General features: G+C 40.9%; 1 protein-coding gene across 1 annotated transcript; it reads right to left on the bottom strand.

The window, feature by feature from the left end:
• Positions 1–1,553: 1,553 nt before the first annotated feature.
• On the bottom strand, positions 1,554–117,490 carry LOC126334837 (dynein axonemal assembly factor 5). Its single transcript, XM_049997500.1, has 12 exons — positions 116,752–117,490; positions 114,538–114,721; positions 108,697–108,842; positions 99,772–100,004; positions 96,714–96,923; positions 88,984–89,134; positions 83,856–84,014; positions 48,837–49,019; positions 26,943–27,127; positions 24,365–24,470; positions 22,343–22,534; positions 1,554–2,868 (listed from the first exon to the last, which is right to left on the bottom strand). Exons 1-12 carry the CDS (start codon positions 117,362–117,364, stop codon positions 2,723–2,725), a joined length of 2,508 nt encoding a protein of 835 aa, XP_049853457.1. The 5' UTR covers positions 117,365–117,490; the 3' UTR covers positions 1,554–2,722.
• Between the last annotated feature and the right edge of the window lie 26,689 nt (positions 117,491–144,179).

The raw sequence follows: 144,179 nt of genomic DNA on the forward strand, positions 1-144,179 counted from the left end.
GTGGCTGATCCTACAGAGGGCAATATTTCTGGGACAGACTCTTTTCACCCTTTTGGATTTATAATTCATGAATCAGCAAAGGGCTAAGATGACCAAGAACTGCCTGACAGATTTGGGATTCAACCTCTCTACCATTGGAGTCAAACTAGAGGAAGACTATGTTGCAGATGTCACATAAAAGGAAATGCAGCCCAACACCACACTTAATGCCCTCCGAGGTTTACAAGCAACTTATAGGGCCATCACGATTAAAGGCTACAGCCCTGCAGTGGGGTGACCATGTTGCTGACCTGGATCAGCTACATGTCCAACCTCGCCGCACTCCTTCACAAATGTTGCTCCCATTGTTGGTACATGTTGTCAGTGAGGAATTTTTCATTTAAGGTCAGCACCCCAATGCGGACCCATGAGATCAACAAGATGATCTCCATCCACTATGTGTCCATAATGTATGCAATGATTTCCGTCTGCAGCATCTGTGCTGCTACCAAAATCAAGTTTACCTCTTCCATCCTGGTCAGCAGCTGCCTGTTTCTCCACCCTTAGTGGATTCTCTGGCGCCATAGTGAATCTTGCACCCCCCACGGAGCCTGCCTTCCACAGTAATGCTTATTGATGTTGACTCACTGCCTTTCTGGTGGTAGTATCTCTGGACCATCCACCATCTGCAACTTCTCACCCAGTGGCCATTACAGGATGGGAGTTAAAAGGTAAGGAAGAGATGTAATGGCACTGCCTGATGTACTATTGACATCAAATAGCTGGCGGAACATTACTGTCATCCACTCTGGCACTATTACCCAGAGGGTCGTCAGGAGTCACCTCTAATGGGACCACGTCAGAATCTGGCATATAAGCTGGTCCAGGGTTGTTATCAGTCAGCTGTGATGCGATCTGTGGTATGTGAGGCAAATGTGTTATCAATATGTCTCTGAAGCTAATACTGTGGACTCTGTTATAGGTGGTACTTTGATACGGTGTGGAATGGACTTTGCTTTGCTTTGGAACACAGACTTAAGTTAGCTTGCATTTTCTCTGAGGACCATTCTGCATTTATTTCTTCTTGTAAATAAATTGAGCCAAGTGACTTCTAGTTTCATGTGTAACTCACCTTTAGTAAAAGTTCCTCTTGCATGTAAATATGGAGCTAATTTGATGGCCTGCAAGTACATGTTGGACACTCAGTAGAGCTTTTGCTGTACACCTTCCTGATCTTCATCTTTTTGCAGTCTTTCCTGCATTTTCTGGTCTATGTGCTGCTTACAGACATCTTTACTCAAGTTTACAAACATATAATTGTCAGAAAAATCGATTTTTTCCGTTTTTTTTTTTTTTTTTTTTTTTTTTTTGGGGTGGGTTAACCCTTTAAATGCTCTAAATGTGTTAACGTGAGAGCCTTTGTACCTGTTCCTGTGTGCTCTGAACATGTTTACATGTGCCACCAGTCCTTCTACCTGGTACACTGAACATGTCTATGTGTAGACATGTTCAGTGTACCAGATAGAAGGACTGGTGATGCGTGTAAACATGTTCAGAGCACACAGGGACAGGTACAAAGGCATGTGTGTAAACATATCCAGAGCAGTTAAAGGGTTAAGATAAGATTAACATTTCTTTTTCCCAGTCTGTACAGTTGTAATATGGGTAAGGCAACAGGTTCAAGGTGCAGCTTGAAGGGGGATATTTTTGCAATAATGCAATGACAGGTTTGGAAGGAAGTCCTGATATTCTTTCATAAATGTTTTCTCATAATTTTTCTTCACTTATTTTAATCAATAATTTGACTTCCTGAATCAGGGCTCATCCCCTATTTGAAATAATATAGCCAATATCAGGCAGTCAATCCTGTAACTGCAAGAGTATTGAAATACATTTTCTGTATTTTTTGTTTTCCCATCTCATTTATAAAATGTAAAATCACTCTGCCTTTTCTTCTGGATTTGGTTAGAATTATGTTCACATGGCTGATTAGTCAAATACTTCGCTAAGCCCAGAATGTGTTAAGCACTGCGTGCCTATTAGCAGCAGAAAATTCATAACAATTTTTTGAAAATATTTTTGACACACTTTCAAAGTACACATCGGACCTCATTTTTGTGGCTTTCTGCAAGTATTGTGAGTAATGTCACGATGCCTTTATCTCACAGCATTATATTGATGTTTCACTTTCAGTCTTTGGGGAAGGCTTCGAACTTCCTTTCAAGGTCACTGCTTGTCCCCATAAAATGTTTGGCCTTGACTTTCAACTGCTGTCAACCAATCTCAGGAAGGAATATCTGCTGAAAGTTGAGAAACAATTTCTTCGTCAGTAAGGATTGTCTGGTGAAACACAACCTATTTTCATGAACTAAAACTATAAACAACTGCTTTTAAACATGGAGATATACGGGCTGTGTGTACTTTTGCATTTATGTGAAACTGTTTATCACAGCCACAACACTCCAGTTATGCAGTATTCTCACCTATTTTTGCCTGTGTTTGACTTATGCATTATTACTTCTGCTTCATTTTCTTTATTAACAATTTAAAAAATCCTCATTCTTGTAACAGACAAGGAAATATTTCTATGAATATTACAAGCAAACAGTCCTCACTTTGAAACATTATTTCTTACAAAGGAGTTACCTACATTTTACATAAAATAATTATTGACTCCACTGTGTATAACTTCAGCATTCTGCTTTAGAACTAATGTACACTGAGCATTGTTGTTCAATATTCATCAACTGGTACTTTCCAGTACAGGTATGTTAGTCAAATGATCCAGTAACTGTCTGCAAGCCTTCTCATTGCGGAAATTGTGCAGCATGGACTCTAATCTTCCCCGAAGTGTGCTCGGACTCAAATGTGACAAGTCCTTCAGTGCCTCTGAAATCACAGAAATAGGTGGTATGTCATTCATCATAAAAATTAAAATTATGGTCATGTGCCTTACAGATATATACCTGCATATTAGTGCCTGACACATTTGAGCAATCCTGTGTGTGTGTGTGTGTGTGTGTGTGTGTGTGTGTGTGTGTGTGTGTGTGTGTGTGTCTCTAAATGCTGATAAGTAAAACAAGAACAAGATTATGAAATCATATTAGAACAATAGCATTTAGGCTGAGGCAGCAATTTTAACAATGAATAATTATATTAAGATGAGGTTAGCATGAACACAGAGATCCTTACATCTATTAAAGCAAGGGATTAATTCTTTGAGAAATATATCCACTATCTTTCACTGTGTGGGAGTATGTCTGTAGAGACAGCGTTGGGAAAAAAAAGAAAGTATGAAAAAGCATACTTCTGTCTAAGATCTCATGAAGACCTTAAAAAAGAGTCAAGTATGAACTCATCTAGAATGAAATTTTCACTCTACAGTGGAGTGTTCGTTGATATGAAACTTCCTGGCAGATTAAAACTGTGTACTGGACTGAGACTCAAACTCGGGACTTTTGCCTTTCGCGGGTAAGTGCTCTACCAACTGAGCTACCCAAGCACGACTCACACCGCATCCTCATCCTCACAGCTTTACTTCTGCCAGAACCTCATCTCCAACCTTCCAAACTTTACAGAAGCTCTCCTGCGAACCTGCAGAACTAGCACTCCTGAAACAAAGGATACTGCTGAGACATGGTTTAGCCACAGCCTGGGGGATGTTTCTTGAATGAAGGAGAGCTTCTGTAAAGTTTGGAAGGTTGGAGACGAGGTACTGGCAGAAGTAAAGCTGTGAGGACGGGGCATGAATCGTGCTTGGGTAGCTCAGTTGGTAGAGCACTTGCCTGCGAAAGGCAAAGGTCCTGAGTTCGAGTCTCAGTCCAGCACACAGTTTTAATCTGCCAGGAAGTTTCATGAACTCATCTTTTTGTCTATCCCCCTGCAATCCTATTACATTCACACTGAAAAGGAATAGGATATAAGGCATCAATAATGTGTATCAGGTCAGTGCAAAACTTGAAAACGGTTTTCTTTCGAGAGGTAATAGGCTACTGTTATGGACATCTTTTCCCAAATAGAAGTAAAACCAATGTTAGCATAAAAAAGTCTGATCAAAAAAGCCTCTCTGAGAACATGAACAAATTCATTCTAATACGAAATATTATATTAAAATGGGAATAGCTGAACAGAAAGTAGTGCTAGAAGATAAACAACTACATTTCAGTTTTCCTAAAGGGAATGAGTTACACACAAAAACTTTGTCTTGCCATCAAAAATGGTACATACAACCCAGAAATGTATTAGCACCAATACTGACATATTTGTAACAAAGTTCCCAAATTTATTGCCTTTCAGAAAATTTCATACACTCAAATTATTCTCAGGACCAAAAGCTGGCTGAAGCCTGAAGTAGCAAATTCCATGGAATATGCATGGTGGTTATAATTAAACTTTCAAAACACTGTAGAAATAACACCACTGGTCAGAATGGCGTCAAGTTGCAATGAAATATTATCGGAGAAGGGGGAAAACGTATGTCATAAGAAAAAAATGTGTGAAAATTGATCAATAGATGGCGCTGTATGTGTCAGAATACGTAAATGAAAATACCTGTCATGCGCACGACACATTGGCACGTCTGTGAGACTTGCCGTGACTGTCTCAATGCAGGATCGTGCTCTGCTTGTAAAGCTGTATTAAAAGAATGATGACTGTGGGCATGTCACTCTGCAGAAGTTCTGGACACTTAAGGGTTTGAAAAAAGGTGTTGGTCCGATGACTGCCTTGGGTCTGGAGAAAATGATTTAGAAATTTGAAAAGACAGGTTCTTTTGGTGTGCAACCTGGTAGAGGGAGGAAATGAATTGATTTGATGCCAATGGAAGCATTGGCCTAGCAATGCAGGAGGAGACGAGTGGCAGTGTGCAAATGTGTAGTGCATAGAGAACTACCCAAACGTTGGACATACCTGTGAGCACAGTGCGTAAATACCTATGAAACATCCTTTTTTTTGCTATCCATTCAAAATTACCCATGTGCACAAGTTGCTTCATGTTTATCTGCCAGCAAGAGAGACCTTTGCTTTAGAATTTCTTGCTTGCATGGAGGTGGACAATGATTGGCTGTGGAAGATTTTGTGGACAGGCGAAATCCACTTCTATCTGACAGGATATGTCAAATACACGTAAAATCCACACACAAATCAACCAGTACCACTTCATCCTGTAAAGGTCACTGTGTGGTGCGGGTTTACAGCATCATTTATCACAGGGCCATATTTTTTCGAAGAGACAGGTGCTTCTGGTCCTGTTACCTGTAAAGTCGCTGGTAAGCGCTACGAGTATCTTTTCCGCAATCCATATCATTCCAGCTCTCCAACAGCGTGGATGGTATCATTTTTACGCAAGATGGCACACCTCTGCACATTGCAAATCCAGTTAAGCAGCTGCTGAAGCACAATTTCAGAAATGCTAGAATTAATCAGCTGCCATTTCCCTACACCCTGGCCGTCCCGGTCACCTGACCTTAATCCCTGTGACTTCTGGCTGTGGGGCTATCTGAAAGATATTGTGTTCAGTGTTCCAATTGCAAACTTAGCTGCACTGAAGGTACACATTGCGCAACACATTCTGAATGTGACCCCGGAAACACTTCAACCAGTTGTTAAACATACTGTTTCCTGATTTGAAATTGTTGCAGAAAACGGTGGGCAGCATGTTGAACATGTTTTGCGACAGAAATTAATAATCTGATTTGATTTTGATTGATGCTTTTTATGTGGTTTTTGGCCTCAGGACAATTAAAAGCCGATTTTTCCCATCCGATGTGATATGACCTTGCTGTGATGGATGGGCTTACGTAACTAACAGTATCACATCTCTACACCCATGCGCACTGAGTAGTACAATTTGTTTAATGTCAGACATACACCTTAGGCTTGTTGTATGATTAATTTGCCATTTTTAGTTGACCACTATTAAATTATGATGCTTAGAGCACCATCTATTGCTACATTAACTATTTATTTTTCTTCTGCCATACATTTTCCTCCTTCTCCGATAATATTTCGTTGCAAATTGACGTCATTCTGAGCAGTGGTGTTATTTCTACAGAGGTTTGAAAGTTTAACTTTAGTTATAATCACCCTGTATATCGGAAAGACAGATTAGATTGTATAGGCAGGAAGAGTGTTCAATTGACAAAAACACTGTCTCTACTGAGGTTGAATTTTAGTGTGTAAGTGAAGTTATCTGCACGCGTATAACAGACCTAGTTGAACTCAAGTTAATTGTTGGTTGTTTTTAGAGTCATTCAAAGAAAGTCTATGGTCAATGGTGTGGAAATACCCAGACCACACAATATTAGTTGGAGGTGGTTTTAATCTACAGAGTATTGACTGGAACATCTATGGATTCAATGCAGGTGGCACACACAGATAGTCTTGTGATGTACTTTTGAACACGTTTAGTGAAAACTGCCTCAAACAACTAGTTAGACAACCCACACACAATGGACGTATTTTAGATCTCAAAGTTTCACACAGGCCTAATCTTATTGATCAGTAGAGAGACAGGGACTAGTGATCACAACATCATCATAATGACAATGACTACTTAAGTTAATAAATCTGTTAAGAAGGCTAGCAAAGTATTTATGCTAGAAAAAGTAGATAAGCAGTTGTTGGCACCCCACTCAGACAATGAATAATAATCCTGTGATGGATGTAGAGGAATTATGGGCAATGTTTAAACTGATTGTAAATTGCACCTGTAGGTGTATGTCCCAACTAATGATGCGATTACACCTGTGTGCCTATTTGAATTGTGACTGTGCTTACCCCACATGCAGGTACATTATATGCCTCTTCCTCAATATGTGTATGTGAGTGATTCCATTCACACCCATTTTCACAACGTGTGGTTCTACTTCCCTGTGGGGCAAGCTAGAGCTGCACAATGACTGGCCACAAAGCACACAAATGTAAATGCACCTTAAATGGATTAAGGATGGAAAGGACCCTCTGTGGTTTAATAATCAAATTTGGAAAATGCTGAGGAAACAAAGATTGTCACACTCTTGGTTCAAAATAAGAGCATACAAATGTTAACAGGCAAAAGTTAGCAGAAATTTGTGTGTCCATAAGAAGAACAATGTGCTCAGATACAATTTCCGCTGTCATACCTTAGCGAATGATCTTGCCAAGAACCAGAGAAAATTCTGGTCGTACGTAAAAATCACTAAGCAGGTTGAATGATTTTGTGTGTGAAGTAGCCTGTCGTGGCAATAGAAGACAGCAAAAGGGAAGTTGAAATTTTAAATTTCCCATTTAAGACATCAATCATATAAGAGCATCCTGCAAACACACCATCATTTGACTGTCATACAGACTCCTGCAAGGAGGAAACAGAAATTGGCATCTGTTATGTAGAGAAACAACTGATGGAGTTGAAAACAAATAAGTCACCAGGCCCACAAGGAATCCTAATTTGATTTTGCAGGTAGTATCGTGCAGCATTGGCATTGAATTTATTATGAATTACTAGCCTAACGAAAACTCCCATGTGAATGAAAAAAGAAGGGTAAAAGAACAGACCCCCATAATTACAGACCATTATCCTTAACATTGGTTTGCTGTAGAATTCTTGAACATATTCTGAGTCTGAATATTATAAATTTACTTGAGACAGTAAAGCTTCTGTCCACAAATCAGCACAGATTTAAAAAGCATTGTTTGTGCAAATGTCAGCTTGCCCTTTTCTCACTTGATATCCTACAAACCATGGATGGATGGCAACAGGCATTTGACATGGTGCTCCAGTGCATATCGTTAACGAAGATCCAAGCATATGGTTTAGGCTCCCAGGTATGTGAGTAGGTCAAAGACTTTACATAGACATTGTTTCTAGCTGGTGTGATGAATGGCAGCTTGCTCTAAATGTGGAAAATTTTAAAATAATGTGGATGAGTAGGAAAAGCAGTTCTGTGACATTTGAATACAGCATTACTAGGGCAGCTCGCCGAAACCACTTTCATTAAATATTCTAGCATTAAAGTTGCACGGCAATATGAAATGGAATGAGCACATCAGGTTGGTCATAGGGAAGGCGAATGCTCAACTTCATTTTATTGGGAGAATTATGGGAAAGGATAGCTCATCCTTAAAGGTCATGGCATACAGAATGGTAGAATGACCATTTGTTCAGTACCGCTAGATTTGTTACTGGTAGATTTGATCAACTTAGAATGATTAAGGAGATGCCTCATAAGCTCAAATGGCAATCCCTGGAAGGAAGATGATACTCTTTCTGCAAAGCACTATTGCAAAAATTTACAGAACTGGAATTTGAGGCCAACTGCAGAACGATTCTACTGCTGACAACTTACATTTCAGCTAATGACCATGAAGATAAGATGCAAGAAATTAGGGCTTATATGGAGGCTTTTAGACAGTCATGTTTTTCTTGCTCTTTTGGCAACAGGAAAGGAAATGACTGGTAATGGTACAATGTACCCTCTGCCATACACCATACAATCATTTATGGAATATATGTAGATGTAGAGCTGCACCACAACAGTGTGTAGCTTTCTGTCACTGTCATTTGTGTAGCCATCAAAAGTTAAGTGTAGCAGGTCACAATTTTAATGGCACAAATAGCTGTACCGTGGAAACATTCCAATGCGCATGTTCTCCACACGTGTGCCAAACTGTTATTCCTGTAATCCAACATTAAATTACCGTTCACTTTTACACTAGTAGATGGGATTCATAAAACTCACAGACATAAACTCGTGTTCCTCTGTAACTACTTTTTCATTCTCTCTGTTACTATGAGGACTTGCTGAAAAGTAATGCCTCTGAATTTTTTATTCTGTTCTCAGTATGTCATGCGTATTATCTGGCTGACATTCCTGCTTTGCTGATGCAAGTTGCAACCCTCTGCTGCTAGAGGACTCTGAATTGTAGCGTATAACATGGTAGTGTGAAATGTAACTATGTTGGTGAGTGAGAAAAAGCATGCTGTAATTAAATATCTGAAAGCATGAATTCAAAGAGTTCATCAACCCGTGGAGAACCCTTTCCTTCAGCATGACAATGCCAGACCACACACAAGCACTGAAACATCTGCAATGATCTAATGCTGTGGATTTACTGTCATCGATCATTCTCTGTACAGTCTCGATTTGGCCCCGTCCGGTTTTCAGTCGTTTCCAATACTTAAAGAACACCGTTGAGGACTTCACTTTGATAGTGATGAAACAGAGGTGAGGTTGTGGCTAACGAATTCAAACATTCTACAGTGATGGTATGAAGAAACTGGTCTTCCAATTGCAGAAATGTGTTGGTCACCAGGGAGACTATGTTGAGAAACAAATATGGATTGTGATCAAAAAGTAAAGGGAACTTTTTTTAATTTATGCATCCCATTTTCAAATCTGCACATGTTCCTAATGTCTATTTGCAATTTCTGTGTTTTAAATATTTAGTTCATTGTTGACAGCTGAAAAGGTTCAAAGCACTTTTGAGTGCTCAGTGAATTTTCGAAAGAGATGGATCACGGGTTTTGCATTAAATTTTGCTAGAAAAATGGAATAAAGTGCAGCACTGCATTTGAAATATTGATTGGGGCTTTTGGTGAATTTACTATGAGTAAGGCAAGAAATTCATGAGTAGTATAAACATTTCAAAGAAAGTTGAGAAGACTGTGAACACGAATACGGCCGCTGTGGATACCCTAGCATACTAATTACTGATGACGGATACCCTAGCATACTAATTACTGATGACAATGTGGAAGAAGTAAAGAAATTGGTTCTGGAAACATTGCTGCATCACCATCAGGGAGGTTGCTGAGGATATTGACATATCCTCTGGCTCACACCAAGCAATTTTTTTTGGCTCTTTTGGGTATGAAATGTGTAGCAGCAAACTTTGATCTGGAATTGTTGAATTTTGACCACAACTATATCGCGTAGACATTGTACATGAATCGCTGAATGGAGTTGGCAACAATCTAGAGCTTCTAAAGAATGTTGTAACAGGTGACAAAACTTGGGTATACAGCTAGGACATTGAAACCAAGGCCCAACTGTCCCAATGGAAATTACCTAGAGCCAAGACTGAAAAACATTCAACAAGTTCGATCACATGTGAAGGTTCTTCTCACTATTTCCTTTGATTACAATAGCATAGCACATCATAAGCTCCTGTTGTATGGTTGTACAGTCAATAAGGAATACTACCTGGAAGTTATGTGTTGCTTGCGTGAAGCCGTCTGAAGAAACCAACTCGAATTGTCGCAAATCCACTCGTGGAAATTGTATCATGATAATGCTCCCGCTCTCATCTCAATGCTTGTCCTTGATTTTCTGGTGAAAAAACAAAACTGTTATGTTGCCTCATCCACTGTATTCACTGGACATAGCCCCCTACAACTTGTTTCTATTTCCAAGACTGAAGAGAATCATAAAAGGATGTCATTTTGTCACCATTGATGATATAAACAGAATCACTGAAGGAGGTAAACACCATAGTGAAAAGTGAGTTCCAGAAGTGCTTCCAAAATTGGATAATGCACTTGCACAAGTCATTATATCTGACGGGACTTACTTTGAAGGGGATAGTGTCGAAGTTGATGAATAAATGCAATTTCTTTACGAAAAACAAAGCTTTGCATTGCTTTTTGATCACACCTAAATGTAGGTATGAGGAACAAAGAAGTACAATGTTAGTACAGTTTGTTTCATTTAAAGGCTTTAAGAGTTTTCATATAAAAAAATTGGAGCATTCCTTTTCAGCACATCCTCGAAGATAATCTAATCTATTAGCTGTGCTGCATCTGACTTTCCTAGAGACACATTTTCCTGAACTTCTAGTAGACCACCTCCCACTCATAACTTTCAGTTCTTGGTCATGATCATCTTGTTGCTTTAACTCAGATTCCACCACCAACCTGATTTGTTTCAAATCAGTGGTATTTTGCAATCTACATATTGCATTCCGGTACCTCATGTTTCTTGCTTTTACTAATCTTTTGAAGAATCATAATTTCTTTACTGTCGGACTTTATTTTAATGTTAATGCTGATAATAAATTATTATCAACATTGCAGTCATCTTTCATACTAGGTATGCCAGGAGATGGGTGGGGCTCAGAAGTATAGTGCAGTGTACATTTGTTAAATGATCTCCAATATATAAGTGAGTAGTTGGAGGCATACAATTTCTTACCAATTAAAAATGTTCTTCCTACTAAGCTTACTGTTCTATTTCCACTTTTTTATTATTTTGTCTTACCTCCTTACTTTCATCTCTTGTCTACAGTTTGTTCACCATCCCTTCTCAACTTTCCAGCCATGTTCGTAACTATTACAGCTTTAATAAACACTACTATGACCTGACTCATTGATTGCTTCTTGAATTATTGGTTATTCCATTTTGTTTCACTAACTACACATACGTTTTTGCTGAATTTTTCAGCATTATTGGCATACTTTTGTTAACAAGACTGCATACCAACCAGTCACTTATTTTTAGGTTTATTAGTAATGATGCATTTTGGAGGCTTTGTTCTTCATCACAAGTGAAAATCTTGATCATTAGGTCTGCAACAGAGTTCTGTTTGTGTACTTATTCTGTTACAAATGACACAATGATTATTCAATATCATAATCTGTTTCAAAAATGAAGGGGTTGATGGAAGAAAATACTAACACACAATAGCACATTTGGTGTTACTGCATGTTATATGTTTAACTAAATTCAAAGACAACAACATAAATACAAGAACACAAAGCAATTTATATTGTAGACAGGATATTCCAGCAACATACAAGTTGAAAATTATTAAAACTGACAAACTGCCATGACAGATTCCTGACTGGAAATGGAGGAAAAATGTTCTATGAACATGCATCTGGAAATGGATGGTGTACATCCAACAATGACAAATCGACCCAGTACACTGTACAGAGCTGCACCACATCCACGTCAAAACAGATGTTTAAAGTGACCTTCATGGAATGCAATGCAAGTGTTCATAGTTTTGGTAAAGTTTGCTTCATTGGTAAAGAGGAATGATGACAGAAATCCCATAATTGTGATGGTCTGATGCAAAAACCATCATCAAAGTCCAACCCACAGAGGGAAATTCACTGCTGATAATCACTGCACTCATTGCAGGTGATAGGGATGGCAGTGGTTGTCATGCAAGATATATGTAATTGTACTTTGGCCAACACCATGTTGGTGGGACACTTGCCTGGAGCTTGTCCTAGGGTTCATCTCCGTATCCTGTAGAAATCCAGTCCTCCAAATCTGGTGTAAGCACAGTCCACCACCTCCTTGCACATTCTCCTGTTCAAAATGATGCATGATCACACAAACACCCAAAAAGGGCTTGAAATTTTGTGCAATGTGGTTGGTGTGTGTGATGGTACTTGTTTTAGTATAGCCGTGCTGCCCCTCTACCATTTACGTCTGCTTGGCTGTAAAACTTAACTTGTTCCTGACATGACTTCTGGACCATTCTGCTGCTTACAGTAGCTGCATCAATTACACAGTCTGCAAAACACAAGGAACACACGGCACGTGGTCAGAGAAACTTTCATTCATCAGCGTCATCTACCGTGGCAAAGATGAATTTCTGGACACACGTACACAGGACCTTTTTCTTCCATTTCCAGTCAGGAATCTATCCCCACAATTTGTTGGTTTTATTAATGTTCACCTTGTATACAGAACCACTTGTTACTATTGTATGGTATACTCGAAAACATACGAGATAACATCTTTACTAAACAGAGGATTAGCATTTTCTTCCACTGACCCTTCAACTGTTTCCCTTGTTATTTTGAGATTATAATTCTTACTTATCCTACAGCCACATAAGCTTGTAACATTGAATTTGCACAGTTACAATAGTCTGAGCACTACCCCTTGCTTTCAGCCATCTGTTCAGCTATGGATCTACATACCTAATCTGCAAGCACAACAGACATGTTTGAGACCCAAGAAAGATAAATACTAATAATACCAAAGAATTACAGTGACCTGCTCATACTGCATAACACACAATGAACTAGACAGCAAGACATGAGACTGAATCCGCACAGCAGATTAACAACCCTCTGATCACTGGGCAAACTGAATGTAGTTTTTAGGCATTTTCCCTTACTCGTTCAGGCAAATGCAGAGCTAGTCCCAAAATATCTGTTCAGAGAATCTGAAATACAAACAGCTAAAAATATGATAACACAGAGAACAGACACATGGTGCACACAAATTCTCTCCATTAGGTTGTTTTCATGACTGTGGTGCAAAGAAGGGCATCTGGCCAGACGTTAAGTAATAAAATAAAAATGCCAAATTCTGAAAAAGTGGTCACCATAGAGAAAGAAAGACTGATGAATTAATGTATCATAAAAGTCTCTGGTACATCTACTATCAATTTTAGGTTTATCATACCTAGTGCTTACTAGTGACAAACTGCAGAAGGTTTCTTAATAGTTCCACAGCATGTAACATACAACCATGGCATTTATACCCTCCACAGCTCTGTTGAGAATTCATTGTCTTTTCGTAGTGACAGATACCACAATACTTTTTTTTTTCTATTTCAGCTACAAAACACCCAATAGTCATAACTTTTGAGGGAGAATAATTAACTGGGCCTCCATCATCTACTGTGAAATACTGATAAATTATTTAATTTGTCAATAACTCTTGAAAATTATTATCTACTGAATGAAGATTCTAGTACCTATGCACTAAGGGTAATATGGAGATTCATTGTTAGACTTAATGTGCTTGCATAACTGAGTCTTTAGATTGGAAAGGTGGTTGTAAACTAGTGACCAGTGAAGTGTATATTAGGTATTAGTCATATTACAGAAACTGAAAAAAAGATAACAGAAATTTTTGGAGTGTAAATGTGAATACGTAAACAATCTGTGTAGCCACATCAGTGGTAATTAGGTCTGGGGTCTTAGAACAAAATGCTGAACACATTGTAAATTGATCTTTCTTCATATACAATGACTGCAATGTTAAGAACAAAATATTTCACATGTTTAGCTCACAGAAAAGATCACGAATGCTGAGAGATAAATTTACAGAATTTAAGGACATTACACTTTAATAAAAATGCTGTCAACAAAAAGGAGACAAAATCACGACTTCACAAAATCATCTAAGTCCCCCACTCTACAACAGGCATCCCAGTCAATAATGTATGAATACATGATATTGATATCAGAGACGTTAACAATTTTATGTCCCAACTACTTGCTAGGCAAGCACACACTTTTTGTAGATATATCTTCTTGTCTTGTGCATTCTGTGTCCTGATCTTAGAATTCTAACTATGAACACTACTGTTTTACAATTTCATTAATAACAATTTTGACATCAGTCATTAGAAGGGAGAAAAATGATTTGTGAATGGTGACAACACACCTCAGACTGATGATAAGACTGCATAATGTGGTTTTCATCATTAATTATTGAGATAAACATGTGCTGTGTTCAAGACCTCTTTGATATTGGGTAATCATACACTATTAGTGCAATAGGAGATACTCTTAAAAAGGTGTCACACTAGTATAGATTCCATTCTGATCCAATAACTTAGACTCAATGAAGTCAATCGTGCATCAGTAAAATCAACTGTGCATACACAATGTTGTGTAAATGTAGATTTCTACAGTTTGATTCAACTCCAGCAGCACACTGCTGCACTGAATTGTGCCTGTAGACTGTGGTGTCACCGCCAGACACCACACTTGCTAGGTGCTACCCTTTAAATCGGCCGTGGTCCGTTACTATACGTCGGACCGGCATGCCGCCACTATCACTGATCGCAGACCGAGCGCTGCCACATGGCAGGTCTAGTCTAGAGAGACTCCCTAGCACTTGCCGCGGTTGTACAGCCAACTTTGCTAGTGATGGTTCACTGCCTGCATATGCTCTCATTTGCAGAGATGACAGTTTAGCATAGCCTTCAGCTACATAATTTGCTACGACCTAGCAAGGTGCCATATTCAGTTACTATGTATCCTGAACAGAGAATATTGTGAATCATGTACCGTCAAGAGTGACGTTCATTATTAATGGATTAAAGTTAAGTATCAAACTAATTATGTCAGCTTTCTGAATTATCATTCCTTGTCATGTTCCAGACCTCACGTCAGTATAGTTCTTCCCTCTTCACGCCCACCTGCGTGAGCTAAAATGCGTACATTTCGGCCTACTCTCGTAACACGGTGTTGGCTCTTCTGCCAACACAAAATAGACGAAACCTGATTTCATACTTTTGGTCAGACTCTGAAAAAAATTTCATATCTAATTAAAAATACTTCTGGATATTTGTGTCTACTGTAAAAGCAGTGCCTTCAGTCTTCTAAGAACTTGTGGGTGCATTACTGGTAGAATATCTATCATGTGGAACTATAGTTATGTGGCAAACTGTGTTGAAGTTATACTTAAATTACACAAGATCATCAAATGAATGATGCACTGAAAATTGCAAACAGCAGTTTTACTGCTGGAGTACAAGGCTCCAATAAACACAACCAATAAGGCACAAGTTGTTCTTCAGCTAATAAGTTTCTAAATACGCTATAACATAGCTTTTACATTTCTAGTGTTGATGTTTTCCTCCTGTTTGAAACATTTTTTGTTGGTTCCTTTAAGTCCTCTATGTCGTGAATGATAATTTACACCAACTCTTACGTAATCATACTTCCAAATTTCCTGCAATTTACACTTAATGAAACAAATAAAGAAGGAAGAATATGAAACTGAGATCCAATGACACTGACAAGGTGTTAATGTTTAGGTAGTATTTGCAAATATCATGCAATAAACTTTCTTGAGCTCCGTGTGTAATGAAGCAAGTTGGGATCTCTTTACTTCCTCTCATGTTTTGCCATTTGTCTCCTTAAATTCATTTTTGCCTAATTAACATTAACATGCATGAGTATAATCTACATTTCCATAAAAGAGGAAGGTGTCCTAAGTCTTAATGAATATAGCACCACATCTAATTTTGTGCTTAGTCTTGTGTATGTAATTAATTTCCTAAATTATTTTGACCATTCCTAGATAGTATCTTTTGCTACAGATCATTATAGGGTTAAATCAGTAATTGTTTCATGGCAGATTCTATTACTGACTCATAAACAAATATAAATTCTGTACTAATCATAAATATTTGGAATAACTACTAGGATTCTTAAGTATTTATTTGGCTCTATTCAAAAGCATATTAGCAAATCCAGCTCTTAATTAATTCCAAAATAATTACCAGGTTTGTCAACATACTGTTTGTATAACTATATCTGTTAATTTCATTATTTAAACAAATAATTTGGCCTAACCTTTTTGGTAAAAGGAATTGTTAAAAAGAAGGAATTTTTCACTGGATTCAATTAATTGAATGAGTTATGTTTTAATTGTAATTTCTGTAACTTAAACATCGAACATGTATAGTTTCAGTGCCTATTATTGTACATAAAGGACCAATTTTTGGCCCTGAGACAGTCAGTCCATGGCCGGATTTTAGACATGCAACATGTATTGGTTAGATTAACAACAACGAATCTACTTAACAGTGGAATAAGTGTAACACGAACAGGACATTTGTTAGAACAATTAATGAAAATGTCTGTTTAATTTATTTGAAAAATAGTGTCACACATACCATGTTATTCTGCATGAGCTGTGAATTGTGTGGTTAGATTTTTATTGCTCACAGATGTTCAACAGCAAACTATTGTAGCAGTGTGCTGATGTTGTCTGCAACCTATTAATGATGCTTATCAACTTTTACCAATAGTGAACTGGCCATATAATTATGTAATATTGCGAGGGTTGTGAACAGTGGAAGTAAAGAACTGTGAAACGCAATTGTGCAACTGTCAGCTACATCATTTACAGTAGTTCGTATAACAATGCAGTATGTTGACACCGAGGACTAGCAACGAAGAAATAAAGCAGGTGAAAGTCACATGTGTTTTCTAGTTCTGAAACAGTAGTGGTTGTTAAAGTTAGAAAAATTCATGCCACTAATGGTTTGTGTGCCAACACTGCCAACCTAACAATAGCTATATTGTGGGGATTCTTGTTTGTAGTTTTGCTACTGAGTTGCTGGGTTGGGCTAAAACTTCAGAATTAATCTCCACAGAAGGAAAGTTGGCAAAGATAAAGAAGAGGTAGGGTAGCACCTCTTCTGGATAATACACAAAGTTCCTTCAAACAGTCACAGGTATGATGCCTCTTGTGAGAAAAGTATGAAATGAAAACTGTTGGCTTATTATTTTGTAACATATTATCAAGTGGTAATGACATTCAGTTTTTTCCAGGAATGTAGTGCTTTCTGAAGTGGTGCTTAGGTTGGAAATCAACAGCCTAAAAAATTTACATACTACAATAATTGTCTCTTACTTTTGGCACTTCTTTTGAAATGCATCCCGATTCCTGAGATGTCGATTAGGATGTGACCTCACAGACCAGTTGAAATTCAGATGTTCTTTCTGCTGTATATCATATCCAACAGAACTATATTTCACTATATGTATATGTACATGATGAACATTTTAGTATGTAACTCTGTCATTAAGTCCTCCATCTAAAGTTATGAGTGAATACCACCTGTTGCCAACTGCTATTCTGTATCTCGGTTTTAGCATATGCTGTAGCAAGTTTTATTATTTTTTGTTAGATATACTTCTTGTCTACAGATCAATGTCATACATATGTATGTAATAACATCTAGGTTTTGTAACTGGTTCCAGACTTCTGATACATTTTTGATGTAGACAAAAACTTTTGAATGTATTGATAAACTAGAAAATCTGACAAAAAATTTCATGAGACGTAGTAAAACAAACTATAATTCTCATTTTTTTAATCAAAAGTATAAACTATCAATGTGTTCATGAGATGTAAAATTTATATATAGATATGTCCTTAAAAAGTTATTTTCCACTATTTCCATTTTCCCATAATTTGCAATTTCTTTAAAGACCCCTGAATAGAGTAACAGAGAGGTTTCACTGTACTCGGTAACAGCCATGATCACGTAACTGGCCCTAGTTAATTATTATTTATTCCCAAAACTCAAGGAAGATACCTACAGATGCATTTGAAAAGATGTACTTCAGGGTAAGAAGAATGTATCAATGAGTAGTTTCAACACAGTCAAACAGTGCAGAGTCCAGGTTGGTATATCAACAATATTCTTAAAAGTATAATTTGCTGCTCATCATAAAGAGGACTTGTTGAGATGCAGACAGGCACAACAAAAGGATTGTCACACAAGGGCGGGCAGGGGAGTGGAGGAGAACATTCACAAAAGCAGGCACACCTCACAGACACAGCTGCTGCGGACAGAATGCATCTCTCGTGTTCAAGAACAGCAGCAATCTGGAGTAGGGTGGGGAAGGGGGAGGGGGAAGGATAGCAAAATACAGGTGCGGAGTTGGGGGGAGAAGAGCACTATGTGCTGGACTGTGCAGGGACTAGACGGCAGCAGGACAAGGCAGCCAGGCACAGTGCTGAGGCTGTGGGGGAGGGAGAGGAGGGGGGCATGGGGAACAGAAAAGGAGAGAAGCACTGAAGAGGAAAAGATCTTTCAGTGAACTGACAGCAGCGCACAATAAAGGTGATGGGACACAAAATGGGGAGGGGGGAGGGGTAGGGCAAAGGGGGTTGAAAATGTTGGGTGGAGGGTGTTGGAACAATAGATAACTGTATGTTGAGGCTGGGATGATTTGGGGAATGGAGAAGGTGTTATAAGGATAACTCACATCTGCGCTGTTAAGGAAAGCTGCTGGTGGAGGGGAGGATACAGATGGCCCGGATTGTGAAGCAGTCATTGAAATCAAGCCTGTTGTGTTCAGATGAATGTTGTGCAACAGGGTGATTCACTCTGCTCTTGACCACAGTTTTGCTGTGGCCATTCATCCTGGTGGACAGCTGGTTGGTAGTCATACCAATATAAAAGGCAGTGCAATGACTGCAGCAGAGCTGGTATATGACAAGGCTGCTTTCACAGGTGGCCTGGCATCTGGTGGGGTAGGATAAGATTGTAACAGGACTGGAATAGGGAGTGCTGGATGAGTTGATTGGGCAGGTCTTGGACCTGAATCTTATACAGGGAGTGGCATAGGGATGGATTAGGATGTCATTTAGGTTGGGTGGATGACAGAACTTTAGGATGGGTGGGATGTATCCTGGGTAGGAAGTGCCTCATATCAGGGCAGGATGATGAAGGGGACCCTATTTGTAGCTCGTTCTCGGCAGTGGTGAGAGGATTTGGAGTGTGTGGGAATATGGCACTAAAAATTGCTTGTGGACTAGGACTGGGGGACAGTGTTTGTCTGTGAAGGCCTTTTTGAGACTCTCAGCATACTGGGCAAGGGAGTTCTTTTCACTGCAGGTTGCATGAGAGATATTTTTTGGTGTGGAAGGGATGGCAGCTGTGGAAGTGCAGGTACTGTTGTTAGTGGGTTTAATGTACACAGGTATGGATGGAGCCATGGGAGAGGAGAAGGTCAATGTCCAGGAAGGTGGCACACTGGGTTGAGGAGGACCATGTGATGTGGATAGGAGAGAAGATGCTGAGCTTATGAAGGAACAAGGACAGGGTGCCATACAGGTGCCCATGGTTGTGCAAGTAATTCTGTATTATTAACTTCATTCTAACTGACAATTACTTCTTTAAAGTGAGGAGATGCAAACAAATCCACTGCACATCCATGGGCATATGCATGACACCCTCCTATGCTCACCTGTTCATGGTCCATCTACAGAAAACATTCCTGGCCTCCAGCCTCCAACCCCCCCCCCCCCCCCCCATATCACTGGTCTGCTTCTGGTTCATTGATGATATCTTCATGATCTAGGCTCAGGGCCAAGACACACTACCCTTCCATCATGACTGGGTTTCCAAACTAATTGTTCTAGGCAGTTTTCAAAAAAGGCATTCAGTAACATTTCGCAGGATGTCTTGTCACACTTACCACTTACAAAATTGTAATTATTACAATCAATTGTTGGATTATTCTCTCCTCCAATGATGGCAATATGACTGGGCAATTTACATACTAGCAAACTGACGTTTTCTCTACAGTTATCAGTTACATCTGGGTACAAATGTGGTGGTCGATAGAAGAATCCATCTATAAGTTTGTGCCTATCCTCGATACTGAGTCTTGCCCAGGCAGTTTTGCATGCAGCTTCAATTTCTATCTAGTGGGTTTAAGTTTCTTGTCTACTGCAAAAATACACCTGCCATCTTCATTTCCCATTAGCCAATGCATTCAATGAACACTTAATTTTTTTTATTTTTTTCCGTTCCCAGCATGTGGCACAATCAGCAGCTGGTTGCATCCTCCTCCCTCAATGGCTACTTGAACATATTTAAATGAGGCCCCAAGCATATGCAATGAGTTCACCTGAAGTTCTTTCCCACCCTGTTCTACCTTTTCCTAAGAGGTATCATTGTTTGCTATACATTTGTACTTCCAATATCTTGTGCTTGCTTCTCCTGGAATGAGCCTATTAGCTCAGTTTCAGCTTCAGTTGTGGACAGCACTTTGAACTTGTTAGTTAGGGGGATGGGTGGAACACCCTAACTTTTGTCTGGTCCCTGTTTCCGCTGTACAGGATGCCTTGCCCTACCACTGACATGCCATTCACAGTTAAATGAACAAGCAGTGACAGATCCTGGACTAGCTGCTGAGGAGACAGTCTCTACAGGAGGGGACAGTAATTGAGGTACCTTTGGTATCTCTAGTACAGGACCCTCAGAAGCTCTACCAACACACACACTTACAGCAGCTTCCAATCACCTGACAGCAGTCAGGAAGAGTATTCATTGTGAAGTTGTACTGTGGCTAGTGCAATGAAAATGTAGCTCATTCTTTATTACGTAGTATTTGCAGAGCTGCAGTTACACTGTTCACAATGTAGTTTACAACTGACCAGAATGTACATATTAACATGTCATCATCAAAACACCACTGCCTATCCCAATTTATCAATGAACATCTCTTGTAACAATTCTTTTGTCCATAACTGATAACTTATATCAGGGATGGGAAAATTTCATGTACACATTATCACAAAACAGTGACATAATGTTGAATTGATAATTTTTATAAAATGTTGTTAAATTTGTCATTTTTCCCATTCCTGTGGAAAAATGTCATTAATCTGAGTGCAGCAGTTACCTAATAGCAGTAACTGATCGTTACTGAATGTTCAAATCTGATTTGACTTCTTCTCAAGACTGACGTCTGTATTTATTCTTGCAATAACATTTCATCATTCCTTGTTTGTGGCTCAGGATGTGATTTAAATTAAAAATACGCTGATTCCAACCAACTCCACTCTGGCAACAGTTATAGTCACTGTGTAAAAGCACTACCTTTCTTACAGGTTAAAGAGAGTTTGAAAATTATTTAACCACTGCAGGAAAAGTAATATTTGGTGGTGAAACCAGTAAGATTTTGAGAAACATGAAAGAGCAAATCCTTCAGCCAGTGATGCAGACAAACTGAAACACACTCAAATGCTGGGCTAACAACTGTTAAGGCTACAAATCCATGCAAGTCTTTGTTCACTGTCCAAGGTACTTGTTTTAACCTTAAGATGATAATGGGGAACTCTGTTAATCCCAGCATGATTACCTGAATGTTGTGTGTTCCTGGGATGGCAGGCCTCAGCCATGTAGGTGAATGGTTTCTCAAAACTATGCAGGCAGAAACTGGCATTACATTTCCTTGGTTCTCACCTCCCACCTGACCATAATTTATGTTAATTTCTTTGGTTTCAATCTTTCCTTCAAGTAAATATTCCATTTTTATTTTCTGTCCTGTCTTCTATCCCTAACCCTCTGCCTCACATATCTACCATGTAGAAAGCACTTAGCTTTTCTGTTCTTATTAACTCTTGGCATGATGTTTTGTCAGTGTTCACTATCTTGTTTATTACCCTATCTTCCACTGTTAACCTCTCAGGTTTTCAAATCTCATCCAGTGCAATCTCCAATAATTCGTCTTTCATTCTAATCCTGCCAGGTAAGTCTCCCTTGACGAAGGGTTCTGAGCAACTTTTCCATAACTATCCCCGCTTCCTAAATCTCGGCAGTACTTTTCCTTCACCCCTTATGATTGATATACAGCCTTTCGTAACTGAAAAACAATGAAATAAGCCAAAAATGAAGAGCTAGCACTAAAATTGGCAAAAAATAACACATAAACTGATGAAAAATAACACCTAAACTGGCAAAAAATAATACTGACACTGGCCATAGAATAAAACTTTTTTTCCTATTTCTATTTACACCTACAAATGGTAGACATATGACTCCAGTACTCAATACCCCGACTTAAGTAAAGAAAGTAAGCTAAATGACTCACGGAACATGATGCCACGGAATGCTTCATCTGGATCATCTAGGTGAATGAGCATAGTGCTGTACAGTGTCTCAATGTGGGCAATGGAAGTCTCCACATTATAATCAGCTGGCAGGTCATTAAACAGCAGCACAAGTGTTTCCACAGCTGAAGTTCGTACCTCATCATTAACATCATCTAGCCGCTTTAACACCACTGAAATCAAGACCAAGGTGAACTTAAGTTAAATGAGTATTAGTTCCGATAAATGTATTGTAGTTTATATATTGTGAGTGCAGTCTGAAAGTTTTTAGAATGACTGGTTCTGGTCTCTTGTCAAGCATCAAAGAAAGACATAATTCCAACATTTGACCTAAGCCATAATTTCCATGTGTTAACAATACTGAAGGTTAAAAGAGAGGGATAGGCCTTCCCTTACATGTTTCACACATTATTCAATCTCTGTCAACATTGGCCCTGAAGTGGGAACGTTTCTCTGCAATTAATTTTTTAATGGATTCACAATGGGCTCGTCTGTCAATCTGTGCCTTGAATGATTGTATATAGTATTTGGGCTGTGTTCTTCATTCATGGGCAATCTTTCACTGATTAGACAAATACAAATGAGAATAAAAGTTGTAAATGGACCTAGTGCCCAGTAGCAGTTGCTCCCATGGATAAGACATCTTGCATTTGCAAAATGACTGCCAAGTAGCATCCTGCATCACAAGTGTGTCTAACATGTTCTTTGAACAGAATCAGTGGCCATCTCAAGATGATTTGTCTCCATGTCAATGTATTCCTGTTAAGATACCACAACCAACAGTCAACAACGGAAGTGTACTCGAGACATTTGAAATCATGGTATTTTTAGTAAAAACTATTTTTAATTTGTTCGTGTTATCCTGCACACATTCACAGAAATTGTATTCTGCCTGAGCAACAGCAAAAATGGATAAAGATGAGATTGTGCAGATGACCAAGGCGATGGCATTTCATGGTATAGGTCACAATCACATGACTATAGTCAATTACATTCCAAAATGCTCCATTTTGACAAAAAGACTATTTTGTCATAGTTGAACTTGTATGTTTCTGTGTGGAAGGTTCTTCACAAATATGAAGTAAGCTGACAAATGTACATAACATTGAGTTATAAATCACTGTCTCTTAAATGAAAGGAAATATATAATTTGAATAATGAGTATTTTCAAAATTAGAAATGTTTCTGAACCTTCTTGAGTCCTCATTGCTTTGACAGAGCAAAGACTTGAAATGAATTTGAATACTTTCATTGGTGGTAGCATTTCTGACCAGATTAGACCAGTTCTACATGCACTAATTACTAACTTTATCAAGCCATTAGACACATTATACTGGATGAAAAATCCAATGATTAGTTTTTAATAATAATATGAAAAGCAAGAAATGGAGAGAGAAGTAAAAAAGGAAGGAAAATAGACAAGCTTAATGTGAAATGTTATGTTATGCCACCAGAAAATTCAATTGAGAAAATATTTTAATTAGAAGGAAATAAAATGGCTGGCCAATACTTGTCATTACTTACCTATCTTAGGAAGCCAAAATTTACAGTACTGCCAACAGGAACACTTAAAAAAAGAAAAACTTTCCATGGTTTCAGAGCTTTTCTGTTCCTTTACGAGAGAGCAAAGAGTAATTAGTTGGGCAACGGTGGAAAGGCAGTAAAGGTCCTCAGTATCAAGTTAAATCTGCAATCTTGTTATGAGGCCTTGCAGCCTATGGGTCCCTCTCAATCTAAAGCCTCAAAAGTTTTTTGCCACTTTTTGAAGTGTTCCTTTTGGCAGTGCTTAAAAATTTCACTTTTATGAAATACTGTTTATTTTTTTATGATGACTCACGTTTGTGTAATATGAAAAACAACATGTTTCCATCAACTGTAATAGGACTTACTTTCTCTTAAAGTGAGTTAATATCATCATACTGAAAGCTATAAAAAAGCTGACATCTCCTTCTGAGGAGTTCTCTGCAGTAATGAATACACAAATGGAAATAGCTTATACTAACCTGGATATATCTGCCGTATGTGTTCTGCATTGAACAGCTTTGCAGATCTACTAATCACTATCAGTCGACAAAGAGAATACAATGCAAGAAGGCGACTTCGGTGAGCCTATCAAACAACAGAAAATTACATTTTCATCTTTCACTTTTGTACTGAATGTATGAAGTACTTTGACAGGCATTTTTAAACAAATAGAATGACAGAAATATACACAAAACAGTACATTACAATGCTGCAGATACAAATACAAAGGCGTTTAACTATATATCATTTAACTATCATATCATGTAAGATAGGTCTTTCATAAGATTTGCCTTCTATCACGTCAAATAATTCAGGTAGGCTGAATGTTCCTTAATATTCCAGTGATGTGAAAGCCACAGTTCATAGGGTAAGTATTGCAGATTTTTGGGCACATTAGATACAATTACAAAATTATGCACAGGAAGAGAAGAATACCTGTTGTAAAAAAGAGGAATGATCACAACAAAGTCCCTATTAACACAAATGAATAATGTGTTAAATTTTGCCTATAGGCATTAGTAGTTTCCTGCAGGATGGAAAAGGCAATGAGTAAAATGTAAATATGAAGGAAAGTCATACAAGTAGCTTTGGTAAAGAGAAGTTATTTGAAGCCTGCAGGCAATAAATACATGCAGGTGCAGGGAATCAGTTTGTTGTTCCTTCTGCCCTAGTGCATCTTTTAGACTGTTACTACTTCCCCCTCTTGTAGAAGTTACTGCTTTTTCTAAAGACTATGTTCAATATGTTTTATGGGTGCCAAATTACAAAGCTTAACTATGAATTATTAGCGTAGGCCACTTCATTTATGTAACTTATAATAAAGTTGCATAGTAATTGTAGAAAATCATACAAACTTAGAGGACTAGAGTACACACTGCTATTCAGTTTATATTTTAAAGACTCTGTAAACTTTATATGGATGTAGCACTGTCATTATCTTTCAAATCATATGCAACACAGGTACTCCACTATAAGTCTGTGTACAGACTCGAGTCTTTATAAATGGCAGCACACTGAGTCAGCACGAAATGTATGCAATTCTTAGACAGTGGGTTGTACCTAGCCATTTGTATACAGTATAATAGTGACATTTTTTCAAAATATCATTGCTATGATTAAATCAAATGAAATGTTGTGTACTGTTGAATTGTGTATGGTTGAGGAAAGTAAACATGGTAAACCAGCAAACTGAAAATATCAAGTGATGCTAAGTATGGATAACACAGATAAACTCTAGAAAAATTTGAGTTTTTTTTTCTTTTTTGCAAAGAGAACATTCAGAGATATTTCAACTGAAGAACACAAAACAAATGTCACAATTTTCAGCACGCAACTGTGATAAGATATCTGTTAATCGACACATAGGTGAATTCCATATCCAGAAAGTCAATCAAGGCTTATTCAGAGAAATACAGTATTTCAGTGTCAGAATGAATGTAAGGTCTTTGAATTATTTCTGGTGAATAAAGTAAAGAAACTGAAAAATAAATTAATAAACAACTGGTTACTCAAGAAATGACTTAGTTATGGCATTACTCCAATAACCACAAGGAGGAAGGAAGTTTAGAGCTAAATGTACAGTCAACTATGAAGTGAAACTGAGCACAAGCTTGCGTTGAGGAAGACAGGAAAGAATGTACACCATTTCCTTTAAAAGGAACCATCCTGGCATTTGTCTGAAGTGTTTAGCGAAACAACAGGAAACCTAACCCTGGATGGCCAAATAAGGATTTAAGCCCTATCCTCTCAAATACAAGGCAATTGCCTTATCACTGTGTCACCTTTTTCTATGTTCATACCAAGAGCTCCAATTCATTTTCCAACAGGTACACAAATAAATGTTGTATGACTCCAAGCCTGGTTGAAGCCTTTTATTTTGGTTATTTTGACAGTTTGCAAATCAGTTTTGCTGCTTATCCAAGTAGCTACACATATAGTTGAATGAGGCTGAATAGACCTCGTTCAGGACTTTTCCAATACCAGGAACTGAGCCCGAAACCTGTGCATTAGTAATTACCAATGCCAGCCACTACACTGTGAAGTGACCAACTTGGTTGGTGTAAAGATATACTAAAATTTATATGGTTTCACACTTGGCAAATATTTGTGCATGAGAAATATGATAAGAAACACCACAGATTGGATCACAGATTAAACATTAAATGGTATGTCTCTTCTTAAATGGTTGGAGAGGCCCACTACCTGGTCACTTGAACAAATGGACCTACCAGCATGATAAGCACTCTCTCTACCATGTAATGTAAATCAAAAACATATCTTTGGATTAACAGCGATTCATTACACTGGAACCTGTTTCTTGTAGGTAAGAAACAGCAACAATTAGAAATGTCCATTAACTGAACTTAATAGGGATTGCTAGGAAACATATCTATACAATGCACAAACACCACTAAAACCAACAAGAAGAAGTTGATTAATCAGGAAACAATAACATTTCTTCAAAACAATTGATAAAATACATGATATACAGAAAACAGCATTGGTATCTGCTAATTGATCTATTGCTATAGCATTCAGCTTGGTAACATATCATACCTGGTCTTCAATTAAAGCAAGCAGGGCTGGGAAAAGAGCAGAGCCAACTGGTGCCAGAACACGTGGATCAGAAAGTGCACCACAGACTCCAGGGTTCACTGCTGCCCATACACATGCCACACATGCAGTACGCACCGCCTCTGCTGACCGGCCTGCACGCCATGCCATGTTTGGAACTGCCACATCTGTGCATGTATCATAATAAATATACAATTATTAAGGACAATCTTAAACCACATAATATAACCTTACTTTCATCAATCATGCCTGGCTCTATAATGATTATTTAAGATATATTGTTGTCTCTCCTTCGTCACTCTTATCTTCCTCACCATAACTGGTGGTTCTTCTTAGTCACTAGCTCTCCAGTTTATAAATGACACTACTATAGGAGCATGAATAATCAACAACTGCATGATAAATGCACACATCTTGAATGGTAAAAATTATCTTTTTGATAAAGAGGACAAAATCAAATCTCTTGTATATATTTTGCAATAACAATTTTGTAGATAATTTGTAACCAACAATACATACATCACCAGTTTTCTCTAGCGTTGTTTGATCTTTCTTTATTTCACATTTAGGGTTGAATAATCTTCCCCTCCAAATTGTCACATATCATGTGCCAAAAGTGCAGCTTTCAGGATTTAAAACTAAAGTTTTGAGCCATATGAAGATTCTTAGCTTTTCACCTAATATTTCTTCCCTCTCTGTCTCCCACACTTGACTTTCTCATTTATTTGATAATGGGTACTACGTCTCTCAAGTTGCAGTAGACAGATAGAATGACTACTGAAGAGAAACATGGGAGAGGTTTAAAGGATAAGCTGTACAACTAAAGAGACAATGAGAGATTCAACCAACTGCAAGCAGTAACAGAACATACAAAATCTAGTCAGTTCATAATATGGTTTAAAAATGGACCACCAAATGTTTATACATCACAAAGTATTACAACACTGCTGACAGTAATAACTAAAGCTGCGCAGAAATAAGATACACTAGCAGACTGGATTTCAAAAAGTCCGGAATGAAGAGACGAAATATATGACACCGTGTTTGTGGAAATCTCAGCATCTCAAACTAATGGAAATTCCTCAGACAAATTAATTTGAGATATACCATCAGACAGTCTGTGATGTGACAGAAAAGCTTAAGCAGCAAGAGTACTAGTGTCGGAGATAGAAAAATTAGCTTCATTTATATTAAACATATTTTATGCTAACTACACAAAAAGAGATGTACCTTTGTCCAAGTAAACAATAAAGAAATGATCATAACAAAAACATTCAACACCTTTTTTAATTGAATAATTACATGCAGAGCATAAGAAATAAATGTAGTGTCATAAATTATGCTTTGTGGTGCAGTTATTGATTTTCTTTTTATTAAAATTTTGAATATAGTATCATCCACATACAATGTATGCACAGTAGAGTGCTTTGAATCTCTGATACTGAAGTGGATGTTTGAGCCACTGTGAAATATTGCAAGGTAATAACGGGACAGTTGTATATACAAGGTAGAAGGCAACAGCTGGATGAGGTAAAAGGACTACGTTTTTGTTTAACAGGAGAAAAAGCGGCAGTGTTACATAGGAATTTACTCTGATTTTTGCTTTATTTCTTTTGAATAGTGAGCATAGGTTAGACATGAATAGGTAATTGGCTGAATTAAGAGCAGCCTTTGTAGACTGACAGCAATTTCCCAGTTTCTACCAATGAACCTAAGCCTGCCACCTGCCTTACCTATGACTGAGTACAAGTGATCATCCCGGTTCATATCCCTACAAATAAATGCACCCGGATATTTGTATGAGTTGACTGATTCCAACTGTGACTCATTGATGCTGTAGTCATAGAGTACTTCAGCATTTTGAGAAATGGACAAGTGTACGTTTCTCAACATTTAAAGTGAGCTGCCAATCTCTGAACTACTTTGAAGTTTCATTCACATCTGACTAGATATTTGTGTAGCTTTTTTCCAGATAGCACTTCATTATAGATACACTGCAAAAAGTCTAAGGCTACTATTAATGCCATCTGCCAGACCATTAATATTCAATGTGTACAACTAATGTTCCAACACACATCCCTGAGGGGTGTACAAAGTTACTCTTACTTCTGTAAAAGGCTCTCTATCCAATACATCATGATGTGTCCTCCCAACCAAGAAATCCTCCATCCTATCACAAATTTTGTTTTATACCCCATATATCACTATTTTTGTTACTAAATGTTGGTGTGGTAGTAAGTTAAATGTTTTTGGAAGTCAAAAAATGTTGCATCCATCTGATTGCCTTGATTTATGACTTTCTGGGTATCATGCGAGAAAAGTGCAACTCGAGTTTCCCATAACCAATGTTTTCTGAACCCATGATGGTTGGCACAGAGGAGGTTATTCTGTTTGAGATATCACACTATGTTTGAGCTTAGAATATGTTCTAGGAATCTACAGCAGATGGACATAAATAAGATTGGACATTAGGTTTGTGAATCATTTCTGGTACCCTTTTTGTAGATGTATGAACTGTGCTTCCTACAATAACTGAGCACTAGAACATCTACACTTTCCTTAGTAACTGAACACTTAACCCTGATATCAGAAATTTGGCTTTTGCTTTGCTACTTTCCATTTCTCTTAGGCGCTGTGTCATGACACTAACTCTGGTGCCACAACCTCAACATATAAACAGAATTTCTTTGGATTTTGAGAAGTTTCTTTAGAGTCACTGAAGGATTCATGCACTGCTCTCTCAGCAGCCAAATGTGTTCCATTTTGCATGCATCTATACCTCTATGCTTTGTTTACAGCTATTATGCAGTTGTCACTGTTTCTTTACAGTGATTGCGTGCCTTAGAGTGTCCCTCCCATCATGAAATGTTCTACTAGGTATATGTCTATTCAGTACATGAGCATCTATCCAGCTAAAGTTGAACTGCAGTTCTCTACATGTTCTTGCCCAAATGTAAATGTCTTCAGTTCTTTCAGAAATGATGTAACTACCTCTTCGTTTAGCTTAATGAAAATACAAATCTTCCTACTTAATTTTATCTTGCTTACTTGTTTTAACTGTCCTACTTTTTGAGTGATCACTGTTGCTACAATTGCCTCATGGAAAATGGAAAAGCGTGTCTGGCTTCATTGGCCGGGAGGCCCCTTGCGGGGCAGGTCCGACCACCTTGGTGCGGGTCTTATTACATTCAACATCACATGCTGGATGGGGATGAAATGATGATGAAGAGAGCACAACACCCAGTCCCTGAGCGTAGAAAATCCCCAACCCAGCCAGGAATCAAACCCGGTTCCATAGGACGGCAATCTGTCACACTGACCACTCAGCTATTGGGGCAGACAATTGCCTCATGGTCATAGATGCCCGTTTCAATATGGTCATCCTCAAAGGGTCACTTTGTCACCATTGGTTTGATTGGATTTGACTGACAAAGGGATAGAAATACAACAGTGGTCTTAGTCCAACGTTGCCTGCACTAGAACTGCCTACTTGGTTTGGTTCCTTTTGTATTTTGGTAATCATTATCGATACAGCTTGTAACGGGATACTCTCTTCTAGCAGAACTTTTCCCCAACAGTAGTTGTCAATACCAGTATTATTTTTTGAATTCTGGACAGGTTAATATTATCTTAGTTGATTTTCAGAAAACTTTCATATAATTTTATACACAGTTTGCTATATTTCAAGCTAAAATTTATGAAAAGTAATTACTTTATAAATATTTAATTCTATGTGATAATCAATAATAACTAGTTCTGATTGTACAGTAAAAATTATTTTTTAAGAATCATTTGAAATTACGAATTATTTCCACATTTAAAATTACTATTATTAATTATGCAATTCTGTACTGTTTACTATGTTTATTTCTGGATTCATTTATGGAATAATAATCAAAATGGATAAAGTAACAAAAATAGTAGGAATTCATTTGTTAAGAAAAATTGTAAACCCTTTGGAATATTGTTATTTCCACAGAGTGTGAGAGTAGTAAGCTTGCCTCTGATGTGATCACATGTATTTTTGTATAATAGGTGCGAACAATGTAATTTTGGCTTTGTTAATGTGAAAAATCAAAGTACTGTATGATATATTAAATGTGAGAAAATCAGTGGAAAATATATTTCTGTAAACAATTCTGCAACAACAATATTCCAATTTATTTAGTCCATACCAACCATGAGGACAAGTAGTTAGATTTTCAACTTCAAGAACCAGACCCCTAGACAAGAATAAATGGAGCCATCTCAAGATCACAATCAAAGTAAACGTGAAAGTTTACTGCAATCTTCGCTCCTCTCAAATCTTCTTAAAAGACTTTGCTTATTAATTACTTGGACTGGACATTGTTTGATGTGGACAATAGATGGAAGAAGGAAGGGGGGGGGGGGGGGGGGTGGAGATTACAAACTGATACCAGTTTCAATGGGGACAGCCTCAAAGAGGGCAGGTATTTTTGCCACCATTAGATACAATTCTGAACTATCTCATCTTGACAGTTTTCAAAAAAGGCATTTAGTAATATTTCACAGAATGTCTTCTCACGTTGCCACTTACAAAACTGTAATTACTCTGATCACTTGTTGGATCATTAAAGTCTTCTTCAATTATGACATTTTGATTAGGAAACCTGTATACTAGTGAACTAAGGTTCTGGACAACTCTGGAAGTCAAACTGGTCATTGACAGGAAGATCCAGTTATAAATTTATACTTGAATCTTAATAGAGAGTCTTGCTCAAACAATGTGGCATGGCATTCCAGTTTTTGTTTCAGTGGATTCGAGTTTCTTGTATACTGAGACAAATATACCCCTTCCATTTCCCATTAGCCTATACTTTCGATATACCTTTGAATTTATTACCCAACAAAATCTCACTGATATCAATTTTGGTTTCTAGCTAGCTTTATGTATCCAATTTGAGCTCCACTGCCTTTCACAACTGCTTCAGATTTTGGCACTTCGTTATGAAAACTTCAACAGTTAATAATAGTACTTTAGTCATTTTATCTTTAATGACAGTCTCTTTGGGTCTTAACCCAGTAGTTCACAGCTGTCACTATCTGGAATTGATGAACAGCCATCTAAAACAACCTTGCACAATGTGTTTTGTACCCCTGACCCATTTTGATGGACCTTACAATTTGCAATCCTATGCATAAGGCTATGAAATCACAATTCAGTCTGTTACATAACTTTTGATGTCTGTGGCTCAAGCTTTCCAGGGGACCCACTCTGGGAACAACACTGCAGATCAGGCTTCTGAAACTGCACAAGCAAGGCTGGTCTTCTGAACCCTCTTTACCAGTCACAGTAAAGACCCAAGGTGACTGGCACCATGCACCACAATCTGCAGTTGACAACACTGTTTGCAATTTGGCCCACTGCCTCAATATATTTTTCAAGAGAGAACACTCTCTGTCATAAGCCATAAAATTTTTCATTTATTTTTGTTATCAAACAGCTGCAAAAAACGTATTAATTATGGAACAATAAATCACACAACTTGTATTACAAACCCAAAAACTCTTAAAAATATAATAAACATCAGAGTTGTGGATTTTACATATTGCAATGTCCAGTACTTTACTTATATAGTATTTCTATACCTCATGCCATAGGAGATATGTCTCATAAATTAATCTATTAGTCCACAAGTGGACCCACACATCAACATTGATATTATCAGCATTGAATATGAACAGAAAGATGGGAAAATGTGTGGAAGAACCCTGTAAAATACAGATTAGAGATGAACTCGACATCTGTTGACTGAGAACCACATTTTATCATCACATGACCTCAACTTATACTTTTGTTACGTCCGTATGCATACTGAAGTCTAATCTAGTCTATACCAAAGATACAGTCAAAGACATTACACATGTATATCAAAACTGTGCACCTAAGCATACAGAATGGCGATAATTCGATTTTTCATGCCAAAAATATATGACATGCAACATTAGCTCCATTGCCAGGGCAATAGAAACTTATGACAAGAGTGCTAAACATATCTCTATATAGTCAGAATAATAATATTTATGTAATAATCTTTTTAGCATCATTGGTGGTGGACAATTACACGAATAGCACATGCATTCAATGTGCAGCGGTGTTAAAATCTATGACTTCGTTTTAACCTAGCTAAGGAGGAAATGAGAAATATGGAACAAGTGTGTACTTTCATAGTTGCATGTTTAAATTATGTTATATGCAACATTAGATACAGATCATACCAATAATGATCTCCAGTTTCACATGTGGACTGATAGATTAATTTATGCGTCACATCTCCTACAACACGATGTAGAAAGATACTATGTATGTAGGTACAAGACAGTACCACATGTCGAATCCATAACTCTGCTATTTATTATGTTTTTAAGCTTTTGGGATTTGTTATGTGATTTACTCTTCCTTGGTTAGTAGGTTTTTGTAAGTGCTTGATAATGACTGCACAGTCAAAACTAGCCAGTAGCAGGAAACAAATGAAATATTTTACAGATCACAATGAACAATATTTTCCTTGAAAAAAATCTTCAGTTTGTTGCAACATGTTCTCTTAATGGCTTCTGAAACAGACTCTTCAATGAAGCTTCGAGGCATACACAAAGACTGACTAAGTTGATCCTTCCCTTCTTTGCTGACACTTCCCTTGTGGATACTATTATTCACTGAATATTTCAACTGCTGATGATTACACACCCCTACACTTATGCACTTGCCTTCTGACAACACAGCACACAGCAAACATGAAATCAGCACTTTTTAATATCATTTTATAAATTTTGGCTCTTTTCCTGCTTTCATGTAACAATACTGTTTATTTGTGGGTAGCAATTAACTAATATTTGTAACTGTCATTTATTTAATGATGAAATTCAATCCTGACTTTCCAAGTAGCTTGTGTTCACCTATAACCTTAATAAGACCATTTATATCCCATATAATGAACTGATGTCCTTGAGGTGACTCAGATGACATGACAACCACAAATGGAAAAGTAATGGTCTTTGATGGTGGCAATGGCAGATCAGCTTCCTAAATAAATGGATCATGTGGTAACACACCTATGTATAATACTATCTACAGCTGGGTGGGAGTGGGCAAATAGTTCTTTGGTGGGGGTTGGTGATGGAGTAGATGAAGAAGGCAGCCAATCAGTTGATGGAACACTATTGATTAACATGAGCAGGCCTAGATCAGTACATCTAAAACAGACAGATTGGAGGTGACAGGAGGTGAGCCTTGGACCCCAGCACACTGGCACAGGCATGCCAATGTAAGCATTTCCTGTGGACAGTAGCAGCAGCCTGGCTACCACAGCATGCTGGCAGATGATGGCTGATAGCTGCAGGGTGACAGTGCAGCAGCAAGGTAGCATCCCAGTGCCAGTTCCTCATTGTCTCACAGAGTTACAAAACTGACAGCATATAACCGAGAGCACTGACTACTTGCATTCGTTTTCTTGTTGGCTCTGTTACAACTCTTATGTTGTACTCTCCTCTTGCGAAACTAAATTTGCTATGATTTTGAGACTTTTATTATAGTGCCTGCACTGTACTGTGAAGTTTGTGTGATTATTAAACTGTTAAACTGCTGTACGTACTTTAAGTGTTCTTAGTTACCACACAAGTGGCAATGTGGACATTCAGATTTTCATGTGCGTCAAGAACAAGTACTATGATGACAACAATTGTTTTGTTAGTAACAGTACTTCAAAGTCTGCTACAGCAGTAATTGGAGGGTCAGCAATGCTTGGAACCAAAACAGCAAGTAAAAACGGTCATTTTAAAAAGGTGCTGACAGCAGTACTTCCCAAAAAGCAACAAAAGGCAGCTCATCCACCACAATTTCAAGCCTATGACAAATCAGCCAAAGATTGGGAGGCATATGAAAAGCAACACTTCACAGCACTCAAGGACAGCATTAAACCTCTCTTTTAATCATGGATGGTTGGCTCTCATCATGGAACCTACATTGCTATAATTTGGGGCAATGTGTCACTTCCATGCTAATCACCACCTTGCCCATGTGATATCTTTGAGGGTAGAGTTCTATTAATGTGGGAAGAACCTAAGCAAACATAACATGCTTTGGCAGCAGAATTACAAGGGCCTAGTAGGAGGTTCAGATTTGTCACTACAAATTACAAAGAGTAATGTGGAGATATCATTGTCAGGGATGCAATCACTTGTTTGGAACCAGGCAAACGGGTCTGCAAACAGGCTGATGAAGTAGTCTTAACACTTGCTCAGTTATTTAAAGTTTTGCGAGCACCTGGCCACCAGATAAAGAGTCCTCAGCTGATGTAGCAGCAGTAAACAGTAACCGCAATAAGTGCTCGTGCTCTGTCACATTCAGTGAGGCAGAAATAGCAGCAGTGCGGCATACCTGTAAACCTGCCTCAACAAAACCTCGTCAGAAGCAGGCTCCACTGAAATATGCCTTCTCCCATCCACTTTCATCTTGCCCCACCTGTTTTATAAAACATGATCATGGTGACTATCTGAATTGTTCATCTTACTGCCTGTTAAAAGTAGCGAGACACTGTGGCAGTATATCTCTATGTTGTTTCATGCCAACATGCAATGTGAACAAATGATAAATGTTATCAAGTCACAGTCTAGCACCCAGGTAGCATGCCATACAAGTTATTTAGAACCATAAGCTTTTATCTTATGTGATTTATGAATATTATGGAAAATATGGATGAAAATTTGAACTCCACTCTTTTCAAATGCGAGTTTTGTGCCTAGTCACTGAGTCACCTCACTAAGTAAACCAAAAAGGTAAAACCACATGGCTGGAAGTAATTTTCAGTAAACAATAAACAGTATTCAGGGAAATATTCTTTTTTCTGTTAGTTTCTATGCTTGAGATTAAATATTACTGTTAATGACGCAAATGCTATTCTGCAAAATCTGTAAGACTGAGAACGGTATAACTGTCTGCCCAGTTAGTCGTGCGGTCTAACGCACTGCTTTCCGAGTGGGAAGACGGTGTGTCGAGGTCCGGTGTGCTGGCCAGGCCAGTCTGTGGATGGTTTTTAAGGTGGTTTTCCATCTGACTCTGTGATTGCGGGCTGGTTCCCCTTATTCCACCTCAGTTACACTATGTCAGCAATTGTTGTGCAAACACTTTCTCCATGTATGCGTACACCATAATTAGTCTACCACGCAAACATTGGGGTTACACTCGTCTGGTGTGGGACGTTCCTGGAGGGTGGGAGGGGTGGTGGGGGCCGAACCACACAATAACCCTGGGTTCAGCGTGGGGCGGTGGTGGGGTGAGTGGACTGCTGTAGCCTGTTGAGGGGTTGTGTACCATAGCAGGCTATGGTGGGGACAAAGCCTCTCCATCATTTCTAGGTCCCCAGTTCCATACCATACCATGGTACAACTACTGAAGTCTATTTCAACACAAAGTTCTCTTCTGAGAGGTTTCCTTCTAAATTCAACAATATCAGTAGTGACAGACATCACTACTGTGACTGGTCAAGTAAGAAGTCCAAACAGTGTTAAATGTGTGGTGCCGACAAGTACGAACAAAATATCTCCGCCATTGCAAGATCTTTGACTCTTTAACCTAACGACCCGTGCCATCTTGCTTATTCTGTTCACTGTATGACTTTCTGTAATGTGGATGTTTGTACTTACCGACACAAAATATATTTAGTCTTACAGTATTAAGTGTGTTTTCCTTGCAGTATGTATGACTTTCTGTAATGTAGATGTTTGTACTTACCGACACAAAATATATTTAGTCTTACAATATTGTGTTTTCCTTGCAGTATGTATGACTTTCTGTAATATAGATGTTTGTACTTACCGACACAAAATATATTTAGTCTTACAGTATTAAGTCTGTTTTCCATGGGCTACAACCCAACATAATTCACAAACTGGTGACCCTGAATAAGAATTCGCACGCCGTTTCCTCTAGTGCAAGTATTTTCTCGTCTACTATGTTGGCTTTGTTCGCGCCTTCATTCAGTCCACTTGGCCATGTACCTACACCTACATCTACGTGATTACACAGCTATTCACAAAGAAGTGCCTAGCAGAAGGTTCAACGAACACTTAAATTTTTCTGTGTGAGCCCTGATTTCTCTTGTTTTATCATGATGATCATTCCTCCCTATATAGGTGGGTGCCAACAGAGTGTTTTCACAATCAGAGCAGAAAACTGGTGATTGAAAATTCACGAGAAGATCCCATAGCAACAAAAAATGACTTTGTTTTAATGTTTGCCACTCCACTTCACGTATCATGTCTGTGGCACTATCTCTCCTATTTCCAAATAATACAAAATGAGCTGCCATTCTTTGTACTTTTTCGATGTCATCTGTCAGTACCAGCTGATACAGATTCCACACTGCACAGCAGTACTCCAGAATAGGGTGGACAAGTGTGGTGTAAGCAGTCTATTTCATAGACCTGTTGTAGCTTCTAAGTGTTCTGCAATGAATCACAGTCTTTGGTTTGCTCAACCCACAACATTATCTATGTGATTTTTCCAATTTTGGTTATTTGTAAGTGTAATCTCTAAGTATTTAGTTGAATTTACAGCATTAGGATTTGTGTGACTTATTGAATAATCAAAAAGTAGTGGATTTCTTTTAGTATTTATGTGAATAACTTCACTCTTTTCTTTATTCAGGGTATCTTGCTGCGCAGCATGTGGATATCAAAACTCCTGCGCATACAATGGGACATTTTGTCACTTCACTACCACCTGGACTCTACAACACATTTCCTGCAGTTTCATTGCCTCAACATGTTTGCCACTAAACAGAGCAACAAGTGACTGTAGACACAAGCTTTCCCTCTCCAGCATTTCAAAAACGGTTCCTGCATTTCATCATGCTAACGTGGATTCTGCATTTCATACACAAACTATGTATCAGTCATCAGCCACCTGAGCAATCATTACAACAGTGCCGTGTGCAACCTCACCTTTGTTAGGACAGACCACGTGTACCGATCGTCGTCCTGCTATGCCCGAGTGCTTTGCTGCTTCATCAGTTTACAAAGTGGACAATGCCCATTATATATCATGAACATTTCCAGGTATGTTTTTGTCCCCAGGACTGTTTGGCCCCTCAGTGCACTTTACGGGCCCCCACCTGATGTAAACAATTTGCCACACAGCGATATTAACTGTGGTTTCTGCACCTTCGAACATGTCCCGCCTTGTCATGTCAACAGCCCGGTGGCAACATTTAACTGTGCTCCCCCCCCCTTCCCTCCCCCCCTTCCCCCCCCCCCCCCCATCACTCCCCACTCCCATGCCACCACAAGTAAACTTTCAGGGGGTATCGGCTGCAACTGTTCGCCGCGCTCACTTTTCACATGGCGCCAGCCATGTCTCCCATGTTGGACTTCCGCGTCGTGGGCGTTGCATCGGACAGTTCTACACCATCATTTCCTAGTGCTTTTGTGCCATTCTCATCCGCACCGACAGACTACTCGCTTGCATCCTATGCATGACTGCCTGTGTCAACTGTGCTGGTCCAGCATCCATGGCATAAGAGTCACACGAGGGACTCGGATACAGAAGTAGGTGCACCCTTGTTGACACCACCTGCCCCCTCTATCCAAGGACAACCTAGCAACGTGGTTTGCACTAGTGAACAACTTGTTCAAACTGTACTGCATGACTGATGACAATTCAAAATTCCTGTGCCTCATGACTCATCTGCATGGGCACACAAACCTGATCTGCAATCTACTTCTGACGTCACCGCCAACTTCAAAGTACGATTTCGCAAAACAGACTATCACTGAGTGCCTCTTGCGTTCCCCACAAGAAATTACTCAGCAAAAACTGTACGAGGAACATCTCGGCAACCGCAGACCATCCCAGTTTTGGCACCAGCAATGCCTCCTGGTCAGAGTGCAGATGATGAAACCCTGTTTCAAAACTGCCTACAGATCTCCAGGTTCACCTCCTCCCCCACACCCTGGAATCCATCGGTTCGTGTGTGCAGATCAGATGGCTGACCAGGACTATTTGCTCAAACACCAGCGTCATCAGCAGGAGCTCATGCAACAGATTGGAACTCCTGCACCGGCAGTTCTCCCAGCCTCTGGCAGGGGAAGGCCACACCTCGCTCCTCAGACTTCTGCGCCACCTGGCACACAGCGCGCGCCCTCTCCACCCACCAAACCACTGCATATCTGACCTGCACCATACGCCCCTGTGTATGAACCTGAACACATCAGTGGATGATCGGTCGGCTCCTCACCCAACATACCCTCACTGTTGGTATCACACCATACTTGGTGATGATGCAAAAAAAGTGCCGCCCTCTGTGCAAACATATGAAACACCAGTCCTCCGATAAGTGCCAACCACACTACATTCCATACAAACCTCTGCCCTGTCGAACGGCCGCTTTTACGTCAAAAACTATTCTTTGAGTTGCAACTTGCTCGTGGAGTAGTGTCAGTGTCGCCCTAACCGCCTTCTGCTTCACGTCTGCTGTGCAGCGAGCTACTTGTCACTTCTTCTTCCATGTGATTTTGCTTTTAGGAAGCTTTACTTGTTGAGTGCTATTAATAGTGTTCCATAGATCTCGTGTTTGTTTTGAATACAGTCAGAGAGAGTCCCTTTAGTCAGCCATAGTGCCAGTAGTGTTAGTGTTTGTTTTCAATACAGTCCAGAGACAGGTAGTGCTATTTTCATTGTTTTCTACAAGCAGTGGTTATCAATCACAGTTTAGTCAATAATCAGCCGCCTTTAGTGAATTAGCAGTCTAGTTAAAAGTTGATTAATTCTCTTCAGTAAATTGATTCCTTAGGATGGATAGGATGTGTGACTGCTGTGTATGGACGCAGGAGGAGCTGGCCACTCTTCGCGAACAGCTGAGTGCGTTGATGGCCGCGGTCAGCCGTCTTCAGGCTGCTGCCTCGGAGCGTAGTGGCAGTGGGGAGTCTGGTGCGTCGCAAGGTACACCCCAGGTGTTACATGCTTCACCCACTGTCCCTGCTGTCGAGACATCTTTGCAGGTACCGGGCGCGGTTGGGCTACCCTCTCCCCAAGGGGAGTGGCAGGTTCAGCGGCGTTCGCGGCGCACGAGATGGAGGGTAAATGTTGAGGCTGGCCGTGTGGCATCGCCCGCTCCGCCTGTGAGTGGACATGTGGCTGCTCCTTCAGCAAGGTCCGAGCAGGCACACGGGGGGAGGGGTTTATTAGTTATTGGGAGCTCCAACGTTAGGCGCGTGATGGAGCCCCTTAGGGAAATAGCGGAAAGGTCAAGGAAGAAGGCCAGTGTTCGCTCTGTCTGCTTGCCGGGGGGTCTACCAGCAGTGATAGAGAGCAATGGGTGCACCCGACTGCAAATTGTTGCTCATGTCGGCACCAATGACTCCTGCCGTCTGGGTTCAGAGGTCATTCTCAGTTCGTACAGGCAGTTGGCGGAATTGGTGAAGGCGGAAAGCCTCGCTCGCGGGGTGGAATCAGAGCTAACTATTTGTAGCATCGTTCTCAGAACCGATCGTGGTCCTCTGGTTTGGCACTGAGTGGAAGGCTTAAACCAGAGGCTCAGACGATTCTGCAGAGATCTGGGGTGCAAATTTCACGACCTCCGCTATCGGGTGGAGAAATGTAGGGTCCCCCTGAATAGGTCAGGTGTGCACTACACACCGGAAGCGGCTACAAGGGTAGCAGAGTACGTGTGGAGTGCACATGGGGGTTTTTTAGGTTAGAGAATTCCCTCCCTAGGCCCGACAAGACGCCTCCTGAGACGCGGCAAGGTAGGAGTAGGCAAAATGCAACAGGAAATACCAATATTAATGTGGTAATAGTAAACTGCACGAGCATCTATAGAAAGGTCCCAGAACTGCTCCCATTAATAAACGGTCACAACACCCATATAGTACTAGGGACAGAAGGTTGGCTGAAACCAGACGTAAACAGTAATGAAATGCTAAACTCAGATTGGAATGTATACCGTAGAGACAGGCTGGACAGTGAAGGGGGAGGTGTGTTTATAGCGATAAGAAGTGCAATAGTATCGAAGGAAATTGACGGAGATCTGAATTGTGAAATGATTCGGGTGAAGGTCACGGTTAAAGCAGGCTCAGACATGGTAATTGGATGTCTCTATAGGCCCCCGGGCTCAGCAGCTGTTGTGGCTGAGCACCTGAAGAATAATTTGGAAAATATTCAGAGTAGATTTCCCCACCATGTTATAGTTCTGGGTGGAGACTTTAATTTGCCGGATATAGACTGGGAGACTCAAACGTTCATAACGGGTGGCAGGGACAAAGAATCCAGTGAAATTTTTTTAAGTGCTTTATCTGATAACTGCCTTGAGCAGTTAAACAGAGAACTGACTTGTGGCGATAACATATTAGACCTTATGGTGACAAACAGACCCGAACTATTTGAATCAGTTAATGCAGAACAGGGAATCAACGATCATAAAGCGGTTACTGCATCGATGATTTCAGCTGTAAATAGAAATATTAAAAAAGGTAGGAAGATTTTTCTGTTTAGCAAAAGTGACAAAAAGCAGATTACAGAGTACCTGACGGCTCAACACAAAAGTTTTGTCTGAAGTACAGATAGTGTTGAGGATCAGTGGACAAAGTTCGAAACCATCGTACAATATGCGTTAGATGAGTATGTGCCAAGCAAGATCGTAAGAGATGGAAAAGAGCCACCATGGCACAACAACGGAGTTAGAAAACTGCTGCAGAAGCAAAGGGAACTTCACAGCAAACATAAACATAGCCAAAGCCTTGCAGACAAACAAAAATTACGTGAAGCGAAATGTAGTGTGAGGAGGGCTATGCGAGAGGTGTTCAATGAATTCGAAAGGCAAGTTCTATGTACTGACTTGGCAGAAAATCCTAAGAAATTTTGGTCCTATGTCAAAGCGGTAGGTGGATCAAAACAAAATGTCCAGACACTCTGTGACCAAAATGGTACTGAAACAGAGGATGACAGACTAAAGGCTGAAATACTAAATGTCTTCTTCCAAAGCTGTTTCACAGAGGAAGACTGCACTGTTGTTCCTTCTCTAGATTGTCGCACAGATGACAAAATGGTAGATAACGAAATAGACCAACGAGGGATAGAGAAACAATTAAAATTGCTCAAAAGAGGAAAGGCCGCTGGACCTGATGGGATACTAGTTCGATTTTACACAGAGTACGTGAAGGAACTTGCCCCCCTTCTTGCAGCAGTGTACCGTAGGTCTCTAGAAGAGCGAAGCGTTCCAAAGGATTGGAAAAGGGCACAGGTCATCCCCGTTTTCAAGAAGGGATGTCGAACAGATGTGCAGAACTATAGACCTATGTCTCTAACGTTGATCAGTTGTAGAATTTTGGAACACGTATTATGTTCGAGTATAATGACTTTTCTGGAGACTAGAAATCCAGTCTGTAGGAATCAGCATGGGTTTCGAAAAAGACGGTCGTGTGAAACCCAGCTTGCACTATTCGTCCACGAGACTCAGAAGGCCGTAGGCACGGGTTCACAGGTAGATGCCATGTTTCTTGACTTCTGCAAGGCGTTTGACACAGTTCCCCACAGTCGTTTAATGAACAAAGTAAGAGCATACGGACTATCAGAGCAATTGTGAGATTGGATTGAAGAGTTCCTAGATAATAGAACGCAGCATGTCATTCTCAATGGAGAGAAGTCTTCCGAAGTAAGAGTGATTTCAGGTGTGCCGCAGGGGAGTGTCATAGGACTGTTGCTATTCACAATATACATAAATGACCTGGTAGATGACATCGAAAGTTCACTGAGGCTTTTTGCAGATGATGCTGTGGTGTATCGTGAAGTTGCAACAATGGAAAATTATACTGAAATGCAGGAGGGTCTGCAGCGAATTGACGCATGGTGCAGGGAATGGCAATTGAATCTCAATGTAGACAAGTGCAATGTGCTGCGAATACATAGAAAGATAGGCCACTTATCATTTAGCTACAAAATAGCAGATCAGCAACTGGAAGCAATTAATTCCATAAATTATCTGGGAGTACGCATTAGGAGTGATGTAAAATGGAAAGATCATATAAAGTTGATCATCAGTACAGCAGATGCCAGACTGAGATTCATTGGAAGAATGCTAAGGAAATGCAATCCGTAAACAAAGGAAGTAGGTTACAGTACGTTTGTTCGCCCACTGCTTGAATACTGCTCAGCAGTGTGGGATCAGTACCAGATAGGGTTGATAGAAGAGATAGAGAAGATCCAACGGAGAGCAGCGCGCTTCATTACAGGATCTTTTAGTAATCGCGAAAGCGTTACGGAGATGATAGATAAACTCCAGTGGAAGACTCAGCAGGAGAGACTCTCAGTACCTCGGTACAGGCTTTTGTTAAAGTTTCGAGAACATACCTTCACCGAAGAGTCAAGCAGTATATTGCTCCCTCCTACGTATATCTCGCGAAGAGACCATGAGGATAAAATCCGAGAGATTAGAGCCCACACAGAAGCATACCGACAATCCTTTCCACGAACAATACGAGACTGGAATAGAAGAGAGAAGCGATAGAAGTACTCAGGGTACCCTCCGCCACACACCGTCAGGTGGCTTGCGGAGTATGGATGTAGATGTAGATGCTTGTGCTGACATCTAATCATACCTGAGAGCTCCAACAAGCCAGCAATGCCACAACCGCTGAGCACACCTATCTCACACTCTACAGACAATAGACATTCTCTATGCACACCACTTGTGGTGCCCACCACATGCTATGCACTCTCAAATTGCCATCTGCGCTGGCATAAACATAACAAACATGTGGCTTTCACACTGCCATTCCCTCTCAAGCAGACAACTATGCTGCTTCCAAGCCATATGTCCCTAAACATTCAAGCAACACCGTACCTCGCCTGTGCGCAGTCACTGAATATTCAGATTCCACCGTCACGAACAGAACTGTTCACCCCATCGTCACGTCTGAGGGCCCACCTATTCGGCTCAAGGCTTGCCGCCTCAACCCACTCAAGTTATGCTCGGCTCACCAGCAAATACAGGAACTTTTTGGGGCGGGAATTTTACAGCCCTCCAATGGTAACTGGTCATTGTCCATATACCTCAACCCTAAACAGGATGGCTCCTTTCATGTGTGTGGTGACTACAGACACTTGAACGGTAGAACTGTGATGGGCAATTATCCTGTACCGAACATTTCCGACTCCACTTACCTTCTTGCAGGTGCTACAATTTTCAGTGTAGTGGATTGCAAATGTGCTTACCATGAAATCCCAGCCGCACCCAAGGACATTCCGAAAATGGCAATTATCATTCCCATCAGGTTGTACGAGTACCATTTCATGACATTTGGGTTAAAAAATGCCTCATGGATATGGCAACACTTTATTGACTCTCTCTTGCTCCAGTTCAACTTCTGTTTTGTATATCTCAAAAATATCGTGTGCTTCAGCAAATCCACACAAGTTCACGAACGTCACGTCATGGTAGTAAAGGACACTCTCTCATCTAACAGAGTCTAGATTAACACTGACAAAGTGCAACTACATCAACAATCTGTCTAATCTTTGGGGTAAACAGTCTTGGGCGACGGCATACACCCTCCTGAATTGAAGGTGCAATCAATCTTATCCATGCCACTCCCTACCACATACAAAGAGCTCCAGTGGTTCTTGGGAATGATAAACTACTATCGTCGCCATTTGCCTGCAGCAGCCGACACCCGGGCCGCCCTTACTGGCAAGCAAACTTCAGGGCCATGTCCTGTTCTGTGGAGCGAACAACTGCACGCAGCCTTCCAGACCCTGAAAGACTCTCTCACATGAGCTGTCAGCCTCGCTCATCTAATCTCGGATGCTGAACTCTTCATCACCATGGATGCCAGTGACTCCGCGGTAGGTGCGGTCCTACAACAATGCCACAACAACATGGTCATGCCACTTCAGTTCTTTATGAAGACACTTTCACGTGCGTAACAAAAATACTCAGCCTACAACCATGAACTTTTAGCAGTTTATGAGGCAGTGAAACACTTTTGCCCCAACATTGAGGGCTGACCTTTCCACTTCCTGTCTGACCATAAACTAGTAGCAGCTACCATACACAACACCCCTTCTGGACCATCCCCCCCCCCCCCCCCCCTCCCCGTAACTTCCGGCATTCCAATTTCATCTCCCAGTTCTCTATAGATGTCTGCCATATAAAAGCTGCCTTCAACATCATTGCAGATTTCCTTTCCCGCAGTAGCCCCATCCCAAGAGTCATTAACCTTTCCAACCTCGTGTCCCCACAGAACCAGAAAAAGGATAGACAGCAACTCCAACAGCACCTCTGCTTTGCTGTCTTTCACCAAAGCAAAATTTGCCAATGTCTGAGAGGAAGTCTGGTGTGACTCCTCTACCTGCACCCTCCGCCCCCCTCATCCCCACCCCTCTCCACTGTTCAGTGTTTGACATGCTACATTCTCTGGCACATCCCGGAATTAAGTCATCGATATGTCTTGTGTCCAAACGATTCATATGGCGAGACATGAAGTATGATTGTCAGACCTGGGCCTAGAATTGCATCACCTGCCAGCAAAACAAAGTCACCAGGCACACTGTTCCACCTCTCCGCAAATTTGACATTCCATCTGGCTGCTTTCACTACGTATCTGGACCTCATCGGCCTCTTTCCCCCTCAGGGGGCTTCTGTTATGTTCTTTCTTGTATCGATGATTTATCTCTGTGGGTAGAGGCTGTACCTCTTACCAACATAACTGTGGATAAGGCTTTTGTTTTCCCCTACATTCCCTGCTTCGGCTGTCCCGCTACCATCACCACTGACCAGAGCTGCAGTTTGAATCAGCACTCATTGCCCAAATCTGCCAGCTGTGTGGTATAAACAAAAGTTGCAACACTGCCTACCACCCCCAACGAAACAGACTGGTAGAATGTTGGCATCACACTTTCAAGATGGCACTGCAGTGTCACGACAGTCTTTGGACCGAGGCCTTCCCATGGGTACTCCTCGGCCAACGGTCATCGTACAAACCAGATATCGCGGGCACCATAAGTGAGTTTGTCTATGGTGAAAACCCTGTTCTCCCTGGGGAGCTGTTACAACCTACAGCCCCCGCCCCCTCATCTGACCCTCCCACCCCCCTTCCTGATTGCGTAAGCCGGATCAGAATGCATTTTGCAAATATTTCCCTAACCCCCCCCCCCCCCCCCCCCCCCAATCAAGCCATACTCCCTATGTGCCATCCAATCTCCTTTCATGCAAGTTCATTTTCCTCTGTAATGACACTGTGCCGGCTCCACTCACCCCACCATATTTAGACCCATATGAGGTCATAATCTGCACTGCTATCACAATGGACGTCTGGGTTATAGGTCTGCACTCACTGTTTCTCTCCATTGCATGAAACTGGCACACCCTGACCCAGCATCTTTCAACGCCCAAAGACATTATGCAGCCTCCCAGTCCTGAGGACTCTCACTCGAGCTACGACCTCTCAGAGCTGCCGCTGCAGTCCACACCCAAAAGTGCCTGCAGATCCTTGAATTCTCACCCTCTCTCTCTCTACCTCCTCCCTGCTATGCCCTCTAGTGATTCTCCAAACCGATGTCCCACCTGAACGTGTGAAGGGCATATCACTGTCATCATCAACAACAACCACATCTTCTTCCTGCTGCAAGAAAACTCGCCCACCAGACCGGGGCCTGGTTCAGCAGTCAGTCGCCAGCTCCCGCCCGCTCCCATGAGGGGTCGACTACATGCTCCTTCGAGCTACGGTGACCAGCCTAGGGAGGGTTACAGTTTGGATGTTGACAGTTGATCAGGCAAGGGCATAGTCCCTCCCCAAACCGCTCCATCCTTATGTGCGGGCCGACGCCTCGTCTGCCCACACCACCTACAGGAGTTCTACATCAACCTCCCAGTGTGGCCACTGGCACAACAACCTTTCACTGCCGGACACTGCGTTCAAACCGGGGGCTCCACACTGCGCATTATTTATTTTTACAGTAGAGACAAAAAACTGAATAAAACCAGTTCAGTGTAATTTGTATCCTGACATCTATTTCTGGTTTCTTGGTGAAGGTATACTTGCTTATTATATACATGTAAAAGTCAAGTATGATGTCACGGGAAAAAGAGGATGACTGATGACTTTGTTGGTGTTGGACATGGTCCCTATTTGCAAAACACTGGATTTTCAAATTAATTTTAGGTGTAAGTTACTCATATTAAAATAGAACTGCACATATAACTGTCTTTTAGTGTAATAAACACTGCCACATATTTCTGAATAATATTTGAGGTTTTGCATGGTTGCATTATCCAGTCATTTTCGTCTACATCATGAGAGGCCATTGTTGCCCACCATGATGAATTCCAAAACTGCATCTGTCTTAAGGGATACAGACCAAATATTCCTTATCTAATCTATTTTGTTGTTATGTGTAGGCAGTACTGATACACATGCTTTCTTTATAGGGAGTTCCAAAGATTGTACAGCTTTCTCTGCCTAAAAGTGTCCATAGTCAAGCCAGCAGTATTCAAACTGTGTGTAACACTATGCGGATTCCGATTTTCAGCTGGAAAGGTAATCTAATGTTATATTGAAATAGTGAGAATTCTTTTCAGGTGTCTAGGAATTGGTTTACCATACGAACCATCATTCAGGCAGGTTCTTTAATAGAATGTAGGCCACCAGGAATTGTAGCCAATAAAAGAATCGACCTTCATGTGAACAACGGAAAACTTGTTGTTTTCTGATAAATTCTTTACGGGTTCAACATCAGCATCCACTGTGTAATATCATTCCTCTGTCCACCAACATGTCCTGTACTAGTTACTATCTGCAGTAAATGGAAAACTGGCCGTGTTTCCAGGTCAATGTTTATCATGCAAACAGGTTTCTTTTTTGCACTATACAATGCATGGATCCACACAGACCCAAAATCATCAAAAAATACAAATGTTTAAATTTCAGACTAGTTGCCATTCTGCTGTAAGTGGTTCACATGTGATCTTTCTCTAATGACCTTTCCACGAATGAAATATTAAATCCTAACCTCCTTCTGTAAATGTATATGCTATTTGTTGAGGGGCTGTCTTTACCACATCACTGCTGTTGTCCATTCATGATTCCATTGTAGCAAATGATATTAATCATGCACTATATAGTATATAGGAAAAGCAAAAATACATAAGAGGATAATGTGTGCATCAGAAATTCTCCCATGCCCCAATTTATTGTTAGGCAACTCTAAGACTTAGTGCCTGCTGAGCACTGAACTATAGCAGCAGCAGCAGCAGCAGCAGCAGCAGCAGCAGCAGGAGTAGTAGTAGTAGTAGTAGCAGTAGTAGTAGTAGTAGCAGCAGCAGCAGCAGCAGCAGCAGCAGCAGCAGCACAGCACTGATCTATTCTTTGTCCCGTGTAATGTAAACACAGGACTCGACTTCTAATTACACTGATATACATATTATGAGGCACAAATAACACATTGTTTAAATGCTAATAGTTTTGTTTACCACAAAAAACTATGAATGTACTAAATAAATTAGATGCACCAAAAAAAAAAAAAAAAAAAAAAAAAAAAAAAAAAAAATGCCAATTACATTTTCTACACGCATCAGCTTTGATCCTAATTGTCATGAATCACTTTGACAATATGTCCTCCTAACCATGAAGAAATGTAAGAGCATGTAGTAGAAAAAAGGCCAGATATCTTGGGAGTTAAAAACAGGGCATCACAGTTGATGATTCTGTGAGGAAATTATCATCACATGTTTCACAAATGCACAAAGAAACACTTTCTTCATCAGTTCCACTGGTTTCATTATACATACAGTTGTAAAATAATTCAATATTAATATTTTTGTAATAGTGTAATATAAATACAAAACCTAAGACTCTAGAATATACCTTGAAGAAAGGATATTAGAAATAAACCGGCATCCTGGGCTCGTTCCAAGTTCTTCTCTTTCTCCTTGAGGATGTCTGACAAAATGGTGAAGCTCTTCAATCTCATTTCAGCATCATTGTCTGGTTTCATTGTTGCTTTTAATATGGAGAGGATGGTATCTGCATGAAGACCAAACACAGTCCCTGCAATTGAAAAGGAAGTTATATGACTTAATAAAATACTAATTTTATGAAATTACACAGAGACAGAATTATTGACCAACAACAACTGTCACAGGGCAAAATTCCAGTACACATTTAAGAGTGAAAATACTACTGCTAAATTTCAGTACTGCTATTTGTTTCCTCGCAGAAGAAAGAGGGGTAGCTTTGGGAAGGAGATGCAGGTCACTCAGACCCCAGGTTGTGGAGGACTCACCAGTGATGTAGCAAGGGCGGACAAAGATCTTTGTAGGTCCCTCTCAATCTGGACTCTGAGCAATATACCCTCCATCTCAACCTTTCCAAACGTCTTTGATAACGAGGAAAGAGTTAACTGTCCCAAAAACTACCAGTAGTATTTTGACATTTAAGTGTGTCTATCAGCATTACTGGAATTTCACCTCCTGAAGATGAGTGCTAGTTCAGTATGCCTCACTGTGATTTTACAGTTTTATCAAATGCATTCTCCCTTTGACAAAATACAAGTTTTGGTTGACATTGTTCTTTCATTCAGAAACCTTACAACTTTGGGATTTTTCTTTTTAGCAATACACTACACAAGTAAGTTCGTTTCTTGCATTAAAAATTCTTGTGTTATTTAAAAATTCAAGGCAGAAACATCTGTGTTAAAATCTTTAAGATCCTTTTCATAAATTATCACAGTGTTTAATCTCTTATTATGTGAATTTGTTTTTATGTATCATGTTAACTGTTTTTGATCCTAAAATTTACACTCTGAACATGAAAATAATACATATTTAATACTAACTATACTAATACTAACAATAAAATTAGTGAGAAAAGCTAGAGATTATTAAGTGTACCTCAAGGAAAGACACAACATTAGCAAGTGTCATAATGTGAGTAATACATGGTTGTAAGATGAAGACCAACTTTATTAACCCATATTGGGAGAAAATAATGATACTATTCAATAGCCATGACAACATTTTGTATCAAATCTATCTCATATTTCCTACTTTCAGCAGATTATTTACCTTCATTCTTCTATATACCACAGCATTTTCAGTATGGCAATTTGAGTTCCATCCAAAATTTTTCCTGAGATTTCCAGGCTGAATACCAAATTTCTCTGAAGAATTTTTTGTTGTATGCAAGAGCAAGATTCACTATACTAGTTTCCATGGACACAAATAAAATTTTTAGAGTTGCCCTGTACCTATTAGTGATTATTTCAAATTCAGCTACAGTTGAAAACAACATGTATACTAAACTGATGGTTTTATTGATATTACTGTTCAAGAAATAGTGTTCAGTTACAACGCCTTGTACCACAGTTGCTGCAAACAAATTTAAAAAGGAAATTCCATTGTTACTGTTGTCTTCACTATTCTGTGCCACACCACCTCATGTCACTGTGCAGTAACATCAAGTTCCCGGTGTGAGAAATCTTTGCATGAACTTGCTTTGAACGAGTGTCACTGTAATATTACTATACTTGATAATAATGACACATCACGTTTCTGCTCTTCACACAATTAGTATTGTTAATTTAAAGCAAGGCACTGTGAGAAAGTCTGCAAAGTACCATCTAAAATAAAAAAGAACTGAAGCCTGACTATTTCATTGTGATTCACAAAATGCGTATTCAAATATGGGCCCGTATTCATATTTTTTAAAAGCAGAAAAATCTATCTTTCCTTCTGCGTGAATGATGAATTCAAATGAAAAATTGACCTGGAGTCTGAGAAGCCACAGACTATAATGAAAGATTTCTGAGGCCAGTGAGTGCACCACTGGTGACAAGACAGAATGATTTGTGACCCTGCAGGAATTGGCCAACTGGCTGTGGGGATCATCAGCAAGTCACTTGAAGTAAATAGAAAGCCAACAGAGAAGGACAGACAATGGTGACAACACAGCAGCAGAACAATTCCAGTGAGTAAACCAAGATCAAAAAACTAAGACACAGTGAATCCAGAATCAAACAACAATATGCAGCGATATCAATACATAGCACGGTGGAATCACTACTGGCTGACTCACTCATTAGCTGTGCTGCTGGCTTTAAAGGGCAGCTGCGAGTGCTGATAGGTTGGCAGGAAGGGTGTGTGTCTATAGACAGCACTGTGGCAGTGACAGCAAATTACAGCACTGTCATCTATTGGGTGTCACTGAAGTCAATGACTTCCAGCGAGATTTCAGACTCACCGAGCTGGGATGTCAGATCCCTCTCCCCTGAAATGGGCCTGTAGGGCTGGAAGCACCCTGAACAATGCTTGGGAAAAGAAACTGGTGGCACAGTAGGAGCCCTGGCACCAAAGAAGCTGTGGTGCCTGGCAGCGTGCTGGGGTGTAGGACCATGGGCAACAACAGCATGGGTGATGATTGCCGCAGTTATTGAGGCTTCAGTGAGGCCTCCACTTCCATGCCCACATTTACGGGAAATGGCGCAGATGCCCTGGAGCACAAGTCGTACTGTTACAGGTGGGGGATCAGCAAGGTTGGGCATTCCAGGTCTGAGCCACTGAAAGCGGTGCAGTCTGTAGGTGCCAAAGCCCCTCTGAGTGTTAACCATTGTAAAGCACCCAGGATTATTGTGTGGTTCAGCACCCCAGTGGAGCCCTCCCCCGCCCCCCCCCCCCTCCCCTCTTCCCACAAATGTCTCTACCAGACGAGTAAGCCTAAACGTTTGCATGGTAGAGTAATTATGGTGTATGAGTACGTGGAGACAGTGTTTGTGCAGCAATCACCGATACAGTGTAACTGAGGCGGAATAAAGGGAACCAGCCCGCACTCACTGAGGTATATGGAAAACCACCTTAAAAATCACTCACAGGCTGGCACACACACTGGACCTGGCACTAATCTTTGGGCGGATTCGTGCCGGGGACCAGCACGCCTTCCTACTCCGGAAGCAGCATGTTAGAAGGCATGGCTAGCCGGGTGGGCACATAGGGGTAGTTAGGATAATCTGTGCCAGAGAGAGCCTAGTAAGGTGCCAGCAAAGCCCAGATGAATGTGGACCCAGGTGTGATGGAGGGTGGGCCAGGGGCTGAAAGAGTGAGACAGAGAAGCCTGGTGCCAGGTGCCATGGCCTCCAAGTCTTTGGTCAGACATGCCACTTTGCAAGTGCTTTCACCTGTAATATACCCAAATGTCCATGATGGAGGAGTTGCAAATTTTGAGGTCATAGGATAGACAGGATGACAACATGGTGAGTATCTGCCTCCATATCAAGCAGGTGAACATTGAAGGTGACCAACAAATGGTGGAGGACTCAAGTCCAGGTCTGGAGCTTTGGATCTGCAGACTTCAAAAAATAAGTGGGACCCCCTGGAGCACATAGTGCATGATATGCTTCAAGACAGGGTCACAGTGTGTGTCTACACTGATATAAGTAACTGTAATTGGAAACCCATCCAAGGTGGGCTGTAATTCCATGTCAATGTGGAAACAGATTATCTGTTGGTCAGGATCCAAGATTAGACAAAAGGGGACAGCTGCATCTGTGTGTTGTGTCGTGGGCTTGCATTTGATAACATAACTGTAGGAACTGAGGAAAAATGCATGAGACAGGAGCCATTATGCCGTCCACTTGGGAAGCTGGAAGTGTGACCCAAAGAGAGCTACCAGTATTTTGTGCGTCCATAATGAGGTAAATTTGGTCCTGTATAGGTAAAAATGAAATTCTTGATGGGAAAGAAAATCACCACAGCTTCTTTTTCAATCTGCGAGTATTTCTTTTGAATGGGTGTCAGTGTCTTTGACGCATAGGCAATCAATTACTCAGAACCATCATTGTTCCTATGCACTAGCATTGCAGCAATAACACAGTGAGAAGCATCAGTGGCCAAATTGAGAGGATGTGATGAGAAATTGGGTGTAAGAATGGGTGCTGAGTGCAGCAGATGCTTCAACTGTGTGAAAGCATGCTGACAAGCAGCCGTCCACTTGTACTGAACGCCCTTTTTCCGTGATTGGGTGAGCGGACGCATGATGTGGGTTGCTTGTGGGAGAACTTCAAATAATAATTCACCTTCTAAAAAAAAAAGAGTTCGCAGTTCCTGTAAGCCTTGAGAATGGGGTAACGAATCAATAGCAGATATGTTGTGGTCAGTGAGCTCGACTCCTCCTTTGCTGAACAAATGTCTGAGGTATTCTACTTGTTTCTGAAAAAACTGTCATTTTTTAAATTGGTTACTTCAGCCGCACAACGTGCAATGTAGCAGAGGATACAAAGGTGACACAGGTGTTCCTGCTGTGCAGCATATATGTAACAATTACATCATTGAGATTGTAAGTACAAGAAATGATGGCTATAATTAACTGCTCCAGTTACATCTGGAAGATTGATGGAGGTGAAGAGATCCCAAAGGGTACGTACTTGTATTTGTATAAGCCAAAAGGCATGGTGATGACCACGTGTTGCAATTGCTCATCAGCGGAAGCAGCAAATATACATTGACAAGGTCTTTCTTAGAAAAATATTCACTTCCAACAAGTTTTGTGAAGAGATCCGCTGGACATGGAATGAGCTGGTATCCATTTGTGCATGGACATTGATTGTCATTTTAAAGTTTCCTCATACCCGGAAGGAGCCACTGAGTTTCTTGACCACTACCAGGGGTGTGGTTCAAACACTGGTTTTAACAAGTTAAATCACCCAGAGTTCATGGAAGTGACTGAGTTTTTGATTAATTGCTATCTGTAAGGAGATGGAACAGGATGTGCCTCACAGAAAAGGGGCACTGTAGATATACATAAGGATATATGAGCCAGGAAATCCATTGCGTGCACAAGGCCAGGTCAAAAAGAGGTGTGAAGGTGGTGCTGAGGTTACTGAGTTCTTGGAAGGTAACAGTGCCAGAGATGATGTGAACATTTTTGGTGATGGAGACTCCAAACAGTGAGAAAGCATCCAGGCTGAAAATGTTGCTGGCCAAGTAACTGTCAACAACAAACTGTATTATCCACCATGTGACCTTTTTGTAGGGGGCAATGATTGTAAACTGACCCCACAGAATCTGTCACTGTATGTGTCTAGAATATGGCAGGGTGGGGCCAAGACAGGGGAACCCAAATGAGCATACATATGGAGGTTTATCAAGGAAACTGAAGCTCTTGCGTCCACCTAGAAATGGACATCCTGATTTGGAATTGTGAAGTTGATAACTTAGTACTGTAAGGATTGCCCGGGGGAACAACTGCCTGAAGTTTGGGAAATGCCCCTTAACACATGTGATGAGAGGGATCTGATTGTCCCAACAGTTTTTGATAGTTTGGAGATGTCCATTTTTTCCAAAACAGGTGCAGCAAACCAAGTGATCTGGACAGCTACAAAACAGTCGCAGTGTGACATGTGATACTGCTGCTAACAATGACAGTGTGTGACTGGATATCCAGAGGTCATGGACACATCTGAAATCGATGAATCATGAAGAGGCCATCAGGAAAATGACTTGTGAGAATTCCGTCCCCTAGGTGGTGGCTGGACAATTGTTACTTGGAGCTAGCCATGAGGAGTTCATTTCCTGCTTACAGGATCTCAAAAGGGTATGTGATGTTCAAAACATCATGCAATTCAGGGTTGCCCAGTTTAAGGTCTGCAGTATGTACATCTAGAGTGGGAGCCAATTGGACCATGATCTCTCAAATCAAAGAAACCGCCTGTGAAGTTTTGCATGCCCAGTTCAAGCAAGAGAAATCGCAATGCTGGCTCAATTCTTCCAAGTCCATCATCCATGATCAGTATGACGGTTTGGGTCATTTTGGTATCAGTGGAACTCAAGACATGATGCTACCACATAGAACCATTGTGAATAATAATTCGAAAGCAAGGAACACGTCTCCTCAAATACGAGTGTGACAGGATTTGAGAATGGACCCAGCTTCTTTAGTAAGAGAAATGTTTACAGGAAAGCCCAAAAGAGGAAGTGCGACCCCTGGAGGAGCAATCTCTGGAAAGAGCGAGAGTTGAAATATGGCAAGTCATCAGAAACCAGAAATGTGGCAACGGGCTGGTTCAACCATTGCAAATATGTTTCCCAATCCTCTTTGGCATTGTTAGATGGTGGAAACATGGGTGTGCGTCACTCTGCTTGAGGAGTGAACACTGCTTGTACACGTTGGATACCCTGAACATTCAAAAGCTGAATTTCCTGATGTAGCTATTCAGTTTGCTGCTGCTGTTGTCATTGGTGTTGAAACTCAAACTTTCAGGGACTGGCTGACCAGTTGATGGCATGGACAGTGAGTCACCAAAAGTAAACATGAAGACAACAGAGGAGGACAAACAATAGTGACGACATGGTGGAAAATGTGTCCAACAAATAAACTGAGATCAGAAATCTAAGGCGTAGAGAATCTAGAACCAAACAATAATGTGTAGAGAGAGCACTACTACAGTGCAGTGAAATCGTGACTGACGGACAGAGCAGCTCCGCTGCTGGCTTTAAATGGCAGCCATGAGCACCAGTAGGCAGATACATTGGGTGTCTCTGTTGATAGGTGCTGCAGCAGTGACAGCACGACCTGCAGATTATAGCAGTGCCATCTAACTGTCATTGAGGTCCATGCCTTCCACCAGGCTTTCAAGTGCGCAGACCCAGAGTCTCTCACAAATTCCTGGGGTTTTCGGAATTTCCTGACTTTTCTGGTAAATTAAGTTTCCCTGAGAAGTCCTGATTTTCCAGAGAAGCTACCACCATTATATTAGAGTGTTGTGGAAAAAAAAATTCTCTCCATTACAGTTATATATGTTGTTTTAGTATGTGCCTCATTAACTTATAGACGGAGAAAGCTGACAGTCACAAGCATATTCTCCTCTCTAATGGTTATGGTTGTACCCTTAGTAAAGCCTAGAATGCACTTGTTAGGTTCAAAAGCCTCAGATCAGTTTCAGTCCTCTGTCATCATTACAGAACCTTGTAAGATATGATACTTTATCTCTGAACATATTGATTATATTCTTACATAGAAGTTAGGTGGTTCCCAACCAAGGAAGTCATGTTCTGAGCAGGTCCTTAATCTGACTAGGCATATCAATCTGAACAAACTCATACTGAAGGCAAGCCCTGCATTGGTCTAACAGCAAAATAAAAAAATAATCGTTTCCATCAAAAGGAGTTGGTTAGGAAGTTACCACTGAGTTACTACATAACACTGGTAAAACAGTGTTTGCTGCAAAATAAATGGCCTTTAGCCACAATGAGAAAAAAAATGAGGTTTGAGAAACATGGGTCTTCCCACAGCTGTGCACTGGCGCCACTGATTACTACTTCTACACAAGTGATCCACCATTTAGGCACAGCAAAAGTTTTCTGCAAAAAGGGCATCATATTCCTGTTCAGAGTCAGCTTTGGAACAAAGCAGAAAATGCACACTATAAGCAATGTTACAGATCATGTTAACATAGTGCTAGGGTGGTAAGTAAGATTTTCATTTTTGCCATGATGAGTCACAGCCACCTGTATTATAGGTTTGCACTGTTTGGAAGGGTGGAAAAGTATGTTGAGTCACTGCCTTAATGATAATCATGATCTGATGATAGTGACTCTAGTAGTAACCTTCCTTCTGCTCACTGCATTATTACTATAGCTTTAATTCAATTTCACAGCCATTTAAGCACATAAACACTGCTTCTGAAGATGGCTGTTTCTATAATAGGCTTTCAGGAATCATTGTTACTTCTGTGTGATATACTATTAGGTGCACAGTCTTAGGTTGGTATGACCTGATGTCAGAGTAAAAAAATTCCTCCTCAAGATGCTCCATAATATGATAATTTTTGCTCTCTTTCTCACCCAAGACTTCCCTGAACTGAGTGAACTGCCTGTTAGCAGCAAGCTTTAGATTTTGTGCCTAGTGTTCTCTGTTTACGAAGACCACCAACTTTAGTGTTTTAACCAATATTTTGTTACAAGGGTTATTTACCATAATTTTATAATGATTATCATAGAGACCGGATTATATACATTATAAAAACATTAAAATATGAATGGAAAATGCAAGACCAAATAATAAAAAAGTATGGTAGTTACTGCATGTGTTATATTTCAAAGTCGAACCTGTGCATATCAATTATGAGGAAGAGTGCTGGCCACGCAAAAAATCAGTACATTTAGAACAGTGGTATCATTTTCTGAATACTTTCTGGTAGATGTTAGGAAGAGGGCCTTTCTGGGATTATTTTCTAAAAATTTGCAAAATAGGGCAGCATACCATGTTTCAAGAGTTGTTCCTTCTTTTCTATTGTTGTCAGTAACAAGCGAATGGGATGCGAGTGAGTCGCAGCAAAACAATCGATATGTACAGGACCAACTTGGAGCTATATCGCATGCAGAGGCACACACTCAAAAGCTCTGTAACATTTTATTTAAAAAACAACATACAATCATGAATTTTTTTGAACATCATTAACTTTTAATTAATACTATTGGACCAAAGTATCATTTACAATTTATTTTACATTTTCTGCTATTTTAAACATAACTGACCAAGTACTGTTCCAAATGTTTGGTAGTAAGATTGTGTCTTTGATCACTCAAAACATTTTTATAAGCAGGAAAGAACCATTCTGCATCAACTGAGGTAACTGGGCAGTATTTGGATTTTGGTGCTATGTTGGCACTTATTGTTTTTGGTAAAAGTTCACCCATCCCCTTAATAAAACTATCAATTTGGCACAAGGGTTCAAAGCCAGGGCTATTGTTTAAAAAGTTTTCAAACTTTCCTTTAAGTTTTCTTGGGAATACCTCTGGCAATGAAAAGCTCACTAGAATAATTTTATTCATTAACTGAATAGATTCATTCAACACCAAACCTTGAGTTTCAAGCTTTTTAATACTTGCAGATATATGGGAAAAATAAGTGCTAGTCACAGAAATGTGTTTTGCAATACTGGAATCATTAAAAGCTTCCTACCACTCGCAAAACTGCCAAAGCCTCTGCACTACTGATGTCATTTACTACCCCTCTAGTAGTCTCGAAATGTTCATTGTAAAACAACACAGGTTTGATCCACATACCCCAACGAGTTACCACTGGTTCAGGAGGTAAAGGCAATTTGATAGTTTTTCTTTGTAGGTCTTGATGTGAACAGGAGCCTTTAGAAACACTTTCTTTGTGGGTGAAATGAGTTTATTTACATTCACAAATGTGGAGCATACTTCTTCAGGAAGGTGATATACTCCATGAGCAAAGCGCGTCACATGAATCAAATTGGGATAAAATACTTGGAGGGCTTCTCCTGCTTTGATCATCTAGGGAGTGGCGTCTGAAGTAAACACAAACACCCTTTCCTCTGCAAAAGATTCGGGAAATATTTTTCCAGTATCCTCACTCACAAATCTGGTGATTGTAGAATGATTTACTTTTTCAAGTTCTTTGCTGGCCACTTAATAGTAAGAAGAAGGCTCTTACTTTAAAGCACCAACAATTAAACTTGCCATGTAACAGCCACAAATGTCTGTAGTTTCAGTCACTGAAATCCAGATAATGCTGTCCTTGAGTTCACTGCATATTTCTCACAGAACATTTATGTAAATTGTCAGTGTGTAATTTTTAGGTGCAATGTTGATTCATCTGGTATATTTTGATTTAAGCAAAATTTGTGCAGGAAGGCACAAACAGGGTTTGTAAGTTTATGAAGACAAACATTGTTTTCAATGGATGCTTCATATAGATCCCTGTTAAACAGACTTTTTTATTACATTTGGACGAATCCCTGCTACTGCAACTTGCTGTTGTCAGAAGTTGTTGTTTTGATCCTTTCTTCTGCATTCCTGCGATATGAAGACTTTTTCTGCCACGCTGGTCTATTTGAAACTTTTTTTTTGCATGAAACTTCTTCTCGCAAACTCAACCATATAGAACAAATCTGTCATATGTAAATGTTCCAGGATGGTCAGCTATCCATGAAACAACATTTCTTTTTTCGGGCAGCATGGAGCACATGTTACACACTACAGTTGTGAACATGTTCAACTGTGCACAAGTAAATAGAAAGCTAAACAGAAACAATGAACATGTGACTAAAAGCTTGCGTAGTTTAATTTAATTGTTGCCGACATGTATGGTATGACAATGGAGATTAACCGGGGGTGCAGGCGCAGGAGAACTGACTCTATCTGCCTGTTCCTCTTCTGTAATGATTTTGCTAGTCAGTGGCCTCTCGGTTAGTGGCTGCACACAGTTCTAGGTCGCAGTCAATCTGTGAGACATCAAAACTAGATCGAGCAAGAGACCGCCCATCTAAATTTTTAAAATATTATAAACACAGAGCGAAAATATGCATTATAACAAGTTTAGTGATAATCACAAAGGCAGTGGCTGAGTGCTAACACATGTAAGGGCACATATCCTTCGTTGTTCTGATCATGTCCAATGCAGAAAATAAAACGCAGAAGAAGTTGTCTGTTTTGAACACACATTAAAAGATATTCACATTCTAATTTGATACAAATAAAATAATGGTAAATAAAACATGTAACACATTGGTTAAAAAACTTAAGATGGCGATCTTCATAAACAAAGAACAGCAGCCATGAAAGCTACAGCTCGTAGTGTTTCCTATGCCTTCCTGTATTATACACTTTCCTGCATTTTCCTCTTTTTGGGTCAGTCCACTGAAAAGTGTAAAAAGAGGGTTTTACTATAGTTTACTTCTGTCCTGGTGTTGTGATTATGTAAATCACTACATTTAATGACTTCCTGTGGTTGACTCGAAAAAATATGTAGCTAATTTAAATATGGATAAAGAACATATTGTTATCTATTTGTGCTGCACAAACACTTCACGACATGAATCCCTATGGCCTATCCCATGAATCAGTCTTATTGCTCTTTTCCGTACCAGCAGTATTCTTTTCAAGTGGATATCAGCTGCACAGACCCATTGTTCGATCCCACAAATTGTGTCACAATTTACTATTTCCAATGTTTCACTAGGGACTATATTTGTGAGCTGGCTAATGAGGCATAAGGTAATACTGACTTTTCCACTTGCAAAATTAATGTGTTTTGTCCACCACAAATTTTCATCAACATACACAACCAGAAATTTACAGCTCCCAGTTGCTATTGCTCAGATGCTACATATACATTATTTACATAGCTGTGGTGAGAACTGCCCATTTTAAATGCTAGTTTTGGAGATATATTGACATTCACCTTGAGGCCCTGATCACTGAAGTACTTTGTTACTTCTATTACACCACTAGTAGTCCATACATCCTCCACCACAGAATAAGATTAAGGCATTATCTGCATAGCTAATTATATGGGAGTTATTGGTTGTGAAATGTCATTAATATGCATTAGGAAGAGAAATGGACCAAAGACCCAGCACTGAGTACACCTTGTATTACTGTCTCATTGATGGATTGAAAGTTTTTAACTGTATCATGTAACACTGTCCAGTCATATTAATGTGACCACCTGTCAAGAGCCTGAGTAACCACTTTTGCAGTGCAGATTGCTGTGAGATGTAAAGGAAGAGATTCAGTGAGGTTCTAGACAGTATGGACAGGGATGTGGGGCCATGCTGACTCTAGAGCACCTTGGTTACCTATGCTAGGTTTCTAGGTTGAGAATCCATGGCACAAACAGTCCAATCGAGGTGGTCCCACAGATTCTCAATTGTGTTTAAATACAGGGAGTTCGGTGGCCATGGGCCGACGGTAAACCCGTGCTGGTGCTCTTCGAACCATGGATGTACACTGCAAGCTGTGTGCCACGTTGCACTGTCCTGGTGGTGGGTGCCATCTTGCGAAGGAAAACAAACTGCATGTACGGGTGGACATGGTCTCCAAGGATAGATGAATACAAATGAAATGAGAATTTCAGAGACTTTGCTGGTCTCATACAGATATGATTTTATGTATATTGACTGAAGTCGCGAGTGCAAATTTGTACCACGGCCGAAACTGAACCCATGCACAAATTTCCTTGGCATTCCTCAACCCTTGACCCAAATTCTCACTGCCAAACCAGTTTACTTAAGATTCCCCCTACATGTAAACAGCCACTGCGCCAATGCACTTACCTAGTAAGCAGGAGACCTACGTTCAATTTCTGGCCTTGGTACAAACTTCCCCCCCCCCCCCCCCCCCATGAACCATGGACCTTGCCGTTGGTGGGGAGGCTTGCGTGCCTCAGCGATACAGATAGCCCTACCGTAGGTGCAACCACAACAGAGGGGTATCTGTTGAGAGGCCAGACAAACGTGTGGTTCCTGAAGAGGAGCAGCAGCCTTTTCAGTAGTTGCAGGGGCAACAGTCTGGATGACTGACTGATCTGGCCTTGTAACAATAACCAAAACAGCCTTGCTGTGCTGGTACTGCGAACGGCTGAAAGCAAGGGGAAACTACAGCCGTAATTTTTCCCGAGGGCATGCAGCTTTACTGTATGATTAAATGATGATGGCATCCTCTTGGGTAAAATATTCCGGAGGTAAAATAGTCCCCCATTCGGATCTCCGGGCAGGGACTACTCAAGAGGATGTCGTTATCACGAGAAATAAAACTGGCGTTCTACGGGTCGGAGCGTGGAATGTCAGATCCCTTAATCGGGCAGGTAGGTTAGAACATTTAAAAAGGGAAATGGATAGGTTAAAGTTAGATATAGTGGGAATTAGTGAAGTTCGGTGGCAGGAGGAACAAGACTTCTGGTCAGGTGACTACAGGGTTATAAAAACAAAATCAAATAGGGGTAATGCAGGAGTAGATTTAATAATGAATAGGAAAATAGGAATGCGGGTAAGCTGTTACAAACAACATAGTGAACGCATTATTGTGGCCAAGATAGATACGAAGCCCACACCTACTACAGTAGTACAAGTTTATATGCCAACTAGCTCTGCAGATGACGAAGAAATTGAAGAAATGTATGATCAAATAAAAGAAATTATTCAGATAGTGAAGGGTGACGAAAATTTAATAGTCATGGGTGACTGGAATTCGGTAGTAGGAAAAGGGAGAGAAGGAAACGTAATAGGTGAATATGGACTGGGGCAAAGAAATGAAAAAGGAAGCCGCCTGGTAGAATTTTGCACAGAGCACAACTTAATCATAGGTAACACTTGGTTCAAGAATCATAAAAGAAGGCTGTATACATGAAAGAAGCCTGGAGATACTGACAGGTTTCAGATAGATTATATAATGGTACGACAGAGATTTAGGAACCAGGTTTTAAATTGTAAGACATTTCCAGGGGCAGATGTGGACTCTGACCACAATCTGTTGGTTATGACCTGTAGATTAAAACTGAAGAAACTGCAAAAAGGTGGGAATTTAAGGAGATGGGACCTGGATAAACTAAAAGAACCAGAGGTTGTACGGAGTTTCAAGGAGAGCATAAGGGAGCAATTGACAGGAATGGGGGAAAGAAATACAATAGAAGAAGAATGGATAGCTTTCAGGGATGAAGTAGTGAAGGCAGCAGAGGATCAAGTAGGTAAAAAGAAGAGGACTAGTAGAAATCCTTGGTTAACAGAAGAAATATTGAATTTAATTGATGAAAGGAGAAAATATAAAAATGCAGTAAATGAAGCAGGCAAAAAGGAATACAAACGTCTCAAAAATGACATCGACAGGAAGTGCAAAATGGCTAAGCAGGAATGGCTAGAGGACAAATGTAAGGATGTAGAGGCTTATCTCACTAAGGGTAAGATAGATACTACCTACAGGAAAATTAAAGATACCTTTGGAGAAAAGAGGACCACTTGTATGAATATTAAGAGCTCAGATGGAAACCCAGTTCTAACAAAAGAAGGGAAAGCAGAAAGGTAGAAGGAGTATATAGAGGGTCTATACAAGGGTGATGTACTTGAGGACAATATTATGGAAACAGAAGAGGATGCAGATGAAGATGAAATGAGAGATACAATACTGCGTGAAGAGTTTGACAGAGCACTGAAAGACCTGAGTCGAAACAAGGCCCCTGGAGTAGACAACATTCCATTGGAATTACTGACGGCCTTGGGAGAGTCCTGACAAAACTCTACCATCTGGTCAGCAAGATGTATGAGACAGGGGAAGTACCCTCAGACTTCAAGAAGAATATAATAATTCCAATCCCAAAGAAAGCAGGTGTTGACAGATGTGAAAATTATCGAACTATCAGTTTAATAAGTCACAGCTGCAAAATACTAACGCGAGTTCTTTACAGACGAATGGAAAAAATAGTGGAAGCCGACCTCGGGGAAGATCCGTTTGGATTCCGTAGAAATGTTGGAACACGTGAGGCAATACTGACCCTACGACTTATCTTAGAAGCTAGATTAAGGAAGGGCAAACCTACGTTTCTAGCATTTGTAGACTTAGAGAAAGCTTTTGACAATGTTGACTGCAATACTCTCTTTCAGATTCTGAAGGTGGCAGGGCTAAAATACAGGGAGCAAAAGGCTATTTACAATTTGTACAGAAACCAGACAGCAGTTATAAGAGTACAGGGACATGAAAGGGAAGCAGTGGTTGGGAAGGGAGTCAGATAGGGTTGTAGTCTCTCCCCGATGTTATTCAATCTGTATATTGAGCAAGCAGTGAAGGAAACAAAAGAAAAATTCGGTGTAGGTATTAAAGTCCATGGAGAAGAAATAAAAACTTTGAGGTTCGCCGATGACATTGTAATTCTGTCAGAGACAGCAAAGGACTTGGAAGAGCAGTTGAATGGAATGGATAGTGTCTTGAAAGGAGGATATAAGATGACCATCAACAAAAGCAAAACGAGGATAATGGAATGTAGTCGAATTAAGTCGGGTGATGCTGAGGGAATTAGATTAGGAAGTGAGACACTTAAAGTAGTAAAGGAGTTTTGCTATTTGGGGAGCAAAATAACTGATGATGGTCGAAGTAGAGAGGATATAAAATGTAGACTGGCAATGGCAAGGAAAGCGTTTCTGAAGAAGAGAAGTTTGTTAACATCGAGTATAGATTTAAGTGTCAGGAAGTTATTTCTGAAAGTATTTGTATGGAGTGTAGCCATGTATGGAAGTGAATCATGGACGATAAATAGTTTGGACAAGAAGAGAATAGAAGCTTTCGAAATGTGGTGCTACAGAAGAATGCTGAAGGTTAGATGGTTAGATCACATAACTAATGAGGAAGTATTGAATCGGATTGGGAAGAAGAGAAGTTTGTGGCACAACTTGACCAGAAGAAGGGATCGGTTGGTAGGACATGTTCTGAGGCATCAAGGGATCACCAATTTAGTATTGGAGGGCAGCGTGGAGGGTAAAAATCGTAGAGGGAGACCAAGAGATGAATACAATAAGCAGATTCAGAAGGATGTAGGTTGTAGTAGGTACTGGAAGATGATGAAGCTTGCACAGGATAGAGTAGCATGGAGAGCTGCATCAAACCAGTTTCAGGACTGAAGACCACAACAACAACAACAACAACAACAACGGTACAAACTTTCACTTGCCCCTTCAGTAATAGGCAGACATCTGTCCAGACCATCGCACGGGAATTCCAAACTGCATCAGGACCCACTGCAAGTAGTATGTCTGTTTGGCAGGAGGTGAGAAAACTTGGATTTCGTGACCAAGCGGCTGCTCATGAGCCACACATCATCATGCCAAACGATGTCTCACTTGGTGTAAGAAGCATAAACATTGGACTATTGAACAGTGGAAAAATATTGCATGGAGCGATGAATCACTGTACACAATGTGGCAATCCGATGGCAAGGTGTGGGTATGGCGAATGCCCGGTGAACGTCATCTGTCAGTGTGTGTAGTGCCAACAGTAAAATTCGGAGACGGCGGTGTTACGGTGTGGTCGTCTTTTTCATGGAGGGGGCTTACACCCCTTGTTGCTTTGCATGGCACTATCACAGCCAAGGCCTACATTGATGTTTTAAGCACCTTCTTGCTTCCCATTGTTGAAGAGCAATTCGGGGATGGTGATTACATTTTTCAACATGATCAAGCACCTGTTCATAATACACGGCCTGTAGTGGAGAGGTAACATGACAATAACATCCCTGTAGTGGACTGGCCTGCACAGAGTCCTGACCTGAATCCTATAGAACATCTTTGGGATGTTTTGGAATGCTGACTTCGTGCAAGGCCTTGCCGACCGACATTGGTACATCTCCTCAGTGCAGCACTCCACGAAGAATGGGCTGCCATTCCCCAAGAAACCTTCCAGCACCTGATTGAACATATGCCCACGAGAGTGGAAGCTGTTATTAAGGTTAAGGGTGGGCCAACACTGTATTGCACGTCTACTACCAATGAAGGGCGCCACAAACTTCAAAGTTATTTTCAGCCAGGTGTCCAGATACTTTTGATCACATAGTGTATCTGTATGAGATCAGTAATGTCTTTGATATTGTAATATTTCATTTGTGTAATTACCTGCATCTGGGTTTCAGGCAGGATTCCCATTTATGTTTGATGCCAAGGTGTTATTCCAGAACATGGAGAGCCCTGGCAATTCTATTTGTGTGAAAGGGGGAATTTAAAGTAGACTGTGGCAACAGTGAGAATTTGGATCAATGGAGGAGACATGCTAGGCTAATCCATGCAACTGTGTGAGCTGCTGTGCCAAGATGGCTTCATGGTTAACACACCTGCCTAGTAAACACAAGACCTGGGTTCGATTCCCAGACTTAGTACAAATTTTCACTCACCGCTTCAGACTATATATATAATACCAGAGAGATAAATATTTGTGTTGATCCATTAGCCTTCCAGAATGATGAGGTTACCCACAGAATGCCACAAAAACATTCCCCACACCATAAAGCTCCCTCCTTTGACCCGGACCTTCCCAATGATTGTTGCAGGGTGTTTGTTTCCATATGTTTCTCACCGTACACGTCAATGACCATCTCAAAAGCCCGCCTGCCACCAATCAGTAGAAGTCCAGTGGGTGATATGAAGTAACGTGTGCTGAACGGTTGTTGAGGAGACACTGATGGTAGCCCCTGGGTTCATCTGGGCAGTCGGTTGCTCCACAGTTGCATATTGATTCGCCCATACACAGGCTTGCCACTATCTTCATCCATCATCTATGGCCCATGGTGCACCATAGTTGCCTCAGCGCCTGTTGTGGATAGTGCCACTTTGGCATGCATGGTGTACTTTAAGCAAGGCAGCACGCAAACAGTTTACTAACTAACTATTTCAGAAATGCATCCACCTGTAGCCTGAAAGGCAATAATCCTGCCCTTTTGGATGTCAGATGAAAACCTTCATTGCCACAGTACGACAATGACAGCACTGCTTCCCCCCCCCCCCCCCCCCCCCCGCCCCCCCCCCCCTCCACTTGCTTTATATACCCTCCACTGCTAGTGCTGCCACCTGTGGTTATTGCACATTAACATCGAATATAGGTGGTGATCACTTGAATGTGAAAGGAGGGGTAGTTTGTACGTGTGCATTCAACAGTATGTGCCTAGAAGACTCATGGATGGACCCCCAACATGACATAACTAAGTTTTTTAGAACCTCACTGTGGTTTACATGTCAAATGCTTTCATCAGGCCTAAAAATATACCTGCAATCTGCGTCCTCTGGTCCAGCAGAACAGTAAGATTCATGGAAGAACTGTGTAATTCATTTCACATCTAGCTTTTCTTCAAGTGAATGGGACTCGTGCACATCCGAACTACATCTCTGGACACTGATCTGAAGGACATTTATTCTAAAAAAAAGTCTTGTGGTTGTAGTCCAAAGCAACTGGACCCTCTCCTACCCATGTTCCACAGTTCACTTATATTGGAGACTAGCTTGTCCTTCCCCTTTCTATTTGTGTGCAATCCATGGCTTTTATGTTCATCATGGTTCATTCCACTTCAGTCTAGCAAATGTACTTAGTTTAACTTTTCACACAGTTATTTAGCTCAGAGTTGAAGTCTTGAATTTCTTTATTTTCAAATGACCACTGTGGCACTGGCAAACTCTTGTTATGACGATGTTCATATGAAACAGCTTTGGCAATAAGTATTGAAAACATATCACGGGGCTGTCTTGCTTTCATTTTTATACATGACATTGACATTTCCTATAATCAAATGGTCATCTATTTTTACATGACTGTCTCAGTTGAAATATTCCCCAACACTGCATTTAAAGCAGCACAAAAACAGAATGGCTTCAAATGTACATTTTCATGGAAGAGAGTGGATAGGTTTTTCCACGACTGCTGGCATGCCGAAGGAGCCCTTTGGTGCATTTTGGCAGCAGAAATTTCTTTTTTGATTCTTAATCAGAAGTACTTAGGCACAGTGCTTGCTTGTATTGTTCAGCAAACACCATAGTTTTGCATGGAATTACCTTTAACAACAATGTTGTTTTGGCCTAATTGATTATTCTCGTGAAATACTTTATATTTCATTTCTAGTTCCTGATATTTCTTCAGAAGTTCTTGATATTTTATATTGATTGTTACTAAACTATCTGCTAGCACCCCACCCCCCTTTTTTTTACACGTACAACATCAAATAAAGACTGGTGCCCAGCCACCGCCATTTCAACTTCAGTGGTGTTAAGAGAGAGTGCATTGGAGAGTAAGGCGATGTCTGTTGTGTTTTCTGATGAAAGCTGGTTCTGCTTCAGTGCTGTGTGTTGGGTAGGAGGCGGCCAGTTGAGGGTGAACAACCAATCTGTTGGCATGATAGACACACTGGCATGACAGACACACTGGACCTACACCTGGCATTATTGTCTGAGTTGTGATTTCATTTGACAGCAGTTGCACTCTCATGATTATCCCAAGCACCCTGATTGCAAACCTGCACGTCAATCTGGGGATTCAACCAGTTGTGCTGCCATTCATTAACAGCAGTCCAGGGGTGTTTTGCAACAGGATAACACTTGCCACATATCGCTGTTGTAACTGAACTGCTCTACAGAGTGTCAACATGTTTCCTTGGTCTGCTCAATCACAAGATCTGTCTCCAATCGAGCACATACAGAACATCATCGGACAACAACTGCAGGGTAATCCACATGCAGCATTAACTGTCCCTGTACTGACCAACAGCAACAAGCATGGAACTCCATCCACAAACTGATGTCTGGTTGGTTGGTTGGTTGGTTGGTTGCTTGGGGAAGGAGACCAGACAGCGTGGTCATCGGTCTCATCGAATTAGGTAAGGATGGGGAAATAAGTCGGCCATGCCCTTTCAGAGGAACCATCCCGGCATTTGCCTGGAGTCATTTAGGGAAATCACAGAAAACCTAAATCAGGATGGCCAGACACGGGATTGAACCGTCGTCCTCCCGAATGCGAAACTGATGTCTGGAATCTGTACAACGCAATTCATGTATGTTTGCATTCAACATTTTGGTGATTACACCAATTACTGTACCAGCATTTCACATTTGCAATGGTTTATCTCACATTTATGTAACCTGTGATCTTGGCAACGTTAATCACTTAAATGTGTTACTAGACAAATGTATTCACGAAATTTCATTACTCTCGATTAATTATTTTTTGTTGTTGTGATATTTTTTCTGTCAGTCAATTTTGGCTTAATTTTATATATTTAATTTAATAATTATATATAATTATGGTACCAACACTTTCAGTCAACATGCAGGATACATCTTTTCATTCATTTTACATACATCGCTTTTTAAAGAAATTGTAATGACATTACAAAAATAAGATCCACTTGGCAACATCTTGCAGAGTTGCTGTGAAGCTGTCAAAAATTTGGGAGCATTGTTTGACCCTTGCCTTATGTTCAAAGTTGACTGCATGGACACAAACATTAAAGCGTGTGGCCAGAATGAGACCAACTGCAAATTTAATTAAAAGGACACAGTGAGTTGAGAGAGCCATCACTGATTCCCACTAATAGTACAATATCTGTGTTAGTGATGCTGGCACAGCTCAATGCCTGTTTCAATCAAAACAGTTTCCTCGCGGAAACCCAATGTTGATTTCAAAAAGATCTCAACTCCCCACCAGCTGTTACAGAATGTTTGCACAATGTCTGCACCTACCTATATGAAGAAAAGAATGCCGTGGGCATATTGTTATTAGAAAGGTAGGTTGGTTGATTTGGGGGAAGTGACCAAACAACGAGGCCATCAATCTCATCAGATTAGGGAAGCAGTGGGAAGGAGGTCGGCCATGCCCTTTCAAAGGAACCATCCAAGCATTTGGCTGAAATGATTTAGTGAAATCACAGAAAACCTAAATTAGGATGGCCGGACATGAGTTTGAGCCATCGTCCTCTAGGGTGTGAGTCCAGGTCTTGTTCAGTCGACGTGTTTTTAGATCTTGGTTTAGTACCTACTTCTCTTGCAGCCACCAAAGGCATACAATAATATGCACACATCTCTTGGACTCCTGTCCACATACCTAGAAAGTTATAAACAATGCATAAACATAAATTATCAAAACAGGGTGACAAAAGTCAATATTCCATCTATGAGAAACTGTAATGCAGGGTGTGCCACAGGGATCGATACTGGGACTATTTCTTTTTTTCATGTATGTAAATCAAGTGGTAGTGTTTTTATTGTCATTGTTGTCATTATCTTCGGTCCAAAAACTGATCTGATGTAGCATTCCACAATCTTCTATCCTGTGCACGACTCTCCAACTCCAAATAATTACTGCGACCCACTGTACTCCTTTCTTTGTCTCCCTCTACAGTTTTTTCCTCCTGCACTTCCCTCCCATACTAAATTGACAATTCCTTGTTGTCTTAGAATATATCCTATCAACCAGTATTTTCTTTTGGTCAAGTTATGCCACAATTTCTTTTCTCCCCAATTCTATTCAGTACATCATTAATTATGTGATCTATCCATGTAAACTTTGGCCTTGTTCTGTAGCACCACATATCCAAAGCTTTTTGTCTGAACTGCTTATTGTCCATGATTCACTTTGTACAAGGCCACTCTCCAGACAAATGGCTTCAGAGGAGACTGCCTAACACCTAAATGTATATTGCTAAAAAGTTTATCTTCTTAGAAACATATTTCTTCCCACTGCCAATCTGTCTTTTATATCATCCCTACTTCAACCTTCATAAGTTATTTTATATAGCAAAACACATCTACTGCTTTTAGCGTCTCATTTCCTAATTAAATTCCCTCAGCATCACCTGATTTAATTCGACTACATTCCATTAGCCTTGTTTTGCTTTTATTAAATGTTCATCTTGCATCCTGCTTTCAAGACAATTTCCATTCTGTTCAACTGCACTGCCAAGTCCTTTGTTGTCTCTGACAGAATTACAATGTCATCAGCAAACTGCAAAGTTTTTATTTCTTTCCCCTTTCCAAATTTTTTCTTGCTTTCCTTCACAGCTTGCTCCATGTACAGATTATATAACACTGGGCACAGGCTACAAATCTGTCTCACTCCCTTCTCAACCACTGCTTCCATTTCATTCCCCTAGACTCTTATAACTGTTGTCCGGTTTCTATAGAAATTGTAAATAACATTTGCTTCCTCTATTTTACCACTGCTACCTTCAGAAATTTAAAGCTTTCGAAATGTGGTGCTACAGAAGAATGCTGAGGATTAGATGGGTAGATCACATAACTAATGAGGAGGTATTGACTAGAATTGGGGAGAAGAGAAATTTGTGGCACAACTTGATTAGAAGAAGGGATCAGTTGGTAGGACATATTTTGAGGCATCAAGGGATCACCTATTTAGTTTTGGAGGGCAGCGCAGAGGGTAAAAATCGTAGAGAGAGACCAAGAGATGAATACACTAAACAGATTCAGAAGGATGCAGGTTGTAGTAGGTACTGGGAGATGAAGAGGATTGTACAGGATAGAGTAGCATGGAGAGCTGCATCAAACCAGTCTCTGGACTGAAGATGACAACAACAACATTCTAGTTAATATTGTCAGAAGCCTTTCCAAATCCACAAATACTATAGATTTGTCCTTCCTTAACCTATCTTCTAAAATACGTCATAAGGCCAGTATTGCCTCGCATGTTCTAACATTTCTCTGAAACCCAAACTGACTGTCCCAGAGGTAAGCTTCTACTGGTTTTTCATTCTTCTGTAAATAACTTGTGTAAGTATTTTGCGAGTATGAATTATTAAACCGATAATTTATACCTATCAGCACCTGATTTCTTGCAATCGGAATTGTTATATTGTTCCTGAAGTAAGAGGGTATTTCCCCTGTCTCATATATTTTGCACACTACATGCAATTATTTAGTCACTGCTGGCTCAGCCATAGATACCAGCAGTTCTGAGGGAATGTAATCTACTTCAGGTTCCTTGTTTCATCTTAAGTCTTTCTGTGCTCTGTGCACTTCTTCTCACCATATATCTCCCATCTTATCTTCATCTACTTCCTCTTCTCTTACTACAATACCGCCTTCCAGTAAATTTCTCTTCTATAGCCCCTCTCAATATTCCTTCCACCTTCCAGGTTTCCTTTTTTGCTTAGTATTGTTTACCATCTACATCTACATGACTACTCTGCAATTCACATTTAAGTGCTTGGCAGAGTGTTCATCGAACCACAATCATACTATCTCTCTACTATTCCACTCCCGAACAGCGAGTGGGAAAAACGAACACCTAAACCTTTCTGTTCGAGCTCTGATTTCTCTTATTTTATTTTGATGATCATTCCTACCTATGTAGGTTGGGCTCAACAAAATATTTTCGCATTCGGAAGAGAAAGTTGGTGACTGAAATTTCGTAAAAAGGTCTCGCCGCGACGAAAAACGTCTATGCTGTAATGACTTCCATCCCAACTCGTGTATCATATCTGCCGCACTCTCTCCCCTATAACGCGATAATACAAAACGAGCTGCCCTTTTTTGCACCCTTTCGATGTCCTCCGTCAATCCCACCTGGTAAGGATCCCACACCGCGCAGCAATATTCTAACAGAGGACGAACGAGTGTAGTGTAAGCTGTCTCTTTAGTGGACTTGTTGCATCTTCTAAGTGTCCTGCCAATGAAACGCAACCTTTGGCTCGCCTTCCCGACAATATTATCTATGTGGTCCTTCCAACTGAAGTTGTTCGTAATTTTAACACCCAGGTACTTAGTTGAATTGACAGCCTTGAGAATTGTACTATTTATCGAGTAATCGAATTCCAATGGATTTCTTTTGGAATTCATGTGGATCATCTCACACTTTTCATTATTTAGCGTCAACTGCCACCTGACACACCATACAGCAATCTTTTCTAAATCGCTTTGCAACTGATACTGGTCTTCGGATGGCCTTACTAGACGGTAAATTACAGCATCATCTGCGAACAATCTAAGAGAACTGCTCAGATTGTCACCCAGGTCATTTATATAGATCAGGAACAGTAGAGGTCCCAGGACACTTCCCTGGGGAACACCTGATATCACTTCAGTTTTACTAGATGATTTGCCGTCTATTACCACGAACTGCGACCTTCCTGACAGGAAATCACGAATCCAGTCGCACAACTGAGACGATACCCCATAGCTCCGCAGCTTGATTAGAAGTCGCTTGTGAGGAACGGTGTCAAAAGCTTTCCGGAAATCTAGAAATACGGAATCAACTTGAGATCCCCTGTCGATAGCGGCCATTACTTCGTGCGAATAAAGAGCTAGCTGCGTTGCACAAGAGCGATGTTTTCTGAAGCCATGCTGATTACGTGTCAATAGATCGTTCCCTTCGAGGTGATTCATAATGTTTGAATACAGTATATGCTCCAAAACCCTACTGCAAACCGACGTCAATGATATAGGTCTGTAGTTAAATGGATTACTCCTACTAGCCTTCTTGAACACTGGTGCGACCTGCGCAATTTTCCAATCTGTAGGTACAGATCTATCGGTGAGCGAGCGGTTGTATATGAGTGCTAAGTAGGGAGCTATAGTATCAGCGTAATCTGAAAGGAACCTAATCGGTATACAATCTGGACCTGAAGACTTGCCCGTATCAAGCGATTTGAGTTGCTTCGCAACCCCTAAGGTATCTACTTCTAAGAAACTCATGCTAGCAGATGTTCGTGTTTCAAATTCTGGAATATTCCATTCGTCTTCCCTGGTGAAGGAATTTCGGAAAACTGCATTCAATAACTCCGCTTTAGCGGCACAGTCATCGATAACAGTACCATCGGCACTGCGCAGCAAAGGTATTGACTGCGTCTTGCCGCTTGTGTACTTTACATACGACCAGAATTTCTTCGGATTTTCTACCAAATTTCGAGACAATGTTTCGTTGTGGAACCTATTAAAGGCATCTCGCATCGAAGTCAGTGCCAAATTTCGTGCATCTGTAAATTTTAGCCCATCTTCGGGATTTCGCGTTCTTCTGAACATCGCATGCTTTTTCCGTTGCCTCTGCAACAGCGTTCGGACCTTTTTTGTGTACCACGGGGGATCCGTTCCATCTCTTACCAATTTATGAGGTATGAATATCTCAATTGCTGTTGCTACTATATCTTTGAATTTGAGCCACATCTCGTCTACATTCGCATAGTCAGTTCGGAAGGAATGGAAATTGTCTTTTAGGAAGGCTTCTAGTGGCACTTTATCCGCTTTTTTAAATAAAATTATTTTGCGTTTGTTTCTGATGGATTTGGAAGAAATGGTATTGAGCCTAGCTACAATGACCTTGTGATCACTAATCCCTGTATCAGTAATGATGCTCTCTATCAGTTCTGGATTGTTTGTGGCTAAGAGGTCAAGTGTGTTTTCGCAACCATTTACAATTCGCGTGGGTTCGTGGACTAACTGCTCGAAATAATTTTCGGAGAAAGCATTTAAGACAATCTCAGAAGATGTTTTCTGCCTACCACCGGTTTTGAACAAGTATTTTTGCCAACATACCGAGGGTAGGTTGAAGTCCCCACCAACTATAACCATATGAGTGGGGTGTTTATTTGTTACGAGACTCGAACTTTCTCTGAACTGTTCCGCAACTGTATCATCGGAGTCTGGGGGTCGGTAGAAGGGGCCAATTATTAACTTAATTCAGCTGTTAAGTATAACCTCCACCCATACCAATTCGCACGGAGTATCTACTTCGACTTCACTACAAGATAAACCACTACTGACAGACACAAACACTCCACCACCAATTCTGCCTAATCTATCTTTCCTGAACTGAGACTTCGTAAAAATTTCTGCAGAACTTATTTCAGGCTTTAGCTAGCTTTCTGTACCTATAACGATATCAGCTTCTGTGCTTTCTATTAGCGCTTGAAGCTCAGGGACTTTTCCAGCGCAACTAGAACAATTTACAACTATAATTCCGACTGTTCCTTGATCCAAGCACGTCCTGTAATTGCCAAGCACCCTTTGACATTGCAGCCCATACCGCACTTTCCCGAGGCCTTCTAACCTAAAAAACCGCCCAGTCCACGCCACACAGCCTCCGCTACCCGTGTAGCCGCCAGCTGAGTGTAGTGAACTCCTGACCTATTCAGCGTAACCCGAAACCCCACCACCCTATGGCGCAAGTCAAGGAATCTGCAGCCAATACGGTCGCAAAACCGTCTGAGCCTTTGATTCAGACCCTCCACCCAGCTCTGCACCAAAGGTCCGCAGTCGGTTCTGTCAACGATGCTGCAGATGGTGAGCTCTGCCTTCATCTCGTAAGCAAGACCAGCAGCCTTCACCAAATCAGATAGCCGCTGGAATCCAGAGAGAATTTCCTCAGATCCAAAGCGACACACGTCATTAGTGCCGACATGTGCCACCACCTGCAGCTGGCTGCACCCTGTGCTCTTCATGGCATCCAGAAGGACCCTTTCCACATCAGGAATGACTCCTCCCGGAATGCACACGGAGTGCACACTGGATTTCTTCCCCTCCTTAGCCGCCGTAACCCTAAGGGGCCCCATTACGCGCCTAACATTGGAGCTCCCAACTACTAGCTCTTGATATTCATAAAGCTGCTTCTCTTTTCTCCAATGGCCTCTTTAACCCGCCTGTAGCCAAAATCTATCTTTCCCCTAGTTATATATGTTTCTCAAGACTTACATTTGTCCTCTAGCCAATCTTGCTTAGCTATTCTGGACTTCCTGTCAATCTTATTTTTTAGACATTTGTATTCCCTTTCCCCTGCTTAATTTGCTGCATTTTTCTATTTTCTCCTTTCAGCAGTTAAATTCAAATCCTAGGCCTTGTCTCTGGGAGAAGAGGGGGAAGGGAGGGAAGACAGGAAGGAGGATGGACACACAGACACACACACACACACACACACACACACACACACACACACACACACACACACACACACACAGAGAGAGAGAGAGAGAGAGAGAGAGAGAGAGAGAGAGGGGGGGGGGGGGCAAGGGGGGGGGGGGGAATGAACATTTTTTAGTTTAATAACCTTGTTAGATTCACAACACTTATGTAAAAACATAAGAGAAGAGACATGAAATGAACATCTAGTTACAGCGATGTGTCAATGTTTCATAAACGAAGTGACAGTGCAACCTCTAACCTATGACCAGATGAGAGGAAATGCAGAATTCAACTGAAAAAATAAGTATCTGTAAGTAATAAATAATTAATGTAACAACTGTGATGTAAACTGTTTTCATCTACAAGTACCACTTATAAAAACTATAATGTATTATCCAATATTAAATTCAGCTTAGATACCTTAGTTTAAAATGTAAAATGCATTTGGAATACACATGAACATAGACTGCAGCAAGAGAAAGGAGTTTTCCTTTATAAAACTAATATTTGTAATGATGTTTGTTGTGGATAATGACCACACAAACAAAGACCTCTAACTTTTCACTTGCAATGGAGGATGCAAATAAAGAATGAGAAGAGGAAGGATGTATGTATATACAGTATAATCTGTTATGACTATTGATGAGGTAATCTCCAGTGGAAATCTTTTACTGGTGCTGATGTAAGGTGACTGGGTTTCCTAACTGCAGCATGAACCACAGCCATACATATTTTACTGGTAAAAGGGCACCTGAATGGCCAAAAGTCTATAGGTATTACAAAAGAAGAATACATATTTCTGATTTGTTTTTCACTAACCTGTGCAGCAGGATTATAATCTCTTGCAAGAGCCAATGTCTTTAGTGGACAGAAACCTGACATGTGTTATCTGGTATTGAATTCCAAAATAAACCACACGGAGCAAAAGCTTGCATTGATACCTGTTCCAGAATGAAGACACTTGACCACAGTAACATGATAGCACTAAAGCAAAGGCTACCAATATAAACTGTTCACTACGAAAATTTTTTGTTACTGTGTGTGTGTGTGTGTGTGTGTGTGAGAGAGAGAGAGAGAGAGAGAGAGAGAGAGTAGCTGGGGGATGGAGGTACTGCTGTGGAGGGAGGTGCTGCCACCCTTTCTAGAGTCCGCAAAGTATAGCCAAATATTTGCGGTAATAGGAAAATGGGTGAGGGGCAAAAGAAAATGGGCAAAAGTGAAATATAACCATGTGTTGGAGAAATAACGAAAAGAGGTGTTATTCATTTTGTTATTCAAAACTAATGGAAATTTTAAAAACAGTGGGGGTGGGGTTAGTTTGGCAGTGATAAGTCATTTCACAGAAGAAACTCATTGCTCTCCCAATCAGTAAGTTAATAAATTAAAATAATGTACGGGAGAAATAATCATGTGGAATGATATGCACATATATGCGAAATTTTACTACAGTAAGTTCGGTGAAACCAGTGTTGTAATCCAAGTGGTAGATCACGAGATATTTCAATTTTAATTAAGCACTGAAATTAGACTTCTTGGGACCAGGTGAAGGTCAGTAACTACCATTGTTGTGTTGGTATGGCTGCAGTACAGCCAAGGACATCATTTCATCGTGGCAGACTTGAGACCATGTTTACGGAAAGTTTCAGGTGGCTGGTGTAAGGATATGAAAAGGCACAAACTAAAAGTACATGAGCAATTTCTGAGGGCAGACGCTCCTTGGCAACCAGCAACAGGTTGAGTCCATGGAATGGATGGCTGCAGAAAGAAGAAACATCTCATTAGAAAAACCCATTTTATAAGAATGGGAATGAAGTGAGTATTATTTCCTGTACTGTTCCTAAAGAGTTTCCCCTGGAGGAACCAATGTAAGACTTTACAATTTTGACAGAAAAATAATTGACAAGTGGCTTGTCTTACATCACAGCACAGTCCAGTTATAAGTAGGATCGACATACCACTGTGTGGGGGACAAAGTGTCGGGACTTGACTGAGGCATTTATGAGAATATTAGCAACTGTTACCATTAGCAAAATTTGTGTAAATCTAACATACATTTTTCTAACAGGATGTAATTTTTGTTTTGTAACGGTTAACCATTGTGTGTGATGCTTTTGTGACAAAACCATTCTGAATATTATTGATAAAAGTTATTATCAATTTCATTTACAAATATGTAGTTGCAGTTCAGATTAATTGGTATGACGTAAGAACATATACACTGACGTGACAAGAGTCACGGGATAGCAATATGCAGTCATATACAGAGGGCGGCAGTTTTGCGTGTGGAAGGTATAAATATGGAGTACATTGGCAGAACTGTCATTTGTACTCAGATTATTCGTGTGAAACGGTTTCCGACATGTTTATGGCCGCAAGATGAGAATAAAACAGTTTGAACGCAGAATGGTTGTTGCAGCTAGACGCATGGGAAATTCCATTTCATATATCGTTAGAGAATTCAATATTTGAGAGCTAGTGTCAAGAGTGTCCCGAGAATACCGCATTTCAGGCATTACCTGTCAACACGGACAATGCAGTGGCCGATGGCTTTACTTGACGACTGAGAGCAGTGGCGTTTGCATAAAGTTGTCAGTGCTCACAGACAAGCTAAACTGTGTGAAGTAGTCGAGGAAATCTATATGGACATATGATGAATGTATCCATTTGGACAGTGTGGCAAAATCTGGCGTTAATGGGCTATGGAAGCAGATATTAGATGGCAGTCCACCTTAGTTACATTGTATGCTTTATATTCATCATTTTAGGTTAAATACATTTCAATGTATACAGTCACTTAGGAGGTGATTTTAACTTACATTTTGAAGTATAATTTTCTGGTGGCAATATCTACAGAGTTGGATAGAGTAGTTTAACTGAACACAGCTCATGATGCTTCATAGATCATCATCCAACCGCCAGTATGTGGGATGAAGTTAATTATTCAGTTGTCTACTGGCCTGTGAGCTAGGGATGATATGGCGGCTGGTCGGTACTGTTGGGCCTCCATGGCCTGTTCAGACAGAGTTTAGTTTAGTTTGGTTCTGGCCAGTGTTTCTATAGATCATTGATAATGGGTGAGATGGACAGCTGAACATATTTTGTGTCCTGGAGAAATTGTGTGTCTTACAGCTGGCAGATTCCAAAAGTATATTTGCAGTTTAAGTCCTGTGTGGAAGAGCAGTAAAATGATGATAAGCTTTTGTGTAAGTAGATAAAATTTGGAAGGGCGGAAATGTTTTGTCAATTGGAATTAGTTTCAGTCTCACAAGCTCCCTGAATTCTGATAAATGTTATCATCTACTTTCATAAATGGTATAAATTCTGTATGCCACCTAAACTGGAGGACAAAGGAGCTTGATGATATAGATGATTTTACCAGATTAGTTTGTACTTTCTGTAATGGTGTACCAACCCCTTTCTGAATGTCTTCGTAGTTGTGCAAGGTTAATTTAGGTGCACAGATGAGAACACAGTGTAACCGCAACTACATCATAGGTGAGGAAAGTTATGTTTATCAGGTCAAGAATGTGTCATCAGACTTCAGGGATGCAATAACTGAAGATAGGTCTGTGTCAAAATTAACTATTGCAGCCCTATTAGATTGGCATTTACTGACACAAGCGGGTCATTCTATATTACATAGCAGAACTGAGAATTTGGTTGGTATTTTCTCTTGGTGTACCTAAAGCGCAGAAACAAATTATCTGGGAAGGTTTGTGCGAGGCAAGTTTTATTTTTTTTAAACTTCAAACTGATAAGACACGTTCATTAAATAACCAAGAGGAGGTCAACTATATTTAAAAATGTCATTAAAATGTCTGAGTCACAACAAAAAGACTGTCATAAAATGAACTTTTGGCAAAGAACTTTGTTGAAAAACCAACACACACACACACACACACGCGCGCCCGCGCGCGTCGGTGCAGCTCTACTCACACATTCATGACCACAGTCTCTAGCAGCTGAGGCCAGACTGTAAGTAGTAGCGCATGATGGGAGAAGCAATCGGGTGGGGTAGGGAGGAAGTTGTGGTGGGGAGGGATAGCATCATAGGGGTGGAGGCCGGTAAAGTGCTGCTAGTGGGAGCATGCAAAGACGAGGTGGAGAGAGGGTAGGGCAGCTAGGTGCAGTTGGGAGGTTAGACGGAGGGTGGGGTGGAGAGGGGGTTGTAGCGGAAAAGGAGAGAAGTACAAAGACTGTGAGCGTTTGTGAATAGAGGGCTGTGTAGTGCTGGAGTGAGAACAGGGAAGGGGTTAGAGAGGTAAAAACAGTGACTAATGAATGTTTAGGCTAGGAGGGTTATGGGAACGTAGGATGTATTGCAGGGCAAGTTCCCACCTGCACAGTTCAGAAAAGCTGGTATTGGTGAGAAGTATCCAGATGGTACCGACTGTGAAGCTGTCATCGAAATGAAACATGTCGTGCTGGGTGGCGTGCACAGCAACAGGGTGGTCCAATTGTTTCTTGGCTGTGGTTTGTCAGTGGGCATTCATGCAGACAGACAGATTGTTGGTTGTCATGCCCACATAGAATGCAACACAGTGGTTGCAGCTTAGCTTGTGGATTACATGACTGGTTTTACAGGTAGCCCTGCCTTTGATGGGATAGGTGATGTTTGTGACCAAACTGGAGTAGGTGGTGGTGTGAGGATGTATGAGACAGGTCTTGCGTCTAGATCTATTACAGGGAAATGAGATACAAGGCAAGGGGTTGGGAGCAGGGGTTGCATAAGGATGGATGAGGATATTGAGTAGGTTCAGTGGGAAGCAGAATACCACTGTATGAGGGGTGGGAAGGATAGTGGCCAAGACATTTCTCATTTCAGGGCATGAAGAGAGGAAGTTAAAACCCTGGTGGGGAATGTAATTCATTTGCTCCAGTCCTGGGTGGTACTCAGTTATGAGAGTAATGCTCCTCTGTGGCTAGGAGGTGGTGGGTGACTGGGAAGATAAGGCACGGGAGAGCTATTTTTGTACAAGGTTGGGAGGATAATTACAGTCTGTAAAGGCCTCAGTGATAACCTTGGTATATTTTTAGAGGGACCACTTCATCACTACAAACGCAATGGCCACGGGTGACTAGGCTGTATGGAAGGGACTTCTTGGTATGAAATGGATGGCAGCTGTTGAAGTAGAGGTATTGCTGGTGGTTGGTAGGTTTGATATGGCCACAGGTACTGATGTAGCCATCTTTGAGGTAGGGGTCAACATTGAGGAAGGTGGCTGGTTGGGTTGAATAGGACCAGGTGAAGCGAATGAGGGAGAAGGTGTTAATGGTCTGCAGGATTGTGGATGGGGGTCGTCCCCCTTGAACCAGGTGAGGGATTTGGGATTCTGAGTGTTTACAAAGGATTCCTCTAGATGGCAACTCAACATCTCTGCTACATGGTGAGTAGCAACTATTCTTTTCATAATAGTGTGACATTGCATCCTGGATTTTCCATTGTTTCATTAAAATGACTACAACTTAAACATACTCTCTATATTCCTTATTCACATACATCCACATATTCTCGCTGTCACTCAAATGATAAAAGGCTGACTATTGTACGACATTCTAAAAACATTTTAACACAGATTATAAAAAAAAGAAGACAGATGTGTGGCTCCCTGAATACTTTCAAAATACGTGGATGAGTCAGCCACCATTATGACATTAAAAACTTCTCCCTAGCATTTTAGAGAGCAAGTCAGACATTTCAAATATCCTTTAAATTTATACCATATTTGTCTCATTGTCAACAACAGTAAAGAGCAGATGAGTCCATAAATTGAGGACTGTTTTCACAATATTTACAAAAAACATAATTTCCAGAGACACATTTGGCGAATTACTTCAACAATACTTCAAAGAGCACTTCATAAATGTAAAAGAACCAGTCAAATCCTCAGTTCTGGACCATAATATTGAACAACCTGCTTGTGATGGTAAGTGGCAATACAACAGGGGCGCGGTACTTAATTTTGATGCAGACTTACCAGACGAGTGGATACGATTGGATGTGATTGTGAATACAACCACACCTCGTGATGCACACAGCATGTGAATGCCCACCACGTGATCCAGACTGGTTCAGAGTGTAGTGCAGCTTGGTCAGTGTGAGTGCAGCAGTGCAAAGGGGATGATGGCACTCACAGTGGAGCAGTGGGTGTTCACTGTGGAAAGTTATGTGACTACAGAGTCGTGGAAATGGTGTGGTCTGTTGTGGTGTCAAAGAAAAAGTGTCGTGCAACACTTACACCACAAATGGTGTAAGATAAGGTCTGTTTTGAACAAGTCAAAAAAACAGTCTGAAATTTGCTCGCACACCAGAAAATGTGGCTCCATTTCACCAGAAAATGCTCCAGAGATCTACCAAATCAACCTAATGCCTATCACAAGAGACTGACATATCACATCGATCGTGAGAACAAATACTCCACCTGAAACTGCATATCCATCCCTACAGAGTGCCTATTGTCCTTGCATTAAAACCAGTAGATGCTCCTCAGTGCCTCCAATTTTGTGAGTGGTTGTTCACTGAGATAACAATGAATGGCTTGGACATGGATCTGTTATTTATATCTAATTAAGCCTGGTTTCACCTAAGTGGTTACATCAGCTCACAAAATCACAGGTTCTGGGCAGCAGAGAATCTGCATAGCTTCCAAGAAACACTGTTGCATGATCAGAAAATTGGGGATTGGTGTGCAGTGTCTGCATGCCACATTATTGGATGCGTTGAATTTGGTATGTTACATTGCCAACATTTTGAAACCATTTGTGGCAGCATTAACAGAGAAGGAAAAGACCTGCAGTTACTTCCTACAGGATGGAGCAACTGCCCAAACAGTTGGCTGTACCTTGGAGCAAATTCACACAATCTTCATGATTAACAGAGTAGTTAGCAGAGGCCAATCTGGTTATGGCCCTAGCTGGACATCCAGGTCACCTTATCTATCAGTGTGCGACTACTTTGTGTGGGGAGCCCTCAAGCCTAAGGTGTACTGCAACAAGCCTCATAGTGTTCAAGAACTACAGCAGAACATTTTTGATGAGACTGTAGCAGTTCCAACACTTCAGCTTTGATCCACCTTCAGCAACATGCTGACCATGGCCCAAAAGTGCCAGGAGATGAATAGTGGTCACTTGCCAGGAGATGAATGAATGGTGGTCACTTTCAACTTCTGCTATAGTCAGGATAGAATTGTATTTTCTTTCCTGTGCTGTGTTTCTTTGTAACCTGGAACTCTGTTCTCTGGGCCACTTTTAGTTGCCCCACACTGTACTTTCAAACATAGCTTCACTTGTTTCTTTATATCAACTAATCTATGTTATAAAACTAGTTCGCCTGATTTCTTAAATTGTGACTGATGTGGTATATATCTTCTTTGGAGGCATTAAAAATTGTAGCCATTGAAGTCAACAAACTATGCTTCACATGTCGGTTCCCATAGTGTAGTAACTGTACATTCCATAATGCTGGCATTTCTTGTACAAGCTAATTAAATTCACAACTTCATCCTGAGTCCACTTCCTGTCAGCCAGCTACATCATTTTTTTGGCTACACATCGCTGACAATCACTTCCCAGCTCATATCCATCATGACAGCAGTTTCAACTATCTTGACAATGCTGCTACATGTTTAGAGGGCAGTTAGTTGGAGTGTCTATGAAGCGCAATGGCTAACACGCCAGTCTCTTGCTCATATTAATGAGGGATCGAGTCTCCTTGGTGACAATTCTTTTGTTTATTGGTTCTACATAATTTATCCACGTTGTTTTCATAAATTCTTTGCTGTGTTGCAAATCTACAACTTTCAAAATAGGTTAACTGCTTGTGCTGTTCATTTAGGAGGTAAAATGGGTGATTTATTCACTCAGAAACATGCCATGGGCACAAATTATGGCTCAAAATATGCAGTTTCACGAGTGCTTTCATTTGTCGTGAGCGCGAAAATGGCAAAATATGAGTATATTGTCAACAAGCGGTAGCATAAAAATTATGAAATACAGCACAAATCCTGGATGCAACTGGTTGTTGAGCACTCACCTAGCATTACTCTCGGCCTTCCCAACAATGATGGTACAGCTTTTCTTGTCTGGGAGCTATGGCAAACAGCTCTCAACACATGGAGGTGCTGCCTACACAATAAGTCTAAACTCACAGAGTGCAACTACCCGAGATCTAGACCCACTCTCTAACACTACTGGTGAGCTGACTCTCGGCACTGTTTACGCAACATGTTTTGCTCACAAAAGACGTCAGAATGAAAAACACCCTTGTGTATATCTAGCTTAATGAAGTACTTTCTGGTCTATGCACAACTTGGAGGTGTTTTCATGAGACATATAAGCATAAGTGATATGTATGTCTCAGTTTTACTGTCAAAGATGCATGGTACAAAGTGCATGGGATATGTGAAAATGTTATACATTCAACAAGCTGTACCCTCTACCACATTGAATCACATGTTAATGCTATATCTGAAAAAAATGCAATTATTGTTAACTTATGTAATCAGTATTACAGTCTTATGAAACAGTAATGATGTTTGAAAAATAATTTAGTTTTGTGACCAAAACACAATTGAACCTTTTTGTTTTTACCCACCCCTCAGAAGATAATTACCCCCAGGTCGGGAATCACTGATGCACATGTTTATTGCATAGAGTATGCTGAAAACAGTATCAAAAATATGCTGTTTTAATGGTGATGATAAAATTTCAGATTCAAAATTCTTTACCTGAGTGTCTCAATATTGCTTCAAAGATGAATCGCTCTGAGCTGCATACAGACCATGATTCTGCTGTTCTCTGCAGATCTTCTAACACTGACAATGCATATTTCTCAAATAGCCCCTCTAAATCACCTTTCTCATTATTGCCCAGCAGCTTCAGCACACCTAGATGAGAAACAATGACCACTTTGTACCATTTTTAACCAGAATATCTCTAAATTTTGGTCACTGTATGACTTTGAGAAAGAATACACACAGGAGAAAACTTTGATTTGATAAATTCTGAAAGTAAAATACACATTTCAAGAAATAAGTACACAGGATATTGATGGAGACAATGTATTTTATCAATAAAGAAGTGATATTGGTACACAAAGTCAAGATTTTACCAGAAGAAAACAGAAACATGAAAGCTGTATGAAAACAATAAATGAAATACAGGGTGCCCAAAAAGTCTTTCCCTGATTACGTAAATTGATAACTCAGTCTAGAAGTAAGAAACAAATATGAAACTGGTGTCTAATTGTTTACAAACTATCAGTTATTTCCACACATCAGTAAACTTCCACTTCCATTGTTGCCCAATGACAGTACACATCGATATGACTTTGCGGTCAAAATGCTATCACGTATTGAGGACGATGATGGTTATCTCAGACGAATTGCCTTTTACGATGAAGCGACCTTTTTTGTCAGTGGAGTAGTGAATTGCCATAATGTGCGCATTTGGGGTTCACAACCCCCAGGCGAGCTCATGGAGTGCACCGAGGCAGTCCAAAGGTGAATGTTTGGTGCGCGCTATCTCGCGATCGAATTATCGGGCCATTCTCCTTCGCTGAAGCTACCATCACATCTGCAGTGTGTCTGGACATATTTCAACTGTATGCTGTTCCTCAGCTGCTTCAGTATCACCCCGATGTGTTGTTTCAGCAAGACGGTGCACCGCCTCATTGGGGTTTGGACGTCCGTGCCCATCTCGATATGACATTTCCTGGGCAATGGATTGGTCGTGATGGGCCAACGGTTTGACCTCCACGCTCTCCTGACATAACCCCATTAGACTTCTTTTTATGGGGTTATGTCAAGGACGAGGTCTATCGAATACGTGTACCAGATCTTGAAACCCTGCGGCAACGGATAACCACAGTCATTGAATCGATCCCTCCAGTGATGGTGGCTAATGTGTGGACAGAAACTGAATATCGCCTAGATGTGCTATGTGCCACCAAGGGTGCTCATGCGGAAGTTTACTGATGTGTGAAAAAAACTTTGATAGTTTGTAAACAATTAGACATCAGTTTCATATTTGTATCTTACTTCTAGCCTAAGTTGTCAATTTATGTAATCAGAGAAAGACTTTCAGACCCCCTGTATTTAGTGTTAAATAAACAAAGGTATCCAAGACAATTAATCATCCATGTTACAGGTATTATGACAAGCTGTTAATAAAACAAAGTTCAGTGTGACTAGATTCTCAATTCTCCGTTTTGTGAATAGTGTAGATGTATGGAGAATAGAGGGGGAGAGAGGTGGGGGGTGGGGGGGGGAGGGGGTGGAAATTTTTAAAGTATGAACTGATAAAATACTAGAAAGAAAAATGAGTACCAAAATAAACAGAGGTACTTCACAAGGAATAAAGAAATCTATTTTTGATTATTATACAATTTGTCTCCTCCTTTATCTCACATTTTCACCCCTCTCTCATTCTAGTTTTTCGGCAGTTTCTTCTATTTTTAGTGACATGTCATGTGAACAACAGCCATCTACTATGAAGACAGAATTCTACCTAGCATGTTGTTTAAATCTAACAGTTGATACTGACAATACTAAGTTGAGCAGCAAGCTCTGCAACTTGCAGAAAAAACTTGGCCTTGTCCACTGTTTGAGTGTGGTAGACGACAGGTTGCTCATGATCATAATGCAGTGGTAAGACACAGGAAGTAAAAGAATATATGTGCTAGCTCCTCCATATAATGTTCCAATTTCTTTTTCTTCGCAGACTAAGCATTATTTTTCCTGTTTCCCAGTCATTACTTACAATCATCATCATCATCATCATCATCATCATCATCATCATCATCTTCTTCTTCTTCTTCCTCCTCCCTTTGTTTCTCTATTTTGCCGAACAGTAACTCTGCTAACAACTACATCTAATGACTTATTGTGAAGAGGATTGTTACTACTCACCACGTAACGCAGATGCTGAGTCACAGATACACACAACAAGCCCATCTGCGACTCAGCATCTCTACTATTTGGTGAGTACCAATTATCCCTTTTATAATATTGTTACATCTACTGGCATGATATCTATGTCTGCCTCATGGAAGCACTTTTCTTCCTATACTTCCAAATGCTCAATTGTTCCTATTGTACCGAGAAGAATAGTTGCCTATCCCGTATAAATTCTGTGCGTGGAAAAATTCACATTGTCCCTAATAGTCTCCCATTTCTCCAAAGAAACTTTCATCTCCAAAACTGTAAGAAAGCCACTCTGTTCAGATTAAAAGCAGCTGATAACTACAATTGAAGTTACACAAAATGATCACAATACAATGAAAAATATGACATATACTTTATGATAAACACACAGATATCATACATGTACTCTAATTTGCAAAGCCAATGGTCATGGAACAGAAAGTGGCACAAATCTCTCTCCAGTGCTCTCAGAACAACAATTCGAATATAGTAGACAACATAACTGTTCACAATGGGCTGAGGCAACATGTTGTTGTTGTTTTTGTCTTCAGTCCAGAGACTGTTTTGATGCAGCTCTCCATGCTACTCTATCCTGTGCAAGCTTCTTCATCTCCCAGTACCTACCGCAACCTACATCCTTCTGAATCTGATTAGTGTATTCATCTCTTGGTCTCCCTCTACAATTTTTACCCTCCACGCTCCCCTCCAATACTAAATTGATGATCCCCTGATGCCTCAGAACATGTCCTACCAACCGATCCCTTCTTCTAGTCAAGTTGTGCCACAAACTTCTCCCCAATTCTATTCAATACCTCCTCATTAGTTATGTGATCTACCCATCTAATCTTCAGTATTCTTCTGTAGCACCACATTTCGAAAGCTTCTATTCTCTTCTCGTCCAAACTATTTATCGTCCATGTTTCACTTCCATACATGGCTACACTCCATACAAATACTTTCAGTATGTTAAAAAATTTCTCTTCTTCAGAAACGCTTTCCTTCCCATTGTCAGTCTACACTTTATATCCTCTCTACTTCGAGTGTCATCAGTTATTTTGCTCCCCAAATAGCAAAACTCCTTTACTACTTTAAGTGTCTCATTTCCTAATCTAATTCCCTCAGCATCACCAGACTTAATTCGACTACATTCCATTATCCTTGTTTTGCTTTTGTTGCTGTTCATCTTATATCCTCCTTTCAAGACACTGTCCATTCCGTTCAACTGCTCTTCCAAGTCCTTTACTGTCTCTGACAGAATTACAATGTCATCGGCGAAACTCAGTTTTTATTTCTTCTCTCATGGATTTTAATACCTACTCCGAATTTTTCTTTTGTTTCCTTCATTGCTTGCTAAATATACGGATTGAATAACATTGGGGAGAGACTACAACCCTGTCTCACTCTCTTCCCAACCACTGCTTCCCTTTCATGTCTCTCTACTCTTATAACTGCTGACTGGTTTCTGTACAAATTGTAAATAGCCTTTCGCTCCCTGTATTTTACCCCTGCCACCTTCAGAACTTGAAAGAGGGTATTCCAGTCAACATTGACAAAAGCTTTCTCCAAGTCTACAAATGCTAGAAACGTAGGTTTGCCCTTCCTTATTCTAGCTTCTAAGATAGTCGTAGGGTCAGTATTGCCTAACGTGTTCCAACATTTCTACGGAATCCAAACTGATCTTCCCTGAGGTCAGCTTCTACTAGTTTTTCCTTTCATCTGTAAAGAATTCGCGTTAGTATTTTGCAGCTGTGACTTATTAAACTGATAGTTCAGTAATTTTCACATCTGTCAACACCTGCTTCCTTTGGGACTTGCTCACCAGATGGTAGAGTTTTGTCAGGACTGGCTCTCCCAAGGCCGTCAGTTATTCTAATGGAATGTTGTCTACTCCGGGGGCCTTGTTTCGACTCAGGTCTTTCAGTACTCTGTCAAACTCTTCACGCAGTGTTGTACCTCCCATTTCATCTTCTTCCATTTCCATAATATTGTCCTCAAGTAGATCACCATTGTATAGACCCTCTATATACTCCTTCCACCTTTCTGCTTTCCCTTCTTTGCTTAGAACTGGGTGTCCATCTGAGCTCTTGATGTTCATGCAAGTGGTTCTCTTATCTCCAAAGGTCTCTTTAATTTTCCTGTAGGCAGTATCTATCTTACCCCTAGTGAGATAAGCGAGGCAACATATGGCTTACATAAATAGGAAGAAGAAAATGGAGTACGGGAAGGTTGAACGGATAAGATGAAAAAGCTACTGGCTAAAGAAAAGAAATGAGTAAATAACAAAATTAAAAAAAAAACAGCAAATATTCTTTAAAATGCAACATTAATGAGGGAGCCAAAAGTATGTAGATGAAAGGAAACAACATTTGGACTTTCATGGATACAATCCCTTTTGTAAGGAATGAGAGGAGAGGTATACTACATGCAGTAGACTTAAGAAGTGTGTATCTGTCACTTTATATTCAGCTCATGGGGTGTTGTCTCTGCATGTTAGGCCTGGGTTTTCATGTAAACAGTGTATGTCTAAGAAAGCAAGTGAGTATACAATGGTTGGAGCCAGGTGGGGGTGGAGGAGGAGATGGTTTCTCCAGTCCCATAGACCACTGCTTTCTTTGAACCACTATATCCAATGAGAATCTTGTGTTTTACTTATCAAAGATAGCACCAACACTAGATTTCACTCTATCAAAGACTCATTCATCGTTAGCCATAATAATTCCATTTAATGAATATAAAAATATTCCCTGTTGTATCACAGTTAGTTCAATTCTTCACATTCTGCCTTTTCTCTATTATCCTATAAACATTTTTACCTTGATACTTGTTACACACTGTATTTTGTTTGGAATACCACAACTCATTATTAATTTGTTTACAATATTGTTTCAATGCGACTCAACAACCTTAAATATAAAAATGTTAAAAACATTACCTACAGCATCATCTGCAATTTTCTGCTCATTTGTCAGTCCAAGAGCTGAAATAATAACAAAGAAGAGATGTTGGTGTGCAGTGGAACTGCTCTCTGCATCTATACTGATAAGGGCTGTACAACAACGTAGCAGCTGTTCCTGGTATGCAGCCTGAAACATCACAAGCCATTCAGGAAAGTAATTACATAATTTAATAATTGAAGACCAAACAAATAAGTTGGATTATGAAGGACAGACTAACAATTAGTAAATTAACACTCACTTGTACATCTATAACATAAAAGTATTTCAACTTGGGGAGAACACTGAAAGAATAACAATCAGTTTTTCAACATGGATGATTCCAAATGCATTTGTGTGTATCATGAAAAGAATTAGACTCCTGTTTTATCTCACTAAAGGTCACTAAAAACGTCTTTTCCAATCACATACAGTGTATGTTGTTTAGAATAGCCACATATTGCCTGCAAAATCAGGATTACTAACTAAATGTACATTTTCTACAGTAGTTTTCATTACCACAATGCCTATTAGTAGAGAAGATCATCTCAGATCTCCATTGTTTTAACCATACCTGTATGTCCTCAATAGCAAAGCAGAAAACAACAATTTTGTTATAATTCTGGCAATAGTTATTTTATACAGATATTTAAATGTCAGAATATAAAAGCATTATACAGACACAAAGCAAGGATATGAGCATTATAGCGATCATTTACTCATCTCTACATTTAAAACAGGCTCTGAACAAAAAGCAAGCAATATAGAGCCAGGAACACACTGAGTTTGTGACAAGTTTCCAACTAAGAAAAATCGAAAGTTTCTGGCTATTGATTGATGGCTAGTGTGTTCATGATATTTGGGTACAGATAGAAGGGAATAATGTGTCTGGTCAAATACAACAAAACACCTATCTAGAGCTCAAACTTGTGTTTATATTTGGAGTTCTGAATTTGTCTAAGGCACTGCGCCTGGTTTGTAAACAGTGGGATAAAGAAGGGGATGAGACAGTAATCGTGGAACTGACAATGTTATATGTGTCAGTGGAGCATTTATCGAAAATCATATGTAAGGATTATTACAACATACTGACACAAACTAGGCAGCTAACTGGCATGGCAGCACAGTGTGGAAAGCAAGATTGGCACCAAGTCAATGGACAAAAAAACTGTAATTGTAGCAGCGTCATATCCGGTAGATTTGCTTGGGGGCCTACAAAACTAATGACTTTTGGTTCATGAGCAGATGGAATTTTATTCTGAATAAGGAAACATGATTTTTTTGATACTGTAAATATTGTCCAGTGCCTGCTTTGCTTTGTGGTTGAAGTTTACTTGTGCCACTGTTACGGTTTTAGAAGTGTATGCAATCAATTGTTCTGTGTCATTGGAAGACTTATGCGACAGAACAATCCCAACCCCGAATTGAGAGGCACCTGTTGCCAGGATGAAATGTGTTCCTGGTTTGTGAGGCCATGCAGGAAGCAGATTTCTATCACTTTTTTAGCTTCCAGTACACTGCCGGTCTAGAGGCAAACAACTGAAATTTGATTCCCTTTACATGAAGGTGATTTAGAGAGTGTGATAACTGTGCAGCATTCAGTATAAATTTGCCATAGAAATTTACATTGTCTAAGAATGACTGCAACTCCTTCAAATTTTTTGGCATACGGGGAATATCAATCATCGTTACGCAGTGTGTGGTTTGCATTCCCATTCACTAAGTCTATTAAACAGATGTTTCTAGTTGTTTAGTTATTGTTCTCTGGTAGACAAAGTGAGTGTAACATCATCTAAATAATTCACAGCTTGCGGTAACCCTCTGTATAAGCTGCTATAAGAATTTTTTAAATATTGGGGGAGAACTTGCAACATTAAAATGTAAGCTATTGTACTGATATAACCTGAGAATCACAGCGATTACCACACAACACTTTGATTCTGCACCTAATGGTAATAGCAGGTAAGTGCCAGATAAAACTATTTCACAAGTGGATCTTATGGAGTAGATCTTGTCAATTTTCATACTTCCAAGATTTGCAAGTCAGTGTCCAGATATCAATTTCTTAGAGCATTATGATTCAGTTCCCAAAAGAACTAAAAAAAAACAATTGCCTTTGAAGGTTGGAAGATTTCTGAGCATTGTTAAGTATAAAATAATTGTAGTTTATAATGAATTTATTGGTAGTTCAGTACATAGCATAATTGAATTGTAATCATAGTTTCTTGGTAAAAGCATACTTTATTTTAATTTTTTAAATTCCAAATTTATTAAAAAATGAAATCTTGACCAAAAAATAGAAACTCCAGCTAGGAATATTGATAATGTAGGAAAAGATTGATTGTTACTTACTGTAAACAAGATACGTTAAGCTGCAGACAGGCACAATTAAGACACACAAAACTTTTGGCCACAGCATTCATCAGCAAAAGAGAAACACACACCTTTCATATACACAAGCAACAAATATGTAACCATCATTTTTAATAAAATAACATCTGCAAGTATATCCTCAACAAATTTACAACTTTTTACAAAAATTCAAAACACGGAGAGAAAATTTGAGATTTTTATTTTTAGAGATTTAACACTATTGCTGATGTATACATTTTTTTTCATTTACCTAAAGGCATTTTGCATGCTTGTATAAATTTTAATTTGATTTCATAGGCGAGTAATTAAAAATAAAAGTATGTTAAAATCATTACATAACTGTAATTCCATATTTATCATTTCCATTTGTTAATAAATAAGAAATTAAAGAAAAAGTACAAAAAAGAAGTATGCACCAAGCAAGGTCTGAACCAGTGACTTTATGATTACAATCCAATTATGCTAGTGTTGAGCTACCGACAAATTTGTTAAAAAATTACAATTTTAATACTTAACACTGCTTGGAAATCTTCTAGTTCTTAATGACAAGTTTTTCTAGTTTTTTGGAGATTACATTGTACTGCTTTAAGAAATTGCAAATCCTATAATTATGAAGAAGATCAAAGATGGATAGTTTGTAAGGTCCCCCCTTGTTAGAAGAAAACTACCCTCCCAAGTAACTTTGGCAGGAAATCTTCCACACACTGAATCATACAAACATATGTATTAGACTAAACATTAACAGATGCTTCAATACTGCTACAAATTTGAATTCTGCCTTTTGGTTTTTTAACAACAAACACTAAGTGAATGGTGTCACTACATCTCATGCCTCAAATTCCACTTTAGCTGCTCCCATCACAGCAAAAGGTACGGGCGTAGGTCAAAAAGTAAAATGAAGCATTAGGTTTTAATGATATTTGTGGTTTAATATTTCATACATAACCCAGATCAGATTTAGACATATAAGAGTATTCTTTACACACACACACACACACACACACACACACGCACACACACACACACACACGAAAATGCAACTCACACACTCGGCTGCAGTCTCAGGCAACTGAAACCACACTGCAAGAAGCAGCATCAGTGCATGATGGAAGTAGTGACTTGGTGGGGGTAAGGAGGAGGCTGGGGCACGGAGGGGGAGGGATAGTACGGTGAGGGTGGCAGACAGTGAAGTGCTGCAGGTTAGACAGAGGGCAGGGGAAAGGTGGGGAGAGGAGGGGAGGGGAGGGGGAGAAGCACTGGGAAAGGAGAGGGATAAAAAGACTAGGTGCGGTGGTGGAATGACGGCTGTGTAGTGCTGGAATGCGAACAGGGAAGGGGATGGATGGGTGAGGACAGTGATAACTTCTGTATCCACCACCCCAACATACTATCCCTTCCCCTCCTCGCCCCAGCCTCCTCCTTACCCCCACTAAGCTGCCACTCCCATCATGCGCTGGTGCTGCTGCTGCTGCTCACAGTGTGGTTTCAATTACCTGAGATTGCAGTCGTGTGTGTGGATTGCATTTGCAGGAGTATGCGTCTGTATGTATGTACGTATACTGTTGATAAAGGCCCTAATGGTCAAAAGATGTAATTGAGAGTGTCTTTTTGTTGTGTCTATTTGAGACTCAGCATCTCCCCTATGTGGTGTTTTATGAGGGTCGTATGGGTGCCTAATGGCGATGTTCTCAGTGCCCTGACACTTATTAAAACAAATGAATGTGGAGAAGAACTAAAATTATCATACACGCATGCACTCAAAATGACCACACAGTCACTCTATCTCACATGCACTAAAATCAATGAGGAGGGAAGATAGCTAATCAAGAAATTAAAACAGAGGGAAAACAAAACACAGAAAAGCACAGGGAAATGTAACTGGTTGACCACTTACAAAAAACATGAGTGAGCCAGCCACCCTGTTGACACATTAAAAACATCTCCCCGAAATCTTGTTAGAACATTGGACAATTCACAAAACTAAAACATGAACCACATTCATTTGATCATTACATAAAATAAACTGCAGATCCTCCAGCAAATCTGTCACAGTCCGCTGGTCGGCAAATAAAATGCAGTCCAATAAAATGTAGCGCACCGCAATCTGCATGCCACAAACACCAATTATTGGAGGGTCCTCTCCCCAGAATAAAACTCCATGCATCAGAGGGCTGTGGCCTATGCAAAGACGAGTAAGAAGGACCTCATCCTGTCGACATGACTGGAAGGAAGTACTCCACGGCCGGGTTGTGGGCTTGATGACACGGAGATTGTTGTCGGTCACTTCTTGCCACTCATCTTCCCATTGACAAAGGACTTTATAACTCAACAGCGAGGTGACAGCATGCAGGGGGATAAGCACACTGAAAGACCTGACGATCACAACACGCCTTCTTGGCTGCTTGATCCACCCTTTTGTTGTCTACAATTCCCATGTACCCTGGTACCCAGTAGAGACATCTCCCCCCCCCCCCCCTCCCCCAGTCGCTGTAGATGGAGGAGGGCATCCTGGATAGTCGTGATTACTTTATCTGCTGGATACAAACACTGCAAAAAGTAAATGGCACTCAAAGAATCTGAACAGATGAGAAATTTAACACTGTGAGAATGTCTCATCTGCTCTAGTGTCCGCAAGATCACATATAATTCTGCGTCAAAGATGGTAAATTCGGAAGGCAGTCTGACCTTCAGGACACGAGCCAGGAAAACAACAGAGCAACCAAGGGAGTCAACCTGCTTACACCCATCCATAGAAACAGCTACATGGTTGTGGTACTCAGATAAAACTGCAGTTTCACCACATTAAAAACGGAAGCAGAACTGCTATCTCTCCTGTACTGCACCAAATCTAAAATCACTCTGCACCTCTTCAGTAACCAGGGCAGCAGACAGTTAAAACCCTGGATTGGGGATGGGACTGGCGCCACACCAAGTGACTCCAGCACATGCTGCACACGGATCCCAAATGGCATCATGGCTCGTGTACGGTTGGAAAAAAGGTGCTTCAGATCTGGACAAACAACAGTATGGTGTGTGTGTGAAGTTGGAGCTGCAAGGAACTTACATGCTTGGCTCACCATGAGGAGCTGGTGCCAGATGGTAAGTGGCGGTTCCCCCATCTCAGCACAGAGGCTGAGTAAGGGACTGGTCCGATAAGCACCCGTGACCAGCTGAATCTCCTCATGGTGGACAGCGTCTATGCTCCACAAATAAGAGGGACTCACTGACCCAAACACCATGCACCCATAGTCTAGCCGCCAACAAACGAACACCCAATAAAACTGGAGGAGACATGCCCTGTCTGCCTCCCAAGATTCCATCCTGAATTTCCCATTGTTTGATTATGGTCTACGTATACATTTACAAATGATGTTGACTGTTACTTAGCCCTTTAAAGCAGCAGAATGGTTACTATAAACTGATAAGCCAAAACATTATGATCATTGCCCTTTATGACATTCGATGCCGCCTTCCAGGATTGCGGGCACTAGACATGGTAACAAAAGTATGTAAATGGAGCAGACACAGATGGAAGATCTCCCTAACGAAGATATAGGCAGCATATGGAGAGATCCATTGAAATAAGTGACTCTGACAAGAGGACACATTATTATTACACAAAGTGTGTAATGTGAACATCTCAAAAACGGCAAAGCTGGTCAAATACTCATGTGCTACTGTCATGAGCTTCTACACAAAGAGATATGAGGACACTGAAACTACCACTAGGTGTTGGACATCCAAGACTCTTCAAAGAGTTTGGGTCTTGGAGGCTTGTCTGCTCTGTAAAGTAGGATAGATGGTGATCTGTGACATCTCTGCCAAAAGAGCACAGTGCTGGTGCATGCACAAGTGTTTCAGAGTACACTGTTCATCATACATACGTTGATGAAAATGGAGATCCACAGCAGACCACCCCTATGTGTTCACATGTTGACCTAACAACACTGTCAATTACAAACAACTTCAGTGTGCACAGGACCATCGGGATTAATGAAAATGTGTTGGCTCTTCAGTTGAATCACATTTTTACTACACTAGGTCAATGGTTATCTCCAAAAATGCCATCATCGAGGTGAATGGTGGTTCGAAACCTGCAGCATGCCATGGACATAAGCTGTTTGGAGCAGTATTATTCTATGGGAGACATTCTCCTGCATTACATGAGACCTGTGGTAGTAATCGAAGACACACTGATAGCTGGAAACATTCTGAATCCCTTCATGCTTGATGCCTTCTCTGATGGCGATGTCATCTATCAGCAGTATGACTGCCATGTGTCAGAGCCAGAACCATGCTGTAGTAGTTTAAGGAGCATTGAAGTGAGCTCAAGCTGACATCTCAGTGACCAAATTCGCCTGATGTAAATCCTATGGAACCCATCTTTGTTGCTATTGGGTGCCATCACCGCATACGCACATCAACGACCCATTATTGATATGAATTGCATATCTCCACAAACCTACCAACAAACTGTTGGATCCCTGATAAGCAGAATCAGTAATGTAATTCGTCGAAAGATTACAAATAAGCTATTAAGCAAGTGGTTGTAATGTTTTGGTTCATCAATGTATACTACCAAACTAAGGTTAGTTGCTCCCAAACATGTTGATATCATTACTTTGAGTAGGTTTCTCGTACCAGCTGAGGGGAAATTTGTGCAAGAAAGACAGCTGTCAGATGGCCACATTTATATCAAGAAAAATACAGGGTGTTTTGCTGTGGGAAATTGTGTGAAACTGGTGCAGCCTTTCTTCATTTTCACAACACTCTGTGAATTATCATCATGATAAGTACCACCATTGCTATGGAATTTCTATCTGTGTGACATCGTATTTTTGCTTGATCCAATGAGGAGGTGGCACAATTTGTAACTATAAAAGGTAGTCAAATGAAAATGAGACAGATGACAAAAAAGTAAGAGAAATGTTTGTTATTTCAAAAGTAATTGTCATAAATATTTAAAAAATTATGCCACTGTAAGAAGAGATGGTCGTTGTCTTCAAGGAAAAATGTTTGCGGTTGCTTGAAGAACCACGATTGTATCCAAGCATGCACATCTTTGTCTGAAGCCAACTGATGGCAAAGAATTTCTTTCTTCTGGACTCAAAAAATATGGAAATCAAATGGAGATAGATTTGGATTGTATGAATGATGTGTAAGGGCTTCCTGGTGAAACTTCTGCAGTGTAGTCAAAATAACCTTGGCAACATGTGGGCCTGCCCATCGATTTGCTCTGAAATAAAGGTGCTCTCATGGGTTCATGGTTCCACGGGCAACTGCAAACATCATATTTTGTGCTTACACCAAACAAAATATCCATAAAAAAATCTTGTAAATCTTTGAGTAATAGTACCTGTCTCGACCAGCAGATATTTTTGTGTGCAAGAAATTCAGCAATTACAGGTATGTGTTCTCTAAAATTAGAGGGCTGAGCTCCACGAACTGTTGCTGCCAGAATACGAAGTGCACCATCATTTGGAGAATCCTCAAGTGGTGGTAACAGCAGTTTTATCCATAGTTCAGCAGGTACAAAATGTCCTAGTAGTTCACATCCACGTTCCACCTGCAATATGGATAGCAACTGACATTATTTATAGATCTTGAGAAAATCCCATGCCCTAACTTACTCTTTAAGAGCAAAAGTGGAAGACACATCAAGAAATATCAAGCTTCTGATGAGGCTCAAGTATAGAAACATTTTTAGAAGTTTCTGTCTTTCTGTATACACCTTTCCACTATAATTAACCCATATTTTGAGACAAGGATGCCAATATTGAGAAGAAATCAAACTATTTCAGATGGCTCACATTAATGTTTTCATTATGACAGTACACTGAGGTGACAGAAATCATGGGATTCCTCCTAACATCATGTCAAACCTCCTATTGCCCGATGTAGTGCAGCAACTTTACATGGCGTGGACTCAACAAGTCACTGGACATCCATTGCAGAAATACTGATCAGTGCTGCCTCTATAGCCATCCATAATTGCAAAAGTGTTGTCGATGCACGATTCTGTGCATGAACTGACCTCTTGTTTATGATTCATAAATTTTCAATGGGATTCATTCTGGGCGATATGGGTGTCCAATCATTCACTCAAATTGTCCAGAATGTTCTTCAAACCAGTCATGAACAACTGTGGCCCAGTGACATGGTGCACCATGCATAAAAATTCCAGCACTGTTTGGGAACATGAAGTCCATGAATGACTGCAAATGGTCTCTAAGTATCCAAACATAATCATTTCCAGTCAGTTTCAGTTGGACTTGAGCACCCAGTCCATTCCATGTAAACACAACTCACACTATTATGGAGCCATCACCTGCTTGCACAATACCTTGTTGGCAGTTTGGGTCCATGGCTTTGCAAGGTCTGTGTCACACTCTAACTCAACCATCAGCTCTGACCAACTGACCAGGCCATAGTTTTCCAGTCACTAGGGTCCAACTGATATGGGCACAAGCCAAGAAGAGGCACTATGGGTGATGTTAGGAAATGCATTTCTGTCAGTTGTCTGTTATCATAGCCCGTTAATGCCAAATTATGCCGCACTGTCCTAACCAATATGTTTGTCGTGTGTCCCACACTGATTTCACACAGTATTACTTATCTGTTAGCACTGACAATGCCACGTAAATGCCACTGCTCTCAGCTGTTAAGCAAATGCTGTTGGCCACTACATTGTTCAGGATGAGAGATAATGCCTGAAATTTGGAATTCTCACCATGTTCTTCTGACACTATGGATGTTGGAATACTGAATTCCCCCAATGATTTCCAAAACTGAATGTCCCAAGCATATAGCTCCAACTACTGTTCCACATTCAAAGTCTGTTAATTCCCATTGTGCGGCCATAATCACATCAGAAACCTTTTCACATGAATCACGTGAATACAAATAACAGCTCCACCAATGAACTGCCCTTTTATACCTCTGTATGTGATAATACTGCTATCAATATATGTGCATATCACTATCTCATGACTTTTGTCCACTCAGTGTATAAACTTCTATAGATGATGGATATGGGAAACTATACCAACTTGAGAAGAGGAGCTCCAGTGTGGAAACAAAAATTATTAAATTTCAGTTTTACTATTAGCCTGCTAATGAACATAATAAACCAATTTATTACAAAGTACAGAGAACCTAGGTTGCATAGGTGCCAAAATTCTATTGACAGAGTTATCACAAATCTATTTCACTTTGTAATTTTTGAAGTTGGTTGTTTCTGCATCATAGTTCTTTGTCTCAAATTAATGTAATTGCCTTTCACCACCATCCCTCAAAGTTTTTATCAGTACCATGGAAACATCATGGGTGATTCAAACATTTTTGAGGACATATTAATATGCTGGGTGTCCCAGAAGTATTTCTCTAATTACAAACATTGGCTCAAATGGCTCTGAGCACTATGCTACTTAACTTCTGAGGTCATCTGTCGACTAGAACTTAGAACGAATTAAACCTAACTAACCGAAGGACATCACACACATCCATGCCCGAGGTAGGATTCGAACCTGCGATCCTAGCGGTCACTCGGTTCCAGACTGTAGCACCTAGAATTGCACGGCCACTACGGCCGGCTAATTACAAACATTCATAAGGCATAAAATACGATCATAGACAAGTACTTCTTATCTTGAATTTGCTAGTGACATATTCAGGTTTTTGTGTGCATACATATTTACTGTTACATGATTGTTACAGGGTCCAGTAATATAACAACAGCAGAATCGGTACACCATTTGCAAGCAACATGCACTCGCACCAGAGGGAAGCCCAATGTGTCCTCTAGTATCACAAGAGACAATCACCAAAAAAGGTCAAGAGAAAGATCCAGATGTCACACCACCAACAGCAACCAGATGTTAAAATCACCAAGATGTGGTATGCAAAGTTTAAGGAAACAAAGATGTGTCCTAGGACTGGCAGACCTGGACCTAGTGCCCAGACAATTCAGACAGTGAGAGACACCTTTGTAAGCAGTCACAAGAAGTCAGACTACAGAGCCTCTTGTGAATTTCAGATTCCGAAGACATCAGTGCATCATATCCTACATAAACAACTTCTTTCCTAGGCATACAAAGTCCAGGTAGAGCAGTCCCTCCAACCAATGGGTTACTGCACTTGTTATGACTTTCCTGATGCCATGCTGGCTGAGACTGAGGAAGATGATGACTATCTGAAATACGTCCTCTTCTCAGATGAGAGGCAGTAACAGGAGCATACGCCAAAAGTTATTTTAATTGTGTATATGTACACAAAAACTTGAATATGTCTCCTGCATTTCAAGATAAAAGACATGTGTCTTCTATTTTATACATGTTTGTTTTTGGGGAAAGACTTTTGGGACACACTGTTAGATCCATAATTAAAATAGTGACAAATCTGCAAGTCTTACTAACATTCTCAACAACCACAGTTTCATCATCACGAGCTGTGCGCACAAGTGTGGGAAGCAGGCGCGCCAAGTGCTGCATGATATGCTGCTCTGCATGTTGCAACAATACCACAACCAGCTGTGCTGCTCGTATCCGCACATCTGCGCGCCAGTCACAAATGTCTCCACAGACAGCAGCCACTATTTTCATCAGCTGCCTTTGAACCAACTCGCGACATCCCAGATTAGGGCGTCTAACTGTTACAGTAAGAAATGACAAGCATGAGTTCTATAATAAATACAGCACTTTCTGCAATGCTTACATTTATAATACTGGCAACAAACAACTGTAATAGGAGGATGCAGTATAAACCTACAACACACTGCAAATACCGTTCCTATACAACACAATAAGCCCAACTATGGCAATTGTTCTGCAATGGGAGTATTTACATTTCAAACACATGGCTTTATTTAAACTTCTATAATAGGAATACACAAAAGTCCAGTAAAAGCAGAGGCCACATAAGATGGTGTATCACAGACTACTGACTTATAACAAGTTATACCTCTAGTGAACAATACAGACAAATTTACTACTAACACCATGAATAATTCACTATTTACTTCACAGAAAATAATTATGAGCCTAAAATTGTAAATTTTTCCAGTTGGCATATTTCTCTCACATTGGATATGTCTACATAAAAATTTCAGAGCTAAATGTTAAGTAACAAGTAATAAACAATACGGTAATATGTGCTTCCTTAAAAAGTTTCATCCTTCCCATTTCTGTGTAATTTATTAATAAGGAAGAAGTCATGCAATGTGGTTTTAAATACTGCAACTGTTTTTCTGTTTCCTGACATAATTGAAGACAAAGACAGAATTTTTCTGTCATTAATCAGAAACTTAGAATTATTGCACACTAGTTTTGGCACTTTTTTCCCTTTTAGAGAACATATTTTTACTTTTTATTTATTTCTTAATTCTGGTCCCATGAATCTTATGTTGTACAGTGTATGAAAGGTATAGAACAAGTTGTACGCATTAAAAATACAAAAAAAAAAATGTGAGAGAGAAATAAGGTAAGGTACAATATTAAGGTGTAATAGTAAAACTATATAACAAGAGTTCAACAAACATTATGTAACTTGTGTCAGACTTATACACTATAATTTGGTAAAACTGTAGCATTCAGAGTAATAAAAAAGCTAACAATAAGTACAATTAAGGTTCTAATAGTGTTGATATAGACTACTAAATTTTCTTTGAAAGTTAAGAAAGAGAAAAAATTACAGACTTTTCTAATGTAACTAGTTTTGTTGTAATATGAAACATAATATTGAACATTACACAAACTAAAATCTACACTAGTTGAGAGTACAAAGAGAAATAATAGCTAGCGTGAGGGGGGAGTGTTAGGGGTAGTTAGCGCCTACATCTACATCTACATGACTACTGTGCAATTCACATTTAAGTGCTTGGCAGAGGGTTCATCGAACCACAATCATACTATCTCTCTACCATTCCACTCCCGAACAGCGCACGGGAAAAACGAACACCTAAACCTTTCTGTTCGAGCTCTGATTTATCTTATTTTATTTTGATGACTATTCCAACCTATGTATGTTGGGCTCAACAAAATATTCTAACAGAGGACGAATGAGTGTAGTGTAAGCTGTCTCTTTAGTGGACTTGTTGCACCTTCTAGGTGTCCTGCCAATGAAATGCAACCTTTGGCTCGCTTTCCCCTTGGCTCTCTTTCACCACAATATTATCTATGTGGTCTTTCCAACTGAAGTTGTTCGTAATTTTTACACCCAGATACTTAGTTGAATTGGCAGCCTTGAGAATTGTACTATTTTTCGAGTAATCGAATTCTAACGGATTTCTTTTGGAACTCATATGGATCATCTCACACTTTTCGTTATTTAGCGTCAACTGCCACCTGCCACACCATACAGCAATCTTTTCTAAATCGCGTTGCAACTGATACTGGTCTTCGGATGACCTTACTAGACTGTAAATTACAGCATCATCTGCGAACAACCTAAGAGAACTGCTAAGATTGACACCCAGGTCATTTATATAGATCAGGAACAGTAGAGGTCCCAGGACACTTCCCTGGGGAACACCTGATATCACTTCAGTTTTACTTGATGATTTGCCGTCTATTACTACGAACTGCGACCTTCCTGACAGGAAATCACGAATCCAGTCCCACAACTGAGACGATACCCCATAGCCCCGCAGCTTCATTAGAAGTCGCTTGTGAGGAAAGGTGTCAAAAGCTTTCCGGAAATCTAGAAATACGGAATCAACTTGAGGTCCCCTGTTGATAGCGGCCATTACTTCGTGCGAATAAAGAGCTAGCTGCGTTGCACAAGAACGACGTTTTCTGAAACCATGCTGATTACGCATCAATAGATCGTTCCCTTCGAGGTGATTCATAATGTTTGAATACAGTATATGCTCCAAAACCCTACTGCAAACCGACGTCAATGATACAGGTCTGTAGTTCGATGGATTACTCATACTACCCTTCTTAAACACTGGTGCGACCTGCGCAATTTTCCAATCTGTAGGTACAGATCTATCGGTGAGCGAGCAATTGTATATGATTGCTAAGTAGGGAGCTATTGTATCAGTGTAACCTGAAAGGAACCTAATCGGTATACAATCTGGACCTGAAGACTTGCCCGTATCAAGCGATTTGAGTTGCTTCGCAACCCCTAAGGTATCTACTTCTAAGAAACTCATGCTAGCAGCTGTTCGTGTTTCAAATTCTGGAATATTCCATTCGTCTTCCCAGGTGAAGGAATTTTGGAAAACTGCATTCAATAACTCCGCGTTAGCGGCACAATCATCGGTAACAGTACCATCGGCACTGCGCAGCAAAGGTATTGACTGCGTCTTGCTGCTTTTGTACTTTACATACGACCAGAATTTCTTCAGATTTTCTACCAAATTTCGAGACAATGTTTCGTTGTGGAATCTATTAAAGGCATCTCGCATTGAAGTCAGTGCCAAATTTCGTGCATCTGTAAATTTTAGTCAATCTTCGGGATTTCACATTCTTCTGAACTTCGCATGCTTTCTCCATTGCCTCTGCAACAGCATTCGGACCTGTTTTGTGTACCACGGGGGATCAGTTCCATCTCTTACCAATTTATGAGGTATGTATCTCTCATTGCTGTTGCTACTATATCTTTGAATTTGAGCCACATCTCGTCTACATTTGCATAGTCAGTTCAGAAGGAATGGAGATTATCTCTTAGGAAGACTCCTAGTGATACTTTATTCGCTTTTTTAAATAAAATTATTTTATGTTTGTTTCTGGTGGATTTGGAAGAAATGGTATTGAGCCTAGCTACAACGACCTTGTGATCACTAATCCCTGTATCAGTAATGATGCTCTCTATCTGCTCTGGATTGTTTGTGGCTAAGAGGTCAAGTGTCCTTTCGCAACCATTTACAATTCGTGTGGGTTCGTGGACTAACTGCTTGAAATAATTTTCGGAGAAAGCATTTAAGACAATCTCAGAAGATGTTTTCTGCCTACCACCAGTTTTGAACAAGTATTTTTGCCAACATATAGAGGGAAGGTTGAAGTCCCCACCAAATATAACCGTACGAGTGGGGTATTTATTTGTTACGAAACTCAAATTTTCTCTGAACTGTTCAGCAACTATATCATTGGAGTCTGGGGGTCGGTAGAAGGAGCCAATTATTAACTTAGTTCGGCTGTTAAGAATAACCTCCACCCATACCAATACGCACGGAGTATATACTTTGACTTCACTACAAGATAAACCGCTACTGACAGGCACAAACACTCCACCACCAATTCTGCCTAATCTATCTTTCCTGAACACCGTCTGAGACTTTGTAAAAATTTCTGCAGAACTTATTTCAAGCTTTAGCCAGCTTTCTGTACCTATAACGATTTCAGCTTCTGTGCTTTCTATTAGCGCTTGAAGCTCAGGGACTTTCCCAGCACAACTACAATTCCGACTGTTCCTTGATCCAAGCACGTCCTGTATTTGCCATGCACCCTTTGAGATTGCAGCCCACCCCGTACTTTCCAGAGGCCTTCTAACCTAAGAAACCGCCTAGTCCACGCCTCACAGCCTCCGCTACCCATGTAGCCGCCAGCTGAATGTAGTGAACTCCTGACCTATTCAGCGGAACCCGAAACCCCACCACCGTATGGCACAAGTCAAGGAATCTGCAGCCAACACGGTCGCAAAACCATCTGAGCCTCTGATTCAGACCCTCCACCTGGCTCTGCACCAAAAGTCCGCAGTCGGTTCTGTCAACGATGCTGCAGATGGTGAGCTCTGCCTTCATCTCGTAAGCAAGACCGGCAGCCTTCACCAAATCAAATAGCCGCTGGAATCCAGAGAGAATTTCCTCAGATCCAAAGCGACACACGTCTTTAGTGCCGACATGTGCCACCACCTGCAGCTGGCTGCACCCTGTGCTCTTCATGGTATCTGGAAGGACCCCTTCCACATCAGGAATGATTGCACCCGGAACGCACATGGAGTGCACACTGGATTTCTTCCCCTCCTTAGCCGCCATATCCCTAAGGGGCCACATTACGCGCCTAACATTGGAGCTCCCAACTACCAATAAGCCCACCCTCTGTGATTGCCCGAACCTTGAAGGCTGAGAATCATCCTCTGAAACAGGGCAGGCAGCTGAATCAGGCTCAGCCAGAGACAGTGCCTGAAACATGTTTGTCAGACGCACCAGGGAGGCTTTCTGATCAGCCTCCGGGGACGTCTTTCGCTGCCTGCCACACCTTGGAATGACGTCCCAATCAACCACAGGCAGGGGCTCAGCCCCAATGCGGGCAGCAACCGGGGCAACCACAGCGGCAGACCGATCTGGAGACAGACGGGACGAGGTTGACATCCCCGTGATACCCAAGTCCGGCTCCCCACAGTGGTGCCCACTGGCAACAGCCTCAAGCTGCGCGACTGAAGTCAGCGCCGCTTGCAGTTGTGAGCGAAGGGATGCCAACTCAGCCCTCATCTGAACACAGCAATCACAGTCCCTGCCCATTCTAATCGATGTTGAACAACAGTTACTGAAACACGAGTCCGTGCCTAGATAACACAAGGGAAACACGCAAAGAATGTATTACTTAACCTGTAAAAATGCCTAACGACTGTGCTACAATCTGCCTGAATTTACGATTACAGTAACTAAAACTTGAAATTACACCTCCTATACGGAACTCACATGCAATTTAAATAAGAATCTACGAAGTAAACACTAAAGCGCTATACTACAACTCTCAAATACTATAATACTCCCAAAATTTATGAATTAAACAATGCAAGTACCCAAAAACATGCAAAGAAATTAAGAATTAAACTATGTAACAAATAAGTAAGCTGCAGCTGCTTATCCAACGGGGGCAGGGAGCCTATCTGTGAAGACCTTTGTGAGACCTTTAGCGTACTTGTAACACTATCGACCTTTTTACAGTCAAGAGACTTTGCACTAATGAAGCAAAGAATGAGATTTGCACAGTATGCAGTGTATAAGAGGGTCTACAGAAGACAATATTCTTTGACGATGTGAAGTTCAATGTTGGTATGTAATTAACAAATGTTTATAATGTTATGTAAGTAACAATAAGTATATTATATCTAACGATGTATAATTGTTTGTAAAGTGAGGTCAACACTAGCTCAGGGCTAAAGTTAAATATAGATGAAAACCAGTAGGGATTTACCAACAATCTCGAAGGTCAGAAAAGGTGGAGATTTTTTGCTACTAACGGAAGCAGGCAGGAGAGGGCAGAAGTGGAGTGAGTCAGATAGGCACAAGACACTGTTGAGGCAGGTGATGAAAGCTGATGCGCACTGTACTCCGCAGTATTGTTTAAACAAAGTCACAGTTTAACTGCTTAATAGACATGAGTGAAGGGGAAGTGCTAAGGTACAAGTTTGCAACGCTTTAGAGTAGATGCAAACTTATGTCTGCAATGAGTGTTGGTTCCTGGATGTGAAATGGTCTAAGGCATCCATTACTTAGTCTGCCGCAGATCCCCAGGAAAGCCAAACTCATATTTGCGATGGTATAAGTCGCATAATTCGATGCCATGAAGACAAGTAATAAACTCCGTCGCTGCAAAACGGTACTTGCCTTCAAAGCACCTAATCTCCAGCAACTGTGCTCGCGACAACACTAATGAAATTAACCATCCACAGTTCTGCATATGAGCTGTGTTGCCAAATGTGTGTGTGTTTTGTTCAATAATCTTTCTTTTTTTTTTACACACAAATCTACTCATCTAACCTAAAGTGTTCCAAGTACGGTTCATTTCCTATACTAAAGAGAATGAAACTGAGAATCCAATTACTGCGCTACTGAGTGTTTTCTTGCAAAGTAAATTTAAATTATCACTCGAGTGCAACAATTAAAGGAAATGTGGAGAATATTAGATTGCCTTGAAAGTAAGCAAAGTAAATAACAATTCTACCTAGTGTGTGAACTTCGTTAATGGGACCTTCTGTCCAAGAAATTATGTAAAGCAACTATTTCAATAAAACTGAGAAAAACCAAGTACAAAACCTTCAGCAATCAATTTGATACTTACACAAGTATCGTAAAATATTTCTTGTGAATAACACATGTTTTCAGAGGCAGTGTTGCTGATCTTACCTTCAGAAACGGAAGTAGGTATTATTGTTGTCTGAGCATTGTTTTCATGGACAAAAACTTTCTAAGTGTGTGCGTGTGACCTACTCTGAAAGCAGTCATTATTCCGCTGTCTACGTGCATTAGCCTGTTCCTTTAGTGATAGAAATTGTTAAAAGAGAACAAGTTTTAATAAGACCCAAAATATAGTAAAGACCAAATTCGGCGAATATGTTGAATAACGTCAACCGATTCATCATTTTAGCTGGCGACCATGTTTTTCAGTGTTATTATCACTCGCAAGAAGTAGTTTGATGAAATAGGAAAACTGCAACCAAGACTATACGATAACTTCACATTTGACCGAGCTTTATCCATTATGCGGTATCTGAGGTCACTAGTGGTTGTTAAGGAGGTAGTTGTGTTTAAGTGCTTCAATTACCGAAGCTAGAATAACATCTGAAGTGCTAAACGTAATGGGAAAAGTAGAAATCGTGACTGTTGTAAGTGGCCTTTAGACAGGACTAGAACACTGATTACGCCTACATGCTATCGTTATGTATGTCTTAAGGTGACAGAACTGCATTTACACCACCATGCTACTGTTATCTATCAGGCCAGATAATTCTCATCACTGTGTCTGTGGACGACTGGAAGGTGGTCACAAACACAAAGAAACAAGCACTGTCCGAACAGGCCTTGAAGGCCCAATGGTACCGACCGGCCACCGTGTCATCCTCAGCTCTTAGGCATTACCAGATGTAGATACCGAGGGACATGCTGTCAGCACACCACTCTCCCAGACTTTATCAGTTTTTCTGAGAAGTGTCGCTACTTCTCAATCAGGTAGCTTCTCAACTGGCAGAAGGTGGTCAGGCCCACATAAAATGCCGTGCAGAAATTTCAAAAGAGCTGGTATATGACATGATTGCTTTCATAGATGACCCTGCAGCTGATGGAGTAGGATAGGCCTGTGACAGGAGTCAAGTAGGATATGCTGGGCAGGGTTGGTGAATGAGGCATGTCTTTCACCTGGGTCTTCTACAGCAAAGTAGCAAGGGGTTGGGAGTGGGAATGGTCTCTTTGTAGTGACAAGAATTCCCCTTTCATATAAAGGCACTACCCCCTGCCCCCAGCCACCCAATGTCACTCCGTATTGGAGCAACTGAACCGTATCCTTCACCAGTGCATTGACTGCCATCACACCAAGATATGAAGAGCGTCTTACATACTATCCTTCTCAGCCCTCCTAAAGTGGTTCCATAACTCATCCAAATTACACATCATTCTGGTCCATCACTATTCTATACCCACTTATTCCTCTGGAAAACCCAGGTACACGACCTGCCTGAGTCACTCACCAGTACATCCTACTCCAGTCCTATCACAGGTTTATCCCCTCAGAGGCAGAGACATGTGTGAAAGCAGTTGTGTCATATACCAGCCCTGCAGCAGTATCTGCACAGAATTTTATGTGGGCATAGTCACCACTCAACTATGCCAAAAACAGAGTTGACTATCAAGCAGCCCAAAATGTTACTGAGATCAACATGCTAGAATTCGGTGGCTGCTTCACAACCCATGCCATCTGGATCCTTCCGTCTGCACCTGCTTTTCTGAACTACTTAGATGGGAGCTATATTTGCAACACACACTTTGCTCCTGTAATACAGTCTCTGCTAACCCATGTCACACACCCGCTACCCAACAGTTTCCTCCTCCACTGTCATTTCATCCTTCCCAGTCCACGCCTCCCTTTACCTTCATCATGCACCACATCTCACCAGCTCTGGTGCTGTATGTCACATGCATAGTCCATGTACGTGCTACCCTGTGCCTATCCTCTGTGTGTGTGTGTGTGTGTGTGTGTGTGTGTGTGTGTGTGTGTGTGTGTGCACATGAACTCAAAAAGTTTTCATTCTTTTATGTGTGTCACTTGATGACTAATACTTCTGCTATTTGGTGAGTGGTCTCCTTTATTCACAAATTGAGAACAGCCAGAAACACTCATTTAAATGGATAATTGGAGGGGGACAAAAAATTGGTAGGACACTCCAGCACTCCAGAATTCGACCACACTGTAACAGATTGAGACACATCCACCTGCTGTGAGGCTTATGGATAAATAGTATTAAATCTGTTACAGTGACTTACATACATCAGCATCCTACAGTTATAGAATGAAGTGCAAAAGTCTGTAGTTTTAAGCTTTTATTGGATGCACAAAAGAGAAAAGTTTATTGACTTTATAATTAGCTAGTAATATACTTAAAAAAATAATAATACTCACGACCAGTGGGATAATCTTCACAGCTTTCTGCCAAAAAATCCAGTTTGTCTTTCAAGTCATTTTCATTTTCTTTAGCATACTGTAGCCCAATATTCTCCCAAAGCTGCCATGTTTCCACACGAATCTCTTCAAGTTCATCACTTAAGCTGCAAGAAGAAAGAGCAATGTACACACTGAATTAATTCTGCAGAGTAGTGAGAAAGCCATAAAAGACAAACTACTATTGGTATTTTACACTTACTATACATTTCTATTTTGCAACCCACTTTAATAAATTGAGTGGTACAGGTTACTCTATATAACATTACCATTTTCTTCCTTTCTTGTTACCAACACAACAGTGTATAGGTAAGTGTATGTTTGAGCAAGTTTCCTCTGATTTTACCACTACAGTCACTTAGCAAAATATGTATGGGAGAAATTAATACGCTTCTCCTCTCTTCTTGGAAAGTACACTCTCAGAATGTTAACATAAACCTCTTAGTGAAGTACAATGCCTTTCTTTGAGTGTCTGCCACTGTTTTGGATGACCATCTCATATGATGATACTGTAAATGATCGACTTGGTAAGTTAATTATATTTCATTATAATTCTTCCAAAGAATCGAGCCCAGCATCTACCTTTCCTAGAACTAGTTTTATATTGTAATTCCATTTTATTCCCTTCCGAAACCCATTCCTACATATCTAACAGCTGGTGACTGCAACCAGTGATTAACCATTAATCATGTAATAAAACAATAACTGGTCTTTCTCTATTTTTGTGTATGATTTGATACATTTGTTAATTTTGGAAGGCAAATGCCATTTCCTGCTCCAGGCACCAACTCCTTGCTGGTATTTCGGAGTGTCATTACTATGTTTTGGTACTGTAAATGTCAATGTTCCTATATGACCGTCTTGGGGCACACCCAGAACTATTTTCACATCTGACAGTTTATCCTTGGTAAATATTACATGCTGCATTTTATTTGTGTCTTCAGTACAAGCACAAAGCTGGTTCAACATCCCAGAACGAATATTCACTCTTTAGCAAAATGTGTGCTGATGTGAAACTTCCTTGTAGATTAAAACTGTGTGGCGGACCAGAACTCTAACCTGGGATCTCTGACATCTGAGCTACCCAGAATGACTTATGACCCATCCTCACAGCTTGTTGCTGTTATATCCTTCCTTCCAGGAGTGCTAGTCCCACAAGTCTTGTGAGAGAATTTCTGTGAAGTTTGGAAGGTACGAGATGAGGTACTGGTGGAAGTAGATCTGTGAGCTAGCAGAGCACTTGCCCATGAAAGGCGAAGGTCTTAGGTTGGAACCATCCTGGTCCAGCACACAGTTTTAATCTGCCAGGAAGTTTGGACCAATATTCTTTAAGCTCGTGTTTTGTTCCTAGTTCACAGGTTGGAATCATTTTGAATGCCTTCTGGTTGGCAAGGAACTGTTGTTAACTACCCACTGAGTCTCATGAATGAAGAGATGCAAGTTTTTCAATACTTGGGGTATCACTATCATTTTCTCCCTTTCCAGTTCAGTTAATGAATGGTGTGTGGGAAGAATGACTTTCATGAACGTAATCTCTCTGTGATTTACAAAGCCCCTCTTCTACTGTCTGCCACTGAAGTTTGCTGAGCACCTCTGTGGTACTTTCTCACTTACTAAATGAATCTGTGGCAAAATGAGCTACTATAAACATCCTGAGTAGTGACAATCCCATAATACTCCATTAGAAAACTCCCAAAGCTATTTCTCATCTGACGATTTTAGTCATTTAACAATGTGTTGAGACCTGACTGCTAGGAAATCTAGAAACCAACAATGAGCTGGTTCAGTATCACATAAACTCACATTTTGTTCACTAGGTAGCAATCTGAAAATATATCAAACGCCTTGTGTAGCTCGAGGAGCATGGCATCAACCTAGGCATCATTATTGATTGCCTTTCGAGTGTCACTGATCAGCAGAGTGAGGTCTACTTCAAAAATCACAGTTGTGGAATAAATGTTGTTTCCCACAGAGGTAATTTTTGTTTTTCAAGACAGTCATAAAACATGGGGAGACAACAGATTGACCTCAGCAATATACGCCTATAATTATGTACATATATATGATACCTTTTCTTGAAAACAGGAATGACCTAAATCTTTCTCCAATTGCTTGTAACACTTTATTGCTCCAGCAACCAACAATCAAATACCCCCAGAAGGGAAACAAGTTCTTTGAAATAATCTGTATATAGTCGTATAGGTATCTCGCCAGGTACAGTAGCCCTTTTTCTATTGAACAGTTTTAGTTGAATTTCTATTTGTGATCACTTGAATCAAGGGCTGTTAGTTTGGTATTTGAATGATGAATGAAAAGAACAATGCATAAACATCTGCAGGAGTATAACTTCAACATTTTGGCCTTCAACTCGTCATTTTCCATTTTGGTCCCAGTATGAGCACCGGGTGACTGTATAGATCAGTTTAATGACTTCATGTAACACAGAAACTTCATTTTTACCCCCCAAAATCAGTTAGGAAAAATTTTACTATATAATTCATTAAACACTGTTTGCATTGCTCTCCTTAAGCTCATTCCAGATTTGATCCGCTTTTGTTTGTCAACATGGCTTTCAGTTTGTTTAAACTGCGAGGAAATTTTTATTTCAAAACAAATTCCAACATGGCTACTGCATGACAATGGCTCACTCCTATTCCTCAACACTATGTCTGGCAAATTACTGTCTAAAGCATTTTGTGTGTATTTTTTAATTTTATCGACTAACATTCCACATGTTTGTCTACAGGCATGAGTATTTCAAGTTGACTTTTCCTCTTATAATCTGCAATTTGCTTCCTGTCATACACTTTAGCAAAATAATTTTAACACCCTCCTTAACCCCCACCCTTCATGAACAGTGGACCATGTCAAGAAAGGGAGGCTTCTGTGCCTTGACGATATAGATATTTGTAACATAGGTGTGACCACGACAGAGGGGAATCTGTGGAGAGGCCACACAATCTCGTGGTTCCTGAAGAGCAGCAGCAGCTTTTTCGGTTGTTTCAGCAGCTACAGTCTGTATGACTGACTGATCTGACCTTGCAACATTAGCTAACATGGCCTTGCTGTGCTGGTACTGCTAACAGCTAAAAACAAGGGGAAACTATATATGTCATTTTTCCCAAGGGCATATATCTCTACTGTATTGCTTAATAATAATGGCATCCTCTTCACTACAATAAGCTGGAGGTAAAGTTGTCCCCCACAGTTGGATCTCTGGTTAGGGACTGCTCAGGAGGATATTATCACTGGGGGTGGTGGCTGATATTTTATGGTTCAGAGCATGGAATGTTGGACTCCATAATTGGGTATGGTAGGTCAGAGAATTTAAAAAGGGGAAATGGAGAGGTTAAAGTTAGATATAGTGGGTATTAGTGAAAGTTAATTACACAACAGGGGTAATGCAAGAGTAGGTTTAATAATGAATAAGAAAATATGAAGATGATAAGGTGTTGTTAATAGCACTGTGAATGCATTATCATAGACAAGATAGACAAGAAGTCAATCAATAATGATGCCTAGGTTGATGCCATGCTCCTCGAGCTACACAAGGCGTTTGATAAATTTTCACATTGCTACCTAGAGAATGAAGAGATGCAAGTTTTTCAATACTTGGGGTATCACTATCATTTTCTCCCCTTTCCAGTTCAATTAATGAATGATGTGTGGTAAGAATGACTTTTATGCCAACTTGCTTTGAAGATGAAGGAGAGATTAAAACCCTGTATGATGAGGTAAAAGAAATTATTCAGACAATTAAGGGAGGAAAATTTTAATTATATCATTAGATTAAGGAATTTTCATGCACTACCCTATATTACTACCCGACTGCCTATAACCAGCAGCAACTAATTACCAACATCAAGATGCAGTGTAAGTGCACCACTTTAGCTCCAACCCCTATGTCGCAGATACATAAAAGAGGTGGCCAATGTATGCAAGCTCTTACCAGTTTCATCTTGGCAGGATAATTATCATCTTTCTGATGCACTTTATCATTGCTCACGGATTAAAGGCATAGTTACAGGCGATCTTTGAGAGACTAACACTGTAAGTAGATGAACTCACTTGCTTCTTGGACCAATTTTCTAACACCATTCTCACAACACTCTCACAAACACATTACACTGATATCTTCACTCCAGTTGTAAGACACTGCTCTGACAATCACTAGCTGGAAAAATGAAGATGCACGTTGTTACCAAGTAATCCTTAGGAAATTTGTGTACAATGTTCTTGAAGCTTAATAAAATCTTCTCAGACTTCCATTTGCATCAGGCAGTTAAAATTCCACGAGCTTTCGACCGAGCTCTACTTGGCCATTGTCAAATGGTAAATGACTGCCATGTCATTGCGGCCTCACCATTATACAGCAGTGCTGCTGGTTGTGATGTCACTGCTGCTCTCTTCCTCACCAACTGTGGTAATGTTTTCGTCCCGCGTCCATTATGCCTGCTTCAATCTCACAATGGCTGGGCACTTGCTGTGCTGCAAACGACCATCCCTGTTGATGATGTTTTCAGATATTTTTATTTCTACTGCTTCTTTTATTCTATCCCAAAATCCCTTTATCTTTAAAATAGCAGATGTTTCTTCAAATAGAATTCGATGTTGATTTTCTGAAGCGTGTTCTGCTATGGCTGATTTTTCAAGCTAGCATAGTTGTAAGAACCTCTTGTGTTTCATCTGACATTGCTCCGCAATGCATACTGTTTCGCCGACGTAGTAGCAGCCACACTGACATGGTATTTTGTAAACACCAGGCATTCCAAGCCCTAGATTGTCCTTCACAGGCCTCAAGAGCTGTCATATTTTTGCTGGGGGCCTTAACACTGATGAGACGATGTGCCTCTTCAGGAGCTGGCTAACCTTTCTTGACATAGGCGAAAATACTAGTCACTTGTTCCCTTCTTCGGTGGTGTTTTTCCTGCCTGTCTCACCAGAAGTAGCCTGTAATGCATTGTGGTGATCGTAACCGTTTTCATGGAAGACTTTCTGGATGTGGCATAGTTCTAGTTCTAGTGCAGATTTCCACCACCTGAGACGACTTTAGCACGGTGGACGAGGGTGTTCAGAACAACACATTTTTGTGCCGGATGAGTGTGTTCCCTATACACACTGTGGCAGAGGTGCCCACTGGTTTCCCAGTGAAAATGTCAAGGATTCTGGGGTCGCATCACAAAAGAAGTGGCAGAAATAAAAAAAATCTGAAAATGCCATCAACAAGGATGGCAGTTTGCAGCTCAGCACAGCCTGGGACTCTGCCATCACAAGGTTGAAGTGGAGATGGCGGACAAGGGATGAAAACATCACTACAGTTGGCAAGGAAGAGAGCACCAATGATGTCACAGCCAGGAGAGTCGGTAAATAACAGTGAGGCCACACCAACAAGCATTCATTTTGCATGCATCTGACAATGGCTGAGGAAAAGCTCAGTCGAAAGCTCATGAGATTTTAATCACCCGATGCACCTGAAAACTCAAGAAGATTTTACTAATCCATATCACCATAAGACAATGCACTCATACATTTTCAAAGCTTTCTCTAAAACAAACCACTACTCCACTTGCAGAAGCAATCAAGAAGCAAAAAGTTCCAGCAACAGTTTCCAATTCTTAGCTTCTTTTCTGTATTGATTATGTACAAATGTCAGATTCTCTCTCTCTCTCTCTCTGTCACACACACACAGTATCTCTCCCCCCCCCCCCCCTTTCTCTCTTTATTTAGCTGATGGTATAAAGGGACCTTTGATATTGGCAACTGAAACTAATTCTCGAATCTTACCTTGTATGTGAACCTTACCTTGTTAATACTAGAGGTACCAAGCGATGAAAAAATGAATAACGATCTGGTAGGTTGCACAGCCAGTCTGCCACGACCTGGGTGACAGCTCGGCGCACAGCTGGCACTGAATCGAAGAGACGCTCTGCTAGTGGCACAGCCACAGTCTCTATACATTTACTCTTGCCATAACGAATCACAGTACCTGTAATGTATAACTGTCAGATAAATACACTTTATCATCTAAAAAGTTGGTGAATGGACCTGTATCGAAATGATAATGTGAGCTGGCCACTATGAGATTCTAACCAAACTTCGTAGTTACCAGTGACCACAACTCCTTTACAGCATACTAAAAAAATAAAATATCCTAGCTGATAGATATGGATAAGTTACAAAAATTTTCAGCAAAAACTAACAACCTTTATTATAGTATGTAAGCCTTTCTGTATTTACATATACGTGTCCTGCTGTTTGAAGTAGTAAACCACAAAAATGCCAAGATAATGACTATTAAAGGCACTTTACTCATCCAAACTCTTAATGTATGGATCATAATAGTGGGGGCTGATGACCATAGATGTTAAGTCCCATAGTGCTCAGAGCCATTTGAGCCATCATAATAGCAAATGGTAACTGCACAGTCAAATCATTGTAGGGTCAGTTGAGGTAGCCTAATGGGGTAATTTTAATCTTTCTAAATATTTAAATTTGATATATGTTCTAGATTTCTCAGATGGCTATAATATGGTGTCAGTACTTTGTGTTGGTGCCAGTGATAATGTCATTTTGAAATAAATGTATGTTTTTCTTAACAACAATTATAGTTGAAGATATTTTGGTAAGAAACCAGCTGTGATACAGTAAACTAATTCAAACTAGGCCTACATACGTTTTCAACACAATTTTAATAAAATTAGTAATGCATCACTAACAGTTTGTTAGTAAATTATAGTTTATGAATGTAGAGTAATTTGGGTATAACTGTGTGAGGGTTGCACAATTCTCTCGGTTTTCCCATCCAGGTCATGCCACATGTATATGTCAAGAAAAGAACAGCCAGATATGACTCAAGTGATCTTGATAAGGCCGGAGAAGTAATAAAAATCTGTACAATGCTGCTTAAAAATTTCAACGTTCCATACAAAACACTAAGGTGGTCTTTGTTAGGCCTAGTTATGTGAAGCCTTGGCTCTATTACAAGAATTAACTCAAATTCAAAAATAATAATATGATGAAAGGTTTCAGTGCATTACCAAAATGTGGTAAGGTAGTGAAGGAGTGTGGGGCAAAGGTAACAGTGAAAGAACCACACAAGCAAAACAAATAATCAGTGAAGCTTTTATCCAAATGCTAGGGGGTGTTCACTGCTACATTTTTCCAGAGACAACCGACATCAAATGGATTGATTTAGGACAATTATTTTTTGCACCTTATTTTATTGGAAAATATTTCAAATTTTCTTGCATGACATGAAGTAGACTTATCTGTTTATCCTGTCATGTAACTTATGTTATTAATTTTCATCAAACTTTTGGAAACTTTGAGATCTGTACATTGTGGATTTCATGGACCTACTCTTTGTTGGGGTATTCATAGCATAACAGTATGTTTTACTTAATAGTATTCTTATACACAAATTCTCCCCATCCACGGGATAGTTTGGGTATAGTTCAAACTCAGTTTTATTATTATGATAAGAAAGGACCACCATACTTGAAAATGTAGTAGGCCACATTGCTAGCATATTAAGAATTGTCAGGAAAACTGTACCATGATGATAAGCCATTAATCTTATAAATGCTGTTCCTTTATACCCAAATTACGCCACACAACATGACCCTAAGCATCACACAGTAATTTTCATCTTTAGTAGTGTTGTAAACAAACAATTATCACAAAATGAAATGCAAGTGTCTTTCTATAAAGGCAAATCATTAATTCAATTATGAATAACACTGCTGTGTATTTATACTTTGCAACTTCAAATCCAACTTAAGAATATGAGCATAAAAAATATTGTATCAGCACAGTCATATTATTCACAAGTGTAAACCTGAGGCACGTTTTAAAAACTGTACTGCACTCGTTGACATCAAGCCCTGAGCAGTCATCTTCTTGGATGCGAATATACACGGCAATATTGAAAGAGCTAAACACAGCACTGCAAACCATGGATGGCCCTAAATACAGATTTAGTTTTACTAGAACTCAAGACTGTTCACTTCCACCTACCTACTGTGAATATGGCAGCAGATCTAATCCGGTATTGCTGAAACAAGAAATTCTGGAGAAGTGGCTTTATTAAAAGCTCCGTGTGTTCGTGAACATGTTGTGGGACCAACTTTGACAACTCAGTAGCACAATCACAACTTTCTTTTTTGATTTTTGGATATGGGTCAGGAATGGTACGCGAAAGAATAGTTATTACATCCTCGATGAAAGGTACTAACTTGTCACAACATTTAACAATGACACTGCGTAACAAAATCACTAAACTTAACCTCACTTCTTCTGACGGCTCATTTATTTCCTTATCCCCAATTCGTTGCAGTAACACCGGTAATATATAGCATATAATATGTTCATCGACATTAGGTATTAACTGCACTGCCTCGGTAACTATGCGGACTGCTGCTTCCCGACAAACTTCTGCTTTGTCAGAAAAACATCGAAGACACATTTTCAATATTGGAACAAGATTGTTTCTAATTTCTGATGTCTCACATAACATCTCCTTTGAAATTTCTTCCAGTGCCTTTTTCCTGTGTCTTTTGTCATCGCTCTGCAACGCATTTGAAAGACGTCCCACAACACCACTTTTCCACTGCTCATCCACAGCTTCCATTCCGTCAAAATTACGTCTTCCATTTGTAAACAGAGTATCACCAAGGGAACCACAAGAGCAGCCAACATTCGCATGCCATGAAGAATAGACCGCTCAAGTTGCTGGTACAGCGACTCCTGGTAATTTGAAACTGAAGGGAGCAGAGAGTTCAAAAGAATAGGGTTTCACAAGATCGAGAGGGTGAAGGAAAAAATTCAAATAAAAGTGAGTTCATTGAAAGTAAACCGTTGTATATACATAAAGGAAACAGGAACCTAGTAGAAAACTTTCGACCCATAGCTGTTCTTCCAATAATATCCAAAGTATAATTTATAATGTTGTTACGATGTAAATTCACTATAACGCACTTTTTAATCTACTTCTTGTGCTTATCTAGTCATAGGCGTCTTTCTGATTGGCTAGGGGGAATCGAAATTCAATAAGCGGAAAAAAACTAGTTCGATTAGCGGTTATTCTAGCGTCGAGGGTCGGCGTAACTCGCACCACGGACATAACCCACCGTTCTGGGTATATTTATTTACTACTTCTACATTTTGTTATCTATACTTACTATTATAACGATCCCTCTATCTGATAATATGTTTTTTTTTTAGAGTTTGAAGATGGTTTTTAAATAGAATCGAAACCGGCCACTCCAATAAAAATAAAGTTGTGATGAAGACTGTTTTTAATCTTTAAATATCCAAAATCTATGAGAAAGTAATATACATAACAATCTGGAAATTCCTGGTATGCAAAACAGGGATTTCTAAAGCTTGTACATACAGTATATGAAGGACACACCAACGAAATCATTTTGAAATAGTCCTTTATTTTCTTTTGAGAGAGCAACTTCTATTTAGTACTCTGTCAAGCGAATTTTCGATGGTGATGAGGGCTTACAAGAAATCTTCACTCGTTTCAATTCTGAAAGTGTAGGAGCTTATGGTATGTATAGAGGACCTTGCCTCATTCAGTGTGACTGGAGTTGACAGCTGTTCTTCGTTACATTCCTCATCGTCATATGGATAAGCTAACAGTCCAACATCAGTTAGAACACTATCGACTCCGATTTCATAGTCAACAAGAACGAAATCCCGAAAGATTGACTCATCACAGCTGGATAGAAGTTCCCACCCTGAGTCTGATGGCACCAAATTAGTTAATTCTAGCGATTGAATGGCTGTTTCGCGTTTTCTATTTTCATTACAAACCCAAATTTTCTTGAAAGACTGATAAAGAGTGGTAGAGCTGACATTTTTCCAGGACTTATCTATCATGATTATAGCGGCCAAAACTGTTATAATCGGCTTCTTATCTTTTACAATGCTATCTCGCACATATGAAACGAATTCTCGGTTTTAAAATTTTGTATTATGCTCTCGTCTGGGGTCCGCAATCTTGATGTCAAGTTGGGTGGTGAAAAGATCAATTAAAATCAATTTTATATGCTCTAACAGTAGTGGTTGTTACATAGGGTGCAACTGTCCAAAAACAGTACAATTTTGTGTTTACCATTTTCAGATCACTATTAACCGAAGTCATCCACCCATTAAGAAATTCTGTTGTCATCCATGACAGTTTGAGATATGAGTTGTGGGAATTGATGTTTTTCCTGTAAAACAGCATTGTTTCACAAAATTTCTTGCCATGAGTGGTTCCAACTTTTCAGATCCGCCCATCTTAGATGCTAGAAAGAGAAGGCTCAGGTTTCCTCCATGATACTTTTCATATTTGAATGCTAGGATGTGACCAGGAATATGTGTTGAATGTGCCATAGCCTTCAAAAGTTGTTTCAGTTCATCAATCCATTCAATACAAAGGGAACTGTCCACGCAGGTACTCTCTCCATATATTTTTTCTTTAGCAAGATGGAGTGACATTTTTGATATTTGAGAACCACTCCTCACTTGTCATAAATATTTCGAGCCCGAAAGAGGGAGCCAAAAACTTGACTTTTTCATTTAACATGAAAACACAGGCAAGAACGTTTTGTCTTCTACACGGATTTTACCCACTTGAGCAAGCACTCCTCAAGATGAGAAAATTCGCCCTGATGTGACCATTTTTCCTGTCCCTAAGACAGTTCCAGTGATACCATGTTTTTCTTTTATTTTTTTAAATCATCTAGAATGTAGATGATAAAATAGCTAACTGTTTTGCAACATGCTTTTCGAAATTCGACTCTCTCCTGCTTCAGTAACAAAGCTTTTTTTTCATTAATTGAAAGACACCTATTCCTTCATAGTTTTAAGAAACATGGATTGACTATAATGCAGTGTGAAAGAAGAATGCAGACTGAAAGGGATATAGATCGGAGAAACAAACGACAGATGGCCTGAGCCTGTGCTAGGAATCACAGAAGTAGTGGACATCACATTATACAGAGTGTGTTAGACCTGAATTCAAATTATAAATTGTTGGCGAGATGCCCTCATCACTACTCATTCAGATCACACAGGGGACGAAAACATTGATTTTTTTTCAATTGATCAAATATTATTCAAGAGGCTACAAAAAATTAAAATTACTGCAAGTTTCAAATTATCGAGTGCCAAATCATCGAGAGTCGACTGTATAGCCTATATTTTATTTTATTTACCATCGATTTTGGTCTTCACTCCCAGCTCATTTTCAAGTGAATCTGAAATTGGCACCGTTAATGCAAGTTGTTGTTGTAGTGGTCTTTAGTCTGAAGACTGATTTGATGAAACTCTCCATCTACTCTATCCTATGGAAGCCTCTTCATATCCAAATAACTGCTGCAGCCTACATCCTTCTGAATCTACTTACTGTAGCCATCTCTTGGTCTCCCTCCACGATTTTTATCGCCAAAATTTCCCTCCAATATTATATTGGTGATCCCTTGATGTCTCAGAATGTGTCCTATCAACCAGTACCTTCTTTTAGTCAATTTGTACCACAAATTTCTTGTCTTCTCAATCCTATTCAGTGCCACAGTACGTCATTAGTCATGCAATTTACACATCTAATCTACAGCATTATTCTGTAGCACCACACACCAAAAGCCTCCATTCTTGTATAAACTGTTTACTACTCATATTTAATTTCCATACACAGCTGTGCTCCAGGCAAATACGTTCGGAAAATAGTTGCTAACACTTAAATCTATATTCAATGTTAACAAATTTCTTTTCTGAAGAAACGCTGTTCTTGTCATTGCCAGTGTACATGCATAATGCATTATAATATAATATGTAATATAGTTTATAATAATATTTATATATCCATCATATTATGCATTAACAATGCCAGTCTCAAATCCACTTCAAATGGCCTGGATGTGAAGGCCGAAATGTGTCATGGACTTAAACAAACAATATAAAATAGAAAATGTTATGCCCTTCCATTAACTGAACATATACACTACTGGCCATTACAATTGTTACACCAAGAAGAAATGCAGATGATAAACGGGTATTAATTGTACAAATATATTATACTAGAACAGACATGTAATTAAATTTTCACGCAATTTGGGTGCATAACTCCTGAGAAATCAGTACCCAGAACAACCACCTCTGGCCATAATAACGGCCTTCATACGCCTGGGCATTGAGTCAAACAGAGCTTGGATGGCGTGTACAGGCACAGCTGCCCATGCAGCTTCAACAAGATACCACAGTTCATCAAGAGTAGTGACTGGCGTATTGTGACAAACCGGTTGCTCGGCCACCATTGACCAGACGTTTTCAGTTGGTGAGAGATCTGGAGAATGTGCTGGCCAGGGCAGCAGTCGAACATCTTCTGTATCTAGAAAGGCCCGCACAGGACCTGCAACATGCGGTCGTGCATTATCTTGCTGAAATGTAGGGTTTTGCAGGGATAAAATGAAGGGTAGAGCCACAGGTCATAACACATCTGAAGTGTAACGTCCACTGTTCATAGTGCCGTCAATGCGAAGAAGAGGTGACCGAGGCATGTAACCAATGGCACCCCATACCATCACGCCAGGTGATACGCCAGTATGGCGATGACGAATACACGCTTCCAATGAGCGTTCACCGCGATGTAGCCAAACACGGATGCGACCATCATGATGCTGTAAACAGAACCTGGGTTCATCTGAAAAAATGACGTTTTGCCATTTGTGCATCCAGGTTCGTTGTTGAGTACATCACCGCTGGCCCTCCTGTCTGTGATGCGGCGTCAAGGGTAACTGCAGCCTTGGTCTCTGAGCTGATAGTCCATGCTGCACAGTGAAGAAAGGACCACAAAACTACAGAAAGTATACAGACACACACGGAACCACTGCAAAAAAACAACGTCCCCGTCAATGCCCAATTAAGACAGCAAAATGCAGTAGTCATGCCAGAGTTCAAAGGAAGAACGAAAATGGAGATAGAAAAACAAGAGAGGAAAATACTGAGAAAGATCTACAGGTCAGTTCAGAAAGAGAGGATCTGAATAAAAAGACCAATAGAAGAATCGAGATGATTACAGACAACATCAGGAAGGAAGAACAAAATTCTGTGGACACATGCATAGGATGAATGACGACAAACTAACCAAGAAAATTTTAACGTAGTGACGACTAATACAGTGAAAACCAACTGAGTAAAGGAAACCAAGGAAGAGCTCAAAAAACGAAACATCTCCACAGAAGAAAAGACAGTCATGAAAAAGTAAAGAGAAAAAAATTGGCCAGGTGCGATTAGTACTCGCGGAGTGAGGGTTCCATACAAACTTTATTGTATGTATAGACAGCTTATCCATTCCGGGAATTGATTCATATTGACTACTTGTGCCTTATATCGATATTTATATTGGTGAGATATCAGTCTCGGGGATTCCAAGACTTTCTAGAATGTTTTAGTTTCAAGATTGAAGTCGGATAGTAAATGATAAAAGAATTTTTCCATGTACTTTAATTACAAATTCAGAATTTCGGATATTTTCCTTTATTTGTACTGTGAAACTTCTTGCTCAATGGGAAGTACACTATAGGTTTTGATGAGTGAATTTTCGAGTGTCAAAATATGTGGCATAAACGGCCGTTTCTTTTGACTGAATTGATGTATAAGCTTAACATTTTTACACCGTCAAGGGACCAAAGATCTTAATATTTAACATAAATGCGAACTTGATATGTCTACTCGTTCAAGAGACAAAGGGTTCTTAACAGCCGGACAGACAGAGAGACAGACGGACAGACGAACAATAAAGCTATCCTAAGAGTTCCGTTTTTACAGATTGAGGCACGGATCTCTAAAAGTCAGAAACTAGTTGGAGAAAAACATTTAGATGATATAAGACGCTACACCTGTATGTTTTCACTGTGGGTGCCCTGGACGGATTGTACGTTACTGCTGAGAGAAGCCGAGTGTTTGATGACTATTACATCGCAAGACCATCAGAACAGTCCTATTCACGCCCATCAACTGCAGACGATTATAGTACAGATAATCTGTGGGTCGAAGCCCATTTCCATACGCTGACTAAGATCCGATATTGCTTCCCAACACTCCGTAACCTTTCCTCTTCGGCGTACATAAGTACTAGCCGCTCGTTTAGACGCCAAATTCAGGGAAACTAGGCAAGGTGACCATCCATGGACGTAAGGATGCCACAGATGAAAATCATCCATTGATGACAGTCACCAAGAAGTCAGGAAATCCCATTGACGTTGATATGAATCTGTGTGGAAGCTAGTCGATTCGAGATCTTATTTTTCTGTAATATCGGATGCTTATCAACGTCATCTAAAGAAGACTGCTCTGTTACACAAAACAGTTTGTGGTAAAGGTCGCAAATGGAAACTACGATCAATCGACGGGATTACATATTGCGAGAATTATTATCAATGACAGAACGCAGCTTTTCGAATTTGTCGTTTTGACACATGCAGTCATAATTTTGTTCTCTGATGGGAATTCTTGCAGGCATCACAAACAGTCATAGGCAGCAGAAAATCAGAGCTCCAGTCTGATGTAGCTATCCCAACAAGTACGTATATGAGAGATTGCTCTGGAAGGTTGTCTGCCATTGAAAACGTTGTTATCCACCATCATCAACGAGAGGATTTTTAGTCGTCAATCGAGAAGCCTTTGTGAATTGTAAAAAGCTACTGACTCACAAAAGGAATTTACATGTCATCAACGATTGTAATGGGACCACCAGTCAAAAGCCTGAATAACCACCTTTTCCAGGGAGGACCGCTACTAGATATGCAGGAAGACAGTCAATGAGTTTCTGGACCGACGGGGATGTGGAACCACGCCAACTGCAGCGTCATGGCTAGCTGCGCTAGGTTTCTTGGATTAAGATCCATGGCGAGAACAGCTCGATCGAGGTGATCCCACAGATTCTCGACTGGCTTTAAATCTGGGGAGTTTACTAGCCAGTATGATAAACTCATCCCAGTGCTCTTCGAACCATGCACGTACATTGCAAGCTGTGTGAGACACTGCATGTCCCACTGGTGGATGCAGTTGTGCGAAGCAAAAACAAACTGCACGTAGGGGTGGACATGGTCCCCAAGGACAGATGCATACTTCTGTTACTCCACTGTGCCTTCCAGATTGACGGCATGACCACAAAACATAATGCAGGCCATAACACTCCCTTCTCCTACCTGGACCCTTTCCTTAACATCTGCATATTTTAGCCAGTCAGGAAATGTCCCATCAATCAATTATAACTGGGATATTTCCTGACTGGCTAAAATATGCAGATGTTAAGCCTCTATTCAAGAAAGGGGATAAAGAGAAACCATCAAACTACAGACCGATTTCACTTTTCCCAGCGTTCTCAAATTTTTTAGAAAAAGTAATGTACAGGCAGCTTCTCAACCATCTGACCACAAATAACATATTTTCAAGAACACAGTTTGGATTTCTGAAGGCTTCTGATATCGTGAAGGTTATTTACACATACAGTGAAAATGTACTTAATTCATTAAATAACAAATTACAAGCAGCAGGTATTTTCTGTGATTTGTCAAAGGCATTTGATTGTGTGAACAACATCCTCTTTTTAAATAAATTAGAATTCTATGGCGTCACAGGCACTGCTGCAAAATGGTTCAAGTCATACCTCACTAACAGGAAACAAAGTGTGTCAGTGCAAGGGACTAGTGAATTAAGTCATCAGTCATTACCAGAATGGGAAGAAATTACATGTGGTGTCCCACAAGGATCCATTTCAGGGCCATTGCTTTTTCTTATGTACATTAATGATCTATCATCAGTTACACTGCCAGAAGCAGAGTTCGTTTTTTTGCACATGACACAAGTATTGAAATAAATAGTATGTCGAGTGTAGTTCTAGAAAAATCTGCTAATGATATTTTCATGGATATTAATAAATGGTTTAAAGCCAACTCACTGACGTTAAACTTCGAAAAGACTCCCTGTATGCAATTCAGAACCTATAAGAGGTTTCCTCCCAGCATATGCATAAAGTATGAAGAAGAGCAGATAGAAGAGGTTGACAGTCTTAAATTCCTGGGATTACAACTAGCTAATAAATTCAGTTGGGAGGAGCACACCACAGAACTGCAGAAACGCCTTAACAAATCTGTATTTGCAGTTCGAGTGTTAGCAGACATCGGCGACATAAAAATGAAAAAGTTTGCATACTTTGCCTACTTTCATTCCATAATGACATATGGTATAATATTCTGGGGTAACTCTTCAAGTCAAACAAAAGTTTTCAAAGTACAAAATAGTGTAATACGTATTATTTGTGGAGTAAATTTATGGACGTCCTGTAGAAACCTCTTCAAAGAACTGGGTATATAACTACTGCCACTCAGTATATTTACTCCTTAATGAAATTTGTCCTAAATAATATATCCCTTTTCCCAACAAACAGCTCAGTTCATACATACAATACCAGAAACGTAAATGATGTGCACAAGGACTTAACAACACTTTGGTTCAAAAAGGGGTCCATTACTCAGGAACACTCATCTTCAATAATTTGCCAGCAAACATAAAAAATTTAGTTACAAATAAAGATCAGTTTAAAATAAGCCTGAAAGACTTACTAGTGGCCAACTCCTTCTACTACAATGACGAATTTTTTAATAGAAACAAATGATCTATTGTATATATTCATACTATTAGTATTGTTATTTCAGCTTAAAAAATGATGTATAGTATATACTCGTACTATTAGTAAATTTATTTCAGCTTTAAAAAAAGTGACATGTTCCACATCCAAGAGGATCTCCTCAGTACAGATCTATTGAACGAAAAACTAATCTAATCTAATCCAATCTTCAACCCTCATTGCAGAGTGTCTGCTTTCAGACGTTTCAAGCCCATGGAGCGCAAAGCGTGATTCGTCCGAAAACGCCACCTATCGCACCCGTTGGACGTCCAGTTGCTTTACTGGCTAGCAAATTCCAGCCTTTATCGTCAATGAACAGCAGTCAGCACGGATAACTGAACTAGACACCTAATATGGAGGCCCACATGCAGCAACGTTTGCTGAACTGTCTTTGACGAAACACTGTTGGTAGCCCCTTGGTTCATCTAAGTGGTCAGCTGCTCAATATTTGGACTTCTATTTGCCTGTACACATCCTTGCAGATGTCGTTCATCCTGTCATCTATGACCCATTGTGTAGCAGAGTTACCTCGACGCCAGCATTGGTTAGCGCCATATTGTTATGCACGGTTTACTTTAATCACAGCAGTATGCAAACGTTTTACAAATTTAGCCATTTCCGAAGTTCTTCCACCCTGACTCGAAAGCCAATGGTCATAACCATTCGGATGTCATATACGCTCCTGGAAATGGAAAAAAAGAACACATTGACACTGGTGTGTCAGACCCACCATACGTGCTCCAGACACTGCAAGAGGGCTGTACAAGCAATGATCACACGCACGGCACAGCGGACACTCCAGGAACCGCGGTGTTCGCCGTCGAATGGCGCTAGCTGCGCACCATTTGTGCACCGCCGCCGTCAGTGTCAGCCAGTTTGCCGTGGCATACGGAGCCCCATCGCAGTCTTTAACACTGGTAGCATACCGCGACAGCGTGGACGTGAAGCGTATGTGCAGTTGACGGACTTTGAGCGAGGGCGTATAGTGGGCATGCCGGAGGCCGGGTGGACGTACCGCTGAATTGCTCAACACGTGGGGCGTGAGGTCTCCACAGTACATCGATGTTGTCGCCAGTGGTCGGCGGAAGGTGCACGTGCCCGTCGACCTGGGACCGGACCGCAGCGATGCACAGATGCACGCCAAGACCGTAGGATCCTACGCAGTGCCGTAGGGGACCGCACCGCCACTTCCCAGCAAATTAGGGACACTGTTTCTCCTGGGGTATCGGCGAGGACCATTCGCAACCGTCTCCATGAAGCTGGGCTACGGTCTCTCACACCGTTAGGCCGTCTTCCGTCACGCCCCAACATCGTGCAGCCCGCCTCCAGTGGTGTCGCGACAGGCGTGAATGGAGGGACGAATGGAGACGTGTCGTCTTCAGCGATGAGAGTCGCTTCTGCCTTGGTGCCAATGATGGTCGTATGCGTGTTTGGCGCCGTGCAGGTGAGCGCCACAATCAGGACTGCATACGACCGAGGCACACAGGGCCAACACCCGGCATCATGGTGTGGGGAGCGATCTCCTACACTGGCCGTACACCTCTGGTGATCGTCGAGGGGACACTGAATATGGCACGGTACATCCAAACCGTCATCGAACCCATCGTTCTACCATTCCTAGACCGGCAAGGGAACTTGCTGTTCCAACAGGACAATGCACGTCCGCATGTATCCCGTGCCACCCAACGTGCTCTAGAAGGTGTAAGTCAACTACCCTGGCCAGCAAGATCTCCGGATCTGTCCCCCATTGAGCATGTTTGGGACTGGATGAAGCGTCGTCTCACGCGGTCTGCACGTCCAGCACGAACGCTGGTCCAACTGAGGCGCCAGGTGGAAATGGCATGGCAAGCCGTTCCACAGGACTACATTCAGCATCTCTACGATCGTCTCCATGGGAGAATAGCAGCCTGCATTGCTGCGAAAGGTGGATATACACTGTACTAGTGCCGACATTGTGCATGCTCTGTTGCCTGTCTCTATGTGCCTGTGGTTCTGTCAGTGTGATTATGTGATGTATCTGACCCCAGGAATGTGTCAATAAAGTTTCCCCTTCCTGGGACAATGAATTCACGGTGTTCTTATTTCAATTTCCAGGAGTGTAAATCACTCTGTTTTCACGTTATGACAACGACTTCTCTCTTTTCCGCATTCACAAACACACATTCTAGTGCTGCCACATGCCATATCCAGTGGTTATTTCATGTTGACGTCGAACATAGGAAGTGATCACATTAATGTGACTGGACCGTAATCTTCATGTGCTTTGTTTCACTGTGAATTATTAGGATACCATGTATGATTATTCATATTGTGATTACCATAATTTGTGTGTCCATTGTTCCATAAACTGAGTGCACGTAATTGTTATATACTTACCCCTGTCATCTTGGTATGTAAGTTCTGTGGAGTCAAGCACAGAAAGGAAATACTCTAGATAATTCCTCAGAGCAGTAAATAACTTTTCACGTATGTTATACTACAGTTTCTCTTCCAAGACTCTTAATAAAGCAATGTTTGAAATGGAATCACTCCAATATCCTGTTTTATTAATGTATTTTCAAAATATCTACACATACCACCTTGTTTACTACTGTATGATACTGGGTTCCACACATCCTTCCTAAGGCGGTCTTTTACACATCATGACCAAATTTTATCTAAGAATACTTGTTCAAATTGAAACAAGTCTGCCACCAGCCTGTGATATCAGTTGCCCACAGTGAAACATCTCCCTGTTTGAAAACTACCACATAGTATATCTTTTGTGCTTCAGTTCTGCTTCCTACAGGAGTGCACAGGATATACTTTCTTTGATTCAGACGAAAAATTTTGAAACTTAAGATATTTAATTAAACTTTCGTCGAGTAAGATTGAAGAGAGTATGAGCGCTGTTCCCATTGTTTGTGATGTAGTCAGTGGTAACCACATAGAATGATTTAAATTATTTTCCATTCTTAGAGGTGACTGAGAATTTCTGTTATAATCATATTTAGAAACCTGCTAATGTGTGTTCCCGAGGAATCGTAGCAGCAGTTGCGCGTGTGAGAACAACATTTAAGTCCACGAGTTGTGTTATGTCGATTTCCAGTAATAACGCTAATGACCGTGCTCTCAAGCGCACTAAATCCATCATTATCATCAATACCATCCACCATGATAGTAGCACAAATAACAATTGTGGAAGAAGGAAAATAATAATTCTTAATAAGAGGAATTTTTTTGAATGATAGACCCACTTTTCTCCTGTTGCGTGTAGAGTTGTAGACAATGTTAACAGCATATCACTAGTATGTGTTGATTTACCAGAGTCCTTATTAACAATTTCAGACATGTGAAATGTTTTATACTTTATAACATCTCTCTCACTAAAACTCACATGTAAAGCTAAGGCAGCAGATACGCATCTAACAAGAGCCAGAGTAATCCATTCATTACCATAACCAAACGTTCCAGCACCACCAGTCCAGAAAGACATCTAACAAGTAACAAAAAGACAAGGACCAGACAGGAGATTGGTGTGGGCAGTTCCTCTGGCACCTTTGTTATTTATTCTCAGTGAGCCAGAAGTCAAATCAATGTTCATGGCCCGCATCTCGTGGTCGTGCGGTAGCGTTCTCGCTTCCCACGCCCGGGTTCCCGGGTTTGATTCCCGGCGGGGTCAGGGATTTTCTCTGCCTCGTGATGGCTGGGTGTTGTGTGATGTCCTTAGGTTAGTTAGGTTTAAGTAGTTCTAAGTTCTAGGGGACCGATGACCATAGATGTTAAGTCCCATAGTGCTCAGAACCATTTGAACCAATGTTCATGATACGCTTGTACACTGCTGACGTCTGGCGCTGACGACGATGACGTACACACCAGTGGCGCGGCGTGGCTCAGTTGCTGCGATCATTGCTGATGCGTAGCTGCAGCCTCGAGCAGATTGATAAGTTCCCAGAAACGGGACCCCATACAGCTACGAAGAAGAATTAATATTTTCCTTTATTGATGATGAACAGGAGAAGCACGTTTGACTGACGGTTCTGGAAACTGTCTCGGAAATACCGATAATACTTTTTGCCACAGATTTCATTTGAACGGTGCCATGGCCTTCTCTCTCCAAGCATATCGAGAGGAAGGCTTCAGATACGGTTAGCCTATTCGGCTCATGTTTGGCAGGTCACTTATACACCACCTAAAGTGAAGCCCTAAGAGTTTATGACGTGAAATCGACTCAAAATTGACGGAACTGGTCGATAATTGAAGACTGGACATCGATCGATAATTAAAGAATGAACGTTATTCATTATCATACACTCCTGGAAATTGAAATAAGAACACCGTGAATTCATTGTCCCAGGAAGGGGAAACTTTATTGACACATTCCTGGGGTCAGATACATCACATGATCACACTGACAGAACCACAGGCACATAGAGACAGGCAACAGAGCATGCACAATGTCGGCACTAGTACAGTGTATATCCACCTTTCGCAGCAATGCAGGCTGCTATTCTCCCATGGAGACGATCGTAGAGATGCTGGATGTAGTCCTGTGGAACGGCTTGCCATGCCATTTCCACCTGGCGCCTCAGTTGGACCAGCGTTCGTGCTGGACGTGCAGACCGCGTGAGACGACGCTTCATCCAGTCCCAAACATGCTCAATGGGGGACAGATCCGGAGATCTTGCTGGCCAGGGTAGTTGACTTACACCTTCTAGAGCACGTTGGGTGGCACGGGATACATGCGGACGTGCATTGTCCTGTTGGAACAGCAAGTTCCCTTGCCGGTCTAGGAATGGTAGAACGATGGGTTCGATGACGGTTTGGATGTACCGTGCCATATTCAGTGTCCCCTCGACGATCACCAGAGGTGTACGGCCAGTGTAGGAGATCGCTCCCCACACCATGATGCCGGGTGTTGGCCCTGTGTGCCTCGGTCGTATGCAGTCCTGATTGTGGCGCTCACCTGCACGGCGCCAAACACGCATACGACCATCATTGGCACCAAGGCAGAAGCGACTCTCATCGCTGAAGACGACACGTCTCCATTCGTCCCTCCATTCACGCCTGTCGCGACACCACTGGAGGCGGGCTGCACGATGTTGGGGCGTGACGGAAGACGGCCTAACGGTGTGAGGGACCGTAGCCCAGCTTCATGGAGACGGCTGCGAATGGTCCTCGCCGATACCCCAGGAGAAACAGTGTCCCTAATTTGCTGGGAAGTGGCGGTGCGGTCCCCTAAGGCACTGCGTAGGATCCTACGGTCTTGGCGTGCATCCGTGCGTCGCTGCGGTCCGGTCCCAGGTCGACGGGCACGTGCACCTTCCGCCGACCACTGGCGACAACATCGATGTACTGTGGAGACCTCACGCCCCACGTGTTGAGCAATTCGGCGGTACGTCCACCCGGCCTCCCGCATGCCCACTATACGCCCTCGCTCAAAATCCGTCAACTGCACATACGGTTCACGTCCACGCTGTCGCGGCATGCTACCAGTGTTAAAGACTGCGATGGAGCTCCGTATGCCACGGCAAACTGGCTGACACTGACGGCGGCGGTGCACAAATGCTACGCAGCTAGCGCCATTCGACGGCCAACACCGCGGTTCCTGGTGTGTCCGCTGTGCCGTGCGTGTGATCATTGCTTGTACAGCCCTCTCGCAGTGTCCGGAGCAAGTATGGTGGGTCTGACACACCGGTGTCAATGTGTTCTTTTTCCATTTCCAGGAGTGTAATGAGGTCTGCAACACATATTGTCCGAGAAATGGAGAGAGAAAAACATTAACAACGGCCGCTTATGTACCAATAATGTTGAAGTTGTGAAACGAAACTGGCGTTGGGCGGGAGACTAAGGCAGCTAAGCGAGGAGAAGAGAACCTGTGATCGATTCTACATGCGTTCCGAACTTTTTTCCATTAATACATATTTTTCTCTAGATCGAAATCGTTGGGAATTTGATAAATAATTAAGGTAGGTAAATAAATTTCTCAAACTACTTAGACATTAAAATTTTGATCTTCGTTGTCTGAAAAGAACTCGAAGAAGTTGTCACAAGGGACAAGGACAGCTGAATGCACATAGGTGCAGGAACCAAAGCATGTTATCCTTAATGACTGTTCATCATTGGCAGTTTCGAATTGTGAAGAGTAAGGGGTTTCAATAGTAACGGTAAATATAATACCTGGAAGGTGGCCTTCTTTGTAGTTAGTCTATTGCGATCGTCGAGAGTAGTTGCAGTGAGTATTTAATGTCTTTCTGCTCAACAAAATACTTTTGTGAAATAAAACAGTGAATTTTCGTAAGTAATACATGCCTTGTACAGTATGTAATTTGCCGAAAATCGAAATTTTTTTGGTAATAATATCCTGTTGTTTACGAAAAGTTTCAGCTACACAGTTTTAGTAATGACCTTCTGTCAGCGTTAAAATAAATATTTGTGAGTATCTCACAGAATGAGTGAGGCGGGAAATGACACAATCTGCATTTCGGTCTGTGCAAGAATTCCAATAGAGATATATTATCAATGCATTACCCGAAACACTCCGTTGTATGCCTCAGCATTTCACACTGATGGAAACAGCTATCGCCGAGCTGAAGAACGAAATGACTTGAGTTGATATTGAAGAAATGTTTCAAGAAGACGAAACAAAAGGTGAGCAGGTGGAATGTGTCGTGAGTAGTCAATCAGAAGTCGTTCGTAACATTTCGGAAATGTCCTTTGTCGCAGTCAAGATGTGGTTCATCAGCTCCGGATGAGAATTGTGAGCCGACGAACACCGACTGGCTTTACGTTTGCTGCATTATTATCTCCGGCAAGTAACTTCAAGTCGAAGTATAAAATTCGTCAATAGCAAGTTGCGAAATACGTCTCACAGGAGGAAGAAGAAAGTATAGAAGAGCTGCAGTTTTTGGCAGCACCTCCCAGCATAAAGACAGCGTAATTTAGTGCCGCTTTTAATCGCGATTACGTGATCAACACCGATCAAACAGGATGCCAGTATCTGATGAACATATGACGCACGTGTCACATAAGGGGGAAAACGGACCCTTGCCGCTATCTGCAATATAAATAAAACCAAGCACTCGAACACGATGCTGTAGTATACATAAATCCTAAAATTAGTACACGACGCAATATACCATCACAGCACCTGCAAAGCTGTTGCCTATATTTTTGATGTGCTTACAAGAAACTAATCATAAGTTTGGTCCTCGGGTTGTACAAGAGGTTAGTCGTTTTCCAGGTTCGTTAAAAAATGCTTACATCACTGTAGTATATGCAGTGCTGGGCTCCTACATATTCGACCACCGCGTTTCTTGGATATGTTTTGGGAAGCAGGCACGGCCTCTGCATCACCCCAAAGCAGATGTTTATCAACAGATTGCAGCGCTGTTTGTCGCCAAACCTCCTGCGGTGCCACAGCGTCTGCTGAAGGGGGGGGGGGGGGGGGGGGGACAAGACAGGACAGACAGCGCCGCTGGGTGGCGTGAAGATAGAAGTACACGGCGCTGCGGTCGCAGGGGTCCTACTCGCGTCTGCACGTCCACGTGACTGCGCGAGTGTTTAGGTCGGCACTGACAGGCTATACATGACACGACTGTTGCTGAACATCCACCGAGACCACTTCATACCAGATGAACTGCTTGTCTATTGTGTGGCCACGTCACCGCTCCTTAGCTGTTGAGGTTGGTGGAGCCGGCAGTGATGACTCTAGAGGCGAAGGAGTACCTCGGGGCGATATTTCTGGATGTGTTTAGAGCCTTTGGGTCCTTGTGATACGGCAGCCTCGTGTACAAACTATTCGCGCAAGGAGTGCTGACATCACAGGGGTTCTCCTGTGATCCTACCTTTCATGTGAGGGCGGGCCAAGGGACGTCGACCGAGAGGCAGATACGTGCAGGAATGCCGCAGGGGTCGGTTCACGATCTCTTGCTGTGCTCCCTCTACACTGCCAATACACCACAGGTGGCAGATGTGGAGTTGGCGCTCTATGCTGACAATACTGCACTGTTCACTCACAGTATGAGGATCCGCACCATGGGATGCTGCCTCCAGCTTGGGTGTGATGTCCTGCACATCTGGTCCACCAATTGGCGGTTCAAGTTTAATGCTGTGAAGCGTCAGGCAGTCATCTTTACCAAACAAAAGATGCACCAGATCTGCCGCCAGTCACCACTGCAGAGGTTCCATCCCACAGACAAAGACAGCAACCTGTCTTGGGGTCAAACTCGATCAGAGACTCATCTATTTGCCGCATGTGAGAATGATCAGAGACAGAGTTGTTGGGCGCTAGCCCCACTTATGCTCTGTTCTCAACCTGGAGTCGACATGCACTTCTCACTTAGGCATCGCACTCTGTGTGACACTGGTTCGACCAGTATTAGAGGGTGCGGACGTGGTGTGGGGGTTCATCGCCGATTCACATTTCTATCCTGCAGAATGTGCAAAATCGGGTGCTTAAACTAGTGCTGCGCCTTTCCTGGCTGTACTTCACCCGCCAACTTCACGGGGATACGGGAATTCCGCTGTTGCGGAATCGATTCTGCCAGTTGGCCCTTTTTTTTATGAAAAGGTAGGACACTCCTGCAACTGTCTCGTTAGTGATTTGGTCTAACAAGAACTCCACCAGCTAACAACGCGTTGCGGGAGTGATATTCCCAATACCTGCATAAGGAAATTACACCTCACGAGAACCGAGGCCAGTTCACTAAGAAAGGCACCCAACCCCGTTAGGAAAAACGGGAACAACGCTTAGGCGTTTACCCTGCGGCAGGGCGAGCAAGCTTTGTCCGTCTGTAAACGAGACGACGACAACCTCCTCTGCCAGTTCAACTCCGGTTTCAAGACGGATTGCCAGCCACATAGCGAGTGTGTGCCACGGACCCCCTCGCCTGTCGCTACTGCAACACCACCGACATTGCCGTCTCCGGGCTCCAAGGCACTGCCGTGCGACCACCGATCCAGAAGATCCTCGTTCCACCGATCATCGTCTCTACCGATGATCAGGACATCGTTCTGATGGGCACAGGTTACGTAATAGCCACGGAAGATCATTTCCATTGTATTCTTCAGTCGTCACAGAAGGTCAAATCAACCCCATGCCACTGGTTACCTGTATTGAGTCACATCCCTCCACCTCACTTAAGGCGGAAACAAGCTCTACTGAGGGAGGCCAAGAAAATCTCTGCATCACCCTCTCTACCACTGCACCAGGAATTCTGTCATCCGCCACAGCAACGATTGCGATCAAGAAGACCAGTAAGTGTTACTGCAGGACAACTCATCGCAGATGGTTTTGACCTAAATGAAAGCTGGAAGCATGAACGGTCAACAAAAACATTGGGAACAAGAGCCCATCACCTTGACCCCACAAAGAAGCCAAAAGGTTTTGACCTACCGAGGAACCCCTGGCTCTGCCTCAACAGGTTAGGGACTGGACATGGTTGTTGTAGCCAATTCAGGTACAAATGGGGCTGGATCAGTTCACCAGTGTGTGAATGTAATCAACAAGAGCTGACAATTGAACATCTAGTCCAGCGCTGTCCGCTTCATTCATACCCTGGAATTTCCGTCGACTTGTTCACTCTTACAACCAGCTTAATTAATTGGCTGAAAAACACGGACTTTAAAGTTTAATCTTTTCTTATATCGTATGTATATTGTATAAAATCACTTGTCTTATATCAACTGTATATTGTATAAAATCACTATACGATTAAACACCTTCGTTGTATTCATCAGTCGTCACAGGACATTTTCAGTTCTATTGTATGCATGGACATCGTCCTCAACAATACTAAATTGAGCTCATATCCGACAAACAGTGTTACTTCAAGCATGAAACGCTATCACTGTCTTAGTCCCGGAAACAGACAAATTCAATTTAAAAAACATATCTCGGAAACGTTTTAAAACCATACGTTCTGATAACAAGTTTTGTCTCATACTGGGTTCCTATGGGTGGAAAAACACGATACCGTCATGTATGATAACATGTTTATAGATATCGAGGGTCAACCAAGTTTCAGGGTAAAAGTAATACTACCAAATTGTACAGCTGTGTCTGTCATCCGTATGGTGTTTATCAGCAAGTTAAAAACCTTATTTTGAGGCTTCATAATTACAAGTCGTTTCCGGAAAGACACTAGGAAAATGTACGATCGCTTAGATGAAATAACGATCCATAGCATAATTTGTGATCAGCTTCCGGTACCGATTTTTCAGGCGTGATACGCATCAAGTTTAATTCTCGAAACAGAGATATTTTTCAATGCGAACCACGGCCTTTCCCATCGAATCTTAGCAAGGATGATACAACTGCTCGAAGAATGCATTAATTATATGTTCTTGATGCTGAATGTATGGTCCAAATGGCTCTAAGCACTATGGGACTTAACATCTGAGGTCATCAGTCCCCTAGTCTTAGATCTACTTAAACCTAACTAACCTAAGGACATCACACACATCCATGGCCGAGGCAGGATTCGAACCTGCGACCGTAGCAGTTCCACGGTTCCGGACTAAAGCGCCTAGAACCGCTCGGCCACAGCGGCCGGCATGCTGCGAGTATATTTGTTTTGTATGTTTATATAAGCAATGTCCATCCAGTTGGTCGAAGAAATGTTGGGATATACAACAGTGTGAGTAACAGAGCGATTGTGAAAGGACCAGAAATAAAATATCACTTTTTCGCCAATCCAAGTTGTTTGAAAAGTTAATTATCTGCTTCGTTATTACTTGTTGATAATTTATTTATCTTATAAATCCCCACATTCCCAAATATTTCGATACGGAGACAAATACGTAAGGAAGAACACTACAGAACACACGTAGGAATCTCGAACAGGTCCTTCGCTCCTCAGTCAGTTGCCTAGATGTCTCGGCCAGCGTCGCTTTCATTTCACAGCGTTAACCTCATTGGTGTATAAGAGGCCGTTGTATATGTTTCTTTTCTCGATTTCTCGGAAAATATGCCACTGCATTCCCCATATACACCCTAAGACAATAAAAACGAATCAGCACTAGGGAATTGTCCTAATCGGGTGAAGATCGACAGATGTAATGTACACGTACAGACAAGCAAATGATTGCAGTTTCAGGAAAAGTGGATGATTCATTCAAGAGAAGGAACTTCACAAACTTAGAAAGTTAATAATGCGTTGGTCCTTCTCTGGCCCTTATGCAAGCAGTTTTTCGCCTTGGCATTGGTTGATAGAGCTGGGATGTCGTCGTGAGGGATATCGTGTCCAATTCTGTCCAATTGCCGAGTTACATAGTCAAAATCCCGAAATGGTTGGAGGGCTACGTCCATAATGCTGCAATGTTCTCAGCTGGGGAGAGATCCTGTGACCTCGCTGGCCAATGTAGGATTTGGCAAGCACAAAGACAAGTAGTGGAAAATTACGCTGTGTGCGGGTGGGCATTATTTTTATGAAAGGGCAACAAAACGGGGCGTAGAATATCGTCGACGTACTGCTGTGTTGTATGGATGCTGCGGGCAACAACCAAAGATCCTGCTATAAAAAGAAATGGCACCTCAGATCATGACTCCTGGTTGTCGGACTGTACGGCGGGCTGGTGTCCCACCACTGTCCGGGACGTCTCCAGACACCTTTTCTTCCTGGAGTCCCACTGACTGGAATAGAATTACCTTCAGTGGCGAGTCCCTCTTCGAACTAAGCCCTGATAATCAGCGAAAACAGGTCTGGAGATGCCCCATACGGCGGTGGTATACCAACCTGACTATCGCCCGCTAACGGCCCTTCAACCAGAAGTGATGGTCTGGAGTGCCATTTCTTTTCATTGTAGGACCCCTTTGGTTGTCATCCGCAGCACCCTTGCACCACAGCGGTACGTCGAAGATACTCTACATTCCTTTTGTTGTGCTGCATGGCAAGTCATCCTGGACTTACATTTCAGCAACATAATGCCCGTCTGCAAGCGGTGAAAGTTTCTACTGCTTGTCTACGTGATTTCCAAACATAACGTTGGCCAGCAAGGTCGCCAGATCTCTCCCCAATTTAGAACCTTGGAGCATTATGGGCGGGGCACAATGACCGTACTATCTACATCTATTCAGACAGCCAGGCAGCCCTGAAATCATTGGCAGCTCCTGCAACAGGAGCTGAGATTGTTGCAGATTGACACAGGGCTCTGGTGGAGCTAGGGGGAAGCAATAGGGTGAACCTAGTGTGGGTCCCTGGCGTCTCAGGGATCTGTGGCAATGAACAACCCGATAGATTGGCTAGGATGGGGGCAACAATTCAATTTATTGGACCGGAACCTGTCCTGACAATCATCAAGGCTATGATCAAATTAGAATTGCGTAACTGGTTTGGAAACAGTATGTAGGATATTGGACCGCCCAAACCATTACAGAATCCCCATCCACAGTCTTAACTGTGTGTTCTTACTGGTGTTCTTCACACTTATTACACGTCTAGCGTTAGGGGTCAGTATAAAAGTAGAATCATTGGAATAGAATACAGGTTTTCATTAGCCTAGGTTTTGTCTGCCTCACATCGCTGAGGGCATTTCTTTGCACTTTGTTAGTTTGCGAGGTGTTCAGTAATAGCTGCTATACGATGACCGTTTTGCATCTGCACTTTTTTCTTTGGTACTATGAACTGTAGTAAACATGAATATTAAGCTCAGAGGTAACTTTCGTCACAGTGGTTTGCGTACTGCTGCCCTCCAGTCTCAGTCAGTTAGTTTAGTATTTCTCCCACTGTTGCGTTTACCAGACGGTGTTTACAGATGAACTTTAAATACTGTCATGAAACTAGCTACAAAAGCTCTAAGAAAACTGAAGATTTCCTTCTAGGGCTCAACATTCTGACGATAACCAAGACGTTAGACACAGAGCACGAGCTAAGATTGGACCAGGACGAGGCGGGAAATCGGCAGTTACTTCAAAGGAACCATCCACGTGTTCGTCTTGTGTGATTTAATGAAACCAAGGAAATGTGAATCAGGATGGTCCGACGAGGACCCACCTAACCTTTAATGCAAGTCCACTGCCTTAATTATTCCACTATATTGTAAAGATTTCGATACCCACAGTAGATCTGCTATTGTTGCTATGGATGAAACAACCAAGCGAGCACTGGCAACTTTCCACTTCAAAAGTCTATAAAGGGGACCACTGAACACCATCGTCAAGAGACGGATAATATAATCATAGATATCCTTAAAGCGTTCGACGCAGTGCCACAGCATGCTAACCAAAATCCGAGAATGCGAAATAAGTTCTCTGACATGTTAGTGCCTCGAAGACTTTTTAAGTAATTGAATCCAGCACATTGTCCTGAACGGTGAGTGTGCATCAAGACAATGGTATAGTCAGGAACCTCCCAAGAAAGTGCGACAAGACTGCTCTTGTCCTGTCATACACAACGATCTGTCGAACGGTGTGAACAGTAATCAACGACTGTTTTTGACGACGTTATTGTGTATGGGAAAGTGTTGTCATTGCGTGACTGTAGAAGGATATAGGAATTTCTATTTGGTGTGACGAATGGCAGGTTGCCCCACTTGCGGAAAAATGTAAGTTAATGCAGATAAGTAGAAAAAGAATCGTGTAATGTCCGAATACAGTATTAGTGTTTGCTCCTTGACATACTGACGTCAATTAAATGTCTGTGAGTGACACTGTAAAGCGACATCAAATGGAACAATTACGTAAAGTCTGTTGTAGGGAAAGCGAGTAGTCGACTTCGGCTATTGGGAGTAGTCCAGGAAAGGGTAGCTCATCTACAAAGGAGACCACGTACATGACGCTTGTGCGACCAATTATTGAGTGTTGCTCGAGTATTTGAGATCCCTACCAGGTCGCATTAAAGGAAGACATCGAAGCAAGTCAGAGGTTTGGTGCTACATTTGATACCAGCAGGACTGAAGGAAGGAAGAGATTAGTGTCTAACGTCCCGTCGACAAGGTCATTAGAGACGGAGCACAAGCTCGGATTAGGGAACGATGGAGAAGAAAATCGGCCGTTCCCTTTCACAGGAATTTCCCCGGTATTTGCCTGAAGCGATTTAGGGAAATTATGGAAAACTTAAATCAGGATGGCCGGACGTGGGTTTGAACCGTCGTCCTCCCGAATGCGAGTCCAGTGTGCTAACCACTGCGCCACATCGCTCGGTCGGCAGGACTGATCAACACATGAGTATTACAAACATGCCTCGTGAACTCAAATGGGTATCGCTGGAGGGGAGAAGAAATTTTTTTCCACGAAACTATACTAAGACAGTTTAGACGTCCGGAATTCGCGACTACATCAGAAAGGTTCTGTCACCACCGTACATCTCTTATAAATAGCGCGAAGACAAGAGAAGAGAAATCGGGGCTTGTACCGAAGCATAAAGACAGACGAGCGGAATAGGAAAGGGAATGGTTAGTCATGCATCGTATGGTGGCCTGCGGAGTTCGTATATTGATGTATCTGGACATGTAGATGCAGCTCATCACAGGTGAACTGGTGTACGTGAATAAATATGTACCTGTCATAGTGGAGAGTGGTAAGTCAAATACCAAGGTACTGCTGAAGTAGTATCGGCGTGCATATTATCAGATCAAATGCGTCACAACATTATTATAATTTGACAGTCTACCTAAATACAATGATCATCTTTCTTGTGTTTAATTTGCATCTCCGAAGACTACAGATCCGTTTTTCTTTCTTCCAAAGAGAACATTACAATCTCAAACACCTCTGAAAACAAAAGATTTATTCTGAAGTCATGAAATTTAATTACGCTTAAAATGTCGACTCTGTTTTATTTTAGATTATTGTGGTGTGTCATGGATTTATTCAACAGTATACTGAATATACTTTATCTTGAGCTTTCTTCAACTTGTATCATGAAATCTAGTGAACTGACAGTGTTAAAAGAATCATGAGAACATTCAGTATTGAAGCTTCGTGGTTCGCGAACAGGAATAATTTCCTTCTGGCAGAATACTGCTTGCTGCGTTCTCAATGCGATGTTTTTTAGCGTCATCTACTAAAAGCATTCCAAGATACCTCCAGTGGATCTTTCTGGAGCAGTTTAAGCATTCGCGCTCATAAGAAAACACATCATGATTAGCATTTGCACACACACACACACACACACACACACACACACACACACACAAGTAAACAAACAAGTTCCTGGTTCTGCTCCCTGCTCGGGCTTTTACGACAGCACAGGCTTGGTACACATTTTCCTTCCCATAACTGACACTTCGCGCTTATAAACAATTTTGAAGAAAGCATCTCACATCTCGACAAACTAATACAATTACTCAAGTGAAAGGGCTATCTATCTGAAATCAGTGCACCAGCGTTTCAATTCTGGCTATCTGCATTTCATTATATCATGCCTCACGTCGATACACAGCACAGTCAATTACAAAACCGAGCGGATGACTGGATAAAAATACAGTCTGGGAAAGAACACTTTACAAATGTTGTACAGAAAATCCAAGGTAATTTCATCGGTACAGCTACAAAGAATAATTGGTGACAAATTCATTGGTTCACACTTCACCGATGGCACCTTAAATGGTGATCAATATCGAACATTCTTGGAGGACAACCTTCCAGTATTGCTTCGATTTGTCCAGCACACTATTCTGTAGCAGCACGGGAAGTATTAGAACGCGTGTACGTCATCGGTGGATAGGAAGATGCAGTACAATCATCTGGTCTGCAAGATCGCGAGATCTTACTTCGCCTAATTCTTTTTTGTGAGGTTACTTGAAAAGTGAAGTTTACAATGAAGTGCCAACAACGCTCGATAACAAGATGCAGCATTTCACCAATGCACGTCAGCAGATTACATCGGAAACACTTCTCAGTTGTGCCGCATCACTCCGTGTGTGAATAAATAAGTGCATCGAAGTGCGCGGCATTTTTGAGCACTTACTTTGAAATAATTCTTAGAAACAACCACCCCGTTGGTGAGAGGTGAGAGAACACACCTCAAACCAGAAGAACTCGATAGATTGCAGGTGAGAGAACATATATCAAACAAACTTTTTTCACAAGTACTGAACACATCTGGCTTTCGTTTATCCAATGCATTCGTCTCGATACAGTACCGTTTTGGAAGTCAGCTGTGTTAATTGTCGATTATAGCGCCATCTGTCGCGCAACGTCAAAAGCACTATACACAAAATTTACGTCTTTTTTGCGATGGAATCCGGAAATACAACAAAAACGGAATGCTCCTATTTAAGATTTCAAAGTTGGCCAACATTAATATCGCCAGTTAGTATTATTAAAATTATTGAACACGTATTTTTCCTTTTTTTAATCCGATGAGTAGTTTTTGGTTATTTTCTTGTCTGAAGATAAAAAAAAAGCTGACCACGTGTAGTTGAGCAAACCGGTGCCTCAAACTCTTTACTTTACGTTCATAACGCAGGCCGTTCATATGTTTGCTTTCAAATATTGCGCTTCCTGCTAGAAATATTTGTACTAATATGTGTAGAGAGAAAGAAACGGCTTTGCTCTCAGGGAGGATTAATTAGTTAGTGATTAAATAAATTTTTACAGTTGTCTTTAAAGCTACATTAACACTACTCGCTGTATTTTCATAAGTCGCGTAGCCGGAATTTTAAATGGCATTCATTACAGATTACCTTTTAGAAATTTTTCTTTTCCCCGATAGTGGCAGATTTTTCCGTTCCGCTAATAATGGTTGTACGCCGTTTGTAATTCTAATGGGAGGCGATCGGACTTTTTAGCTGTGCTTTCTTGTCTTTCGTCACTGTTAGATATTTAGGTGGAGGCTTTTAAAGAAATCAGAGAGTCCATATTTCAAACTTTCTTGAAGTGTATTTCAATAAAATGTAGGAATTTTGTCATGAATTATTCGGACAGGCACTACAAAACGTGCAGCTCATGTGACAACAGATAACAGAAGGTAAAAGAAGATCGAAAATGTTCATTTTAATTAAGATTTCTTTGACCTCTTCAGCGATATTACATCTTAACTTTACTGTAGAAAAAAAAAGAAGGGAGGTGGCATTACTTTACAAACTTGAAGCCGATGTCCGCCACTTTAAGTAGCCCAAAACATTAGGTTCACCACATTCATACACCATAGTTCACCATACTGACACTTTCCCGTCACGTCACTCTGTGTCGTATTACTAGAACAACTAGGAATTCAAGAACAGAAAAACATTCAAAATTGCCTTCCTGAAGCTATGTTATTCATGTGATTTCTATAATTTTTAGTATTTAAAACAGTTGTTGCGCGCACATGACAGAAATAATGAACAAGAAGCAGTCGTAAACAGTAGTCTACTAATGTTTTGTGCTACTTAAAATGCCGGCAGGCTCCGCCCTCTCCGAGCTTCAAAACAACGCACAGGGTGAGTTTGCAGTGACATCTCCTCCTTTTTTTACGTGCGTGTTTTCCGTACATCTTTATACGACGTAATTACTGATTGTTTATAAAAATTGTTTTCATTATCAGTCCTTGTACCATTCGTCATTAAAAATTATCGTCTCATTTTTCGCGTACACACGTTTCATCACTTGCTTGACACTAGAAGCAAAAAATCTTTAATTTGTGCTTTCGTCGGTATTGGCGGCCCCGATTGCGTGTAAATAAAGAGAACAGAAATGAATATGATACCTTCTTCTTGACGTAAAAAAAAAGCTGAAATATTTCTCTTTGATGTCTTCATCGGCACAGATATCGTGCGCCATGTGAAAACAAAAATTATATTCATGTTCTCGATCAAAGGTTGAAAAAAAATTTTAAATCGACCAAACGATTGCAAAGAATGAAAATGGAATAATATTGATGTATATTCTGCTCCTCTTCTTTAAAATATATTTCTTAGCCATAGTTGTACAAACATATATGATTTAGTTACATTACAATTTTACTACAAAAAAAGGCTAAGACAAAGTAATTTTCATTTTTTACTCATTAACGTGAATTCTGAAGAAAATTAATAGAAAAAAACAGTCATTTGCCTTAAAGAAACTTCCCCCTCCCTCCAATAACACAACAGATTCAGGACTGCGCACAGTTTCTGTCCTCCACTTCTACTGCATTAATCCGTTGCGGAACAGAGTCCATCAGTTTTCGAATGAATCTGTTATTCTGCGACACCTCTTCGTAAGACATGAACTGCTTCGGATAGCACTGCATTGTATGTTGGTGTAAATCTTCTAAAAAAATTTTCTCCACCTCTGCCTATACATGCACTGTAGGACTGACGTCAGCATCTTTGGGAGATCAAAATTGTTCAAATGGCTCTGAGCACTATGGGACTTAACATCTGGGATCATCGGTCTCCTAGACTTAGAACTATTTAAACCTAACTAACCTAAGAACATCACACACACCCCTGCCCGAGGCAGGATTCGAACCCGCGACCGTAGCAGCAGTGCGGTTCCGGACTGAAGCGCCTAGAACCGCTCAACCGCAGCTGCCGGCCTTGGGAGGCCAGAGCAACAGATTAACGTCTCTGTTGATTTGAAACTAGTGTTTGCACACTTAGTTGTGTGGAGTGTGGAGAGGTCATGTTAGAAGATTATTCTGCTTCCCAAAATCTCTGACGAACAAAGAAACTTTATGGTTAAAAAATGGTTCAAATGGCTCTGAGCACTATGGGACTCAACTGCTGTGGTCATTAGTCCCCTAGAACTTAGAACTACTTAAACCTAACTAACCTAAGGACATCACACACATCCATGCCCGAGGCAGGATTCGAACCTGTGACCGTAGCAGTCGCACGGTTCCGGACTGCGCGCCTACAACCGTGAGACCAC

The sequence above is a fragment of the Schistocerca gregaria genome, chromosome 2 (genome assembly GCF_023897955.1).
Source record: "Schistocerca gregaria isolate iqSchGreg1 chromosome 2, iqSchGreg1.2, whole genome shotgun sequence".
Taxonomy (NCBI): Eukaryota; Metazoa; Arthropoda; class Insecta; order Orthoptera; family Acrididae; genus Schistocerca; species Schistocerca gregaria.

What these genes read in the sequence shown, in the direction of transcription:
- LOC126334837 (XM_049997500.1), bottom strand. Translation starts at nt 117,364, where the DNA reads ATGGAAGCTGTGGATGAGCAGTGGAAAAGTGGTGTTGTGGGACGTCTT. An exon ending in AAACTGTGGTTGTTGAGAAT is followed by an intron (nt 96,924 to 99,771) that starts GTTAGTAAGACT and finishes TCCATATTGCAG; the next exon opens with GTGGAACGTGGATGTGAACT. An exon ending in TTGCTTTAATTGAAGACCAG is followed by an intron (nt 24,471 to 26,942) that starts GTATGATATGTT and finishes GTTGTTTGATAG; the next exon opens with GCTCACCGAAGTCGCCTTCT.